This window comes from Phodopus roborovskii, unplaced genomic scaffold (assembly GCF_943737965.1).
Source record: "Phodopus roborovskii unplaced genomic scaffold, PHOROB, whole genome shotgun sequence".
NCBI lineage: Eukaryota > Metazoa > Chordata > Mammalia > Rodentia > Cricetidae > Phodopus > Phodopus roborovskii.
The window spans coordinates 40655-184833 of NW_026125781.1; the positions used below are offsets into that span (position 1 = coordinate 40655).

The following is a 144179-nucleotide window of genomic DNA, read 5'->3' on the forward strand; positions in this document are numbered from 1 at the left end:
TGTTTTGACTGCTAACAGTATGCTGTTCAATTTGGACAAACAGGTCACCAAAGAGAGTGACTGCAAACCTTGCCGCGACAATGTGGGACAGAAAATCTGTGCTTCACGGAAATGTCTGTCAGATATGCTAGGCTTATAGGCCAAAGATGGATGCCCCAATGTTGTAGAGGAATCTTGGGTGACTGTCTAGACAGCCAATTGTTTTTATCATTAATCACATTTTTTTTTTTTTTTGAAGTCGCTTGCTCAAGCTTCCTGCTTACTCAGGTAATGTTATTTTCTTCTTGGGTCTCTGAGGGGGTTGAAGAATAGATACCAAACTCAGTAGAGAAACTCACTAAAGATGTGTTAAGTATAAATGGTTTGAGACATTAAAAGGTAATTTGATAATGCAAATTAAAATAGAAAATAAATTAGGCACAAGGCTTTGGACTCAATAAGACTGAATGGAGTATTTTCTCTGAATTTATCAAATGCAAATGGTCTAGGTATTTTCTCTGAATTTGTGAAATGAAAATGAACTGGACATCGTTGGCAAACGTATTGCTGGCATATATCATATATACTTATTGTACTTATTAGATATAGATTTTCTTACTTTAGTTGTAGTTATCCTTTTTTGTATTAGAGAAAAAAAGGGGAATTGTGGTGATATATTGTTTATGATTTATTAAAGCCATTGGAGATCAAAATAGCAAAGCAGCCATACTAGTTAGCTATAGAAACTAGGTGGTGGTGGCGCACACCTCTAATCCCAGGACTCATGATTAAGTGGTAGACAGATCTCTGTTAGTTCAAGGCCACACTGAGTACATGAAATTGATCCAGTCTGAAAAGAAACAGCTCACCACACAAAGGTGATGTCAGGACCTGGGATCATCCGCCTTTACTCTCAGCTCTAGAGAGGTATATAAGACAGGAGCCCACTAAGGAGGTGGAGACAGGAGTGCTATGTCTGAGTGAGATAATACAGCAGTCAAGATGTCAAGCCTAATGACTTGAATTCAATCCCAAGGACCCACATGGTGGTTCGAGGGAACCGACTGCCACAAACTGTCCTTTCACCTCCACACATACACTGTGGTGTGCACACTAGTGCACAAGCACACACACTGAAAAATATATGTAAAATGAAGTTCATATATTAATATGTGCAATACAATTCTTTATTTTCTTAGGTATGTTTATAAACTTTCTGCCAAATGTATATTTCTTTATGCACAGGTTATCAGTCTATCTCCTTGGCTCCAAGTATATGTTTCTAACATGCTTTATATTTTAAAAAGTTTTACAAACAAAAGCACCCTTGGATGTCCTTTATTCTGACTAGGAGGGAAAATTTTCCCACTATCCTGTCAGTGTTCGTAATTGAACTAATAAAATAAATGGACATTAGATTAGAGAAAGTTACTCAAATTTGCTATGTACACAAGGTCATCACAGAAAAGCAAAGCAAATGCTTTGACTAGTATGATCTGGAATCTTCTATGTCTTCATTATAAGCTGTTATTACTATTTGGACTGGGTATATGCTCCCCCCAACCCTCTGCATCCATGTAACCCGCCAAATGAGCAATACACATTTGTAGCCCAACCACTGATGAAATGAAGACAGGGGTATTCAAGGGCTGCTGGCCAGGGAGTCTAGCCAGTTGATGAGCTTCAGGAATGGTGAGAGACTGTTTTGTTTTTTTAAAACCAAAAAAAAAAAAAAAAAAAAAAAAAAAAAAAAAAAAAAAAAAAAACAAAATGGATTCTGCATGGTGTTGGCACACACCTTCGATCCTAGCACTCAGGAGGCAGAGGCAGAAAGATCTCTGTGTGTTCAAGACCAGCCTGGTCTACTGAACAAGTTCCAGGACAGCCAGGGCTACACAGAGAAACCATCTTGAACACAACAGCAACAAACAAACAAACAAACAAACGAAGTGGAAAAGTAAAGAGGAAGAGATAATTAATGCTTACTTCCCTACCACACACACTAACACTTATCAGACAGGCAAATGGCTCAGTCTGATAGCTTGAAGGTGTGTGTGTGTGTGTGTGTGTGTGTGTGGAGGGTAGACTCCCGACATTTGTCCTCTCTGATCTCCACATGCATGTTCTCATACCCACATACCAAACACACTTACACACAATAATAAATTAATCTTTTTAGACATGGTCTCCCCACATAGCCCTGACTATCCTGGAGCATACTATGTAAACCAGACTGCCTCTGCCTCCCAAATGCTGAAATTACAGGCATATGCCATCACACCTGGCAAAATTAAAATTTTTTGATTAACTTTTTAGTTAGCATGCAAAATGATGTTTTCTTTTTTTTTTTTAACAGACTTAATTCACTTTATTTTTCTTGTATAAAACCCCTTATGTGGTGGCAACAGTTGGAGCCTGGGTCCTCTGAACAGAGGCTTTCACAAGATGGTTAGTGAATTTCTGATAAGGAGACTTGGTGAACACAGTCTCTTTCCAGAGGTCAGGGTTCAGGTAGCTGTAGTTCTTAGAGATGGCATCAAAGGTGGCCTTGGCACAGTTGCCCAGAGTGGCAGTGCAGCCTCTGGCTGATGTGTAGCAGTCAACAATACCGGCCATCATCAGTAGCTTCTTGGGCACAGGAGCAGAGACGATGCCAGTGCCTCTGGGGGCAGGGATGAGACACACCAACACAGAGCCACAGCGGCCTGTCACTTTGCATGGAACAGTGTGGGGCTTGCCAATCTTGTTCCCCAGTAGCCTCTCCTCACAGGGACAATGGAAAACTTGGCCAAGATGATGGCCCCTCGGATAGCTGTGGCTACCTCCTTGGAGCATTTAACACCGAGACCAACATGACCGTTGTAGTCACCAATAGCGACAAAAGCCTTAAACACCAAGACCAACATGACCGCTGTAGTTCCCAATAGCAACAAAAGCCTTGAACCTGGTCTGCTGGCCAGCCCTTGTCTGCTTCTGTACTGATATGATCTTTAGCATCTCATCCTTAAGAGATGCCCCCAAGAAAAAGTCAATAATCTCGGATTCCTTAATGGGCAGAGAGAAAAGGTAGATCTCCTCCAGGGACTTGATCTTCATGTCCTTAACCAGCAGGCCCAGCTTGGTGACGGGGACCCACTCCTTGTCTTCGGCTTTACCTCCATGAGTCCCACAGCCTTGGCCACAGCCACCGCCTTGACCATGACCGGGGCCCCTGAGACCACTGCCGAAGCCTCCGTGGCAGCAGCTGCAGCCTCCTAATCTGGGCCCCTGATCCTCCTGGCCCTCCTGCGGCACCAGGATCATCCGCCATTTGGTGTTTTCCCGAAGTAGAAGAAGAAGCGCAAAATGATGTTTTCTTGTGGCATTTCCATACGCGCGCGCGCACACACACACACACACACACACACACACACACACACACACACACACACACACACACACACACACACAACTATATTCTTCATGGGAGAAAACTTGCAAGATTTGTCTCTTTTTTGCATCTTACAAGTTTATTCATATATTTGTCAACCCACATCACAGCGCTATACTCCTAATGCATTCGCTGATAAAATCCAGATTCCTGTGATTTGCTACTGGTTATTGAGAGGATGAGCGCCACTGAAAATGTCTTACTGTTTTAACTCTGAAATGCACGTTTGGTAGGACAGAAGGAGATGTAAAAGATTTGAGGAAAGCTGCCGAGGCTAGGCTGGTTTCTCAGGTAGAACATATATTTTTAGACATGCTATTTTTGTTTTTTGGCTTGTTGATTATTCATATGCAGTTCTTCATTAGTCTGAGGCCCTTCGCTCATCTTCTGTTGTTTTAGTCTGTGTCCTTATTCCTCCATAGTATTTCCGTTGTGTGGTTCGCTTGAGCCTCTCATTCCTATCCCTTCAGCAATTCGGCTAGAGGTATTCTGGTCATCAGCTCCTTTTTCCACACTGGAATTTTCTAGAATCGTTTTCTTCACCTCGTTGATTTTAACACAATTTTTTTTTCACAGTGAGATCAGAAGATGAATACTTTTCTACTAGGCTCAAAGTGCTGAACCTATGGTGAATGGGCTAATGGGGGTAGCAGAGAGGTGTTAATATCTGTGTGTTGTCTCCAGCAATGTGAAGGAATTAGGCAATACATTTGTCATTGAGTTTTGGCTTCTGCCTTTCACCTGTGTCATGGCAATAGATGAGGCCAATGAGGTCCAGCACCATGCCTGGCACTGGTCATACTCATCATGGTTATGGGTAGCTGTGGTGATTTATTATTTATGATTTTCCTGAGATTTTCAGAAAGCAAAGCCAGCCATGCTAGTTAGCTATCGAAGCCAGGCCACGGCGGTACACACCTTTAATCCCATAATTTGGGAAGTAGAGGTAGAGGGATCTCTGTTAGTTCAAGGCCACCCTGAACTATGAAACTGATCCAGTCCTAAAAAGAAACAGCTTACACAAAGGTGATCTCAGCACTTTGGATCATACACCTTTAATCCCGGCACTAGGGAGGTAGAAAAAGCAGAGATGTTCTCCAGCTACACTGAGGAGAGGCTTGGTGGAGATCTCATGGAGACAGGATCAGCCTTTTCACCCTGAGTTAGAGGTGAAAGCTAGTGGCTCGGCTGTTTTGCTTCTCTGATCTTCAGCTTGAAGCTTGAACCCCAATATCAGTCTCTGGGTCTTTTCTATCCTTGCTACAGGTAGCAGTCTGTTCTGGCTCAAATGTGAGAGGTAAATATCTACTTGGCTGTAGTTATAATCAGTGACACTTGCCATTAAATTTATAGTACCCATTAAGTGGGTTGTTCAGTTACAGAGGGCACTACTCCTAACATATAGATATTATGGACTGCTATTGAGAACTCTCTTGGAGGGTTTTTTTCTTTAAATAGGCTTAATTAACTTTTGTTTTCTTATATTATTACCCTATGTGGTAGCCCCAAATAAAGCCTGGGTCCTCTGCACAGAGAATATAATGATTGAAGAGTTTCTGATAGGGAGATTTGATGAATATAGTCCAGGTCAATGGGTCAGACTGCTGCAGTCTTGGAAATGGCATCAAATGTGGCCATGGTGAAGTTATCTAGGGTGGCAGTGAAGCTCCTGGTTGACATCTCAAAGTTATCAATACCTGCCATCAGCAGCAGCTTCTTTGACACAGGAGCAGAGATGATGCCAGTTTGTTTAGTGGCAGGGATGAGATGCACCAGCGCAGAGCCACTATAACCTGTCACCTTGCATGGAACAGTGTGGGGATTCTTCTGTCTTAGGGTTTTATTACTGTGAAGAGACACCATGACCACAGCAACTCTTATAAAGGGAAACATTTAATTGGGGCTGGTTTACAGTTCAGAGATTTAGTCCATTATTATCACGGCGGAAAGCATGGTGACACATAGGCAGACATGATGCTGGAGAGGTAACTTGGTGTTCTACATCTGGATAGGCAGGCAGCAGGAAGAGAGAGTGAGGCACTGGTCTTGGCTGGTGCTTCTGAAACCTCAAAGCCTACACCTAGTTACATTCTTCCTTCAACAAGGACATACCTACAAGGTTATACCTTCCAATAGTTCCACTCCCTATGGAAGCCATTTTCATTCAAACTTCCATAATTTGACAATCTTGTTCCCTCTGTAGCCTCTCCATACAGGAACAATTGGAATCTTGGCCAAGATGATGGCCTATTGGATGGCAGTGGCTACCTCCTTGGGTCAGTTAACACCCAGACAAACATGACCATTGTAGTCCCCCATGTTAACAAAAACCTTGAATCTGATCTGCTGTCTTGTCTGAGTCTGTTTCTGCACTATCATGACTGAGTTGAGACCCTCATCCTTAAGCATTCTAAAGGGATGCATCAAGGAAAAATTCAATAATCTCTGACTCTTCAATGGGCAGGGAGAACAGGTAGATCTCATCCATGGACATGATTCCTTTTTTCTTTTTGGTTGAGAGCCTAGACTTTAACAGCTGAACCATTTCTCCATGAGCTTTGTGATCTTAGCCTGTTCCTAGAGGAAAATTCCTTGGCCTCCCAAGCCTGGGCTGCACATGTGCTCTAGACCCTCCTCCTGTAGCGGCATCACCCATAATCACCCACCATTTGGTGTTTTCCTTGAGAAGCAAGGGATTTCTCTCTCTCTCTCTCTCTCTCTCTCTCTCTCTCTCTCTCTCTCTCTCTCTCTCTCTCTCTCTCTCTCTCTCTTTGAGACAGGGTTTCTCTGTGTGTGCCTTTGGAGCCTCTCCTGGAACTAGTTCTTGTAGCTCTTGTAGCTCAGGCTAGTTTCAAACTCACAGAGATCCGCCTGCCTCTGCCCCCAGAGTGCTGGGATCAAAGGCTTGAGCCACCACCACTCAGCAAGAAGCAAGAGATTTTAAAGGAATAACTGACTCCTTCCACCCCTTCCCTGAACACAACCAGAGTTTTTCTGTAGCTCTAGCTAACTTCAAAAGTTCAACCATGTCTCAGCCTGAATTGTGCTGGTTATTACAGGTATGTGACACCATACTCAACGGCCCTGGTTCTACACAACCCACCCTCAATAGATTTTTTTTCTTTTAACTCCTGGGCTGATAGCCTATTATTCCTTCCCACTGAATACTTTCTGTATTTAATCCTTTTGGAGCTGTTTTCATCTTTGAGTTGTATTTGAGCATTTTCTAATACCAAAGCTGAAGTGATAGCAACTGAAAATATCTATTTGTCTGCCTGTCTATCGGTCTGTCTGTCTATCTATCTGAATGTCACCATCATGACCCTGAATTTCTGACCCATTGTTTTCAGGCATGAAAGGAGGTGAATCTTCTCTAGGTTAACATCAGAATCAATAAGAAGCATTTTACACATTTTTATATCATTATTGGTTACTATTGGCTATGACCCAGAATGGCAGATGGTTGGATTGTCCAATAAAGGCCATCTTTCCTGGCTGCAGATTTCCTTAAAAGGCTCTTTTCTCTTAAATCCAATTATTTCACCACATAACCTCCTTGAATTTGCTTCCATACTATGTGTCTGGTTGGCCAGGGGACATATGTTTTGAAAGGAGGTAGTGACTCTTGCTTGTGTTTAGGTCCCTGCCTCTAACTTTTATTCTGGGATTCTAAGTAACCAGTATTCCCATTGACCAGGTCCATTCTCATATGTCTGGCTGCTTCTGTTCTGTGCCCTATAAGCAAATACACCTGGTAAAGCCACCCAGATGTATTGGACATACATCCCTGCTGGTAAGGCACCATTTATGTGTCTGCTATATTACCCTCTCTTTTGTCTTCCCCTCTTCTATCACTTTAAACCTTTTCCTCTCTACGCACTTCCCTATTTATTGTTTTATATTTAGCTATCTTAATCAGGATTTACATATGCTCATAAATGTTTGGCTAAAGCTTTCTCTTCTCTGATAAGAGAGGTTTCTGTTTGTTTTTTGTTGTTGATTTTTCTTGGTTAATGAGTTTTCCACAGAGAATGATCCTTGACAATTGAACAACTGAGAGTTTTATTTTTCAGACAGGGTTATTCAAAGAAGGTCCCTCTCTGTTGAAATTTCTTAAGCAGGGTGGTCCCTGGCGCCTGTAAACTCAGTGCTCTGTAGACTGTGGCAGGCTACTTAGCGATATTCCAGCTTCTAGGATGTAACCAGCAAATTAAAGGTGCACATTTCATATTTTGGGGTAGCAGATTCTAAATGCCTTCAATTCACATTCCTAAACTGTTAACTTTACATTTGCTTACTCAATTTGAAATCCTCCCCATCAATACATATTTGAGAATAAGTTGCAAAATGTGTCATTATTTCAATGAGACCTTTTATTTTCTTTTTCCTTTTTTTTTTTTTTTTGAGACAGGGTCTCTCTACACATCCCTAAAGCCTTCAGCTTGGGGATCCTTCAGGCTCAGCCTCTCAGTCCTTAGATTTCAAGCTTGTGCCACCATGCTTGGCTGAGTCTTGTTTATCTCTTTTCTTTTTTTCTTTCAATACAGGGTTTATCTGTGTAACTGTCCTGGGGGTCCTGGAACTTGCTTTTTTGACCAGGTTGGCCTTGAACTCACAGAGATGATCTGCCTCTGCCTCCCAAGTGCTGGGATTAAAGCTGTGTGCCACCACCACCTAGCCTATTTATTTGTTTTTATTTTATGTGTATGGATGTTTTGTCCGAATGTAAGTCTGTGTACCACATATGTACACTGTCATCTTAAGTCAGAAGAGGGTGAGGGTGTCTTATCCTTTGGGACTGGAGTTGCATATCCTTGGGAATCATCACTTGGGTGCTGGGAATTTATCCTGTGGCCTCTGGAAGAGCAGCTAGTGCTCTTAATTGCTGAGTCATTGCTCCAGACAAGACTTGTTTCTTAAAACAGGGATTTTTCTGTAACAGTCACAGTATAGATTTTTCAGTCAAGAAAAAAATTATGATAAAATATTATTACTTAATCTACAGATATCCAAGTGAAGTCAATTGTGCCAGTAATACCCTTTTAAAAAATGTATTTATTTTACATCCCAACTGCAACTTCCCCTCTCCTCTCCCTCCCTCTCTCTCCCCTCTGTCACCCCCTTAACACACCTGTACTGCATATTCACTCAGAAAGGGGCAGGCCTGCCATGGGCATCAGCAAAGCATGGCATATCAAGCTGCCATAAGACCAAGCACCATCCCCTGTGTTCGGGCTGGGTGAGGCAATCCAGCATGAGAAATAGGTTCCCAAGAGCCATCCAAAGCGACAGCCACTGCTCCCATTGCCAGGAGTCCCACAAATAAACTAAGCCACATAACTCTTACATATGCAGAGGGCTTAAGTCTGACCCATGCAGGCCCTCTGGCTGTTGGTCCAGACTCAAGAGAGTTCCAATGAGCCAGGCTAGCTATTTTTGTGGGTTTTCCTTCAATGTCCCCGACACCCCTGTTTCCTACAATCCCTCCTCCCTTTCCTCAAAAGGAGTTCCTGGAGCTTGGTCCAATGTTTGGCCCCGGACCTCTGAACCTGCCTCTGTCAGTCACTGGATGAAAGCTGTCCACTGATAACCTGGGTAATCACTACTCTGATCACAGGGGATGGCCAGTTCAGTTATGCATCCACTGCTGTCAGGAGGCTTAGCTGGGCCATCCCTGTAGACGCTCTCTCCTTCCCACTCAATCATCACTCTCTTCCTCTGCACACCATAAACTGATTGATTCCCCAAGTTCTCATGCCCACCTGCCTCCAGTCCAACCAGTAGATCTCTATTCAGCAATACCCTTTATTGCAAAAGAAAAAAAAATGGTGTGTGTGTGTGGAGGGGGGAGGAAATCCCTTATATTTCTTGACTCTATTAATCTTTTTTTTTTTTTTTTGATAGTCTCAGTATATAACCTTGGCTGGTCTGGAGCTTGCTATGTAGATGAGGCTGGCCTTGAACTCACAGAGATCCTTCTGCTTCTGCTTCCAGTCTTCATAAATCTTCAAGAATTACTATCTTCTATGAGCTTGACAATTTTGAAGAGTGCAAGTCAGTGATTTTGTAGATTGTCCCTCAATACTCAATAATGGATATGGCTGCTGCTCCTATAATATCATATTACTATGTAAAATTTGGTCATTAACAATTTAAAAAGTTGATTAGTGTTTTTTTTTTTTCTGGCACATTATTGGTAGTCCCATGATGTCCATTTCTTTGCACTCACTTGCCCAGCTTGCCTATTTTCAGGCTGGTGAGAAGTAGCTATACACCCGCCTCAGGCTCCTGAGTGTTAGAATTATATCCGTTTAATCCTGTGCCTGGTTCACTTGTTACATTTCTGAGATAATTTAGTCTTTTTTTCCCCCAGTGGTGAGGTTCCAGACCAGAGCCTGCTGCAGTGTAGGCAAGTGCACTAGACGGGAGCTACACCTTCAACCCTGGAGAACTCTTTTTTTTTCTCCAACACAGGGTGATATTTTCCTTATTTTCCTACAGTAACATTTTTACTTTGTAATAACAAGTATTTTGAGGAGCGATTTTGTGACTTAAAAAGTCGTTTCTCGTTATACTAATGCTTGTTAGTTTGACAGCTAAAGTAAGCAGCTAGAATTTAGGGATCATGCGGTTTCCAGGGCCACCTTTTATCCATTATGAGAGCATGTTACTTGTCATACCACGTATTGATGCCCTCTCCGTGACAATTTTCTATCAGTAGTTAGCTGAGCCATTTCTTATTGCATGTTCCTCTTAATCAGAGGGTCATGGCTTGCAGTTCGAGTATCTTCAATGCCTGACATACCGAGAGCGTGAAAAATACGTGTTTAAATTAGTGGCTTGGGGTAGCTATTACAGATTATAAAGGATACAAGCGGTCTCGGCCAGGCATTTTTTTTTTTTAAAAGATTACTATTATTCCAAAGGGAAGTAAAAAGCGAAGAGTGTTGAGGGCGCGGTCGGGGCAGGTATCAGCAGGAGCGGCCACCGGCGCCTGCCGCCTCTTTGTCAGCAAGGCCCGAGGCTTCCGCTGGGTGGGGAGGTAGGTGGGGCGGGAAATCTAAAACCGAACTCTCAGCTTCCGTCACTCCCCGTGGGCGGGGCTCCCCTTTGACCCCTCGCTCGCTCGCTACACATCCGGGCCACTGTTACTAGCGAGGGGAAGATGGCGGCCGCAACTGTGGTGGTTCCCGCAGAGTGGATAAAGAACTGGGAGAAATCAGGGAGAGGCGAATTGTGAGTGTCCGGGCCCGGGGCGGGCGCTGGGCGAGCTGAGGCTGGGGCGTTGGCCACATTCGGGAGTGGGGCGCAGGGGCCGGGGAGAGCGGCGCCCCCTCCCCCACCCGGGCGGCGAGTGGGGATGGTTGGTTAGGAGTTTCGAACTGCCGGAACAGCGGAGCCGGTAGCCTCTACCGAGCGCCTGCGTCCCGGAACCTCCCCGAGAGCCCCGCGGTCCGCCGGAGCTTTCCTTCCTTTTGGTCGCTAAGCAGAACTTCCGTCTTGTCCCCCCTCCCAGGTCCCCCGTGCTCCTGCTGTCTCTTTTTTGTCTGTCTCTTTCGTTTGGCCTCGGCTCACTTAGCCGCTTTTCTCTCCGTGGGTTCGCGCCCGGGGCTGGGGGGGGGGGGGGTCCATCCTTGCCATTTTTTTGTCTCTGTGCCATTTCATCACTCTGCATCTAAAGCGACTCCCGCAGTTTGGCGCCCGGCCTCTCCTCCACCCGAAGTCTCGGGAGGGCGAACTGTCCCGAACTCTCTCCGATTCTAGGCGCCAGTGGCAGAGGAGCGCGGGGCGTCGGGGACAGCCAGGCTTAGCACCTCTGCTTTCTTGGGGAGCGCCAGCTTGCACTGCCCTGGCCCTGCGGTCCTTGGGGAAGTGTGGCAGGGATTGCCGCTTTTGCCAAACCCCTACCGGCATGTCACCTCCGAGTGGTTTCGGGCTGCTTTCAACTTTTCATCATCAAGTGTCCATGAAACCCCATTTTGGCGGGGAGCTTTAGCTAATTCTAGTCCCCCTCGAAGCTTTTTTTTTTTTTTCTTTTCTTTTTAGTACTTTAGGACATTTTGTTTCCTTTAAGTCGTAGACTTACTTGGGAACCCCCTCCCGGTAATTTGCCACCATAGAGGTTTTCTCGCCCCAAATAGCCACCCCGCCCCCACCCCCGTTAAAATAGCAAAATTGACCATACATTTGAAAAGGAAAAAAAAAAAAGTCCTATTTTTTTTTTCTTCTGAACCGCTTTGGAATTTTAGTAGTCCATCCTCAGTGAGATTAATTCTTGGTAGCTGTTTGGGTTGTCTGCCTCCACTCCCTCACTCCAGTCGAGTGTCAGGTTCCCAGTTGCTAGCGAGAAGATAGGACTCTTTGAAACTTTGTTGCTTCTAAAGAAGCACGAGACACGCACTGCAGGATCTTACTCTTCTTGTAGAATGACTTACTCCGGTCGCCGCCGACAACTCCCTTGCTGTTCCATGAGACTTAACAGTGTGGGTCCTGGAATTGGATTGTGTGAATAAGCAGCCAGTTTTGCCCACTTAACTAGCTGAGTGACCTTGGTAAATTCTTAACTACTTTGTTTCCCCTTGAGTAAATTGGGAGTAGTAAGCACTGTATAAAGCACTTGGCTTACAGTAAGTGCTCAAGTGATAGCTATTAAAAGTAATATTATTCCAGCTTTTAGATATTTAAACTTCTTGGGACAGCTCTTGCACTTATAGGCTCGACCTCTTTGGTTAGCAATTAATTGGCCTCTGGTTTCATATGTATTTATTCTTGTATGCCAGTAAATTTAGAGGTTCTTGGAGAAGAGCGATGGCATCTCTTCTCTTTTGGTTCAACATCTCCTCCAGCACATACTTACAGGGCCCTAGGATTTTGTGAACTCACAGGTATGTATGTCTCACATATAAGATAAGCACTCATTTTTAATTTTTATGTGCTACTTACTTAACAAATACCTATCAGGTGCCTTGAGTCCTGAGAAGGCAGGCTGGGAAGCAACTCAATTAAACCATCCTATATTTGGGGGTAATCCTCCCCCAACAAATAATCCAGTTATCGTTGTTGAATGTCTAAAACCTATGTGTTCATTATGATGGTCATGTTTGTGGGATGCTCAGCTTCCTTCTCTGGTTAGATTTCGTGTGTGTGTGTGTGTGTGTGTGTGTGTGTGTGTGTGTGTGTGTGTGTGTTTCTACTAAGTGCTCCATCACTGAGCTACAACCACAGGCCTAGCTGATTTTTTTTTTTAACAGTTTAATGTTTGCTTCCACCTTAAAATGAATATTAGGAATAGGATGAGTTCTGTCTGCTTTGCTTCTGACTGGTAATGTTTGGAGAAAAAACTTAAGTGATAATGTGAAGTCAAGATATCTAGTTAAAATGGAATTGTTGTTGAGTTTATGTATTTTTACATGATCCATGTGACCTAGTGTTAAAAGAACTACTTAAAAACTGTACTTAGGGTTTTCATGTGTGTATTTTAATTGCATAGCAAGTGGAATGTGGTTTGAATTATAGTAGATCCAAATCAGTGTGATCAGCTTAAAGATTACATAAGAATATATCATTCCTGTTATGTTAAGAGGATTTATTTCATTTTTGACACAATGACCTTGAAGCCCATGCTGACCTTGAATTTATAATTCTCTTGGGTGCTAAGGTTATCGGCATGTACCACTATACTAGCTGAGAATTTAAAGTTGGATGGCATAGCTGGGTGTGGTGGCTAACACCTGCAATCCTAGCACTTGGGAGGATGAGAGAGGAGCCTATTGAGTTTGAGGTCATCAGAGGCTACCTTTTCTCAAAGGAAAAAAAACAAACAAAAGAAAATTAAAGCTATACAAATTGGAGAGATATCTCAGGAGGTTAGAAGTGCTTACTGTGCTTCTAGAGGGCTTAAGTTCAGTTCTCAAAACCCACATCTGATGGTTCAGTTGCCTGTAACTCCAGCTCCAGGGGATCTAACGACTCTCTCTGACCTCTTCAAGTACCCATATTAATATCTTTAAAAATCCCAAAAGTAAAGCTATATAATATGAAATATTTTATTTAAGTTTGCCTTACTGGTGGGTGAACTTAGAGGTCTTGTACACTCTAGGCAAGTGTCTACTGAGTTATATTTTAACCCTTTACAAAATAGGTTTTATTATGGCCTTTTCATACATACATATGGCATACTTTAATTTGCTGACTTCCTCCCTACTATCCTCTACCCTACCTCTTGCTGGTCACCTTTCTCCTAACTAGTCCTGCCATTGCTTTTATGTCACATATATTCCATTATCTACTGTTCTTTTCTTTTTAATTTGAGATAAGGTCTCACTATGTAGCCATGCCTGGCCTGGAACTCACTTTGTAGACCAGGCTGATAAGTGCTGGGATTAAAGGCGTATACCACCATGGCTGGCCTCCATTACCTACTCTTATTCTACCTGTTTCTTTTAATGTCTCTCCTCTCTCTCATCTCTTTCCATTTTCGTGACCTATGCACATCTATATGTACACTTAGAAAAACTTGGTATTTGTCTTTCTTAGTCTAACTAATGATTTCCTGTTTTCCTGCAAATGCCATGATTTCATTTTCCTTTATGTCCAGCCCGTTTTTTTTTTTTTTTTTTTTTTTCCCAAGATAGGGTCTTTCCTGTGTAGCCCTGGCTGTCCTGGAACTCACTCTGTAGACCAGGCTGCCCTGGAACTCACTGAGATCCTCTTCCTGAGTTCTAGGATTAAAAGCATGCCACTGTCAGATTGGTGGCGGCTGTGGCTGTGGCTGTGATTGCTGCACTACTACTACTGTCCTGCTACTGTTGCTTCCTTTTTAAAAAAGTGTCTCATGTATCCCAAGCTGGCTTTGAACTGCTATACAGTGAGAATGACCTTAAATTTACGATTTTTCCTCTATTTCCCAAGTGCCTGGTTTATGCAGGCAGAACCCAGGCTGGCATACTCCTTTAATCCCAGCATTTGGGAGGCACAGGCAGACAGATCTCAGTGAGTTTGAGACCAGCCTATAGAGTGAGTTCCACGACTACCAGGGCTATTACACAGAGAAACCTTGTTTCAAAAACAAAAACAAAAAAAAAAAAAACCAAGTTATAGATATTAGCATTTTCATTTTGTTAAAGCAAATGGTATTGAAACTATACATACAGCAAAAAAATCTTTGTTTGGAAAGTGCCTCTTAAAGATAAAACAACAGTTGGAAATAGGTTTCTGGAGTATGACTGTATGTAAAATTATTTCTTAGGTGGAGTTTCCCTTTTCATTTAATAATTTTAGATGCTTTTTGTGTTTTTGAGATAAGGTCTTATGTAGCCCAGGGTGATCTTGAATTATCTTTGTGCTTCAGCCTCTTTGGTATTAGAGGCATGTACCACTATGCATAGCTGATTATTCCTTTAAAAAGAGCAACAAGTGCTTTCCAGCCCTGAACATTTTCTTAAAACTGTGTTTTGTTTGTTTGTTTGTTTTCTCTGAGTCAGGATCTGTCTGTAATCCTGTCTATCCTGGAACTTAGGCTGACTTTGAACTCAGAGATCTGACTGCCAACCCTCCTCCTACGCACTTGGTCTAAAAGTGTATACAGTCACTGCCCAACTTTTTAAAGTGTGTTTTTAAAAGTTGTGTTTCACGAGATTGCCAAGGTTTTCTTATCTGTAGCATGTTACCAGTATATGGCTTTTGTGAGAGTTATAGTGTTCATAGTGCTAAAAACAGCATAATGCTGAAAATAAGTTCAGAGGTAAAGCAATTTGCATAGCATGCTCAGAGTCCCTGGGTTTGTTCCTCAGCACTGAAAAAAGGAAAAATAAAACCATACTATAACAGTAGCAATATCAACAAAACCCGACACAAACTGTGCGGGCATTTAATCTTTTAGTGAAATATTCCTTGCTTTTTTTTAATTCCTGGTACCACTACCACAATCTGCAGAGCAGTGTACCTGATGTAATGAAAAGATGATGCTAAGGCAGAGTAGGAATGTATACCTAATTGACATTATACTGTGTGAATCAATAGTAGCATTTTTTTGCAAAATGTGCCTGTGGCAGTCCTAGACAAGAAGGGCTTCCTATGCAAGCTGCAGTAGTAACTTCTGATTATAGATCATCATTGCTTCTGTCTCAGACTGTTGGACTTTCTGTCTAAGTAACCTACAGATTTCCTGACAACTGTCCAGCTACCAGCTCTAATCCTTTTCTAGTGTCTTAAAAACCTTCTTTTACTGTGTCCACCACTATAGGGACTACCAGAGTTTTGAAAAGATTGTCTCTTTTATTTTTTGAGATTATATTGTGATTATATCATTTCCCCTTCCTTTTCTTCCTTTCAAACTCTTCCATATAATTATTCTTGCATTCTTCTACATTAATGACTGCCAGCGCTTTTGAGGAGGAGAAATATGTAACTGTGCTCTATTAGATAGAAGATCTTAGCTTTGAAGAATATGCTTTATTAGGTAATAAAGCAGAAAAGTCAAATGATAATTTTTGTCTATCAAAACAGTCCATCCCTCACATACTATGCACTATTAGTTTCTAGAGATTATATGTATGTATATATATTTAAAGTTGTCAGTTATTTTTTAACATTTTAAAAGTGTGTGTGTGTGCGCGCGCGTGCGCGCGCACGCTCATGTGCACACGTGCGAGTGCAATTGTGCATGCTAGGATGGAGGTCAGATGATAGTTTGTGGTAGTTGGTTATTTCTTTCCACCATGTCATGTCATCAGGCTTGGCAGCAAGTCCCTTTACCCACTAAGACACCTCTCTAGCCCACCAAATATATTTTTAGATGATAATTATAGAACTTCTAGGGCTAAAAAAAAATGGCTCATTGTGAGAACATGGACTGCTCTTCCACAGGACCAGAGTTTTATTCCCATTGTCTATGTTGGACAACCAGTTTCAAGTGATAACTCCAGTTGCAAAGGAATCCATTACCTCTAGCATCCTTGTACATGACACGCTCACACTCAAAGACACAGTACACATAATTAAAACTAATAGAAGTAATCTTTAGGGGCTGAAGAGATATCTCGGCAGGTAAGAACACTTACTGCCCTAAGGACCTGGGACTCCAGTGCTAGGATAGGGTCCCACAACTGCTCATAACAATAGTTCCAGGGGTATGTGACCCTCTTCTAATTTTTCAGGCTCCTGCATGCATGCACACATGCACATACATACACACACTTAATACACATGTATACACCAAAAGGAAATCTTAAATCTTTAAAAAATTATAAAACTTGTACTTTTTTTCCCAAGAGGTATCAGAACGGTAGAGGACTCCTAAAAGTAATTGTTTTATTCAATAATTCTTAAGGAGCTTGGGTATGCCTGGAACTTGCATAGTGTCCTAAGTGATTGGTCCCCAACTCCTGAAACTATTTTTTTTTTTTGGGAGACTGGATGTGTCATGTATCCCAGGCTGGCCTGGAACTGGCTGTACAGCTGAGGATGACCTTGAATTTCTGATCTCCTGCCTTCACTTCTCAAGTGCAAGGGTTACTTATAGACCCTTGTTAATCATGTCACACCCAATTTAGCCTCATACATTGGCAAGAACTCTAATAACTGAACTGCATCTCTGGCTCTGAAACCTTTTCTAACTTAATTTCCTATTTTAACTTGTATTTATTAACTAAATGTAAATCTTGGTCTGTTTTTCTGGTAATAGAAATATTCATTCTTCAGAAAATGTTGATGCAACATTAGGAAGTTATTAAGTTACTGCTTTTTGTTTGCTAAGTTATTTTATAATGCTGAAATTGAGTGCCATTAATGTAACTGATTTTTCCTACTTATGAGGGTAGAGCTTTTGTTAATTTGTCTTTTATAACATTTCTTGCTTTCTTTGTAAGTGCACTTTTGTACAAGGTAAAATGGTTTTGTTCTAGTATTCATTTTTGAGGATAATGTTTTTGTTACAGCATTGATAATAGAGGAAGCACTTTGCTTAAACAAATTTAACCTTTCTTAAGAAAAAAAAACCTAAGTGAAGCACAGATGAGCCTTTTATATGTGAAGCAAGCTTGCAAGCTGTGAGCATAAGTAATTCGGGCTTGTTTGTGTTTTCTTTTGGCTGAAAATGGGGAGTAAGTAAGGTGGAAAGCTAAATATTCATGTTAAGCATTCACAATATACTTCTGATATCATTAGGAGAACATAACTCATTTCATTCATATTTTCTCAGATCTTTGACAGAAAGTAAATTTCTGTCTTTGTTCTCAGGGATTTGAGGCAGCATTTCCATAACAGCATAAAACTGAAAAGTGGAAAAACTGGAACACTCAAATATTAAAGAGAGTAAAACAATACTGATTTTTGAATTTATATAGAACATTTGGATAATTTTAAGGCCATATTAGAATGGGCAACTATTTGAGGTCACTTTGTCATTATTCTGTAATGTAGGTTAGTTTACCAGAAATGTTTTGACAGATAAGACAGTAAGACACATGCAACATTCAGAACCAATTACTTGTAAGTATACTTGTTGGTCTATTATCAGTACATTGCTTAGGAAGAACATAGTTAAAATCTATACCTGAATTTTTTTTTTAAACAGTCTACTCTCATATCCTAAGTCTGTGTGCATTGAACTTTCCATCTTCTTGTCTCAGGTTCTAAGTTCCAGGATTCCAGGCATTCAGATCACCACTGGCTCCAGTTCTTATTGTGGGAAATCTTTTACTGGTTGTTTTTGATTTTCCAGTGTATAAAGACTTCCTATATTATAGTAAGGTAACACACATATCTGTTTTGTAAGTGGATTGCCTGAATGTGATAACCAATTAATGATTTTGTATACAATTTGAGCAAATCTTTGAGGTGCTAATTAATAGCTTACAATGACAATATTATCTGCAGACTAATAAATGTGCTTGTGGCTTAGTGACTGAATATTATAGAACGACATTTCAATTATTTCTTAGTTATGTAATGATGACTGTACCATAGGTAGGAGTGTGGAACATTGACACAGTCCTTCCTCAATCATTGGAAGGCTTACTGAAAAAGACACACATGTTAACATTGCTGAAAGTAGTAGAACCTGAAGCTGTTGGGAATGTGAGGGAACAAATGCATTTGTCTTAAGAAGGAGAAAAGAATTCTATACCCTCCCCTTTTGAGACTGGAATTTACTCTGTATTCCACTCTGGCCTTGAACCCTGCCTCAGTATTTCAAGGGCTTGGGAATTCAAGTGCATGAAGGGCTCCAATTTCTTTATTCTCCTCCTTCCTACCTTTCCTTCAGCATATCATACATTCCAGGCTAGTCTCAAGCTTACTGTCAGAGCTCAGATTGACCTTGAATTTCTCATCTTCCTGCTACCATCTCAAGCTCTGGAATTACAGGGGTGTGTTGCCATACTATGTTTGTGTGTTGCTGGGAATCAAATCCACGTTTTATGCATGATAGGTGATCACTTGGTCAGCCGAGGCACGTCCTCAGCCTAAAGTGAGTTTTCTGTACATGTATACAAAGCTGAGTACCCCCAACATTTGGAAGGTGGCGTCAGAAGGATCAGAAGTTTAGTGCCAGCTACAGCTACATAATGAATTTTAGGTTAGTTTGGGTTATGTGAACTTTGTTTCAAAAAATCAAAACCTAAAAGACCTCCAAGAATAATGCATGTATACAGTGTTTAATCTTCAGACCAAGGTAATTGGCATATTCATCATCTTATCTGAGATGGTTCTCACCCTTCCTAATGACGCAGCCCTTTAATACAGTTCCTCATGTTGTGGTGACCCCAACTATAAAATTATTTTGTTGCTACTTCATAACTGTAATCCTGCTACTGTTATGAATCATAATATACATATCAGATATGCAGGATATCTAATATACAACCCTTAAGAGGGTCAGTCAAGACCCATAGGTTGAGAACTACTGCCTCAGATATTTATTTTTTCTTTGATCTGAGAACACGAGAAAATTCTCTCTACTGGCAATTTTATTTTGAGACAGGGTCTTATTCCACTGAGCCATATTGCTAGTCCTGTTACTAGTTGAGTGAATTTTTAATAGGTGGTGGGTGATTAAAAATTTATAATGGGATTTCAGATTTTATGCAGATTTAATTAGTAATTGCATTTCATTGGCTTTTTATTTATTTTGAAAATAATTTTGTTGCTGGGATTGGTGTTACTTGAGGCAGGAGAATTATTGTTTGCAGTTTGCCTGTGTTACAGAATGACTTCAAGTCTGGCTTGACAAATTTGGCCAGACTGTCAAAAGAAAAAAAAACAGAGGAGGGATAAGGATAGAGTGCTTGCTTAGGTTACGCAAGGCCCTAGGTTCAAACCCCAGTAGCACAACAGCAAAGAAAAACAATTTGTAAGTGAACTGTGGACTGGCAGATGTTTATTTTGCTGGCTTTTTCTAATGAATAAATGGAGTATCAAAAAATATGAAAAACAGTGGCAAGTTGTAGGGGTGTGCTAATAAATAGTTTCTATAATTTCAGCATAGATAATTGCTGTAGGTGATGGCATTGTGACATCGTATTAGCATAAGATAGGATATATAAACACAATCTGTAAGCTTTGTTTTCCAGTGCAGTTAATTGAACTCTGGGCTTTTGCACATGCTAGGGATATGCTCAACCAATTCATAAATTTGAGAGGGGGTGCAATGGAGGGGGTGCAGGAGTTAGAGGTGAGAAAGAGTAGTGTGGGAATGATGTAAATGAAATTCTCAGAAGAGAAAGAAATAAACTCTTGTAATAGAAATTCATTGGTTCTCTTACTTTACTTTAAAAGGTTGGCTGGGCATGGTGGTACATGTCTTTAATCACAGCACTCAGAAGGCAGGGACAGGCAGACCTCTGTGAGTTCAAAGACAGACTGGTTTACAGAGTGAATTCCAGGCTAGCCAAGGCTGTATAATGAGATCATATCTCTAAGAATGATTATTTGTAAGATTTTTTTTCTAAATTCCAAATTGTGAAATAGAACAAAAATAGAGAGAACTACCTAAATACTAATGTGTAGAGCCTAGAGAATTATGCAATTCAAATGGAAGTCAGATAAAGGGGTAAATGCCTATAAACTAACATTCAGAGACTAAAACAGGAGAGTCATGCATGCATTTGAGGCCAGCCTCAGTTATATAGACACCTAGTGTCAAAAGCAATATAACAGCTAGACTGGATAGGCACACATTTAGTGAGTTCCAGGCCGGCTAAGGTTATGTAGGAAGACCCTGCCTCAAAATAAAACAAAAACAAAAAGCAAATAAAGAAAGCAATAACAATGGAAATGTGTAAACCACCTATTTTACATTGCCACCAGGATAAGATAACCTCATTTTCTGATCTCTCAATTCACCTCCTCTGTGGAATCATTTTGACATTTATGTTTTGGCCCTCCATACTTCACCTCATAAACTTTGGGATTATAGGCATGTATCACCATAAATGACTTTTAAAGTTATTGTCACATAGTCACGAGAATTTGAAGATTGGCCAGTCTGAGACAGGAGGATCAGAAATTCAAGGTTAGCTTGGACAACATGGAACCTTGTTTCAAAAACAAGAGCATCAGCCAGGTGGCGGCGGCGCATGGTTTAATTCCAGCACTCAGGAGGCAGAGGCCAGCAGATCTCTGTGAGTTTGAGACCAGCCTTGTCTATCTACATGAGCTAGTTCCAGGACAGGCTTCAAAACTACAGAGAAACCCTGTCTCAAAAAACAAATAATAATAATAATAATAATAATAATAATAATAAAATAAAAAATAAAAGACAAGAGCATAAAAATATTTAGGAAAAGTGTGGTTTGTATGCATCATTTTAATATGTCATTGGTCTTTGGAAGTTCCGGTTTATCCTTTCGAAGATCTTTGCTTTCTTGTGGTGCTTCATGTTGTTTGTGGGTTATGCATGTTCTTAGTACATACTCAATCTTAAAACAGTGACCATAATTTTTTTTTGAGGTTTGGTCTTGGTTGTATAGCCCTGGGTGTCCTTGAACTCTGTGTAGCCTAGCCTGGCTTCTAACTCATGACAAATTTTCCTTCCTTAGCCTCCCATGTGCTACTATGTGCTAGAAATATGCCATCGTGTCTGGGTAATAGTGATCTTTTTGTTGGTTTTGAGTAAAAGTCTGGCTATGTAGTTCAGGATGGTATTAATGATTAGCATTTGCCACACTTGGGATTAATGGTGACTTGTGATGAACAGAAATGATTCATTTTAATATCATCAAATATATCCATTATTTGCTATGTTAGTATGCTTTATGCTACTTAATGTCTTCCTTTCCCACTTTCTTGTTCTTTTCCAGACTTTCCTGGAACTCCAGGCAATCTTCCTGCCTCAGTCCTCTGAGTGTCCGAATGCTCCTTCTTGACTCCAGGGTTAATGAAGTTATCCTCTATTATTTTAGGAGCTTAATTTTAGTTTTGACCCGGGGTCTTGATCTGTAATCTACCCTGGAACTCACTGTGTAGGCCAGGGTTTCTCTGTAGTCCTGGCTGGACTGGAACTTACTTTGTAGACCAGGCTAGCCTCGAACTCACAGAGACCAGCTTACCTCTGCCTCCCCAGCATTGGAATTAAGGTGTTTGCCACCGAAGACTGTCTGATTGATACCCAGGTTCTTTTCATTTTGTTCTAAAATAAAAATATTATTTGGTATATGTGAATGTGGCATATTTGTATGTGTACATGTTGTACGTGTGTATGTGTGTGCGTGCACACACATGCATGTGGTGATCAGAGAACAGCCTTGTGGAGTCTTTCGTCTTCTTCCATGTTTGTGTAGGTTCCTTGGATTAAATTCAAATTCTCAGGCTTGGTGGTATGATCCTTTATCTGGTAAGCCATCTTGCCAGCCCTTGATTTTTATTGTGAGTTAGCGGTTGTAGTTCATTGTGATTGAGGTTATGAAGAAAATCTAGCCTCACACAGAATAATTGTATTGGGCTTTTAATTATGCTCTGTGTGTGTGTGTTTGGGGGGGGGTTGTTGTGTGTGTGAGTGAGTTTGAGTTTGTGTGTGAGGGGGTCGGTTTTCTCCTTCCGTCTTCATGTGATTCCCAGAAATTGAACTCAGTCCTTGTGCTTAGTCATCATCTCACTGGCCTTGCTTTTAATTTTAATATTATTTTTTAAAAGACAGATTCTATGTTGCCCAGCTGGTCTAGAATTCAAGGGTTCAGGGGATTCTTTCTCCCTATACCCCAAGTGGTAGTTAGAACTACACTGGTGTCAAGTATAATGACAGTGCTCAGGAGGCAGAGGCAGAGGCAGGGGATTGTTGCAAGTTCCAGGTCAGCCTGGTCTATATAGTTAGCTCTATGCCAGCTAGACCTGTATAGTGAGAATCTGCCTTCCCAATAACCCCCCAACAAAAAATTAAAGAAAAACCAGGCACCCCTAAAACAGGAACCCCAAACCAAATACAAAGTAGTGACATTTTGATATGTTGTTAATAAAATCCATTTATTTCTCTTTCATTTGTAGTGAGTCTTTGTTTTTATTCAAGACAGGGTTTCTCTGTAGCTTTGGAGCCTGTCCTGGTACTCACTCTGTAGACTGGATTGGCCTTGAACTCATAGAGATCCAACTGCCTCTGCCTCCTGAGTGCTGGGACTAAAGGCATGTGTCACCACTGCCTGGCCCATGTGTCATTTTATAACATCACACATTGGCTATCTGGAATTTTTTTCACTCAATTATGCAGCTCTTCCAAATATTGACAAATTTCACTGTATAATATAAAAAAAAATCCTTTCTTATCACCACAAAAGATAATCAGGGGAATCTTTATTAAAGTAGTCACCCCTATAGTGACAGAAATAATTTTTCCAAAATTCTTTGTTTGAAACCTTAGAATTTTTTTCATTGGCAATAAATACTCTGTTGTTTTCCTTGAAGGGACAGGCTCAGTTCAGTTTTGAGAAAATGACCTGCCAAATACCTTGGTCTGAATAAGCCATAGCTTGTTAGTTGCTGCTCAAGTGGGAAAAAGAATGGTGTCCTGTACAAACAAGATAGTTAAGCTTACAGTTAAAAACAACTGTTTGGGACATGTTGGGAACTGTCTATAATTCCAGCACTTTGGGTGGTTGAGGTGAGAGAATTACTTACATTGAATTAGAGGCTAGTCTAAGCTACACAGTGAGTACTATTCCAACCCTAAATAAGCAGACCCTGTCTGAGGAAAAAAGGTAGGTGTACACGTATTTTCTATGCAGGCAACTGTTAATAATTTAATGTTGTGTAGGAATTGTTTATGCAAACTTTCATTTTATTTGAGTACCTAAAAGACATTTAAAAATGGCAGCATGGGATGTCATATTGCACCCTCGGAATCTCAGTGGTAATGATACTGAGGCAGGAGGATCAAGTATGTGAGGCCAGCCTAGACTGAAAAGATTCCCTGTGCCCCAAACAAAAAGCCAGGCCAGCACTCCAGAGGAATGCATATCTCAAAGAAAGTGAATAGTTCAGCGCTCAGGAATATTTTTGTAGGTGCTGGAGATTGAACCCAGGGCCTGATGCATGTATAAGTAGCTTCCCACTGGACTGTATCCCATCCCTGTGTTCTGGAATGCCATAAATTAATAATGAATGAAATAGGGATTTTATTCTTAAATAATATTTATTTAGATAGTCTCTGGGTTTCAGCTAAGCTGAAAGATGATGTCTGAGATTTAGGGTTCAGTGCTTTTTTTTGTCTAGCATGTGTACCAAGCTCTTACTCAGAAATTCCAGTAGCAGTTGTAAATATGATTTGGTGTGGAGATAAAACTGGAGATAGATACACTTAAGGATTAATGCCTTAGAAGTGGATGAGATCACCCAGAGTGTGTGCATGGGGGAGAAAGTGGTGCTGGTAAGAGCAAAAGCAATCACATAGAAGGACAAATGTGCTTGCAAGCATAAGAGTGCTGATTCCTCTGAAAAGGAAAGGGGCGGGGGCGGAGGAGGAGTGGCCATCCCTAAACTGAGGTTGGAAATGCTTGAGCACTGAGATACCTACCACAAGTAGGAACTTCCATAACTGACAAGTTGAAAGAATACAGCTTAAGAGCACGCTTTATTTAGTATCTCCAAGAAAAACAAGATCCCCTTACTCCCTTTCAGCTGCATTAGCCTCCTTTCTGTGCATGTTAGGTTCTCCCATGCAAGTCTGCCTACAGAATAATGAAATGGCATATGTCTTGTCCACTGTGCAGTAAACTTGGTTGAATGTACAAAATTTAAAAAAAAATATATGAGATTATTGTTAGGGGTTTGTAGGAATGACTTAGCAGTTAATAGCACTTAACTGCTGTTGCAGAGGATCTATCTGAGTTCAGGTCCTGGCACCTATATTGGGCTGATCACAACTGCCTGTAACTCCAGCTCCAGGATATCTGACACCTTCTGTCTTCCACAGGCAACTGAACATGGTATGCACTACATACACACACAAATAAAAAATGAGTCTTTAAAAAAATTATTGTCAGGGGGGCTGGAGAGAGGGCTCAGCAGTTAAGAGCACTGCTGGTTTTCCAGAGTACCTGGATTCAATTCCCAGCACCCACATGGCAGTCACAACTGTCTGCAACTCCTGTTCCGGGGGATCTGATACCCTCATATAGACATACATGTGGGAAAAATACCAATGTCCATAAAATACAAATAAATTTTTAATATTTACTGTCATGATATGTGTGTAAGGTATATATGAAACGAAATGAATTTTGTGTTATACTTCAATCTGTCCTCAGAAAAAGCTAAGTTCTGGAATAGTTTTTGTCTTAAGCATTGTAGATAAGGGATAATCCTTTATACAATATATTCTCAGCCTGTGGGCTGCCCCTTTTGCTGTTTTGATTGTTTTGTTTTTATTGCAGGTTTCACCTACAAGTTACCTTAATTTTTTTATTGGTTTGTCTTACTTTGTAGCAGCTAGTATGTTATCTGTAGTGTTAAAGCGAAAATGAGAACACATTTTCTTTGACATTATATTTCCTCTGGGGTGGTGTATTATTTTCATCAGTAGCTAGGGCATAATGCTTGTAGTCTGTTTTTAAGATGTGAACAGATATTGACAGATGGTGAAATTTTTTTATTAGGGATCTTGAAAAGAAGATGTTCTAATTCTATCATTTGATTGGCATTATATTAATTGTACAAAATAATGGGATTCATTATGTTTCCATTTATGTATACAACTTACTGTGGTCATATTCAACCCCAATTATTCCCTCATCTGTCTTCCCGCTGCTCTCCCCCATAACGACCCTTTTATGTTCTAGCCTTTGAAAGAAAAAAAAAGGAGAAATCTAGATTCCTTATCTTTCTTGCCTTCTTTATTGGCTGAAATAGTTCAAAGTGGGGACATGTATTTGAGACAGGGTCTCATGTTTGCTATGTTAGCAGAGACTGGTTCTCCTTCACTTCTTGAATCCTAGGGCTGTACTCATGCACTACTATGCCCAGTAGAGGCAATTCTTATGTAATATTGGGTTACTCCATATTTACATATAGAGGCAGAAAAAATTTCATTTAAATAATTGTTTGCCAATTTTCAGAATAATGGCTGATTGTTCTCTAGTTGTGATGGGTTAAAAGATTGCGACTGACAGTTTTGTTTTGTCATGATCATAGGCATTTAAGTGTATCTGGGAAATTTCTATAAACTTTTTAGGAGATAAAAACTTGCTCCTTTGGAATCAGATGGTTTTAGGATTGGAACTTATGTGTGTGTGTGTGTTTTTTTTTTATTCTAGTTTACATTTATGCCGGATTCTCAGTGAAAATAAAAGCCATGACAGTTCGACCTACAGAGGTATGATTTTCAAAAGTATCGTAACTATCATTTTGGCTTGTTTAAGATTATAAATCTCCATTTGATCTTGTGTATGAAACCAAAGTTGTAAGAGGGCATGTAATAGACGATCTTATAATAATATAACTGTAGTTACTGTAAGACCGCACATCTTGCATACACACATTGTTTCATCTTTCTGACTTTTATAATTGGGGATTTGTATATTTGTTTGGATTTTTGTAGTTAGCTGTACCAGTCCTAAATGTGAGAGGAAGCTATCTTGGGAAGAAAATCTGTTTTGATTATATTTGCACTAGAAAATTTCCACATACTCTGTTCAGTGCTTTACTGAAGCTGCTTGTGTTCAGGTAGTATCTGGGGAGCTTGTTAAAAGGCAGTTGTCATGGAAAATATAAGCAAAGGAGTTGTTTGCTGCATATCACAAATAGGATTTATTAGTAAAATGTAGAATAATTAATAGGATGTAGGTTTTACTTTTATGGGATTTTGCTGTTTAACATTCATTAATTTAAACTTAGACACACAGATTTGGTAGAAGACAAGCCAAAATAAAAGCAATTGTGTCTGATTTGTACTGTTTTCATTTGTAGTTTTTATTGAAGGTAATCCCGTAGTTATTTTCAGTATGAAATCAATGTTTTTATAACTAATAGTCTATTTTAACAAAATAAATTTATAAATTTTATTATAGTTACATTGTGACATTGATGAATAGATGATTAAGATCAGTCCTTTTCCTGTTTTAAAATTATTTTGGTTTTATCAAAAATCGAATATTTCCTTAACTTGAGAAAATATACTTTATTAGAGGGAACATTTGGAGATTTGAGGAAGACGTATTTTCAACAAATGAAACAGCAAGTTTTTGGTTTCTGTTATTTTAGTGAGCTCTGTTCTAAGATTTATATGGTTTTGTTTGCCTAAGTTAAGTTGACTGCTGGAATTATATGAAAGTTCAGAAGTATTCCTTTATAAAAAAAAAAAAAATTCTGGCACTGAGAGTTTGATGCCACCTTGGGATACATTATGAGATTCCCTAAAAAAGAAAATATTCCCAAACCACTAGGTTTCTCATTTTTTTTCTCTTCTCCATGCTTATTATTTTATACTTTTTACTTAATTTTGATTTTTTTATCGGAATAAGAAAACCGTTAAACCTATAAAGTTACTGTTTTTTTTTTCAGTTTGGCAAGAGTATGGATCCTTACTAAGTATATGATTATAGCTCACTTACGTTGTTTTGATTTACACACGAATCCAAGAATAGTTATTGGCTGAATAACCAATATTCTCCTTTGATTCTTCTGTTTCTTCTTCAACAGACAGGTTGATTCTGCCAGTAGCTAAGCTTTGGTTTAACCCTGTTTGGTTGTGCATGGAAGAAACTGACTTAATACTCTTTCTTAGGATCTCCTTTGCTTTGTATTGGATTTAGTATGGGTAGTGTCTCATAATATTCCTTATTATGCCTTGGAATTAATTTCATTTCAGGCAGATAGTTTCCACTGTACATACTGTTCCCTTTAAAAGGTATCCTGCTTTTTAGCAATAAAACACCATTGTTGGATAGATAGATGGTTTGGCAGTTAAGAGCTCATTCTGCTCTTTTGAAAGAATCTGACATCAAACACTTATATGAAAATATCCCTCTGTTTTGTTGCTATCCTTAAAACTGCTCTTTCTAAAATGTTAGCAGTAATGTGTTTAATGAATTCTTTTCGCATTTAAAGGCTGTGTGTTTCCCTGCAAATTGTGAATGGATGTGTAAAGATTTCCAACTCTGACCAGCTTGGTAGTTTTAAAGCACCATTCATTGTCTTAGGATTTCCATTGCTGCAACAAAACTCCATGACTAAAAGTAACTTGGGGAGGAAAGGGTTTATTTCATCCTCTGTCTTGCAGTCAATCATTGAGGGAAGTTAGGGAGGGAACTCAAGCCAGGAACCTGGAGACAGAAGCTGATGTAGAGGTCATGGAGGAGTGCTGCTTACTGGCTTTCTCCTCATGGAATACTTATCTTGTTTGATCACCAGCCCACAATGAGCTGGGCCCTTCCATAGTAGTCATCAGTAATCAATTAAGAAAATGTACCATAGCTTGCCCAAGAGCCAATCTGTTGGGGGCCATTTTCTTAGTTGAGGTTCTTAGCTCTTCCCAAGTGACCCTAGTTTGTGACAAGTTAGCATAAAATTAGCAAGCACAGTTGATCCCTTGTCGACTTTATACACAAACACAACACTGTCACTGTAATATTTTTTGTTAATCCCCTAGACCTCATATTAGTGTTAAATATCACAGTATAAAATATTCCAACTTTAAAATCTCAGTCTTTAAAAAATTCAACACTTTAAAAGTTCAGTCCTAACCGGGCGGTGGTGGCGAATGCCTTTAATCCTAGTACCTGGGAGGCAGAGGCAGGTGGATCTCTGAGTTCCAGGCCAGCCTGATCTGCAAAGAGAGTTCTAGGACAGGCTCCAAAGCAATACAGAGAAACCCTGTCTTGGAAAAAAAGAAAAGAAATGAAAAGAGAAAAAAAAGTTGAGTCTTGCAGGGATCCCTAACAGTGGGACCAGGACCTATCCTGCCTGGGTGTATGAACTGGCTTTTTGGAGCTCATTCCCTATGGTGGAATATCTTGTTCAGCCTTGATACAGGGGTGTGGTCCTGCCTCTACTTGGTGTGCCAGACTTTTTTGACTCCCCAAGCCTTACATCTTCTGAGGAGTGGATGGGTGGTGAGATGAGAAAGGGTAGTGGGGGGTTTGAGAAGGGGAGGGAGGGGAATTGGGTTTGGTATGTGAAATGAAAAATGCATTTTTAGAAAAAAAAAAGAGTCTCTTTAAAACAGCCAAAGTCACTTTCAGAGTTTAATCCTCACTAAAATATCCAAAGTCTCTAAAAAATCCATAGTTTCCCAAATATCCAGTCTTTTTACAAACTTCGAAGTTACTTTAACAAATGAGTCTTTTCCCATAACCAAACAATAGGCTGAGCTTGGGGAATTCTGTAGTAGAGGGGGACAATGGCAGGAGCCAGAGGGGTTAAGGACACCACAAGAAAACCCACACAATCAACTAACCTGAGCTCATCGGTGCTCACAGACACTGAACCAACAACCAGAGAACCTACGTGGGTCTGACCTAGGACATCTGCATATATGTTTTGGTTGTGTAGCTTTGTCTTCTTGTGGGACTCCTCTAAGAGTGGAAGCAAGGTCTGTCCCTGACTCTTTTGTCTGCTTTTGGGATCCATTTTCTCCTACTGGGTTGCCATATCCACCCTTAATGTGAAGCGAGGGGCCTAGTTTTATTGCAATTTAATATGCCATATTTGGTTGATTTCCCTGGGAGGCCGGCCCCCCTTTTTTTTCTGAAGGGAAAAGAGCCCAGGAGGGGATAGGGGATGGGGGAGGGAGAAGGGAGTGGGAGAAAAGGGGTGAGGGGAAACTATGGTCAGGATGTAATATATGAAAGAAAAAAAAAAAAAGTTCAGTCTCTGTAAAATAAAAAATAAAAAAGTTACATATTTTATTTTTACTCCAAGAGGGAATAACCAGGGCATAATCAAAGCAAAGCAAAGCAAAACCAAAGTTCAGCAGTACATAAAGTTCAGTGCTTGATGTCTGTGATCTGCTCATGATCATCTGTAGGCATCAAAGGGCCTTGGCAGCAGCACTTCTGCCTCTACCATCCATGTAGCACATACAGCTGGTCTCCTAGGTTCAGGCCAGTTCCACTGCACTGTCCTTGGTAGTCATCCTATATTGCTGGTATCTCTAAAATGCTGGAGTCTCTTGCTGGGCTTCACTTTCACCACTAACGAATTTTTATTGGGTTTTCTTTTTGACCCCTTTGTGAGTTGAACAATCCTTGTGAGTTGAACAATGGTTGCATATCAGCCTGCATATCTGATACAATTCATAACAGTAGCAAAAATTACAGTTATGAAATAGCAATGAAATAATTTCATGATGGGGGTCATCACAACATAAGGAACTGTGTTAAAGGGTCAGGTCACAGCATTAAGAAAGTTGAGAACTACTGTTCTAATGCCTACAAAATCAGTACCATCTGGGAAACTTAGCCATTACCAAGTTCCTGCCAGCATGAGGTGCAATCTTGGCCCCCTGTGGACCACACCTTTTGTCTGACTCTTGAGGAAACACTTTCCAGAGAATTTTTGCCTCACTGATGCTGGTCTCTTCTTAATCACCACTTAATTCTCTGTTCCAGCTAGCATCAATTTCTCTAGTAATCAAAGGATTGACTTCAGTAGTTCTGGTCTATTGGTAATCACAGCCATCTCTTCCACTGTAGCTGACCACAGGTTCTTAATACAAAATATCACACAAATGGTCCTGGTTGAGAGTCTTTGTTTCCCTTTAAAACGTCAAAAGCCAAGCCTCTTAACATCTGCATTGCTCTTAACAGTCTTATCATCCAAGTGCCCTGATCTCTGAGCACATAATGGCTTTTCCAGCTCGGATTGTAAACGCTACCACAATCCTCCCTCCCCAACACACATGGTCAAGTCTGTCACTGCAATACTCTATGATCTGGTACCAATTTCTGTCTTAGTTAGGGTTTGTATTGCTGTGATTAAACACCACAAAACAAAAGCAACTTGTATTTAGCATTTCTTTAAAAATAATAGGAGTTCATGATCATTTAAAAATAGTTACTTAGAGTAATTGTGAATTAGGGGCTTTCTTGGCTACTTTTTGGATTATAATTTGGATCTTTTTATATTTCATTTGTCCCACCAAATGACCTGGGTCACTTGTTCTCTATTTTAGTCTTCTGTGGTTAAGAATTCACAGAGCTCCAGTGAACAGTGTACAACATACCCTTAAGGAACCACAGTTAATAATAATCAGTTGTTTTGTTCTTCTAAGTGATTCCTTTAAAATGTCATCTGGATAATTTTAAATAAGTAATATTGTGTATTTTGTAAGGAATTTTATTAAGATAAACAAAATATAAAATTGATCTCATTCCTACCATAACAACAAAATTTTTTTGTTTATAACACAATGAAGGCAAAGTGTTTATAGGACAAAAATGTTTAAAATAATAATTCTTGATAAAGAACTGATAATGTTTATAAAATGAATTAATGAATACATTTCATTGCTAAATGTATTTGTTGGCTAAAAGGAGATGTACAGCATATTTTGATTTTCTTCCTGTTTTGTGATTAGTAGTTATATCATGGCAGTTTTTTGTTTTGGGTTTTTTTTTTTTTTTTTTGTCAAGACAGGGTTTCTCTGTGTAGACATGGTTGTCCTGGAGCAGGCTGGCCAGAGCTCAGAGAAATCCACTTGCCTCTGCCTCCCTAGTGCTGAGATTAAAGGCTTGTGCCTTTTTGTTTGTTTGTTTTTGTTTTTTTTTTAAAGCATTTTTTTTTTTACTGTTTTTCTTTTTTTTCTTTTTTTGGTCTGGAAAAAAAATTTTTGATTTTTCCCTAAAAGGGGTTTATAACCTATCTTTCTTTAGTCTTTTCTGAGGGTGAAAAGGGGTGGTACAGGATTTCATGTAGCCAGGTTGGCCTGCAACTCTGTAGATGAGGATAGCTTTACATCCTGATATCCTGCCTCTGCTTTCTGAATTAGTGATGGAACTGTGGACTGGTTGTATACTTCCACACTTGGTGTTTGTGAGTGTTTGAGTACTTTGCTATTTTGTTAGCTCGGGGATTGAATTTAGGGTCTCAGAAATGGTAGGAATCACTCTACCACTTCAGCTATATCTCCAGTTCCCAGGCTTTATTTTACATTTGTGTTTTATTTTATTTTTGAGAAGGTGTGTCATGTAGCCTATGTTGGCCTGGAACTTGATATGGGTGCCGAGGTTGATCTTTCTTTCTGCTTCTGTCTCCCAAGTGCTTGCATTACGGGCTACAAGCACCTGCCGTTATGATCAGTTTTCTGTCATGCAACACAGGGCTTCTGGCATGGTAGGCAAGAATTTTACCAACCAAATTATGGCAGTAGCCTTTTTGAAGATACTTGTTTTTAAGTGTTTAATGGTTGGGAGAACAAAAATAATTACTATAAGGAAATCTAGAAAAAAATGACCCAAAGGTCATTTCATAAAGGACTTTTTTGAGGAAATGGGGCCATGGTAATAGTGTGGGTTACTTATAGTTGACCATTCTCATAAAATTGCGTGTGTGTGTGTGTGTGTGTGTGTGTGTGTGTGTAGTTTTAATTCTGATAGAAATTGAAGAGTAAGAAATTTAGATTTTTGAAGGAATTCCCTGTTATATTTATACACATTAGGTTTCATTGTAGTCCTGAGATTGGATTGAATATACTCTGAATATATTTAGAATATATCTGTGAAGGTGTCTGGTGGGGAAATGGTTAATTTTGTTCAATTTTGTTGGGGTACAGTGCATGCATTTAAATATTAGTGAAAACTTTAGAAACATGGAGAAAATGCTTTAAAATGGATTAATTGGGTCAGGCGTGCTTGGACATGTCTGTAAATCCAATGCCTGGGAAGTTGAGGCAGGATTATCCCTCACAATTTAATGAGACTTTGTCTAAAATTAATAATGGCTGATGATGTAGGACACATTAAGCCCCAGAACTACCACAAAAGAAAAAGTATTGACGAGGAATCAAAATACTAAATGATGTGCATAGTAGATGTGTAAATATGTGAAATTTGCAGCCATGGAAAGAATAGAAGGGATGTTTAACCACTAGTCATATTACAGTAGGGAAGGAATGGTTAACTTTTCCCTATATCCATTAGTGTTCTTTTTGGAGAAATAAAAAGATAAGTTGCTAGAGAGAACTATTATTATAAATATGTTTTATTACTGATGATTATAATAATTGTGAGAAATAAGTGGATTTTCCAGGAGTTTGCCTTTCTTAAGAGACTATCTTTACACTTATGTCTTTTATGTTCAACAGATTTTCAACAAGCTCTCTATGAGTTGTCATACCATGTCATTAAAGGAAATTTAAAGCATGAACAGGCATCTAGTGTTCTTAATGACATTAGTGTAAGTATGTATATTTAAAACAGTAATTGTACATCTCTCCACTTTTGATACAAAGATCTTTGAAATGTATAACATGTATTCTGTCAAAATAATACTTGTTTTAAGGTAATATTGGTAAGCCATTTTTGCTATATAGAAAATGATATTTTAATCTTTCTGTCTGGTTGTAAGGAAGAAAAGATTATACAAACTGGGTGAGCCAAAGCATTCTTAATTAATATTTTGACTCTAAAAATAGTTTAAGTACTTTCTTCAAATGTTATTTTTTTGTAATTATGACTAGATTTTTCTTAAAATTAAGGATTAAATTATTTTAAATTGTGGTTGCATAGTTCTGACATTCATTTGTTTGTATCTGCTTCCTACTTATTAGAAAGTAACAGCTAGAATTCTTAGTAGCTAATTCAGTTTCACTTATATTCATTGGAGAATTTAGGCTTGATTCTGAACAGAAACTTTCAATGTAGATTGCTCATGAATAATGTCATTGGTGGTTTGATAATTTGAACCGGAAGATGGACCGCTAATTGTTAGTTTGTTTATTGTAAACTCATAATTTCAAGTGGTGTGGTATTTTCTTGTTAGGCTGGTTTTTAGATTTGTGAAAATTATTTGTTCAGCTTTTCTATTAAGTATTGAGGTGATACTGGGAATTTGTGGTCACATTGTGAATTTTCTGTATGTTTTCTGTTTCTATAGTCAAATATTTTCTGTTGGAGAGTAGAGTATGTTTCATATGATTTTTGGGCTGTTCTTGGGTACTTTTAGTGGAAGTTTTAAGTTTAGCTGTTGTGACACTCCCCACCCCAAGTACATTTGAGTAGTATGGATTTTCATCCTGAAACTGTCTCCAGTTAAGAGTAGCATTAGCTTATAATGAGGTGATAAATTTCTTTGACAACTAATATTCTGTGTTGGAAAAACTATTGCCTCTTTCTACTTCTGGTTTTCAATTCACCTATTTGTGTTCATAGCCCTTGAGAAACTGATAGACCATTAAGATAATTTCATTTAGTAAATTGGGAGTCGATACAGTTTTAGTTTGTACAATTTGATAGTAATTATTTTTCCATTTATGAAAATAGTCTAAATAAACATTTTGTATACTTGGTCCTTAGTAGTTAGTGTCTCCTTTGTTTTGATTACTTCATTATATCTATGTGCTTCTACACTACATTGTCTTTGTGTGGGCTTTTCTATAGTAATACACATTTATCCAGTATCTTAGCCACAGAAATGGGTTTATGTGAGTAGCAGCTGCCAGCTTTTTCTTTGAATTTTTCTTTCTTATGGTCTTTGAAAATAAATGAATTTTAGGGTTGCTGTAGTGCCATAAAACTACTAATGATAGTAACTGACCCGTGATCCTTACTAATGGGAAATAGTTCTAAAATTGATCATGGGAGCAAAAAGTCAAGAGGCAAATGTGGAATAATGCTGGTGCTTTTATTCAGGAACAGGGTTAAGGGTGAGTTTTTTCCCCCAAAAGCTATAAACAAGAGTGAATAAAGAAAATAAAATTTGATACTTACTGCATCTTTTGAGTTGTGGAATAATTGCTTTTAATTGTTGTAATTTTGGATTTTTGACCTTCTGATACTGTAATTTTTGCATGCATCAGGCATGGGTATAGTATTTAAAGTTTTGGATGAAAATGTACCATTATTGATGGTCTTTATTTAGTTGCTAGTTAAGTGTTGTACATCTTAGTGTTTTTATGAGGTGCTTTAGGTTACTTCCTTTTTTATTAGGATTCTTTGGTTGAAATTTAAATAGGCTTTTTTTTGGTGGTTTTTTGAGACCTGGTCTTACTATGTAGCCCTGGTTAGCCTGGGGCATGCAGACTGTGCTGATGCTGAAATCACAGAATGCTGGAATTTAGTTGACTTCTAGTTGATTGATGACCATTATTTTGAAATAATACACTTTCTGTGTACTATTCTGGAATTTACTGTAAATCTATTTTTTAATTTAGGAATTTCGTGAGGACATGCCTTCTATTCTTGCTGATGTATTCTGCATATTAGGTAGGTTTTGAGCTTTTATTTCACATGTAACATGTTCTTGTGGTAAATTTATATTAAATGTTTTCTTTGCAGGTTTTGTAAATGTGCAAATGTTTCTGCAAATCTTCAGTAATTTTTACTTTATACAAAGTATAGTTTTATAAATCAAATGTCATTGCAATTTATAAAGTAGCTTTGCAGTAAAATTTTTTGTATATTTATACAATGTATATTTATACAGATTTGAGCTAAATGAGCTAATATCAAATGAGAAAGTCAAAATTTCTGACTGTCTGAGTTTCTGCAATTTTAGTAATGACATAATGTCAGTCAATGAGATTTCTCTGAATTTCAAACTTATGACACTGAAGTAACTTACCTTACTGTTGTACCCTTTTGATTCCTTTTTTATTCATCATTTTAACATTTTAGATAACAACTAAAATTTCCCCATAATCCTTTCCTCTGTTTCCCTCTCCTACCTCACTTCTATTCCTATCCACTCCTTCTCAGTCTCCATTCAGATGGGGTAAGGCCTCCCATGGGAGTCAACAAAGCATGGCATGTCAAGTTGAGGCAGGACCAAGCTCTTCCCCCTGCATCAAAGCTGAACAAGTCATGCCACTATAGGGAATAGGTTACAAACCCTTTTGATTCTTAATTTTAAAATGAGTAAGATTAGTCAAAGTAATTGAAAGCACTTTCGTTTTGTGAGAATCTGTTTTGTATTTGTCCAGAATAATAATTCATTAAAAAAAGGTATGTTTGTTTGATTTATGGTTAAAAGTGGTGTCCCTCCAAGGATAACATTGGCTAACAAATAACTTGTTTTACAAGTTTATATGTCTAATTTTAGCTAGTGATTAAAATAACAGCATGACTTCCGCATCAGTTTTGTGCTCTCTGTAGCTTTGAATACCAACAGATAACATTGCTAGACATACATTACCTTTAAAAAGAGTTATTTTAGCTCATTTCTCTCTCTCTCTCTCTCTCTCTAATTAATTAATCGATTGATTGTTGATTCAACAGGGTTTCTCTGTGTAACAGCCCTGGCTGTCCTGGAATTCACTCTATGTATTAGGTTGTCCTTGAACCCACAGAGATCCACCTGCCTTTGCTTCCCAAGTGCTGGGATAAAAGATGTGTGCCACCACCTCCAACCTAGATCATTATTCTTAATTCCTAGGATTAGATGAGTTAGTTAAATGGTTCACTGATATCTAGAGTTTGGTCTTAGCTACTATGAATGCCTATGTATGTGTTTTGAGAATGTTTCAGATTTCCTCACAGTGACAGTATTGGGAACAGGTCAAAATACATGTGAGTGATAAATGAGAAAAACAGACCACCAATGAGCTGACCATGTGTTGTACCCTTTTCCACTGCTGACATAATTATTAATAGTGTTATCTTTCATTCTGAACTGTCTTGGTTTTAATGATAAAGTATATCTTCATGCTATGTATTTGATTGATTTATACAAAATGAAAAAAAAGGAACTTAATATTTCAAACTGATACTAACAAATAAATTTATCACTGACCAAGTGACAATTTAAAAAATTTGCTTATTTACATAAATTTTATACACAGGAAAGCCATTTATAGAAGATGTTTATTGGAAGACATTGTTCCTTAATAGTGTTGGGAATATATTTTGTCTTTAGTAATCATCAGTTATTAGCCTCTTCATTCTATTAGTTCTTCTTAAATCAACTTAGTTAATATATAGCTTTTTATAGTTATTTAGACAGGAATTATTTCTACAGGTCATTGCCTTTTACTATATGATATTTGATATTATATGATATGATATTCATACTATATTATTTACAATAATAATATCTGGTTACTTTGGAGGAAATTTACTCCATGCTATCCAACCCATTTTTACAGACACTTGTCTGCCTAATCATACTTAATCTTGGCAGGAAAGAAATGATACAAGGATGGCTCCAGAACAAGGAGGGGAATCAGGACTTTAAGAAAGTGATCTAGCTGGCTGGAAAGATTGCTCAGTGGTCAAGAGCACATGCTGCTCTTGCAGAGAACACAGGCTCAGTTCCTAACACCAACATGGCAGTTCACCATCCTTAGCTCCAGTTGTAGAGGATCTTAAGTCCATAGGTACCAAACTTGAATGTGGTACATATACATAACATGGGCAAAACTCATAAACATAAAATTAATGTTAATGAGGGTTATGCCTAATAATGATAATGATACTAATAATGTTAATTATAATATAGGTGCTACTTTTGGAATACCTTCATGTTTTAGGCACTGTGTTAAAGCTTTTCATTTTAATTTTAGGCTTTATAACAGCTTCTGTATGGAAGGTATGCAGATTGGGAAAATGAGGTTTACTGAGGTAGTCATTGTTTCAAGGCAGTGCAGCTAGTAAGGCAGCACTTAAACCTGGGTCCCTTTGGCTCTAGACCCCATGATCCTTTCACTCTGCCATGTTGTCTTTTTAATGTGTTGGGTATAATAGAACAAGATATTCCTATACTTTCTAGGTTAAGAGAACTTTTAAAAAAAGACTAATTGCACAAGGGTGAGGGATCCTGAGAGCTGTAGTAAGTTGAGAGGTGGGCCAGTTGGTTCTGATACGCAAGGCAGTAGTTGGAAGCTACTGAGGGCTTTATAGAAAGTCAGAATGGAAATTAAAAAGAACTTACCAAGTATTAATTTAGGATACAGAAGTGAGGTATGGAAAATGAGTTTATTTGAATGGTGTTTTGAGTTAGAACAAAAATAATAAGATAAAAAAACGTATGATTGGGATAACAGTACTGAACTGCGTGTTGAGACAGGATAACTTAACAGATTTACTGGGTCCTTTTCATTATTACTACCACAGTCAAAAACCTTAATCAGGTCAGGTAACTAAGAGGATTGGAACTCTGCATGCCTGATCTTAAGGACCTTAGCGGAGCTCTGTGACAACTGGGAACCCCTGGATACACATCAATTATGTCTTGGAGAAAACACCATTCAAAGTTGAGATTAGCTGGGCTTGAGGGCACACACTTCTAGTCCTAGCACTCTGAAAGCAGAGGAAGGTGGATCTTTGTGAGCTTTAGGTCAGCCTGAACTACAGAGTGAGTTCCAAAATTGCCAGACCTGCATTGTGAGACTCTGTCACAGAAAAAACTTGAGATTATACTATAAGTTCAGTTGCATTAATTACATCCTAAATTTATTTTGTGTTATTTTTTTCTTTGTGCATTGGGGAATAAAACCTAAGAACCTCATGGATGACTAGGCAACTGCTCCTCCTACCACTAAGCCACACCCACAGCCCCTAAAATTTCTTGAACGTACTTGGGCTAACTTTATGCTACAGTGGCTAGGATATGGGCAAATGGCAATTGTCCAAAAAGGAAGAATGAAAATCCAGGAAAATGTTTGTCAATAAGTGTTGTTTTTGATGATAAATCTCCTTCTCTTGATTCTTGATGTTGACAGTAGAAAGTCAACTGAAGCAAAACGGTGGTAAAGTGTTATTTTGGAAGACCCACTTAGAGGCTAACAGTTATTATTTCACCAAGACTGATGCCCTTTCTTATTGTGCTTTCTCAATTACCAACTGACTTTACAAATATTCTAGCCTGTAATTCTAAGCACTTGGGCGATAGAAACAAGAGGTCCAGAAATTTAATGTCATCTATGCTATCTAGTGAATTTGGGGTCAGCCACAGCTGCAAGAGTCCCTGTCTCAGAAAGTAAACTAATTTAATCAGTTAAAGCAACAACTCCAAAATCAGCCTTTGTGTAATCTTGCTAATCCTATTTGAAATTTTTGATGTTTGGTGTTTTGCGTTCATTGTTTTATTTCTTCCGCACCTTAGATCTAAACTTGGATAAATTTTCTGAATGATTTACTAAAATTGAAGGAAGTCTCTTTTTAAAAATATTTTGTAGGAATAAAATGCAAATATTGAGTACAATTTTATTTAGTGACTAGAATTGTCCAAAATTGGATTTTAAATATACCTTTTAATACGGACTTTTCTTAGACTTGATGTTAGACTTCATTAGTGACTTTTTAGGCTTAGGAGATATTTTTGTCCCAGTACTAGGGAAACTGAGAAAAGAGAATTTTACTGTGACTTGAAGGGCAGCCTGAACTTCATAACACATTGAAGGCAAATCTATGCTACATAATAAGACCTCTTTGTAAAAACGAAAAAAAAAAAAAAAAAAAAAACAAAGCAAGGCTGAGAAGATGACTTAGTGGGTAAAGCACTTGGCTACAAGCATGAGGATCAGAGCTTGGATCTGCAGCACCCACAAAAAAGCAGAGTAAGGCCAGGCGTGGTGGTACATGCCTCTGTCCCAGCACTAGGGAGGTAGAGGCAGGTAGGTCTTTGAGTTTGGAGCCACCTGGTGTTATTTGGCGAAGCCTTGTCTTTAAAAACAGGGAAGGGGGCAGTGTGGTGACTTGCCTGTAATCCCAGTTCATGGGAGGCCGAGACAGGGGATCTTTTGAGTAACCTGGCTAGTTAGATTAGCTAAATTGGCAAACTCTGGCTTCATTGAGAAACCCTGCTTCAATAAGGTGGAGAGCAATTGAGGAAGACGCCGTCCTTTGATCTCCATAAGTATGTACACTTGTGTATATGTTTTCACTCAAAACGGGGGTTGGGACCAACCCCCAACAACAAAACTGGCTCTTTTCCTTTTATCTTTTTGCTGTTGTTATGACACAACATCTTACCATTTAGTCCAGACTAGTCTTGAACTCATGATCCTTCTGCTTCAGCCTTCTGAAGGCTGAGATTACTGTTGTGTACCACCAAGCCCAGTTAAATTAGAAGAATTTTTTTGTTGTTGTTGTCCCCTACTTCACCCAGGCCGTTCAGGAATGAGTCTCTGTCTTAGCACCTCTAACAAGTGGTTATTTAAACTTTGTTAGAATTTTTTCCTTTTTGGAAATAGTATTTTTATTTCTGAAATTTTGTTTTCAGTGTTTGTGATACAAACTTACTATTTTATGGATATATGTTGTTATAGGTGATAGGGTCAGTCATCAGTATTAAGAGAAATTAAAGTGTTTCTATATGTATGAAGGACATATTGCTGCAGTTTATAATTTTTCCAGATTCAGAAAGAGGTATTTTTAATGAAGTATATTTATTTTTGAGTCAAGGTATTTCTGTATAGCCTGGGCTGACCAGGACCTCATAGTGCAGAGTAGACTGGCCTTGAACTTGTGATGTTCATGTTTTTGTCACATGGGTACTGAAATTACAGGTGTATACTACCATGCTTAGCTTGGAAATAGGCATTTTTAACTGTGAATTGATGGGAGATGTCATTCTGTAAATATGTTTCTCTTATTGGTTAATGAATAAAGCACTGTTGGCCAATCTCTTATTGGTTAATGAATAAAGCACTGTTGGTGAATCTTTGAGTAATAGAGAGTATAGAAAAATGAAACTTGTATCTCTTTTCTTCTGTCATTATAGATATTGAGACAAATTGTTTAGAAGAAAAAAGCAAGAGAGACTATTTTACACAACTGGTATTAGCATGTTTGGTAAGTTTTTAAATATACTTTCCCTTTCTGAATTTTGCATTCAATAAATGTAATCCCAGTTAATCATGTTAAATGGAGGAAGATAGTGATGTTCCATTGACTTCATGATAAGATGAAATTTAGATCTTGGAAATGGTTGTTTTGTGAAATTACGTACGCAATTTCTGTGAAATCATATTTCTGAATTCTTAGTCTATACATATAAAAGCCCTCAGTGATATTTCTGACCTAGTGAGTTCCCAATATAGAAAAAGGTAAGCAACTGTATAGTAAGTAGTTCTTAAACTGAATCTTTGTAAACTCTTTATTAGGCAGGGACAAAAAGATGGAGGTAATTTAAAAAAATAATACAAGTTGGGCTGTGGATGTGGTTTAGTTGATAAAATACTTGCCTAGCATACATGAAACCCTTGGTTGTATCTTATTAAGCGGGCATGGTGTACACTCTCAGCACTTGGGAGGTGGAGGCTTGAGAAGCAGAAATTCAAGATCATCCTTAACTACATAGTGAGTTCAAAGACAGCCTGGGACACATGGAACACTGTCTTTAAACAGACAACAACACTGCCCTCCCCCCCAAATAAGAGTCGTAATTGTCTAGTGAGCCACTTTATGCTTATAAAATTAGAATCAAGGAAAAATACCATTACTGGACTTGGAAGAATGTTCTTGTCTTTGTTTATTATTTTTTGTCTTGCAGTAGAAAATAATAGAATGATGAAAATTAGGTGAAAATTGAGTTTGGCAGGCTCAATGTAATGAAATTTTATCTGTAGTTCTTACTCTGTACTCTGTAAGCGGTGTATAGCAAACATATAGTTTGCTATATATTTTATATTTCAGTATTTGGAGAGTCATTTTTGTTGAATTGAAATTCTTGTCTTTATAAAAGATACTACTACTTTGTATTCTTACATTGGAAAGAGTATTTTGAATATATTTAAGATTGTGGGTACATAGTTGGAATGCTAAATAATAAATGGTCTTTAATATCTTTTAATACAGTATTTAGTTTCTGACACAGTTTTGAAGGAACGTTTGGATCCAGAAACTTTGGAGTCATTAGGGCTAATCAAACAGTCACAGCAGTTCAATCAAAAGTCAGTTAAAATCAAGACAAAACTCTTGTAAGTATATTACAAGTACCTGAATGTTTATTTCTCATTTTGAATAGTAGAGGTTTTTTTTAAGGCCCTTTCAAGGCTATTTTTTTTTTGTTTCTGGATATTTTTCTTTTTTTCTAAAACACTTAAATTACTGCGTTTCAGTGAGCTATTCCTGTGTTAACTTTGTCCATATGTGAATCTGAGATAACATTAAATTCTTTTTAAGAAGACTTATTTTCAATGGTGTGTGTGTATGAGAGAGAGAGAGAGAGAGAGAGAGAGAGAGAGAGAGAGAGAGAGAGAGAGAGAGAGAGAGACACAGAGACAGGCAGAGAGTGAGTGATGGGGACATATGTGGGTGTGTTAAGATGTTTCAGAGACCAGAGGTATTGGATTGCCCCCTGGAACTGGAGTTATAGGGAAGTTGTGAGCTGCCTGATACAGGTGCTGTGAGTTGAACTCAAGTCCTCTGGAAGAGTAGCAAGTACTTTTAAATGGCTGAGCTACTTCTCCAGATCCATATTTTTTTGTTATTACCATTAAATATTTACAACCATGGCTAGATTCAGAACATACTCATAATCAGTAGTGGAAATATTGGTATGTTGGTGAGTTCCCTTATTAGCTAAAATTGCTTTTTATAATAAAAGATACACAAAAGTTAAACTGTAATAGCCATTCTCATGATTGTTTTAAATTAGTGATATTCAGTGAGAGTACAAGCTTGGTAACTGAAATTAATTTTATCCCTTTCTGATTTCAGTTATAAGCAGCAAAAATTCAATTTATTAAGAGAAGAGAATGAAGGTTATGCCAAGCTGATTGCTGAATTGGGACAAGATTTATCTGGAAATATTACTAGCGATTTAATATTAGAAAATATCAAATCTTTAATAGGTAAGCCTTACATATATCTATATACTATGTATTATTAAGATAAGCTTTATTTTTAACTTTTGGAAGATATCTATAAAAACAAAATGAATCATCCTCAGCTATTTTCTCAAGAAACAAAAGAAGAAGAACCTGGAATTATATAGCTTTTATTTTTAGTATTTATAAAATTTATTATGATCTTTATGAAAAAAGTTTTGGTCATGGTTACCTGTGTGTGTATTAGTTCCCATATTCTTTCTAACACTTTTGTCTATTAGTTTTAACTATTTCTTAGGCATTTTTTTTATAGAAGATAGAAAATAAGTAAAAAAAAAACTTTAGTAAATGTTTGGAGAACTCTTGAAACCTGGTGATATATAGTTCTTTTGAATTTGGTTTTATAAATTATCATGTATGAGGGGCTTTAAAACACATTTTTATTTCTGAAAATAGGATGTTGGGAGAATATAGCAGAAAAATGCTTTTCCTAGTTTTTAAATAGCATTTCTGTCATATTGCTTTTGTACTGGGCATTTGAAGAAACTAGCTGACATTTATAGATAGGAATCCCTTTTTTCTATGTTTGGCAAGAATTCTTAATATTATTTGTTAGGTGGTCTTCTATCTAGTGAATATTTTGAAGTTGTGCAAAAATCATGTTTTGTGATCCCCAGAAGGAACATTATTTCCTGCCTCATTGGTTATAACTTTGCTGCCACTTACCCATAGGTTTTTTTTTTAATCTGTTTTAGAAGATTATATCTGACTAAGAACACAAGTTGGTTGAGTTCTTATTCCCTTCTTCTACTGCTTTCTGTAGCCATTCAAATAAAGCTGTATTTATTTCAGTCTTCTTTTATCTTTGGCTTGGTTTTTAGTGATTCCAAGTGTACAAGCTAAAGCTGCATTCAATTTAAATTGACCTTTTTCTTTGAGGTCAGCTTCTGGTAGATGATCTAGTTTCTTTTCTACTTCTATCCTATGGTGATTGAAGATCAGATGAGTGAGCCTCTAGCTTTGAAGGACGCTTGTTGTATTCTGCGGTCTTAAATGTATCAGTGACCTGTTTTTAAAACTCCTCTAGTACAGGCTGCATTTTTTCTGCAGATGCCCCTTCATCTAGCTTGGGAAGCTTGTTATACTGCCATACTGTACTTTTTCTCTTCCTTGTGCTGTGTCATGACCTTACTTGAGATAGTGTTGTGGAAACCCCTCCAGTGTTTGCTCTCACTTTATCTCTTCTTAAGTGCATGTCTTTTTCCCCCCTGTTTATGTTTTTTTTTCTTTCTGGGTTTTTACCTTTTCTCTGTCTTTGTTAGACAGATTTTCTTGAAGGTGTACTTTTATGTAACTAGAAAATGTTCACTTCTTTTTTTTTTTAAACTTTGCTCTACTAGAAGTTATTATCTTTGCAGATCAATGTGCCATCATCTCCTCTTTAGGCTCATGATCCACATGGATACTCCAGAAGTATAAATAATTTTATTTCTTGGTCTGCATTTATTCTAATTCATCTGGCATCCTGTAAAGCATGGTGGACCAGATGTACTCAGATACCACCTTCTCAAGGCTTCCCTGGCCACTGCCACTTAGCATTCCTTATTTTGGGGGGGTTATTTTTCTTCTCAGCATTTACCACTGTAGTTGATCCTGTGTTTTCACAGGTTGAAAATATTCATGGAAGAACCCGCTACAAGTATTTATATTTATTAGTTATTACAATGATCTTTATGTGATTTAAATTAAGAGCGTATATATTGATTATATGCTTATCTTGTTCCATTTTATGTAAGAGACTGTAGCATCTGTTGATTTTGGCATCCTTAAGGCAGTCTTGGAACAAACTTTAGTCATTGGGTTTATGATTCTACCATCAGTTGAGTGTATACTTTGTGAGGATAATTTTATTTTACTTTACTTTATATTTTAATTTTACATATCAATTCCAGTTTTATCTCCTTCTCCTCATCTGGCTCCTGCCACCTTTACCTCACCCCCCCCCCCTTTTTGCCTCTTAGAGAGGCTAAGTCCTCCTGTGGACTTAGGGAAGTCAGTGAAGTCTGTCCCATCACCACGTTGAGGCAGGACCAGGGCCCTTCCTGCTGTGACTAGGCTGAGCAAGGTATCTCTCCATAGAGAATGGGCTCCAAAAAAGCCAGTTCGTGTACTAGGGATAGATCCTGGACATACTGCCAGTGGCCTCATAAACTGCAATGCACCCATTGTCACCTGCGTAGCACTACTGCTGTCAATCCCTAGTAGGTGAGCTCTCACTAGCTTGGATGAGGGCAGTGTCTTTTGTTTGGTTTATTTAGTGTAACCAATTCTTAGGGCTTGGTAGGTGCTAAATAAACGAGTGGAAATTCATTAAATCTTCCCCATTTCTTGTGGTGTTTATAGTGATTATTAGCTTCTTTTGTTTGATATGGAGACATTTAGAAAGCTTAGCTCCTTGACTCTGTTGCTTTATGGCTTGATGACCTTTTGTTCCTATAGTTGTTTGAGAAATATACTTTTCATTGATGTAGAAATTGATGTTAAGGATTTAACGTCATTGTTCAAATTAATTGTATTCACTTTCAATGCTACTCCATTTAGGTCTTATCTCATCTAACCAAAACACTTCACCTGCACAGCATCCTGTTGTTAGGATATCTTTGGATAGGTTTCTCCATGTTCATTTCCACTGATATATCTTAATGCATAGTCTAGTTAGGTCATACTTCATGCAAAACTATCTTAGGTGGGATCTCCATTAGCCATTGAGAAAAACAAATACCTAGTTTGGAAGGTATATATGTTGGGTACACTTATATTCAGGAACTTTGTCTGATCCAGAGACTCTTATTTATCATCCTTTAAAATTCTGGCAAATGAAAGTATGTAACTGTTTAGCCTGTGCTGTTCACTATGTAAGCAATCATAGAAGCAGAACTGCTGGTGTTGCATGGTGTTGATTACTATCTAAAGGCTGACAGTAAATGTGAAAAACTTATTAAGTAGGGATGAAAAATTGTTATTAGCTCACTAATACATAGATCCTCTCAAGTGAATTTTCTCCAAGGGGACAGATAACAGTGTATATTTTATTAATGAGAGGAAAAAGGGGGTGGGCTAAACTATTATTATATAACTGGATACCCTACAAACCCAAAACATTATTTTCAATATATTTGGGTGTGTGAGTGTGTGTGTGTGTGTATCAAAATCACTGTAAGGTATTCTTTCTTTTCATCTAAGTCAGTGTTCAGTAAACATTTTTTTCCTTCTTCCATTTTCTTTTCTGTTTTGTTTTTGACATAGAGTTTTGCATGTAAACTCAGACTGGCCTGGGGCTCTTGATTCTCTTGCCTCAACTTCCTAAGTGGCAAGGTGTTCCAGCCAACAGCTTCAGGCTTGCCCAAGATGCCTCGGGGGTACATGCAGGTCCCCACAGTTGTGCAGGATCTGTTTGGCTTAGGATCTAAAGCTTATTACCCACCATAATTAGAACTGAGGACTTTCATTTAAACGTGTTTTTAAATTTTTGTTAGGTTAGTATATGAAGTGATGAGTTTCATTAGGATATTCTCTCTCTTGTTCTCTTTCTCTCTTGTCTCTCCCTCCCATCTCATTATGTTCTGTTCTTATTCAGCACCTATTATCCCTTAAGAGACCTCTTGCTGATCCTCAGTAGTCCTTCTATTTGGCTTCATGACATATGAATTCCATTATCCTTCTCTCAAGAGCTCTTCCTCTCTTATGTCCCCTTTCTACTTTCATCCTACAGAGAAGTGGGGACAAGAGGCAGTTAAGCATTTAACTCTAGACTTCTCATTTAAAAGAAACCATATTTAATTTGTCTTTCTGAATCTGCTTCACTTAATATAATGATAATTTTTGTCATTCATTTTCTTGCAAATGTCATCTTTTATTATTTTCTTTATGGTTGGTAAAATCTCGTGTATGTCTACTGCACTAAAAAAATTGTAAATGGTTTCATTTCTTGCTTACTATGAATAGTATAGCTATAAACATGGATGTGCATGTATGTTTGTAGTATATTGAATGTAGTGTCTCTTATCTACCTAGGTGTAATATTGCTGGACCTTGTAGCAGTTCTTTTAAGCAACTTCCACACTGTCTTCCATGGTGACTGAACCAGTTTTCCTTCCTGTCAGCAATGAATAAGCATTTCCCATATCTTCAACAATGTTGTTAATCAGTTATTTTTTGGGTGAGAGGCATTCTGACAGTGCAGTGATCTTTCAAAGCAGTTTTTGTTGTATTTTCTGGATGATTAAGGAGATTGAATACTTTCTCAAGCATTTACCATTTGCACTTCTTTTTAGAACTGTTCATTAGCCTGTTTGCTGATGGTGTGATTTTGGGAGGGGGGTTGGTAGATTATTTTTAATTGTTATAGTTTTAATTTAGTATTCTATTTATTAATGATTCATCTGATAAGTAGTTGGTAAAGTTTTTCCTCACTTCTATAGAATACCTATTCACTATGGTGTTCATTTAATTTGCTGTGTAGGATAGTTTAAATTTCATATACTTCTATTTGTCAATTCTAAGGATTATTTCCTGTGCCATTAGAGTCATTTTCAGAAAGTATTTTTTCCCTCTTTGAATTTAATAAATTTATTTATTTTACATCCTGACATCCTCCCCTCTATCCTCTCTTCCTACCACCCACTCCCCCCATCTACCCCTCCACTGTGTCAGCTCAGAAAAGTGTAGGCCTCCTATGGTAATCAACAAAGCATGGCATATTAAGCTTCCATAAGACCAAGAACATCCTTCTATATTTAGGCTGGGCAAGGCAATCCAGCATGAGGAATATAGTCTCAAGAGCCAGACAGCACCAGGGATAGCCCCTGCTCCCATTAGCAAGAGTCCCACAAATAGACTAAGCTGCACATAACTGTCACATGCGCAGAGGGCCTAGGTCTGTCCCATGCAGGCTCTGTGGTTTTTGGTTCAGACTCTGAGTTCCCATGAACCAGGCTAGCCATTTCTGTGGATTTTCCTTTGATGTACCCAAGCCACCTGGCTCCTACAAACAATCCCTCCTCCCTCTCCTCAACAGGACTCCTTGAGCTTGGTCCAGTGTTGGACCATGAGTCTCTGAATCTGGATGAAGACTTTCTGATGACAGTGGGGGAAGTTACCAAGTCGATCACAAGGGATGGCCAGTTCAGGCTATGTATCCACTGCTGCCAGGACTCTTAGCTGGGACCATCCTTGTATACTCAATGGGAGTTTCCCTTTCATCAAACTTCTACCTGACCTGGAAATCACCCTGTACTTTTCTAGTCATCTCTCTCAGCATTCCAATCTCCCCCATCTCTTCCTTACAACCCAACCCTCAAGTTCCTTTGTACCCGCTCCCAGTCTACCCAGGAGATCTCTTCTATTCCCACTTCCTTGGGAGATTCAGTTGTCTTTCTTTGAGCCCTCATTGTTACCTAGCGTCTCTGTTGCTATTGATTGTATTGTGATTATCCTTTACATTGTAGTTAATAACGTGTGAGTGAGTTTGTTTTTCTGGGTCTGGATTACCATACTCAGGATGATTTTTTTTCTAGTTCCACCCATTAGTTTTCAAATTTCTTGCCATTGTTTTTAATAGCTGAGTAATACTCCATTGTGTAAATGTACTATATTTTCTTTATTCATTGTTTGGTTGAGGGGCATCTAGGTTGTGTCCAGGTTCTGCCTATTACAAATAGAGGTGCTATGAACATAGTTGAGCAAGTGTCCTTGTGGTATGATTGAGCATCCTTTGGGTATATGCCCTAGAGTGATATTGCTGGGTCTGGAGATATATGGATTCCCAATCTTCTGAGAAACCACCATATTGATATTTTTTTCTATAGTGGCTGTACAAGTTTTCATTTCCACCAGAAATGGACGAGTGTTCTTCTTACTCCTCATCTTCTCCAGCATAATCTGTCATTTGTTTTTGATCTTAGCCATTCTGATAGGTGTTGGATGTACTCTCAGAGTTGTTTAGATTTGCTTTTCCCTGATGGCTGAGGATGATGAACATTTATTTTTTAAAATTTACATTTTTTAAACATAGTAATCCCAGTTCCCCCTCACTCCTCCCTTCCTGCTACCTTCTCCTCATCGCACCCCCTTTGGTTTCTTAGAGAGGGTAAGACCTCCCATGGAGAGTGAACAAGCATGTCCACACTCTTATCTTATATCCTAGTTCCCTCTCCCGCCCATCCTCTCAGGCCCCCACCAATCCCCCATCCCATCCCCCATCCACTCTCCAGGGAGGGTGAGGCCTCCCATGGGGGATCATCAAAGTCTGTCACATTATTTGGGGCAGGACCTAGGTACTCCCCTATGTATGTAAGCTGATAGAATAACCCTCCATAGGGAATGGGCTCTCAAAGCCCATTTGTACACTAGGGATAAATACTGGTTCCACTGCCAGAATCCCCATAGACTGCCTAAGCCTCCCAATGACACCCACGATCAGGGGGCCTGGTTTGGTCCTAAGCTGGTTCCTTGGCTGTCAGACTGGGGTCCATGAGCTCCTACATGCTCAGGTCAGCTGTTTCTTTGGTTTTCTTCAACATGATCTTGATCCCTTTGCTTTTCACTCCTCCATCTACAACTGTATTCCAGGAGTTCAGCTCAGTGTGGATCTCTGCTTCTGCTTCTGCTTCCATCGGCTACTGGGTAAAGGCTCTATTATGGCATTTAAGGTAGTCATTAGTCTCATTATAGTGAAAGGGCATTTAAGGTAGCCTCTCCACTACTGCTTAGATTTCTAGTTGGGGTCATTCTTGTATATCTCTGGACATTTCCCTAGTGCCAGATGTCTCTTCAAACCCATAATGGCTCCCTCTTCTTGCTTGCATCTAGTTGCATTTGCTATAATCTACTTAGTATCTGTCTTTGGATAAAAACTCCGGTTACTTTCAGTGCGTTTCTTTAGTGGTCATTCTTTCTAAGGTGTGAAAATTTAAGGATAGAAGAGGCAGTCTCTTAATTGTGTACTATAAGCTTGTGACACCTAGCAGACAGCTATGTAATTTAAATGGAGGAATGAGTTCATGGTTGTTTCAGGTCTGTTATTTCTTTAATTTTTTAACCCACATGGTTCTCTTCCAGGATGGTTTTCTATCCCTCCAAAGACCTAAAGACATCACTGCCCCTAAATGTATTTGTGTGTTGTTTAATGTAACTGGTGTTTGAGAGCTGGGCTTATGATTTCTCTGAAGATCACATGTCTGTTGATACTTAGGAAAGACAAAAGCCTTTCTAAGATGCTTAAACACAAGAGTGCCTATGTTCTACCACAGCTGTCATTTGAAAAAAAAAATCTTTGAATATTGAAGCTTGCTGGTTGTTTAGAGTTTCACTATATAAGAAATAGGCCCTTATGTAAAACCCTACAGATTAATAAAACTTATTTTAACCCTTCAGTGTGGATACTTTAAACTAGTACAGTAACTGGACATAACCCATTCCTCTGGTTATTTCTCTTTTCATCTACAACATATGTAGACTTGAATAATGTTCCTGAAAAGATTCTTCTCTTAAGGAGGGGACACAAACTTTGAAAATAAGCTGTTAAATGTGGTTTTAACTTACTATACATTCTCATGGTTGATGAATTTACTAGAAGTGTCATGTAACCTCTTTTGAACTTATATGTATCTCATCTGTTTCAGGATGCTTTAATCTGGATCCCAATAGAGTTTTGGATGTAATTTTAGAAGTGTTTGAATGCAGGCCAGAACACGATGACTTCTTTATATCTTTATTAGAATCTTACATGAGCATGTGTGAACCGCAAACACTGTGTCATATTCTTGGGTTCAAATTCAAGTTTTACCAGGTAAAAATGTGTATATATGTATAGGTTAACTTCATAGTTTTCTGTGTTTTATTTTTCATTTTCACTGTATTTGCTAGTTTCAGCTCAAACAAATAGCTGAAGTGATAGAGAAATGGAAAGCTAATTATATGTTATGACATATATGATTATATTAATGATTATATTATATGACTTATTAACAGTTTAAATGATCTGATGAGAAAGTCTGGAGAAAAGCAGTATTAAAGTTTGCCTTAGGAGAAACAGGGTCTGATAACCCTTGAAGGATGAGTAATAGCATATTGAGACTCTTCTATGCAGAAATTGTTATGCTAAAGCATGAGGGCGACTTTGGTGGATTCCATGGCAGATGAAGGTGACTGAGTCATGTAAACTGGGATTTAAAGGACAGTGAATGATTCAAGTCAGGTATTTCAGGACAGATTATCACTAGGTTCAGTAAACTTTTATGAGTTTGTTTTGAGGTCAAACTTGGATCATTATTTATTTTTATTGAAAATATTTTAACTAAATAGTCATTTATGTGCACATATTTAGAATCAAGAAACTTGCTAAGTTGAAGACTTATCTATTGTAAAAATTATAGCAAAACAGGATATTTTTAAACCAATACAAATTAGTTTGGTTATGGTCATAATATTCATCTCACGTATGGAAAAAGTATTTAAATCCTTACAGAAGTTTGATTTCGGTGTTGTAAAAAAAATCATAAAAAATACTGTCACGTACATGCAGAGGGCCTGGGTCTGTCTGTCCCGTGCAGGCTGTTTTCTTGTACTCATCTGAGGATGTTTTAGGATGCTGGCAAATCTTTGTTCCACTACTATTCAGATGTTTGATTGTAAACCAGAGAATATTGATTATTGGGAGATAAAGGGTTTTTGTTGTACTTTATACACTAAGAAAGTTTTCTTCTTTCAGGAACCAAGTGGTGAGACTCCTTCATCTTTATACAGGGTTGCAGCAGTGCTTCTGCAATTTAATCTCATTGATTTAGATGATCTTTATGTACACGTAAGTCCAGTGGTTTGTTATTTGCTTCTGCTTCCCAGGGGTGGGAATAGACAACTATGTAGCACTCAGTGTTGGCTGCCAGGTTTTTTTTTTTTTTTTTTGAAGCTATGTAATACATTATTGCTTGTCTACCCTAAACACTTAGTGGATTCTCTTCCTTGACCAACTATGGAAATTAAATTCCTCTTAGTCACCCTTAGAGCTTTCAAGATTCAATCATCCCCAGTGCTTAGCTCATGGGGAGAAAGGTCAAGCACTAAGCAATGTAGTGTTAAGCTTTATTTTACATGTGACTTGTAGGAAATAGGGGATTGCCTAGATGTAGATAGTTCTAGGTAAAACTCCTGTGTTTTGGTTTTTCTTTTTTTTTTTTCTTTTTTTTTTTTTTAACTTTTAGTATATTAAAATTTCATTGTGTTTACTGTGTAATAATTGACCACTATTGGGAATTATTGTTGAGTCTAGTATCTAGAAGTGTTTATTATGGCTGTGACAGATGACTTCTAGTTCATCAAGAGTTGAGCTGCCAGTTTGGGAAGCTGAAGTTTTCAGTGTAATCTTTCATTAGTTTCTGCTTTGGAATATCTGTTGACTTAAAGTAGTCCACATTTGTAGTATTGGCTGCCTTTGAAATCACATGATAATTTCCTTCCTATTTGTATACTATGGCTAGAGAGTTGAATAAAAAGATTGTCTGTACTTGGAAAAGTCACATTGTGGCAAGGGAGGAAAAAACTGCCTTGTATGTAAATGTAGTCTGTGGTGTGAGCTCATGGTAGATAGTGATCCCACTCATCTGTGGGTGGGATGGTTATTGGAAAACTTTCTAAATTAGTGAGGTTGTACTAGGATCATAGAAGAGTAGATATTTTACAGGATGAAGTGTTAGACATAAATAGGTAAATTAAGTGAGTTTAAAAGCTAGAGATTCGAGAGCATTGGAGTTACCTGTGTAAGGAGACACCTGGAACTTGAGAGTGTTTGGAGGTGATATGTGAGAGTAATGAGGATGCAGAAGTGTTTGGAGGTGATATGTGAGAGTAATGAGGATGCAGAAGTGTTTGGAGGTGATATGTGAGAGTAATGAGGATGCAGAAGCAGGTGGGAACCAAACCATTGGAAGGCTCCTGTCTGCATGTAGTGGGTAGTTTGGATTTTTCTCTTGGGATGAGAGAACTGTTCAGGATTTAAAGAAAAGTGATACACAAACTGAAACTATGGAATATTAGTTAGAAGAGGAAGTATTGGAAGGTCTACAAAATAGATCTGAAATGATAATGGAATTAAATACTCATTTACCAAGTTAGTAATAAATACAAATACTATGTTGCCACCTTAAGACAATATGGGTTGACAGATTGGATTCATATGCCAGTGTAGAGTTCTATGTGAGGCACAGCTAAAGCCCTGTCATTAGGAAATATAAGTGAGCCATGCATGTGTTGTGGCTTATGTCTATAATCTCAGTATTTGGGACAGTGGCAGGAGTTTGAGGCCAGCCTGGTTTACATAGCAAGTTCCAGGGAAATGAGAGCTATGCAGAGACACCTCCCCTCAAACAAACAAGCAGGCAAGCAACAAAAAGATAATACTGGCGGTAAATTAGTGAGGGTTTTGTAGTTAGAAGAGACTTTCTGCTAATAGATCATTTAAGCTAGTGGTTCTCAACCTTCCTAATGCTGCAACTCTTTAATACAGCTCCTCATGTTGTGGTGACCCCCCAATTGTAAAATTATTTTGTTTCTACTTCATAACTGTAATCTTTCTACTGTTATAAATCATAATGTAAATATTTTCTGATGGTCTTGGTTACCCCTGTGAGAGGGTCATTTCACCCCCCGCCAAGTGATTGAGACCCATATGTCCCCTATGTTGAGATCTGTTCATTTAAGGGTTTATGGGTACCTCCACGTAAGACTGCTTTATGGAGCTTATTCAGAGTCTTGGGTTTAAACCTCAACACTACGAAACAAATAAAAAAGTAAAAGACCAGAGAGTGTTAGTGATACTCTATAAGAAGATAAAATCATTCTAACTTTATATGCACGAAATCAACATAGTCTTCAAGTGCACAGAACTGGAAAGTTGAGATAAATAAAAGCATTGCATACCATCAATCTGTTAGTTACAGTCGTGCAGATAAAAGACGAGAACCTATATTAAGCATAGAAATCAAGAAACATATGTTTGCCCTTCAGAATGAAGAAAAGTTACTTGTCTCTTTGGATATGTCTATATATAGCAAATTGATTGGTTTTCCCTTTTCTTTGATTAATGGGATGAAGCATACAGTGTTTACTATCCTTTTAATAATGTTCACTGACATTAGCCATAAATATTGAAATGGATTGTGCATTTTTACAGGGATAGAAACATTTATGTTGTAGCTCACTATATATATTTTATAGAAATTAAGTAATATTTTTGGCTGTGTTTTCATTTGCATGAGGTTTCTTATGAAATCCTCCACATGTACTATGTGTCTGGATTGAGACAATCAAGCCTTCACAATAGAGGGTTGACAAGATATTACTTTCTTTTTTGTATTGGATCTAGAAACTAGTTAATAGTTTTTGTAATTGAAAATAAGAACATTCAAGTCTCCCCTTTTGATATATATAATACATCATTATTTTGGAGTTTGGCTTTTAATGGGACAATACATAATTTTTCTTTGTTTGGTTTTACTGAAGTCCAAACACAGGTTCTAGTCATGCTGTATGAGCTTTGTTCTCTACCATTGAGCACCTTCCTCCTGATATTTTTCAATAGAATAGGTACATATTTTAGGTATATTTATAAATTCAGCGGTAAACATCTCTGTAGTGTGAATTTAGGACCTTAAGTGTACCAAAGATGCAAAACATTTATTGCTATGTGACTTTAAGATGTGTATAATATTTAGGTACTAACCTTTTAAAATTATCAGATAATAAGTAAGACGTACTTGGAAGGAAGGCATAGATATGAATAAGCTAAAGTTCTTATGCATAGATTTTCTAATTGGACAATAGTATTTGCTTTTTATATGTGTAAGCTATTTTATTAATCCTTATGAAATTTTCATGATCTATTTTTAGCTTCTACCAGCTGATAATTGCATTATGGATGAATACAAACGAGAAATTGTGGAAGCTAAGCAAATTGTAAGAAAACTCACAATGGTTGTATTGTCTACTGAGAAACTCGATGAACGAGACAAAGAAAAGGACAAAGATGACGAAAAAGTAGAGAAGGTACATTAGTTAGTCTAGTAAAATTTACATTGCATAGAATCACAAAATTTAATTTCTCATGATTAATCACCTTATGGAAGTATAATTTCTTTTTGATTATGTTGAAATTTGATTTGGGTAATACTCTTGGATATTAATATGAATGGTACCTTTACAAAGAAAGCTGCTCTTTTTGTTGTGTAAATTTCAAATTTAAAAAAATAAATCTCAAAAAAAATTTTTTTTTTTTTGCTTTGTATATATTACTCTTCAGATCCCAACGGGGTTCTCAAAGATGAATGAATTCTGGTGTCTCCTGCTATGTAGCATTAAGTCAAAGTTAATTCCAAAATTTATAAATCATAATGCCTATGTTTGTGCTAAGTGGAAAAATAAAACAAACAAACAAAAAAAAACCCAAGGAAAAAAGGTCCTATTTTTTTTTTCAAGTCACTGAAAATTCAAGCAAGTGTTAAATTTCCCAGATAGTGCAACTTTTTTGGTATACATTATTTTGATATTTAGCTGAAGTTTTAAAGAGAAATATCTGTATTCCAAGAGTCATTGTTATGCTTATTCACTTTTAGCCACCTGACAACCAAAAACTTGGTTTGTTGGAAGCCTTGTTAAAGATCGGTGATTGGCAACATGCACAGAGCATTATGGATCAGATGCCTCCGTACTATGCAGCTTCACATAAACTAATAGCTCTAGCTATTTGCAAGCTCATTCACATAACTGTTGAGCCTCTCTACCGAAGGTATGTTACTCTACACTAAGTGCTAATCTATAAATAATTTTGGATTACTGAAAAAGATCTATGTATGTCTGTCTTCTTTCTCTTTAAATCTTGCATGTCTATTACTATATTTCCTCAAAATGTAAGAACTAATTCACATGGCATGTCTGTCATGTTTACATGAGTTTTCTTCTAATGTCCTGGTGTTCTAGAATATGTGTTACAATGTAATATGGAAATTATAAGTTAAGCTTCTTGGGCCTTTTTGCATTTATTGAGAGTGAAAATACCTTTTTTCTGTTTTTAAACTTTCCTTCTTGGGAGGCAGAAAGTCCCCCTTTTTATTAACCTTAGGGAAGTATTTCTCTATTCTGGGGTTAATGGCTCTGAGTGAAGCCATTAGCAGTCAGTCAGGTTGGTGTTTGGGAAATTTAACTAGCACAGATGTGTCGACTAGTCCTATAGATGTCAGCCTGTATTTGTAGGGAACTTAGGAGCAGTATTGGTAGCAGCTCTGGATTCAGTCTCATGGATCAGGCCTCTCAAATGCCCCAGCCTGCTGACTTATGTGTAGCTACTAGCTTCTGCTTTCCTTGTGCCCTGGGTTGTAGACAGTGCAGGTTTCTTCTCAGAGATTGACCCCATGTGACCTCAAGGTGAGATACCTGCTCAGTGTGTGAGAACTCTGAGCATGCTGTCCTTTCTAGTACTCTACTTTGATTGTACGTTCATTATCTTACCTACTACCACTTCCTCATACTCAGTGTAGTAGAGCCCAGATTGAGAAATGTTTGGTTTCATCTTGTCATACATCTGAGGTCCATCCCTTACTCTTCATTCTTATCACCATTTGAACGCATGTTAAATGTTACTTGAGAGCTACATTCAGACTTCCTTTATTTAAGTTGCTATTTTGAAATAGTCTTTCTGAGCTTTACTTCATACTTGTTGAATTTGTTTTTATTTTTTATTTTTTGCCACTTGAGAATTACTTACTATAATAAAATTAGTGGTGATTAGAATAGATATAAGAACAAGAAAATGATTGTGTTAAGATATTGGGGATTAATAGTGCATAGATTTCTAAATCTTGCTTCTTTTTTGTAGAGTTGGTGTTCCAAAAGGTGCTAAAGGCTCACCCATTAGTGCTTTGCAAAACAAGAGAGCACCAAAGCAAGTAGAGACCTTTGAAGATTTGAGGAGGGATGTTTTCAACATGTTCTGTTACCTTGGCCCTCACCTTTCTCACGATCCCATTTTATTTGCAAAAGTCGTGCGCATAGGCAAGTCATTTATGAAGGAGGTCAGTAAGATTTTTCTACTTAGTAGAAAATTAAGATTTGAAATGAAAATGTTCTGAATATATTTGTTTTGACGAGTATTCCTAAAAGCAAAAACAAAGTGAACATGATTTAAGGAAAAGTGTGTTGTACTCAGTTTATGCAGAGTCCATTGTGTCCCCGTTGTGACTGTGTGGATATGTTTTAAAAGCCCATATCTAGGTAGATGATTCCTCAATACCTGCCTTAGGGGAATCCATATTGTGAATTGTGTTATAACTAGCACTTCCTTACTATTCTTTCCCCTTACCTGTTTCCTTATGTTTTCCTTCATGTACTTTTGAATCATTACTATTAGTTGCTTGGAGTCTTTCCAACCTCAAACTACTCAGGGCTCTTATTTCTGTTTTTACTTAGTTTTGGTGACAGGATTGGACTTGGTGTTTTGTGTTTTACGAATGTACTCTACTGTGGTGTTGTGTTCCCAGCTCACCATTTTTTTCTGTTTTTTGAGTTTAAATTTTTTTAATTCTTTTTTTTATTTATTTAATTTAATATTTTACTTGTCGATCCCAGTTCCCCCCTCCTTCCGTCCCTCCCTCCCTTCCTCTCTCCCTCCTACCTTCTCTGCCCTCTCACATGCACTCTGAACACCCTTCCCTCTCCTCCCATCCCCCCACCCCAATTCCACATGTAGGGGAATGCCATCCAGGTGGGGTCATGTAGATCTGACAGGTCATTTGAAATAGGGACTAGGCCTTCTCTCCTGTCTCTAGGTTAAGGCAGTATCCCTCCATGGAGGATGTGTTCGCAAGGTCCTTTTGTGCACCAGGGATACATCCTGGTTCCACTGTCTGAGGTCCCTTAGACTGCTCAGACCTTCTGGCTGAGACCCATATTCAGGGGGTCTGAGTCAATCCATGCTGGCTTCCCAGCTATCAGTCTGGGGCCTGTTAGTTCCTCCTTGTTTAGGTCAGCTGTCTCTATGTGTTTCTGCAACCTGGTCTTGTCCTCTCCATCTGCATCTGGGTTCTAGTTTGACTCAGTGTTTAGGTATGGGTGTTTGCTCCTATTTCCAACAGGTATTAGGTGAGGGCTCCATAGATAAGTTATTTGTTGATCTCACTATCCGGGAAGGGGATTTATGGTAGCCTTTCCACGGAAGCTCAAATTGTTAGTTGGCGGCAGTCTTGTAGGTCTCTAGACCTTTCTTTAGGTTCAGTTTTCACTTCAAACCAATATTGGCTCTCTCTTTTATGTTCTCTCTCTCTGTCTCTCTCTTCTATTCCTACCTTGACTCAATCTTCCTAGTTGCACGTGCTTTCCTCTCCTCCCCTTCACTTTCTCCTACTTCTCTTTCCAATCACTGCCCCCCCCCCCCCCCCGGTGCTCTGGGTGACTTGTCCCTTCCCGGTTCTGTGAGGGACTTTATATGAATCTCTTAGAATACACCTTGTATCCTAGTTCCTCTGGTGGTATGAATTATAGGCTGGTGATCCATAAATGCCCTTTCCTGAACACAATAACATGCCTCCCACAAAGTACAGGTATTTAAAGCAGCTTTATAATAGCCCCAACCAAAAATAACCTAAATATCCATCACCTGGTAAATGTATCAGTAACTATGTTTCCATATAATGAAATATCACTCATTAAAAGGACTGACACATGTAAATAACTTGAATGATGAGAGAGAGAGGGAGGGTGGGAGGGTAAACAGATGGGTGTTTAGTTTTATGTATTTTCCTGTATATATAATTTACTTCAATAAAACCTTTACTTAAACCATGAAATTGAATAGTACTAGTAATGCCTCTACCTTATTCATAAACAGGCTATTTAAAAAACATGTGACATAAAACATGTGCTTATGACATGCATCTTCAGTCTTAAATGTTTAATTTTTACTTAATTAATCTCCCTCCCTCTCTCCCTCCCTCCCAGTGCCATAATCACCACAGATAATCAATAGACTATTTTCATCACACATACTGTTAGCTTCTGCTACCTTAAGTCAGTTTCCCCTCTGTGTTGCTGGTTTCTGTCATTATGGTTTTGCTTTTTCTATGAGCTCATGGAAATAATTATATGTTCTGTTTTTTAATATTTTGAGATTCATCATTCAATTATGAAAGCTAACAGTGTCTATGTATTTTATATTTCTGAAAGCAATTATTTGAGGCTCTCAGATGCTTCATAGCCTTACTGACATATGGTATTATAATACTTAAATTTTATTCATCCTAGTAAGGTATGGTATCTTACTGTGGTTCCTGTTTTTGTCATGCTAGTGACATGTTGAGTACTTTTTCATGTATTTATTTGCTACTTATAATTGTTTTTAGTGAAGTGTCTGTTCATATCGTGTCCATTTTTGATGCAGCAATCTTTACTGTATCCTATTATTTGTATATTGTTGGCCTTTAACAGATAGGTGAATTTTGAAAATTTTTCAGCCTTTAATTGTTTTAAAAACAAATGTATATATGTATGGGAGTGACAGGGGTTTGTGTAAGTGCTAGGGGAAGCCTGAAGAGAATGTAGGAACCCTTGAGCTGTAGTTACACTTAGTGGTGAACAAACTCCAGTCCTCTGGTAGAGCAGAGACTACTCTTAACCTTTGAACTCTCTCCAGTTCATTGAAATTCTTTCCAAAAGAAAAATGTAGAACTATGCTTCTGCAGGTATGAGTCTAATCTGAGTTTGATTCCCAGCATCTACTTTGGGTGGCTCACAACCACCTATAACTCCGGCTCCAGGGGATCCGATGACAGATACCAGCCCTCACATGTGCATGCAGGACTCATGGACACATACACAACTAAAGATAACACAACAAACACCATTTTAAAAAGAAAAAAATAAATCTTATTAATTTTAGTTTAGTATATTCGTCTCTTAAAATTTCCATTCTGTACGCCCATGAAAATTTTGATCAACCCAGTGCTTTGAATCTGAAAAGAATGTGTAGTTTCTTTTTAGTCATAAGAGAACAACATTAGAAACTATTACGAGTGAATACACATTTTTCCATAATTTGGTGATTGTACTTTTAATCTTATACAATTAGTTATGTAGAAAAACTAACAGTTCTTGTTATGAATCCCATATGACATCTGAAATATTTGACCTGTTTTTTTGAAATGTTTTTATTTAAATTTGAAATAAGCTTGTTTTACATGTCAGTCCCAGTTCCCGCACCCTCCTTTCCTACCCTGTTCCCCTCACCAACCCCTATTCTGTCCCCTTTCTGCTCCCCAGGCAGGGTGAGGCCTTCCATGGGGAGTCTTCAAGTCTGTCGTATGATTTGGAGCAGGGCCCAGGCCCTCCCCTGTGTGTCTAAGCTGAGGGAGTATTCCTCTCTGTGGAAAGGGCTCTCAAAGTCCATTCATGCACTAGGGATAAACACTGATCCATTTCCAGAGGCCCCATAGACTGCCTAGTCCTCCCAACTAACACCCACATTCAGGGGGGTCAATCACTTTTCTCTGTGCCCTGCAGAATGTCTGGCAGACTCTTCCATGAAGCAGGAACCCTGTAGCAATGTCCATTTTGTTTCAGTAGTCACTTTTCTCTGGGTGCTGCATGTCCAGTTTATACAGCATAAAGTCAAACAGTCCAGACAAGAGCAGTATCTTGTCCAAATGGCTAGTTTTGCCATACTGGAATTAAACTCCACAATGACCTGGTTTTTAATATTGGTATTTTTTTCTTAGTACCTTTTTCATACAATTAATAAGGAAAAAGTCTTATTAGATTGATTTTATTATTCATAGTATGCTGCATTATGAAAAGGTTCTCTATAGTAATTAGATGAATATTATTTTACGTATCAGTTAATATGATCTATTAATGTAAAAGGGAAACATGTCAGTGTTCCATCGTTATGGCTGTTAAAGAGTCTGGAAAGGACAAGTAATGTTAACTATTTAACTAGTTTTCCTTGGCACATCATAATCAGAGAGCATGTGAAGTTCATTAATTCAATTACAGGTGATATAAGCTTTGATCACTTAGTAAGTTCCTCATCACAAGATTGCTCTATTATGCAGTTACTATTTCTCCCTTTGTAGTTAATATGGGAGATACTTTGAGACTATGTAAATAGCTGGTTACTCATTATACTTTCGCTTACCTATTACTGTTGCATTTGAAAAATCTTAATGTTCTGATCTCTTATTCCAACAATTTTTAAACTCCAAGTATCATAAACTTGTAAACAGATAAAAAGTCTAATGTATAGAACTCTTACATACAAAGATACATATTTACTTGACTCGTCATGCTCTCTCTTCCCCCTTCTCCAAAGGAGTGAGCCTTTCTGTTGCTGGCTCTGTTGTGCTAACTCTTTCATTATTTTTAAAGTTAGTGTGCAAAATAATCAGTTTTATTATGATATTTTAATATGGATGTATCACATTACCTTGTTCATTCACACCACACCCTCTTCTCTACTTCTACCTTCACACCTTGGTGGTCCCATGGCTCTTTCCTAGAGTCTATTCTATCCTTAATAGAAGGATAAGGGAAAAGAAAAATAACCATTTTGACTGTTCAGGACCTTATGGGCAAGAAGTATGTGTTTTGCCATTATTAGAGTTGTGGTAGGAAAATTAGGAGAAAATTAATTTCCCCCCAGGAGTGTGAAGTTGAATTTTGGTATATTTTTGCTCATTAAAATATTTTATCAGCTTGGTGTGGTGCATACCTGTAGTTGTAGCATTTGGGATGCAGAGGCAGGAGACTATTTAAATCCATGCATTTGATAATCACCTGGGTAACATAGTGATGCTTTATTCTCCAGAAAACATAAGAAAACATGACTTAGCCCAAAAGAAACAGAGCTTTTTGATCACCAGTCAATATGCTCTGTAAATCCTATTTTGGAAGCAGCTTATATACTTAGAAAAGAAATGATCTAATAATCATGTAATCTATATTCGTCTTTAATCCTTTATATCTGATTTCGGATGTGAAAATATTTAATAAATTTGATGTAACACTTTGTTGGAGAGTGTTTACCAGACTGTAACATGCATCATAATCATCATTTGGACTTACTAAAATGCAGATTGTTGGTTCTAAACTTCAGTTTTTGATCAGTAGGCCTGGGTGGAAGATGAAAATGTACATTTCTAACATGTTTCCTGGTGATATTGATGCTGTTGGTTTAAAGACCAAATTGTTATTCTAGTATATTAAGCAGATTTGATCCTCCTTTGTGGGCTTAAAGGGAGGTGGCAGTGACTAATAATCTAAAATCTGACTAGAAATCATCTTTGCTCCAGCATCTTGGATATTTCTGTCCTTAACATACTGGGTGATGGCAAAAGCCTTATGAAGAGAGCAATCCACTATTCTGCCCTACTTCAAGACTTCCTTCATATCAGACTTTTTTTTTTAACTATAAGAATGCTGAGCTTCCTAAAGACACAGCAGTCTATGTAGTGGAGATTTGTCCTGCCTGCCTTCTTAGTGATGTGCCTTGCCATTGCCTTTGATGATAAGGTTCTTCACGAAGCCAAAAAATGTTGCTGAAGATAAAAATGTCTCAGAAGAGTAGGAAGAGAGAAGAGGTTCCGTTGTGACTCTCCTGCTTCCAGGTGCTAGAAGGAGGAGCTGACTGTTTCAGGAGACCTGCAACATATATAACCACTCAGGCTTGTCTCTTTCCAAACTGCAAGCACAGGAAGAAAATAGTTGTAGGTGGATTTTGTGTGTGAATCAGTCAGGGGAGTTCTGGGTGTGTCTATATTATATAGAAGCAAATATTTATTTTTATTGGCACACAAAGTAGTTAGTTTAATTATAGCATTTTTTTCAATCAGCTTTTTTGTTTTTTCCCCTTTATTTCTCATTTCTCCCCACCTTGCAGAACTCCCATCCAGGTCCGCTCCCTTCCTTTCATTACAAAACAAATAGGCTTCTAAGGGAAATAATAAAATAAAATATAGTAAGGTAAAACGAAGACTAGCACAAAGCAGTTGGACAAAATAAACAGAAGGAAAGAGGCCATTTGCACACTCAGGAATCCCATAAAATCACTAAGCTGGAATCCATAATATACATACAAAGGACTTGGTATACCTGCACATGCTGCCATAGTCTCTGAGTTTATATGTGTTTGGACAGGTTTCTTTAGAGGTCTTGTTCTCCTGCTGTCCTGCACCCCCACTCTGCCTCTTAAACCTTGCTGCCTCATCTAGAAGAGCAATCAGTCATCTTAACTACTTGCTGTACCATCTCTCCAGGACAGTTCTAAATTATTTTAATGGGACCTGTTTTGGATCCTTTCTAGTATAAAGATTTTTCATAGAGTAGTTTTGAGGTATATATGTGCAGTTTTTAATCTAATATACCATACCTAGCAGGTACTCAATAACCGGCATTTAAAATAACATGAAGAATATGTAAGTTAAAAGAGAGCCATAATTTTTACAGACATTTTAGTCATAAATCTTAAGTATTTTTATCAGAGGTAATGTATAGTCTTAAGTAGCATTTGAAAAAAATATGACTGGGTTAAAGGCACTAAATTAGGTTGTTAGTCATAAGAACCTATTTGTTTACTTTTATCTATAATTCCCTGTATTTCTCAGGTCTCTCAAAGTCTGTCTTGATGAATCACCTATCTTATTTTTTTAATTTTTAATTTTTTTGGGGTGCTGAATATTGTTGTATAGTGCCATCATCTGCTGTGCCTTTATAGAATGATCTTGGAACCTCAGTTCATGTTGATGATGGCCTTTCTAAACCTAGTTGAGTGCTCTGTTTTACACAAATTTAAAATTCAAATGCTGAAAGCACTTCAGTTACCTTGTAGCTTAAGAGTTGTCACCTCAAAGATAGGAACTATGTCCTCTTTTCAAAATCTAAGTGCATGATACTTAGTGAATAGCTGCACCTTGTACCCACTTCCTTATAAGTCTCCTGTCAGCCTGGTGTTCACTGCAGCATAGATAATTGGAGTAAAATGTTGTCTTAATTAGGGTTTCTTTTTTTTATTGCTGTGAAGAAACACCATGACCACAGCAACTCATAAGTAAGAGCAATTAATTGAGGTGGCTCACTAAGAATTTCAGAGCTTCAGTCCATTGGGGAGCATGGTGGCAGGCAGGCAGACGTGATGCTGGAGCTGGAGAGTCCTTGCCTCTTGATAGGCAGGCAACAGGAAGTCAATTGACTGTCACATTGAGGGATGCTTGAAAAAAAGAGATCTCAAAGCCCATCCTGACGGTGACACACTTCCTCCAACAAGGTCACACTTCCTAATTAATAGCGCCATTCCCTTTGGGGACCATTTTCTTTCAAACAACTGCAAATATGTTTATCTTTTAAAAAATAAATTTTCATGTATGTCATGATTTATTTCTGTTTAATCCTTTCTGAATGAGCCTTTACGAGGAAGGTTTACTGCTCTTCTAGATAGCTTTGTTTTGTTTTCCATTTTTAAAATATTTTCCTGCTTATGAAATATTAAGAATTGACATGTGGACATTAGACACATGAGTTACTCAGGGAAGGAAGCCAGCTAAATTACTATTTTTATGGACTAATGTATTTTATTTCTATGAAATATAATTATGTAGTTTTGTTAGGTTTAAATCATAGTATGGTAAGAAAAGGGGTAGCCTAATATCCTTAAACTGTAATAAACTATAAGCCTAGTTTTTCCAGTTATGTCCTATCTTTATTTCGGCCTCATACTAGATACACAATATGTTATCTAAATTACCAGTCCTCTACCTCAAAAAGAAAAACCAAAACCCAAAAATTAAAAAACAAAACAAAAACAAAAACAAACAAGCAAGCAAACATACAAAATACCCACACAGCTATTTAGTTTTGTTTCTGACAGGCCACTCCTCTATAATTGAATTGTGGTGGAATTTTCTGTTGTCCTGTCTGCCAGCTCCCAAATAACTTAGAGACTTACTATTAATTATAAAAGCTTTGTCAAATGATAGCTTGTCCCTAACTAGCACTTATAACTTAAATGAACCTATGTTTTTATTAATGTATGTCCTGCCATGTGGCTATTGCCTCTTCCCATTTTGTGTGTCTGACTGGTTCCGCATCTGTCTAGCTTCTCTTTGAGACTGCCATTCTTCCCACTGTCCCCTTCGCCCCCAAAATCCTGCCTAGCAATTGGCCGTTTAGCTTTTTCGTAAACCAATCTGAGTGACATTTCACATTGTACAGAAAGATTATTCCACAACACTGAATTCCTTATTTGCTGACAAAACATTTGTTGACTCAGTTGTGTCTGTGAAAGAGAACCACATGTTCTTGAACCTGCCAGGTAGGAGAAGAAAATGTGTTGGTATGCATCCCAAATTATCGTTAGAAAAAACACTTAAGACTTCTGTGGTAATGTCTGTAACCTGCTCAAAACCATACAAACAGATTCCCTTCTTTAACAAGAAAATCAAATATGTGTTGTTGCTTCATAGCTTTCTCCTTCCTTTGCTTCATTTTTGAACTTTGCCTTTTCCTGAAGTCTAGGTTGTCCTTAGTGTTAATTCTTCATTTGTATTTTTGGATTTTTCTACCTTTATGAAGATACATACCTATAGCCATCACTAACCGTTTATTTTGTTGTTTATTCGTTTGTTTAAGATTGGGACCCTTTATGTAGCTCTGGCTATCTTGGAGACCAGGTTGACTTGGACTGTTCAAAGATCTGCTTCAAAGATCTGCTTCCCAAGTGCTGGGATTAAAGGCATGCACAACTGTGCTTAGCTTTCATTGTATCATTTTAAGTGATTAGACAGCATTATCAAGCAAGTCACTCCAAGGTTTGGTCTGTATTGGGATAATAAAGACACAGAATATGATTTTTTTAGGTCAGCAGTATCACATATAATTTAGACTTAAATTTCATTGAGCACTTTGCTAGTGGTGCATTGTAATGCAACTTAAATTTATTTGTTTGGGATTTTGGTTATATTAGTATTTGATTATGTTGATTCCGTAAAGCAATGATTCTCAACCTGTGGGTCCGGACAATCAGAAAACTTATGTTTGATGATCTTAGGACCTGAGATACCACTCAGTAACAAAATTATAGTTATGCAGTAGCAACAAACTAATTTTATGGTTGGAGGTCACCACAACATAAGGAACTGTATTAATGGGTCACAGTGTTTGGAAGGTTGACAACTACTATTGTAAAGGGAATGTGGATTGAAAATGTAAATGCATTAGAACTAAATGATTTTGATAGTTTAGTAATTAATACTTAATAATGAGTTCTAGGAAGCTTTGGTTTATAATGATGTTAAGAAAAGAATGGGTACATAAAACTGATATTTACAGTTGGGGATAATAACTCAGCTAGCAGAATGCTTGTCCAGTGGGCCTAAAGCCCTGGGATTAATTCCTAGAGCTACATAAACTGGGTGTGGTGGCACACACCTACAGGCCAGGCACTTCGATGGTGGAGGCAGGAGGGTCAGAAGTTCAAGTTTAGCCTGGACTAAAGAGAATTAGAAACTAGCCAGGGCTAAATGAAACCGTGTCTCATAGACACACAGATGAAAATAAAGGAACAAATCCTCTCCAGATTTACATTTAAAATTTATAGATTTTAAAATTATTCTGAGGTTAAAAGTATACATGAAAATTTAAAATGTTTATTAGTAATATGCTATATTTCAAATATACATGTATGCAAAAGGCAAACAAATAAGTAATATGTAATTTAACTGTTATAAGTGTAAACTAGGGAAACAATCAACTTTTAAACATTTTATTATTTTAAATTTTAGTTTCAGTCTGATGGGAGCAAACAAGAAGATAAAGAAAAAACGGTAAGAGACTGAAAATATTGAATGATGTGGCATGCTGAACATTTTACTGTGAACAAGGATTATGTGTCATCAGAAATGATTATTTTATACTTTATGTGCTCAGTATTGCATTTGGCAGCTCACAGTTTCTTTTAAAACTGACATCCTCCCTTTTAAGATTGCCATGCTGTGTAAGGAAAAAGGTTAAACCCACCATTGCCTTGCTACTTCCTTTGCATTTTTCACCATATTTGCTATCTTGGAGAGAGAAAAGATATTGATAGGGTGGGGAATATGTATTAATGTTATGAGATTTAAAAATGATATTTCCTTTAAGACTGCTATTCCCATCTGGGTGGTATATTGAAATAGACCTCTTAATGACATATTTTGTTCTTGCTTTCTTCTTAGGAAGTTATCCTTAGCTGTTTGCTTAGCATTACTGACCAGGTATTACTTCCATCTCTTTCTTTGATGGACTGCAATGCTTGCATGTCTGAGGAACTATGGGGAATGTTTAAGACATTTCCCTATCAGCATAGGTAAATATTTATTCATATTGTAAACCCCTGTTCATTAATTCTAGCACATTAACTTTTAAGTACTTAATGTTTTCTAATTTTTCATCTCATTTTTTTTTAAAGATACCGTCTATATGGCCAGTGGAAGAACGAAACTTACAATGGTCACCCACTTTTAGTAAAAGTTAAAGCTCAAACAATAGACAGAGCTAAGTATATCATGAAGTAAGTTTTATGTTTTTATATAATCCCAATTATGTCTGGATATAATTTACTTTGTTTCAGCTACCTTGTTTAGAGTCTTAATTTTGAGAAACTTTATTTGTTAAAGGTATAGCTAGTTATATATGGCAGTTAGAATGACTTAATTTTTCTGTTAGTTAATTTAATTACAAGTTACTATTTTATTTTTAGTTTTTTAGATTCATGTGTCTATGTATGTGGGTGTGCACATGCCATGATATGCATGTGGAGGTAAGGGAATAATTAGTGGAGTGGCTTTTCTGCTTACTCCATGTGTGTGCCCTGGGAATCAAACTCTGTTCATAAGAGTGATATTAATTCTACTTGCTTATAAATTATTTGAAGTATATGAAAATTGTGTACTTTATGCTAGCATTTTCTAGTTACTAAATATGCTTTTCTATTTTTTCTACAAGGATTTTGTCAGTTGTCCAACCTTTTATAAATCCAGTTATGGTTATTCTAATTAAGTCATGTATTCTTTGGTTTCATTTGGTACAATAGTTTGGAATAGTACTGTGTTTGCCCAGAGCTATTGTCTCTGGACACTGTCTACTAGGCAAACAGGCATTTGCATGCTCACAGTTTGGTTTATTAGTTGTTGTTATGTAGACCATATATAGTGGGGTGGGGAAATAGACAAGAGAAGAAAATATCTGTTTATTGGGGGAAGAAGAAGCTGTTGTAGGAAGCAATTGCTGGAGAGGTTATTAGGTTTGGTAAACTTGAAAGAAATTTGGTTTAAGCCTACAGATACAGTTTCTAGCTCATCAAAATCAGGTCAGGGTATATATGTATGTATGTATGCATGTACGCATGTACGTACGTACATATAGTATGCACATACCACATCTATCCATATATATGAGAATGATCAGTGTGTGTGTGTGTGTGTGTGTGTGTGTATGTATGTATGTATGTATGTATGTATTGTTACTGTTTGTGCTAGGCACCGAGTGAGTGCTTTATAATTTCCTTGACTGTCTATATTCTATAGCCACAACCTTAATTCTTTTATCTGGAATAGTGTAATACCTCATATTATTACATTATTCCCTTACTTCAAAATCCTTGGGTAACTTGACAGTACTTGGAAGGTTGTATGTCGAGCTTTATGGCGTGGTGATGTGAGGGATGCTCCTACCTCATTTCCCAATGATTATACTTACAGCTGTACTGAGCCTACTTGTTTACCTGGATGTACCACACTCTCCGTAGCCTTACTTCCTTTGTCTGTATTTTTTTGTTTCCTTTGTTTGTACAAGTTTTCCCTTAGCTTACCTTTTCTTCTCCATCTTTGATTCATTATTAGAAAATGAGCTCAAGTGTCAGCTCTCTGAAGCCTTTCCCAGAACATACTGCCAAGCAAAATTGATTGGTATCACCAGTATACTTTAGGCAAATTATGCTAGCTTTCTACTTGGGTACATTACTATAATGGTTTTCCTTTTTGTAATTATATATAATTTTTAAAAATTATATGGTCATATGGTTTTAATTTCAGTAAATGAATGAGTATACAGATTCTATATGCAAGTATTATGCAGCATTTATCTTTGTGTGTCTAGCTTAGTTCAGTTACCACAGTGTTCCCCAGTTTTGTCCATGTTGTGATAGACAGAATTCACTCCATTTTTAAAGTGAGAAAGTGGTTACCAGGCACTACCAGGAGGAGAAGTATTGGGGAAAAGAGAGATTTGAAGGAAAGGAGAAATGTTGCTCAAAGGAACCAAGATTTCACTTAGATATTAGCAGTAAATATTAGTTATATATTGTACTGTGAGGTACCCAGTTAATAATAGTAGTGCTTATTTCAAAATGTCTAAAAGAATAGAATTTTAAGGCTCACACCACAATGAAAGAGGTAAGTATTTAGGCAATAAAATGACAATTAGCTCGACAGAGTCATTCTATAATGCCAATATAGATTAAAAGCATCACATTCTACCCATATAAAATACATACAATTTTAAAGGTGTATGGTAAAATGTCTCTCATTGTTTTCTCCACACATTCAATTCTCTCCAAAAGGAGAATAGTAAAGTAACCAGTATTTAGATTCTTACTTATCCTTTAGATATTTTTATGTATATTCAAGGCAATATAGATAATATTATTTGCACTTTTCATATTATTGATTGCATGTAAGTACTGCTCTCAGATTTGTTAGCTTTTTGGTTGTGAGCATGGCCTTTAATGGCTGCGCCATCTCTCTAGCCCTTGTTAGCTTCTTAAGAAGAAAAATTGTCAGGAGTAGTGGTACACTCCTGTATCTTCTGTACTTGGAATTCTGAGTCAGGAGGATAATGAGATTGAGCACTGCCTTTATTACCTACTGAGGTGAGACAGTGTCAGAAAAACCAACAAACAAACAAACAAAAAAAAATAACATGGAAATGTAAAAAACATGATTTTCAATCTGAGTCTGTAGTTTATCCAGGTTTGGGGGCAAGAATTGCCCTCATTTTTGTATTCCTAATGCTAGTGCTGTGTCATAGTGAGCATTAATATGAATTAATACATACATATGTGTAGAATTTTTAATGTACTTGGATTTTTTGTTACATTTTAGCTGTAACTGTCTCACCAAACTTCTTGAGTTTGCTGCTTAAACTTTTTACATTGAGAATGGAGTATTTATGTAATTTTATGTTTTCAAATCATTCTTCAAATGCTCATTGGTTGTGTTTTATATGCAAGAAACTCTGATTGCTTGAAGTAGGACATCATCAAGAAACTATTTTCTTTAGTTTTTTTTTTTATTTTTCCCTTCAGGATAGTGAAGACAGAGGGAATAGAATACAAAGTAGGGTATGTGAATAGGTAGAGTGCAAAACTTGGTAAGTAAAACCACCCAAAAGCAGTGTTAGAAATAGGGAAAGGTGGTTTTGTATGAGGGCAGAAGATAATATGGCATCAACTTTAAAACCAATGGTCTCTCTTCTCCATTGGCAGAAAACGAGATAGAGAATAGGCTGATGATGACATAGTTTTAATTATTGGGTGTTTTTTTAAATCACACTTGTAGCAGTTTCTGCTTTTATTATGTAATCATCTCAGAAAGGCTTCAAATTTTGTTTAATAATTGTTTTGAACTATAAGAGTTTCATTGATACAGATTTTTTTGAATCTTGAAAAAAGTGTGCTGAGTGCAAAAGAAATAGAGAAGAATGAAAGGAATATAATTTGATTTTTAAAAATTGTGTAACTTGAATAAGAAAATGAGAGTAATCCCTGAACTTATGAATGAATCCTGGTAAATCTAAAATAATTATGATTCTTTAAAAAAAAGTTTTCATGTATTTGTACAATAAAGTATGTTTTATCCTTAATAGTTAACCAGCTCTTTAACTGTGAAATTCCCTTAGAAAGTTCAGCTTCTGCTAGAGAGTAGATGAAAATGCTGTAGTTTTGTATATTTCGGTTTCCCTCTTATGATCTAATAGAGCTTGTCAGCATGAAGAGTAATGCTACTTAGTATGGTCCTTGACATTTCTCTCCCTTGTAGGCGGCTAACCAAGGAAAATGTGAAGCCTTCAGGAAGACAAATTGGCAAGTTGAGCCACAGCAACCCAACCATTTTGTTTGATTATGTACGTTTTGAAGTTAATATTATTTTCTTTAAATCAGCACAAGTAGGAATGAAATGCTATAAATTTAAGGTGTTTTGGGAAAAAGCTGATGAAATGCCAGTTTATGCTAAAAACAAAAGTTCACATAATATATTTAACACATGGATCCAGTTTCTAGTAGTATACAACAGAACATCTGCATAGTGTTTCACTTTGATTTAGTTATAACAATGTTTCCTCCTCCTCCTTTTCTTCTTTGTTTTCTTTTTTTAAAATGGTTTTATAAGATAGGGTTTCTTGTGTAGCCCTGGCCGTCCTGGAACTAGTTCTGTAGACAGGTTGGCCCCAAACTCACAGAGATCCCCCTGCCTCTGCCTCCCAAAAGCTAGGATTAAAGGCATGTATCACCACATGCAGCATTACCTTCTTTTTAAAATGATCATTATTGAAATTTTCATAAAAGTATATCTTGATCATATTTTTTTCTCTTCCACAAGTCTTCTCAGATCCTCACTACCTTCCTAGCCACCCAACTTCATGCTTTCTCTCTCACTTGGAAAAACAAAACAAAAAGCCAAAGTCCCCCCACCCCCAAATATGTTCCTGAAACAAAAAGCAAAGAGTACATTTTAGAAAGACTAAATAAGATTTAAAACAGGACTAACCTCTACCATTCTAAAATACAAGTTTAGACCCCTTAGAATTGTTTTCTAGATGGAAAATGTAGCCTTAAAAAATATTCTGTAGGGGAATGACAATATGTTTTATTTATCTATAAAGGCAAAACAGTAGAACCACTTTAATTGTATTATTTCTAATTTTGGATAAGTATGAATATTACTTAGCATAGGTTTCTTAACATTTAGTTAACAGCTGACTCTTTCTTGATCTTCCAGATCTTGTCACAAATACAGAAATATGATAACTTAATAACACCTGTAGTAGATTCATTGAAATACCTCACTTCATTGAATTATGATGTCTTAGCCTGTATCCTTTCATGTGAAGCAATATATAGCTTTCAACGTGTCCCTGTGTTTACATGTTGAATGATTTAATTACTCTTTTTGATTCTCTATAGTAATGTTCTAAGGTCAAACAAGGAGATATTGTGTGTGTGCATGTTTATGCATGCACATGTGTGAGTGCTAAATATAGAAAGGGAGAGATTTTGGTTTCCCAAACATGTTGGTAGAGGTGGAATATTACTCATTAGGAGATGAGATAGAGGGTAATGATGGAGAATTGATGTACAATGAGTATAGTTAGTTTTATTTCTCCCTGAAGATGTGGGGGTTTAAGGGTCTTTGTTATTGATGTTGTAATATTTTTTCTTAATGTGTGAAAGATTGTATCATTGAAGCTTTAGCTAATCCAGAAAAGGAAAAAATGAAACATGATGACACAACCATCTCAAACTGGCTTCAGAGTAAGTATTCTTCCTTTTCTAGGGGTGATAATACTATTGGTGATAGATACTAAGGAAGCAGCAACTGCCATGTTTTATTTGGTTACTCTGTTTTCAGACTTTTAGGGGCTTATTTCTTAAGAGCTCTTGAGGATATCTAGCCACTCGGCTTGTCCTGCAAAGTGTTTGAGAACTTGGTTCTGTATGGAGATTTATTTAGTACGAGTTAATTTTCTTTACTCGAGACTACTTTTTTACTATGATAGAATTTAAGGAAGCAATCTCTGGGCAGCCCAGCCTGAATGTGTGGAGTGTCACCCGATCTGGGAAGCTAAACAAGGTTAGGCTGTGTTAGTATGTAGATGGGAGACTTTAGAGAAACATTTGGAAGCTGACAATCCCTTTCTTTCTAACTTTGTTACTTAGAGGGTACACTCTTCCCTACGGTAGCATATTGACTCCCTATTATCCTGTAAAGTTTGATTTTTTTCCTGCTACAGTACAGTATTGAGGATTGAATTTTGTCACTCACATACATTAAGCAAGTATTCTATCATTAAGCTCATGAAATACTTAGTACGTGCTACAAGCTGAGTCCTTTAGAAACGGGCCCCTACCAGTCTAGCTGCACTTCTCCCCTACTTGTCAGTTTTCATTGCCATTAATACTGACATTTTGTGCTTTCCATTGACCTTTAGCACCTTATTTCCTCTACTTAGATACCTTTCCATGGTCCCTCAAGTCATCTAGTTTGTCTTCTGTTTGCTCAGTAGATTTCAAAAAAGATGTCATTAAAAACAAAACAAAACAGCTTGTTAATGTTCCCATAGAGAAGTCGGAATTTCCTGCTCCTGGTACTCTTATAGAACCTTTTATTTGCCATAGCCATTCAGTTTCTGAATTTCCTACTGAACGCTAACCTCTTTAAGGGCAGGACTTGGTCTAATTACTTAGGTGGTTAGCAAATATCTGATAGTTACAGATTGTTAGACACTCTTCCTTTTGTCTTCACTGAAGTTTTCTCTCCCTTCAGGAAATGAGAGGGACTATTGGTTAAAATTGCTCTTCCTAGGCTGGAGAGATGGCTCAGCATTTAAGAGCAGTGAGCATTGACTGCTCTTACAGAGGACCTGGGTTCTAGTCCTAGAATTGATGTGCTGGCTCACAACCTTCTGTAACTTCAGTTTTGGGAGTCTGACACCCTTTTCTGACCTTTGTATGTACTGAGTACATTCATGGTATGCAAACATCATGCAGACAAGACACAAATATGCATAAAATAAAAAGAATTTAAAAAGGTCTATCTGCTTCTAGCAATTTTGCCTATTTGTTGTCTCTAACTGTAGTGTATTCTTAGATATAAACAATCTTTTTTTACTTAAAACTTTTTAGGGGTGGGCATTTGGTTGAGTTGACTTGGTATTCTGCATTACCAAGTCTTAATTAATCAGATAAGTGGATTAGATTATTGCTCTAGATTGTACTATGACCATGAACAAGTTATGTGATCCATCTCTTTTCAGTTTGCCTCATCCGTAGGATTATACTAACCTAAGATGATTATTGGAAAAAATTAATATAATGTGCTTACATATGTATACTTAATAAACATTAGTTATTGCTGTTGTACAGTCCTATTCAGATGCATCATTCAAAACTTAATTCATATGGTACTGGAGAGGTGGCTCAGTGGTTAAGCTCATTGGCTACTTTTCAAGAGGACAAGAGTTCCCAGCACCCACATGGCAGTCACAGTCATCCATGCCACCTGTTCCAGGGATCTAACACCCTCTTCTAGCTTCTTTAGGCAGCTGGTATGAACATGGCATATATAAAAACATGCACAGGGAAACACGAACACACATGAAATAAAAATAAATCTTTAAAATATTTTCATACTTCATTTTAGAAATTGAATTTGTTGAAATTATAATTCAGATACTTTTTGTTTTGTAACTTTTTGTTTTTTATTTCATGTAGGTCTGGCTAGTTTCTGTGGTGCAGTGTTCCGTAAATACCCGATTGACCTTGCTGGTCTTCTTCAGTATGTAGCCAATCAATTAAAGGCAGGCAAAAGGTAAATTGTATGGATATGAAATTCAATTCAAGCACTTCTGCTGGTTTTGGAATGTCGAGATTACTTTGAAAGACTCATAGATTTCAACTGGAATAGCTACTTAGTTTATACAATATATTTTTTAAGGAAGAGTCTCATTTGCAGTCCAGGCTGTCCTCAAAATTGAAATCTTTCTTCCCTCAACCTCTTAAACATTAGAATTGCATGTACATAGAATTAATTTTTTGACATGGGGTCTCACCATGTAGTTGTGGCCATCCTGGAACTCACTATGAAGTCCAGGCTGGCCTTGAACCCCCATCTTTGAACTCACTATGAAGTCTAGGTTGGCCTTGAACTCCCAGAGTACTGCCTCTGCCTCCTGAGTCATATGTCACTATGTCTGGCTGTATATCGAATCTTGAATGTAAATTAGAAGTTAATCCAGAGAGGTAGTTTCTTTAGCAGTATAATATTTGGCTACATATATAAATCATCAAACGGACAGTTAACTTATTTTAACCATTAAGCTTTTAAGTACACGGTTAGTAGGGAATATTGAATATCCTTTTGTGACAAAATATATTGTGCTATTGATTACTATATTGCACATTTGATAAAGTGCTTCTTTAAGGGAGTATATAGTAAAAAAAAACAATTACTTTTTGAATGTGGATTCAGGGAGATATGTAAGACTCAAGTGGTTTTAATTGTTTTTTTTTTTTTTTTGTAAATACTAAGTACTGTGGGGCTAGTGGCTCTGCTTAGGCTTTGAATAAATGACACCAGTAGATTGATTAAAATCAGATAGCTTTATATTATTTATAGACTTTTCTGATATAAAGTCAGCAAAAAAGAAAAGCTCTTTGGTATTTCAAAATGGGTGCTAAATTAATTCCTGACTGTGCTATTTTTGGAAAAAAAAAGTATATATAAACTCTTGGTTTTGTTGGGGCACTATTTCTACCTTCGTCATCTCTGTTACTTCTGTATTTGTTTCTTTCTATAAGCCATGAGAACACTAGTTTTAATGTATAGTTTGCTTTACTGTCAATACATATTTGTGACCATTTAACTCAGACAGTTTTGTGGTAATATTATTTATGATTTAATAAAGCTTGCTTGAGGGTTCAGGATGCAAGTCAGCCACTAGCCCTTACCTCTACCTCAGACCAAAAGGGCTGATCCTGTCTCCATGAGCTCTCCACCATGCCTCAGGCTGCTGCCTTTCCTCAACGTGGCTGGAGACTCAATCTCAGAATGCAGCCTGAGACACTGGACTACTACTGTCTTTTATATACCTCTAGGGCTGGGATTAAAGGCATGAGCTCTAATTTTCTTTTAGACTGATTCAGTCTTGTGTGTATCTGGGTAGCCTTGGACTCAAAGAGATCCATGTACCTTTTGCTACTGAGTCCTGGGATTAAAGATGTGTGCTATCACTGCCCAGCTTCTATGGCTAACTAGTATGACTGCTTTGCTATTTTTGTTCTCTAGTGGCTTTAATAAATCATAAACTATGTCACCACACAGTTTTAAAACATCTGACTGACCCATTGGTATTTGTGTATTAGTTTATATGAGACTTCCTAGGAAAGCATGGCAAATTGAAAAGAAGCCCCTGATAAGAATATTAGAAAAATATACCTTTGTTCAATAGCTTGTATATTGATGGATACACTTTTACCTTTGGAAAAATTATGTGATTAAAGGAAGTTACAGAATTCAAAAAGAGTTATTTCCAGTGACAGTTCTGAATGCTGCAAATAAAAATGTATACCTCGCCAGGTGTTGTGGCAGATGCCTGTAATTCCAGAACACTTAGGGTAGAAGCATGAATTTGAGGCTGGTATGGGCCATGTAGTGACACTATGTTTCAAAAAATGTCTACCTGTTAACACATACTAAAACATGCTTAGTGTTTTTGCAAAGCCTTTTTACTTTAGGGCCAAGTACCACACCTCGGCACTTTTCCCTTTTTCTTTGTTTCCCTCCCCCTCTCTTTTCTAATTATGTGAGCATTGTGGGGCTTTATTCATTTTATTATTTGGAGTTTTAGGGAGACGTTTTCTTCTACTATAAGAAAGTTAGTGAGCATCCTGAATTGGTGGAAAGGGAAAATGTTATTGGAGCAGCTGATGAAAATAATAGATTATGTATAATAGATTAAATATTAGAGTTTCTGAAGTTGGTAACAGCTGTGGTTGTATGAACACATGGCTCTGTTCTAATGTTCATTCTTAGACGTTTGAGGGAGCAAATGAGCATGGTTTAAATCATTTACTCTCCTGTTCATTCTGTAAAGGAATCTGTGCTACTTTCTTTTTATTGTGACAAATTCGGAAGTTTCTTTTCTACTCAGTTTCAGAGGTTTCAGTCTGGAAGTAGCAACTTGTTGCTTTTGGCATAATGTGGGTCAAAATATCACCACTTAAGGGGGTGTGGTCACACAGAGCTATTCCCTCATAGAGTGAGAGCAAGAAGGGAAGAGACTGCATGTTTGTGTGGGGGATGGTGAGGGGGAGGAGAGGGACAGAAACATATTCAAACACAAAGAGACACAGATTCAGACAGACATAAAGTGGGAGGGCAAAGGATCCAAGAACAAGATGTTGCCCCAGTAACCTGCTTTCTCCAGCTAGACCTCACCTAAAGTTTCAAGAACCTTCCAAATTAGTGCTACCAGATTGGGATCAAGTCCTTGACATATGAACCCTTGGGGGGCATTGCATATTTATTGACATTCAGAGACAGATAGAGGAGGAATGGAGGAAGGGAAAGGAGTAGGCAAATGACAGCTATGAGTGAAAATACGAAGCTTGGGTAAAGAATATGAGTATGTTTCATATTACTTCTATTTTTGTGTATTAGCCCAAGCTTCAAATTAATCTGGTTTAAAAAACCATACATAAACATGAAATATTTTCACTCTAGTACTAGAAGTGATATAACTATTTAAAAAACAAGTCTTGGTGTTGCCACTTATTCTTTTTTATTTATGTTTAAATAAAGATTCTCGGGATTTTATTATTGTGTATTTTTTCCTATTTGAATTTTAACTATGGTTTGTTTAAATTTTTTGTATAGTTTTGATCTACTAATATTGAAAGAAGTGGTACAAAAAATGGCAGGAATTGAAATTACAGAGGAAATGACAACTGAGCAATTGGAGGCCATGACTGGTGGGGAGCAGCTAAAGGCTGAGGTAAGAATTGCTCTTCTTGTTTATTGAAATTTTTACAAGCAAATGTACTGTGGTCCTACTATATCTGTGGCTTTGTTTTTCAAGGTTTCAATTACCCATGGTTAACCACAATTCAAAATTTAAAAAAATCCAGAAATAAATTACAGTTAAAACTTTTTTTAAAAAAAATTTTTTTTGAGGTTGTTTCTGTGTAGAATGATGAAAATCTTTAGCCTTTTTTTTCTTGCTCACTTTTGGCACTTAAATTTTCCTTTGGCCAGCACATCCATATTGAACAAGCTACTTAGTAGTGACATTTTATCCCTGTTGGTTTATTTTATTGGCTATGTGAATAGTATTAATTATTAGTTGTCTGTATTGCAATATGCTTGTTGTATTCAATTAACTTCGTCAGTATGCCTAAGCATTGTTTCATCTTATGTCATCATAAGACTGATGAATGCAATACAATAACAAATTGGAGAGCGACTGTTCACATAACTTTTATTGTATCATTCTGATTGTTTTATTAATTGTTGTTGCTAATGTCTTTCTGTGCCTAATTAAGCTTTGTCAATGGTGTATATGCATGGAAAAAACATAATTTGTGTAGAATTTGCTACCATCTGTTTATCCACTGTGGGTTGTGCAAGATACCACAGATAAGTAGACGATACTGTATGTACAGTTATAGTATAGAATTCAAACTGTATATAAGTACCTAAAGCATAATGTCAAAACCATACGTGTTCTCTCAAAACCACTGCTACCTTCTTTTTTTTTTTAAGAGCTGTGGTATAGTAGTAATTGGATCTTAAAAAATACCAATAAAAACTGAAAGTATAAAAGGTAGTAATATCTGTACTGATATTTTTATGAGAATAAATCTTTATCACAGTCTGTTAAATCTGTTCACTGAATAAAATATAATCCTTTATAAGAGACTACAGAGTGGAGAATGGAAACAGAATAAGTTTAAACAAACACAGTTGAGTTACCATTAGCCAGACTATAATCAGTAATAGTAATTACAGCAAATTTGTTAAGGAGAACAAATATAGGATATAGAAATGCTTTATTTTATTCTGGTGGTGTTTTATGTTAGTCCAGGCATTTCTTTTTATTATCCTGGTTTTTTAAGGCAGGTTCCCTTGTAGCCAAGCTGGCCTCAAACTTGTGTGGTTGTGATGGCCTTGAACTCCTGATCTTCTTGGCTCTGCATTCCAGGTGCTAAGATTGTAACTCCTAGCTTAGAAATGTTTTAAAGATTGTGTCTAAACCTCCAAACCTCCTTTTGTGTCTCTTTCCAGTGAGGCAGCATGGAGTATATTGCATATAGCAATAAATTTATATCTTCTGTTTATTACAGGGTGGTTATTTTGGTCAGATCAGAAACACTAAAAAATCTTCTCAGCGATTAAAGGATGCACTACTGGACCATGATCTTGCTCTTCCTCTCTGTTTGCTTATGGCTCAGCAGAGGAATGGGGTAATTTTTCAAGAGGGTGGAGAGAAACACTTGAAACTTGTGGGAAAACTCTATGACCAGGTAAGTGAATGAAGCTTTGGTGCAGAGGGAGTTTTTGTTTAATACTGATAAAGTAAGAGATTATGATGTCCTTTGAAACATATATTTGCACATATCATATGAATATGAAACATCTCTAATGTAAAATAGGCTTTCTCTAAATAGGGCTTCTCTGTCTTTGCAAATTATGACATTTAAGAGATGGATGTAGGAGATGTTATATGTAAGGTTTTCAGTTAATTAGCCATTCTATGTCATGAAAGGCCGGCATCAAATTGTTTGCCTTCTATTTTCATCTCTGGAAATCTGTAATTTCAGTTGCAGGGAAGTAGATATTATTTCTTACTTCTTAGTAATAAGATCGCTAATAATTAAACATATTTTGTTGGCTAATAAAATATTTTTGTGTGTAATATATTTCTGTAAACAATGACAGAGGAGCTGACTTCTCATTGCTTCTGTTTATTGTTTTAAAGGATTTTAGTAAGTGTTTAGAGAGTCTCTTAGACAGTCCTTGGTCAGCAACTCAAAAGGGGTCTTCTCATACCTAGTGTTGGAGTACTGCCAGCTAAGATGGGATATTTTCATTAAAACTGCATACTTAAACATCGATTTACATGGATTATGGATATCTATGTGTAGATAATTATTAGTATGATTCCTTATGACTTTATAAGATATCCTTACATTTGGCCCTCATCCCCCCTCCCTGTGTATTTATTTTCCCTCCCCTCCTGAGTCAAAGATCTCTTTGCTCTCTCCATTTCCCCCCTTCAGTCACTTATACCCTGTTATTCCTCTCTCTGTTGTCCCCCCACCATAGCTGCAGTTACTCTAGGTTTTATACTCAGATTTGAAGATGTAGCTCAGGCTAGCCTTGAGCCTATGATTGCTCCCTGTTTGTTCAGTACTGGGTTATAGGTTATATGTCATTGTGCCTAGAGAGTGCATGTTCTCTCTCCCTTTTTTATGGCCACATAGAAAATATATTTGACTAATATAAGTATATGAGTATATAAACTTTGTTTTAATTTAAAATTTTTATTTGAAGTCTAGTGATTGTAAATGTTTATAGGATACATTGCCATAACTCATTGAACATATATAATATGTAAATGATAAAATCGATAAATCCTGTTTTCATCTTTTTAAACATTTGCCATTTGTGTTAGGAAATATTGAACTTCTTTTTTCTAAATCTTTATAAGATATGTCACAAATTGCTATAAGCCATAGCAAGTCTATGTGGCTGTACATCATTGGAACTTACTTCTCCTTTGTAAATAAATGTGTTTTGGTATTAAAGACCCCACATCTCCCTATCCATTTTCCAATGACATTCTTAGTCTCTAGTATCTACTCTTCTTCTGTTTTGTGAAGTCTACATTATTATAGGCTTTATGTATAAGTGGGACTATGTAAAAATTGTCTTTCTGTCCCTCATTATTTCACTGAACACAGTGCCCTTTGTTTCTGTGTTCCTTTGTTGTTAAAATCCGATTTCTTAATTTCTAGTCAAAATTCTGTTAAAATAACATATATTGTAAAAGATATATGTTGGTTTTGTAAAATGTTAACATTTTTTTTTTGGGTCTTATTTTTAATTTAGTGTCATGATACCCTAGTACAGTTTGGTGGATTTTTAGCATCCAATCTAAGTACAGAAGATTATATAAAGCGAGTGCCTTCAATTGACGTGCTCTGTAATGAATTCCATACACCTCATGATGCAGCATTTTTTCTGTCTAGGCCAATGTATGCACACCATATTTCGGTAAGTATAGACATCTTCATTGGCTTTCAAGAGTAATTCTAAATCGTTACACACATATTTTATTTTTGAATACACTCCAATTTGGTAAATACAGATTATTTCTCTTAGAGAATTACTCTGATTTTCTGTTACTGCTCTTATCTTAGCAGTGAGCAGTGAAATGCTTTAAAAAATAGGTCTTCTAAAGTCCTTTCCCCACAAGGCCATAGTCAATTCATGGAGACCCAAAATACTCTCCATTTTCTTTTTACTTGGATTATGGCCTTTTTGCTCTTTGTTTTTAGTTTTACACTGTTTGTGGTTTTCACTCCAACTTACGGGGTGAAATGGTTTAATTCTGTACTGTATATGGTATTGGTCTCCTTCTCTTAAATTAAGATTTCCTCTTTATTCCCTGTAGGGGTACAGATGTGTAGCAGAGGTATATCAGAAGATACTAGGGAGATATGAGGCATTCATGTGATCATGTAATTGGGCATACTATTAATGTTAACTTATGAATTGCTACAGTCTTACCTGATTTAATGACCACCTCAGTGGCATCATGCAGCAATTCCTGTCCTGTATATTCTAGAGGGCTAATGGGAAGAAGGGTTGTTCTTCTTTAGAATCTATCATTCAGAGAATTATATGCTGTCTCTGTGTAGTTAATATCTTGCACTCTTACCCTAACCACATCAGAGAAGTCTCATTCGTAAAAATATAGGACCTGATTTCTTGAAGAACTTAGGTGGAATTTTATATTGCATCTTACTATTCTGAGAACTGAGCATCCTAGACCATGGCAATGAACCCCATCAAACAGAAATGTCTAGTTGGTTGAGGTTGGCTGTGCTATTCCTGGTCTGAAAATGGAGCAGTCATACCTATGGCTTATATACTTTTGTGGTGAAAAATGTTATTTTTCTTTTAAGAGTTGAAAATCATATGAAAGACATACCATTTCGTTCTCAAGCAGGATTTAGGAAGAAAGAAATACACAGTGGCATTTATAAGTACCACTATGTAGGCCACATACCTCTTTGGAAAGAGAGTGCTTCTGCAGCCTAGGGTGCAATTGGATGAGCATCCACATTCCCCTAACTTCGCTTCTTAGGTGGAAGCATCTCAATGAGCCTTTGATGAATGAAGGAAAATGTGTAAGAAATTGAGAGGGCCGGAGATATGATATGCAGAGGACCCAAACTTGGTTGCCAGCACCTATTTTGTGAGAGTCTCAATTGCTCATAATTTCAGTTCCCAGGGTTCTGGTATCTTCTGGCTCCATAGGTACTCATATACATGTGGCATGCACACACATATGCACAGAGACACAGAATTAAAAATAAAATCTTTCTTTTAAAATGGTGAGACAGGAAAAGGGATAACTGCAGGTTTCCCTCAGTAAATTGGCTGCCACAGGCTCTCTTGGGAATCACTCAACCAAAATCCTTAGATTCTTGGCCTAACAAAAAGCTTTCTGGACATAAATCAGAATTCTCTGTTAGACTGAATATGTGGACCTAAGTGTTAGTTTTATTTAGATAAGGAAAGTTGACATTGTAGATGTACAATTATCTTTCTGATTTTTTTTTTCTGACTAAATTCTAGTGGAATGCCTACTAAGAGAAGGCACAGATTCAGAAACACAGAAATAGGAATATTGGTGCTATTATTCAGTCTTCTTGTACATATAACTTAACTTTTGCTTTTAATTATTGAGACTCATCTCGAAACAGATTTGAAAAAGAGGTTTTTCTTGCTCCAGTTGTAGATTTCCCGTTTAGGTAGTCAGATTGTCATTTACAGGTCGTTTTAGTACTCACGTCTTATTAGAACCTTAGCAGATGTCATTCTGCTCATCTAAATTCTTATTAGTTCCCTTCAGCAAAATCTATTTTCTAAATTTAAAATCCCTTTTACTCTAGTACAGTTCTTGGTCTCTGATATAATTGGTATACTTTCCTACAGCTAGCTAACGTTTTTGTAGCTTTATCAGTTCTGTAGTTATCGTCATGTTCTCTAGCATGGGGATACAAAGAAATAAATAATTCTACTTCTACAAAAATTACACGATTCCTGGGTTCTGTCTGGCACACCATTGAATGTAATGGACTCCATATGCTTTTAGTTCAGCTGAGACTATTTCCTGTCAGTGCAGAACTGAAGCCAAACCTTTGACAGACGATCATCTAGTTTGGGATTATATGTTTACCATGAACTGTATGATTTCAATATTTTTCTAATATAAAGAAGCAAATGGTTGTGGGAATTTTAGATTCACCTTAAGCATGATGCCTAAACCATGTAAAATTTTCTTGGAAAGAGGTCTTTCATCATAAAATGACTGAAAGACAGTATATTAACTTCCTTTGCTGCATTTGACATATATTCTATGAACTAAATATTATGTCAGTATCACTTTACTAATGGATTTATCTTTACCTCTTGTAATTAAAAATATGGACTTCTCTGATTCTTTCCTTAATTAGGACATGCCGACCAGGACAAAACAAACTGTAGCTTCAGTTCTTACATGATTTCAATTTAATTTACCACAGGCACTTATGGAAAATTTTATTTGGCTTGGCAGTAGACTAAAGTAGCTGGTCGCTCTGTCTGGAATTGTCAGTTTCAGCATTGAAGTCTTGCATTCTGGGAAATCCTTAAGTCTCTGGCAAAACTGGACATTTGGTCACTGAGTTAGTAGTCTCAGTAACTTTTTATAACCTTTCTTAGTGGCAATCTAGGGTTTTGATACATACCCTATTAGATTTATTAGGTCAGATTTTATTGGAGAAAACAACAAAACAAAACAAAAAACAACTAAACTTCTAGTTAAGAACATGAAACTAAGGATTGGAACAGATTGCAGAGATAATTTGTCTTGGAATAAGTGCTCTTGGTAAGAAACTAGAATTATCATTACAGTTTTGTTTAAGTATATATGATATGTTTTAACTTTTTATCTCCAGTCAAAATATGATGAACTTAAAAAATCAGAAAAGGGAAGTAAACAGCAACATAAAGTCCATAAATACATTACATCATGTGAGATGGTGATGGCTCCTGTCCACGAAGCAGTGGTCTCCTTACACGTTTCCAAAGTCTGGGATGATATCAGCCCTCAGTTCTATGCTACGTTTTGGTCATTGACAATGTATGACCTTGCAGTTCCTCATACCAGCTATGAAAGAGAAGTCAATAAACTTAAAGTCCAGATGAAAGCAATAGATGACAATCAGGAAATGGTAAGTTTTATTGTAGCAACACAAGTATAATAATTGTGGCTTTTATACAGTATTGTCTCTGCTTTGTAATTATTTTAGTTCAAAATTCTCAATTCTACAGTTTTGTTGCTCTATAATATATTAAGTGGATTTAATGGCAACCTCTCAATGGGTTGGGCAGGATCTTAGCAAATGGATGGAAATTATGATTAAAAACATTCATGTCTTTTCTACGGAACACTGCCATAGCAACCTAAGGTGATTAGTTTGACTCCTATTTCAAGAGCAGCAGGAGTTCCCAAAGGATTACAAACAATTCAGCAAACAACAGCAAATAGTATGGGGTTTAAGGAGACCTCCCTTATTCTATTGAGTGGGCTTGATAATGTATTTGAAAAATTAGGTTAGTAACAAATTATGCAGGTACTGAAAGTCAGGCAGAATAGAAAATATGATACAATTGAGAGCTTGTTTATATAACTCACCTGGGAAATAACAGATGTAAAAATGGTACCTTAGAAAGATTATAAGCGCAATCATTTTTCTTTTTCTTTCCTTTTTTTTTTTATTAAATTTAAATTTGAAACCAGGTTGTTTTACATGACAATCCCAGATCCCTCACCCTCCCATCCTCCCCTTTCTGCTCCCTAAACCCCAGCCTTTCTGTTTTCCAGGGAGGGTGAGGCCTTCCACGAGTAATCTTCAAAGTCTGTCATATCATTTGGAGCAGGGCCTAGACCATCCCCCATGTGTCTAGGCTGTAAAAGTATCCCTTTATGTGAGATGGGCTCCCAGAGTCCATTCCTATACTAGGGATAAATACTGATCCATTACCACAGGTCCCACAGACTGCCCATTCCTTGTAACTAACGGGGGGGGGGGTCTGGGTTGGTCCTATGCTGATTTCCCAGCTATCAGACTGTGGTCCACGAGATCCCCCTTGTTCAGGTCAGCTGATTCTGTGGGTATCTCCAGCCTGGTCTTGACCCCTTTGCTCATCATTCCTTCCTGTCTATAACTGGATTCCAGGAGTTCAGTTAGTGTTTAGCTGTGAGTGTCTGCTTCTGCTTCCATCAGCTACTAGATGAAGGCTCTAGGATGATATAGAAGGTAGTCATCAATCTCATTATTGTGGAAGGGCATTAAAGGTAGCCTCTCCACTATTGCTTACAATGTTAGTTGGATTCATCCTTTTAGATCTCTGGACATTTCCCTAGTGCCAGATTTCTCCTTAAATCTATAATGTCTCCCTCTATTATGGTATCTCTTTTCTTGTTCTCCTCTGTTCGTTCCCTGTCTCAATCTTCATGGTCCCTCATGCCCACCTCTCCCCTCCTCTTCTCTCCTCTTTCTCCTAACTCTCTCTCCCAATTTGCTTGGGAATTCTTGACCCTCTCCTCTTCTTCAGGGGACCATATATTTCTCTCTTAGCATCCTCCTTGTTTCCTAGCGTTTCTGGTGGTGTGGATTATAGGCTGGTGTGATCCTTTGCTGTATGTCTAAATCCATATATGAGTGAGTACATATTGTGTTTATCTTTTTTTGTGACTGGGTTATCTCACTCAAGATGTTTTTTTCTAGTTCCATCCATTTCCCTGTGAATTTCAGGATTCCATTGGGTTTTTTTTTTTCCTGCTAAGTAGTACTCCATTGTGTAAATGTACCACATTTTCACCATCCATTCTTCAGTTGAGGGGCATTTAGGTTGCTTCCAGGTCCTGGCTGTTACAAATAATGCTACTGTGAACATTGTTGAACAGATGTCCTTATTGTATGAATATGCATCTTTTGGGTATATGCCTAAGAGTGGAATTGCTGTATCTTGAGGTAGACTGATTCCCATTTTCCCGAGGAGCTGCTATACTGATTTCTAAAGTGGCTATAGGAGTATTAAAAGTGATTTTGATAAGGGGAGGATCTAGTCTAAGGCTAGAGACTGGCTTCATGTCTTTTGTGGTACTTGGATATGCTAGAGACAGTGGCTATACATATGACTTATAAATAAGTGGGATATTTGAGTAAAGGAAAATCAAAGATGACTTCATTTTTGCTGTTAGCTGGTGACCTATTCAGAAGGTGTTTGAAGACTGACACTGATTTGGATGTGTTGAATAGAAAGAAAAGTATGTAGAAATACCTACTGTATAATCACGCTTAGATAATTATAAAGTAATCATTTTTCTTTTTAAAAATCTTAATTACATGAAGGGAGGCAATGTAGATACAGTTGGAAAAGTATGTGATTTTACTTTGTAGCCCCCAAATAAAAAGAAAAAAGAGAAGGAACGTTGTACAGCCCTTCAGGACAAGCTTCTAGAAGAAGAAAAGAAACAGATGGAACATGTTCAGAGAGTTCTTCAGAGACTGAAATTGGAAAAAGACAACTGGCTTTTAGCAAGTAAGTTGTTGGGATTGTACATTCCTGCTGCTGCTAGATTGCAAAAGCAAACATTTCTAAATTTGGAGGTGTTCAAGTGATTATTTTGATTGATATTCAGCTCTGTTCACTGTTCCAGCACCAAAGTGACTGAAATTGGCAACCTAGTATTCAAATTTTCTGTATAGAGTCATATTTCTTGGAAACTGTTGATAGAAAAAATATCCATAGAGTGAAAGTTTTATGAATCTTTATCCCATGGTTTGTTGTTTTATAGCATTCTGTATACTACAGTTAAAATGTTGTCATGTTTGGTAGCTTTGAGGCACTTGGGGAAGAAGATTATTGTTTAATATGTTCCTCTTTTATTTTTAGAGTCAACCAAAAATGAGACCATCACAAAATTTCTACAGCTGTGTATATTTCCTCGATGCATTTTTTCAGCAATAGATGCTGTTTACTGTGCTCGTTTTGTTGAATTGGTACATCAACAAAAAACTCCAAATTTTTCCACACTTCTTTGCTATGACCGAGTAAGTTCCTATTGTAACCATAAAAAACAAATCTCACACACAGACAGCTAAATAAATATTCATTATAAACTCTGAAGGTGGATGCCATGATCTTTTTCTTTTAATTGAGACAGGGTTTATCTGTGTAACAACAGTCCTGGCTATTCTGGAACTCAGTTTATCAGTTTACCAGACTGGCCTTAAACTCACAAAGATCCATCTACCTCTGCTTCCCCCTCCTGACTGTTGGGATTTAAGGCATGTGTAACCATGCCCAGCTTGAATAGCATGATCTTAAGAGCCAGGTTCTTGAATCCTAGCTCTACTTATTCCTAACTGTATAATCTTTCATAAGACAGTTAATCTCTCTGTGCCTCAGTCTTCTTATCTATAAAAAGGGACCCACTTCATAAGATTGACCTGAGGGTTAAATGTATTACTATATATAAAAACCCATGTAGCCAAATGGTGGTGGTGCACACTTTTAATACCAGCACTCGGGAGTCAGAGGCAGGAGGATCTCTGCGAGTTGGAAGCCAGCCTGGTCCAGGATGTGAGTTCCATGGTGCCTAGGCTACACAGCAAAACCCTGTCTCGACCCCCTCCCTGCAAAAAAAAAAAAAGACTCCCCATGAAATGATATCCCATTTACTCAGTTAACCCATTTACTCAGGACTCAGTTTTTATAATCTTGTATCTTTATAAGTAGGTTTGTCTACACTTAACTTTTATTCCTCAAAACAGAACTAAAGAAAACAACCTTCAGCTCAAATAAAAGACTTTACACATCCACACCACATAAAATCAGGGAAGCATTTGAGTGTTGTCATATTCATGAATTTTTCATCTGGATTAGAAATATGTGTGTTATACCGGGTGTGCTACATGTTTCTAAATTTTATCACCTTTGCTACAAGTTCTGTTCCAAAGAACATCTCTCACCTTTCTCACATAGACCTATATTTTAGTTCTGCTTTAGTAACTAGTAACTTGATCAAATGTCAATATAGGGAGGAACTTAATGGATGGTGATGAGATTAAAACTGGCAGTGGTGGTGTTCGAATGGGAAGTGTACCCATGGGTTCACATATTTAAATACTTTGTCCTTACCTGGGGACACCATTTAGGAAGGTTTTTGGACCTTTATGAAGTAGATACTTGCTGGAAAAAATGGGACACTTGGGGTAGGCCTTGCTAATAATAATAATAATAATAATAATAATAATAATAATAATAATAATAGGCCTTGATAATAACAACAACAACAACCTTTTATCATTATCAGCCAAATTTTTTCATAAAACTTGGCTGTTTTATGATTGCTGTTTCTCCACAGAATCTAGAGTCACCAAAAATCTCTGCAGGTGTGAATAGGAAAGGAGAGAGTACATTTTTTAAAAGCAAATTTACTGTTTACTGTGAGTCCTATAACCATAGTCTTGATATTTGTAGTCGGTCTGATTTTCTTTTGCAAACATTTGTCCTCTAGGTTTTCTCTGACATAATCTACACGGTTGCAAGCTGTACAGAAAATGAAGCTAGTCGGTATGGGAGATTTCTCTGCTGCATGCTAGAGACGGTGACCCGGTGGCATAGTGACAGAGCCACATATGAAAAGGTATATAACTAGTAAATACGTGTGTGTTTTACCTTTGTGTATAATGATTGCTTCAGATTGGTCAGTTTTACAACAGCTTAAGATTCAGCTATAAGATGATCATAAAACCATAATTAATATATTATGAAGAAGTGGAATTTTTTTCATTCTATTTCAACTAGACATTTGAAACTATTATCACTGGATAATCTGAACCTTTCTTTTACATCTGGTCACACACATATCTGGTCTTATTTTCATATTATGTGGAATAAATTCTTCTAAAAATGAGAAACTTATTTTTTCCTTAGGAATGTGGAAACTATCCAGGATTCCTTACTATATTACGGGCAACTGGGTTTGATGGTGGAAATAAAGCTGATCAATTAGATTATGAAAATTTTCGACATGTTGTACATAAGTGGCATTACAAACTAACCAAGGTAAAAAAAAATGGATATTTTTGGAAGGTAAGTTTTTTCTCTTCATTGCTGTATTTTATGGTAACATATCTCTAAATGTCTGTTATAGGCATCTGTACATTGCCTCGAAACAGGCGAATATACTCACATCAGGAATATATTGATTGTGCTAACAAAAATACTGCCTTGGTACCCAAAAGTTTTGAATCTGGGTCAGGCTTTGGAAAGAAGAGTGAATAAAATATGCCAAGAAGAAAAAGAGAAGAGGCCAGATCTATATGCATTGGCTATGGGGTAACACAATTATACTTTAATGTGATTTAGGAGACTAGATTACAGAAGGATTCTTAAGATGTGAAAATGTTTTACAATGTTCAAGTCTTATCTTCTGCTTTACTTCAGGAGATTATGGGAGATTATGCGATCATGTTCCCACAGGCTGGTGAGAGTTGTCACTTCTGATTATCAACTTCCGGTCTATACTGGATGATAGTTTCAAAGGCCACATATAGTATTTCTTGAAATGGCAAAATTGCAGTTTTGTCATAGTTACCATATCTTGAGTAGCAAAAGGAAAGAAAAAGCTCTCTAGTTAAAGAACTAGTTTATTTTGAAAGATTGACTAAGTTTTTAGAACTCTCTGAAGACCTTGAAGAATATACTAAAAGTAGTACTTTATTTTGTAGAACCAAGTAGCAGTGTGAATAATTTGCTAATTTTATTTTACTAAACCCCATATTTGTGTTTTTTTTGATTTGTGTATGTGTATTTAAATACTTTGTGCGACTTTCAGCTACTGGGGGATGTTGAAATGTAGAAAGTCACACATGATACCTGAAAATGAATTTCATCACAAAGATCCTCCTCCAAGGAATGCTGTTGCCAGTGTACAAAATGGGCCTGGTGGTGGGACTTCTTCGTCATCCCTAGGAAGTGCATCTAAGTCGGATGAAAGTGGTACTGAGGAGACTGGTATGCTTATTTGTAGACACTTATAAATAATATATTGAAATATTTTATCACATGATAATTACAATGTAAGCCTCATTGGTTTTTGTAATCCCTAGTTATAAGTATGTAACTATTAAATAATCAGCCTCCTACTTCTTCTAATTATCCAGTAATCATTTTGCTGTTTACAATTTGCTAACAAAACCCTTGTTTTTATTTCAGATAAACCAAGGGAGAGATCTCAGTGTGGTACAAAAGCTGTTAATAAGGCTTCTAGTACCACACCAAAAGGGAATTCAAGCAATGGAAATAGTGGTTCTAACAGGTAAGAACACATGCCAAATGTCACAGTTCTAAATTCATATTCTCTCATTCTTTCTCTCTTGTGTGTGTATGATGGTTGTGTACGCACATTTGTATGTATGCAGGTGTTGGGTGCCACTTAACACAATGTATGTGGAGGTCTAACATCAGCTGTTAGACCACACCTATTCCACACCTATTCCTTGTTTGAAATTGGATCCGTTTTGCTGCCTATACCAGGCCTGGTGGCCTGTTAGCCTTTCAAAATACTGTTTGCTCTGCCTCCCATTTTACCATAGGAGCCAATGGGATTGCACACATGAGTGATTTTATGCTAGTCTTTGTGTGAGTTCTGTGAAGCTGAGCATGGCATGTGCTTCACAAACAAGCCATCTTCTCCCTAACTCAAATTCTGTCATTAAAAAAAAATTACCCTTTACCTTTTAATTTAGGATACACAGTAAAGGGATATATTTTGGCATGTCTATATATATGTATCATACTTTATATTCTAATATGCCTCCAAATGTCTTCCTTTGCTCTCACTGTCTCTCTCTTTTGTTTTGTTTTATTTTTGTGACAGGGTTTCTCTGTAGCTTTCGAGCCTGTCCTGGAACTTGCTCTGTAGACCAGGCTGGCCTCAAACTCACAGAGATCTGCCTGCTCTGCCTCCTGAGTGCTGGGATTAAAGATATGCGCCACCACAGCTCAGCCTCATCATCTTTTACTAGTCACTTTATTTCCAAGAAATTTCCCTTCTGCTCTTAATGTCACATGTATTCCATAATCTTTCTGCCTCTTGTCCCTTCCTTAAGATGTGTTCCTTCTTGGTCCCTTTTCTAGTTTCATGATGTATATATACATATGTGAATCTAGATTCCACATACAAAACAACACATGTTATTTGTCTTTTTGAACCCAATTTCAATTAATGTAAATACTTCCAGTTAAATATATTTTTCAGCAATTGCAATCATTTTAGTTTTTATTTTGACTGAGTTAAATCCCATTTTGTATGTATACCACATTTTCTTTATTCGTGAATTTGTTGATAGGCACATAGGCTGGCTTTATTTATTGTGACTAGTGCAGCAATAAACAAAAATGTATGAGTATCTCCATGTTATATTGCGTTGAGTACTTTTGGGTCTATACTCAGGAGTGGACTAGCTGAGATAGTTTTATTCTTAAACATGTACACTGACTTCTATAGTGGCTGCAGTAGTTAACATTCCCACTAGCAATTTATAAGTGTAACTTTATATATATTCTCACTGACTTTTGTTCTTGTTAATTTTCTTGATGAGAGCCATTCTGACTCATTTTAAAGCAATTTAAATTTTCATTTCTCTGATGACTAAGATGTTGAACACTTTTTCAAGTATTTATTGCCATTTATATTCCTTTTATGAGCAGTGTATCAGCCCATTTATTTATCGACCTGTTTATTTACTAGATACATTTTGGAGAGTTATTTGCAATTCTTTATTCTAAATATCTAGCTCCTGTCTGCTACTTAGTTGACAGTGCTTTCTCCCCTGTTTTGTGTGCTGTCTATTCACTGTGATGATTGTTTCCTTAGCTGTGCACAGGTTTAATTTTATGGAACCCTATTTGTCAGTTCTTGGTTACTGTTCTAGCTCTTGGAAATGTTTTCCCTATATTTCCTTTCAGCAGTTTAAAAGTTTCAACTCTTACATTAAGGTGTATGATCATTTTGAATTCATTGTGAGCAGAATGAGTTGTAGATGTCCAGTTTCATTCTTTTACGTGTTGTGACTATTGAGTACTATGTGTTGTAGATACTTTTCTCTAATCTATGCTTTTGATACTTTTGCTGAAAACTGGGCGATTATAGCTGTGTATGTTTGTTTCTTGCTCTTATATTCTATTCCAATGACCTACATTGATCTACATGTTTGTTTTTGTGCCAGTAGCATGCTGTCTTTGTCACTATGGATGTGTAGTGTAATTTGGGGTCAGGTATTGTGATACTTCTAGTATTACCTTTTCTGCTAAAGATTGATTAGGCTATAGACACAGTGGGGAGAACCTTGGGCCTGCCTCAAGGTGGTGATGGGATAGACTTCTTTGACTTCCCATGGGGGCCTTTCCCCTCTCTGAGGAGCAAATAGGGGTTAGGGTGGAGGGAAGTTGGGGAGGGAGCAGGAGAAGGAGAGGAGGAGATTTGGGATTAGTATGTTTAAAAAAAAAAAAGGAAAAGGAAAGGAAAGGGGAAAAAAAAAAAAGAATTGATTAGGCTATTTCAAGTCTTCTGTATTTCCCTACCAGTTTTAGGTGTGTGTGTTTCTGTAATTCTATGAAGAATTTGTTTGAATTTTTATTGTATTGAATAAATATGTAGATCACTTTGGGTAATAGCCATTTTCATGATATTCATTCTCCCAATCCATTAACATGGAGTTTAATTTTCTTTTGTTTTTAAATATATTTCCTGGTCAAGGCAGTTTTGTGTTTTAAATTTTATTTATTTTTTATTGAAAATAAAAATTTTTATACAATTATATTCTGATTATGTTTTCCCCTACCCCAGCTCTTCCCAGATCCTACTTACCACCTCCCCACACACCCAAATTCATATCTTATTTCTTCCCTTTGGAAAACAGACATCTAAAAAAATAATAATGCTAAAATAAGATAAAATGAAGACAACGAATCCTGACTAGGACAGTGCCTTCAATTTGTTTCTTTTTACTTCTTGTTTCACTGTATTTTATTCCCTCAGGAGTATTCCTATGTATTATTCTTTCAAGTTACTGTGGATGATTTCTTCCTCAGCAATATCATCCTTACTAAGTAGAACTTTTAATTTTTATTTTACTTTGTATGCTGTTAATTTGCTGAATGTGTTTACTAGGTATAAGGATTTTCTGGCATTGCCTTCTGTGTCTTAAGAATAGGATAATGTTTATTGATTTAAGCTCTCAATTTGATTATTTCCTAGCATCTACTCCTCCAGGGTGAGTTTGCTTCTTTTTGTTGTAGAACTTCCAGGTGTGCTGTTAATTCTCCAGTGTGACTATTCTCCAGTTTCTTCATGTGGGTATTTAGTTCTATAAACTTTGCTCTTAGCACTGCTTTCAAAGTATCCCATAAGTTTGGGTATGTTGTGCCTTCATTTTTAATGAATTCTAGGATGTCTTAATTTCTTTATTTCTCCCTTGACCCAGGAGTGACATAATGAGCATTGTTAATTTCCATGAGTTTTTGGGCTTTCTGAAACTTGTATTGTTGTTGAATTCTAAATTTAACCATGGTGATCTGATAAAGCACAGGGGTTTATTCTAATTTGTTTGTATCTGTTGAGGTTTGTGTTACTGCCGAATATGTGGTCGATTTTAGAGAAGGTTCCATGTGCTGAGAAGGTATATTCTTTTGTGTTTGGATGGAATGTTCTGTAGATGTCTGTTAAGCTCAATTGGGTCATAACTTCTGTTACTTCCTTTGTTTCTTTTTTAAGTCTGTCTGGTAGTCCTGTCCAGTGGTGAGAGTAAGGTGTTGAAGTCTCCCACTATAAGTGTGTGGGGTTTTATGTGTAAGTTTTAGTAATGTTTCTTTTACGAATGTGGGTGTGTATATATTTGGGGAATAGATATTCAGAATTGAGGCTTCACCTTAATGGATTTTTCCTGTGAAGAATATGAAACGGCTTTCTTCATCTCTTTTGATTAGTTTTCGGTTGAAGTCATAATTTTTTGTTATCAGGATAGCTAAGCTACACCAGCTTGTTTCTTAGGTCAATTTGATTGGAAAAATCTATTCCCACCCCTTTACTCTGAGGTAATATGTCTCTGTCTTTGATATACTCTGGTGGTTGGTATATTACTCTTTATACTATTGAATGTATTTTTATACTGTTGTCTTCTACCCCTTCTTCCAGTGGGTGCAGGTGGGGCTGTCATTCAGGGGATCATTTTTCCTCCAATTGGTATAGGTGGAGCCTGTGGCTTGGGTAGTTGATCTTCTTCTCCCAATGGGGGCAGGGCCAAGGCTCCCTTGGTAGGAGATGCAGTGCTGGATGGTTTGGGGTATGAGGAGGGTGCGTGCCCCCTGGTCTCTGGGCTTTCTCTCCTGGTGGGGACAAGGTCAAAGCTCCAATGAGGGTAGATGCAATGCTGGATGGTTTGAGCTGCCCCCAGGTCTCTGGGAATTTGGTGGGTGGGCCAGGCCAGTCTGGATCTGTAATTTCTTAAGACATACTAGTGCTCGGAGTAAGATCTCTTTTATAGATCATATTTCCGTTGGATGAAATGTTCTCCAGATAATCTCCTGAGCCCATTTGCTCTTTGGTATAGTTTAACTCTGCAATTTCTTTGTCGATTTTGTCTGAATGACCTATATACATTTCTAAATGATCTACTGTTACTGTATCAGGACCAAATGTGAATGTGTATGAACATTAATGTTTATTTTATGAAATTCACAGCCCTAACATATAGTTCATATGGTTTATGATAATTGCATATTCTGGATTCATTCATATATAGTTACATATATTTAACTGTTCCAATTTTTTATGTGAATTCTACATTGTTAGCTACCAAAAGAACTATGCCAGCTTAAGTTTGGCTTTTATTCACTGGGTAGATTGACTTCTATCTTTTGAGTCTCATTCCAGGTATTTCTGGCAGTAATATATATGTTATTCTTGGAGAAAACAAAGAATTGTGTCTTTTACTCTGTACTTTTTAGATAACCTTTATTTTTCCAAGGATTCCTCTTTTACAGCATTTTAAGTGTGTGTCTGGTACCTTTGTGAGTTTATAATGTCTTTGTCTCTTTTACAAAATTTTTTTTGAATAGTGTTTACTTTTTATTCAGGCTTCTTCAGCCTATCATTTTACCTGGGAATCCCCTATATGTAGACCTCATTAATCATGAGTGGAGGGGTAGGCGATTGTAATTGGGCAGTACAAAAGTCACGTATACTGGACTTTGAAACTTTTTAGTACAATTTAATAATTTACTTATTACAATAATTTATATAGTTACATTTCTTCAACAGCCTTATTTCTCCTGAGATAACAGGATAAAATGATAAAAGTTTTGAGACATTTTAGGATACAGTCCTTGTTATAGCCAATTTGAATTAAGTTTATTAATGTAAGAAAAAGTAATTTTGAAAGTAGTCATACATTTTATCAGTCTGTTGGCTGATAGCCCCTTTAGTTGGTTTGTTGGATGTTTTATTGGTCATTATTTTGTTATCCTCAAAAGTTGTGAATATATACAAGATAATCTAATATTATATATTACAATTATTAATCATTATTTTAGTCACATATTCATGAATTTGTGTTGTTTCCTTCATGTAAAGAAGTACTTATCCTTAAGCTATTCTTTAGTTTTGTGAGGGTTCATCTTAGTGTCACAGTGTTCTTTAAGTTAATAGACACTCTTTATGATTTTATTTTATTTGTTTGTTTGGTTTTGGGACAGGGTTTCTCTGTGTAGCCTTGGCTGTCCGGGAAGTTACTCTGTAGACCAGGCTGGCCTGGAACTCACAGAGATCCACCTGTCTCTGCCTCCTGAGTGCTAGGATTATAAAGGCATTCATTACACCCAGCTTATTTATGATTTTAAATATGGGATATATTTGATAATTATTTGCCTTTTTTTTATTCTTAAGCAACAAAGCTGTTAAAGAAAATGACAAAGAAAAAGTAAAAGAGAAAGAAAAAGAGAAAAAAGAAAAGACTCCAGCTACAACTCCAGAGGCCAGGGTACTTGGTAAAGATAGTAAAGAGAAACCAAAGGAAGAGCGGCCAAATAAAGATGAGAAAGCAAGAGAAACAAAGGAAAGAACGCCTAAGTCTGACAAAGAGAAAGAAAAATTCAAGAAGGAAGAAAAAGCTAAAGATGAGAAATTCAAGACCACAGTCCCCAGCGTTGAATCAAAGTCGACTCAAGAAAGAGAAAGAGAAAAGGAGCCATCCAGAGAAAGAGATATAGCAAAGGAAATGAAGTCAAAGGAAAATGTTAAAGGAGGAGAAAAAACACCAGTTTCAGGGTCCTTGAAGTCACCTGTTCCCAGATCTGATATCTCGGAGACTGAAAGGGGCAAGTGTATCTTTTGTATATTTCTGTCCTTTTTGTTCTAATTATGCTCGTCGGTTAGCTCTTTGTCTTGATAAATCATTGATTTTGCTAGTGCAGCAAACACTTTATCTTAAAGTTGTTCACTTTTGAAGTGTTTGGAATGATTAGGAATATCCCTCATTCTAACTATTTCTTTTTGTCCAAACAGAACAAAAACGCCGCAAAATTGATACTCATCCTTCTCCATCACATTCCTCCACAGTAAAGGTTAGTATAGCCTGAGGAAGGCAGCATCCGTATTAGGCTCACCTGTTTGGAATACCAATGTCCTGACTTCCTTCAAGTCTTGTGCCAAGTATTCACTGGAGCCACTGGAGGTTTTATATTGCATTATAAAATGAAATTTTTCTGTATTGGTGGACTAATTTTTCCTATTGAGTATTTTTATAATAAAAAATTCTTAGAACTTCAAGGACCTAGCACTAATTTTATTGTGTTTCGAAGTACAAGAGAAATTTTACCCAGAAGTGCCTCACTGCTTTAAGCAGTCCTTTTTGGAGTGCAATGGTAGCTACAAGCAAACGAATGTTTTCAGCAGAATGAAGCTATTTTTCGGCATAAATATTGAAGATTATATAGCCCTGAAGACTTCCTGAATGATACACGATAAACAAGATACCTCTGAATTCATCAAGCTTCTTGATGAGCATCATTCCGATGTGCCTTCTAAGAAGGAGTCTTGAAAGGAGTTCCATTTTAAAGTCTCCTTGGTGATCAGTTCTCCTGTAGTTGTGTTTATTCAGTGAGCATGCAGCTTCTGTTGTATCTTCCCTTGGAGGTTTGTTTATACCCATTGGGTTCCCAACAAGTTGAACCTTGCGTTACGATAAGAGCAGATGTGGCATCCAGTCCTACCACCCAGCAGAGAAACCCCAGGCATTCAACTGCAGCACAAAATCGTGGGTGTAGCCTTCTTGAAGACTCAGGGTAGCCATTCCTTGCTCCATATTTAATTTTAATTATAAAGTCATCTAATTTCATGGAATCTTTGAATTTGCAGTACGTTGAACTTTTAAAACTGTAAGTTAATTAATTCTTCATCCAGAGCACTGTGGTGGAATACTATAATTGGTTTCTTTTTCTTCTTTTTAAACTCTTTTTTTCCTTGTGAGAGGCATGAGTTTCAAATCATGGTACTTTGCAACAAAACATTGATTACTGTTTTACAGAATATTTTTGTTTGTAATGCCACTGATTTTTGTAGCTAGAATAAAATATTTGCATTTATTGGAGTTGTAAATGGATAAAGTTTGAAGATCTTTTCATTAGAGAATAACAATGAAAATATTAGTCAAATTTCTTCCATGGTGACCTCCACTGTTTTCAGCTTTGGGTGGAGAAAAGTATTTTGCCTTTTTAAAGTCTCTTAGTTACTTAAACCTTAATATGAAATGTGTGGCATTGACATTTATTTATTTTTAACCTTTAATTGAAATAATTTTAATTTTCTATATTTAATATTTGTAAATTTTTAATGTTACAATTTCATTTATGGTTTTGCTTTTTGCTTTTATTGCTGATATGCATATTGATAATGATTTCCTGGAATTTATCCTCACAAGAAATAGCTGGTTTATTTCCAGGTTACAGACATACTTCCCAAAGTTCCTCTGGGTTCTGAGAACTATGCCAGCTCACCTGTCATCTCCATTCATTTTCTACAGGACAGTCTCATCGATCTCAAGGAATCTTCAGCAAAGGTTTGAGTCTTTTAAAATCATGCCTAAGTAAACCAGAACTTAACTCTTGTTTAGTAGGTCCAACCACCCTAGTAAATGTTGTATGCTAGGATTGGTGGAATAAAACTCTCTCTTTGTAGAATCACCTTATAAATTCTTACCACAAATAGTAACACCAATAAAAACCAGATGACAATGGTCCATTTAGAGACATTGTTATATGTGTTATGTGGCAGTATTTTTATATATTCTTACTTTGCTATGATATGTATTTTTGTTTTATGCCTTAAAATCCGGGAACTCGATAACGTCTCTGAGGAAAGGAGAGTTACTGATTTGTTTGGGATGGGTGGTAGGTAGACTGATACAGGTTCACAGAGCAAGCTTGCCAGTTTTCTTTGTTGATAGATACTCAGAGGAACAAAAAAATAATTTGCTGCATTCATGTAACTTTTAAAAACTGAATCCATCTCAGTGTATAAATTTCTTTATGTCTCCCTCTCCTGAAGTATCCTTTTAGCAGCTGTGGCATATTACCAGGGGATATGGTAAATATAAAGTAATCTTTCTCCTGGAAGGCAGTACTCAACTTGATGGCTATGTTTATATGTCAGTATTATTTCTTTCCTTTCACACTACTCTCCTGGGTATCCTGATTTTTAAAAAGTGTGCAGTTTGTATATTTTTATGGAATTCATCTCACTAGTATACTTGAATTGTCTACTTTTCATGTTATTGTGTATTATTATTAAATCTGTACCCTCTTTGTTTTTTTCTGCTTTATGTCTTCTATTTATATGCTAAGTATGATTCTTCACTTATGGACCAAAAGGAAGTTTGAAATGGCCATATGGTTTTACTTTTAAATGTGTGTAGACTCTGAGCAAATAATTACTAATGGTTTAATGGTTTAGATAGCCAAATTGCCTGTGTCCTAAATACATGACATTGTTTTTTAAGATAAATTATTATTGGAACGATTATTGCCTATACCATGAGTAGTTTGTTTTAAACTAAAACCTTTTTATTGGCTATCATAAAAACATAACTGCAGTATAGTAGGTCTTTGCAGCCACTTTGAGATTGTATTGTCAGATTTAGGAATCAGTGGCTTGTATGGGCTGTTTTATGCCCATGGCCTCATAATAGTCTTAATTTGTTAGTATTTATTTATTCATTTATTTATTAAAGTATACATTGAAGTGGTTTGAAAAGCTGATGCTAAGATTAAGTAGATTTTCTTGTCAGTGATACAGATTATGGTTTCTTGCATTTGTTAAGATTATTTTGTCATTTTTGCATGTCTAGATAATATATATTGTCTCATCTCATGCTTATATTAGTACTGTGAGTTAAATAGGACAAATGGTAGTGTCTTTGGACAAGTGAGAAACTGAACTATTCCCACTGGCATACAACTTGTCATTACTGAAAATGTGAGTTAAAATCAAGGTTTCCTGTTCTTAACATCCACTTCAATAATAATTGTAAACGTTTTCTGGCTTCTTTAGTGAGTTTATATTATTTTTTTAATATGGAAATTGAAGTCAGTATTTCAACGTTTTTGTACAAGAAGATTTTTATGGGCATTTGCAATTCAATAGATTATTCCTCATGGAACCAGGAAAAATTGAAAATGACATATGATATGCAATTAAAAATTAGAAGACTCGTTTCATTTTTCAGATCTTTAGCTTAGCATGGGATCTTACACCAGGGTTTAGTCACTCAATGAATGCTTTAAGTGAGCTCTTAAAGCCTTAGGTAAGCAATCCAAAGTAGTATTTTTATATAGTAATTGATTTTATAATTTTAAATGTATAGAAAATATAAAAGCATTTGAATGGCTTGGGATAAAATTTTTCCTGGACTTTGAGCAGTCTATATAGCTTCACTGTTTCTGGGGCAGCTTTTACTTCTTAGAGGTTTTGCTGTAAGATATGTGTCTATCTTTCATGTTACCTTGCTACTTGTACATATAAAATTGATTGCTTGGTTTTATCCTGATATTTTCAAATTATGCTTTGCCCCCAGAATTTTCTTTAGTAATTATTGGGTATCTTTTCTTTCCAATCCATAGTAAAGTAATGCAAGAATTCAATATTGTAGTGAGATTAAAAGGTGACTATCTGAAGTAGACTCCCTGTATTTTGTCAGCTCATTTCCCCCTCACATGGCGCTGCTTTTGATCAGCTGTGTTTTGGTATAGCAATACTAGTGGCTACATATGATGACACGATTGCTGAAATCATGCTTCTATTTGAACCAGGCCTTGATGGCGAATATGTATTAAACACTCATTGTATGTGCTAGCCTCTGAGAAGTATATAAAAGTGGAAAAAGCACCTAGTTCTTCTGTGCCACAAGTGATTATGTGCAGAAATAAGTAACTTGAGATTCAGAAGGAAAACCCATCACACAAATTGCAAGTAACTAAAAAGAATCCTCTAAAAAGTGAATTGAGGAGCTGAGAGATAATGTAGGTGTTGATAGCTTTTAATCTATCTTTGAAAAACCAAGAATTTTAAGATAAAAGTTATTACTCTTAGGGATAAAAGTTAGGGACTATTAGATAGCCATCATTAGGTTGCTGTATGGTAGTATATAATTGTGAAGATGCCTAAACAAAGAAGTATGAATTCCACTCAGTAGGTGATGAGAAACTGTGTTTTGTTGAAAAAGGTGTTGTGGTCACACTTATTAGAAAGGCAGAGGAGGAAATGAATCAGTATATTTCTAAACCTAGGATTTTTGATTGTATAAATACATAAAGTTTAACTATTTGAATTTTATGTCAAGAATGAAATATTTGACTATTAATGCCAGAAGTCCTAGAGAATTTTCTCAATTCCTTACACTGCATAATTCAAGTGGGCATAGATAAAATGTCATTTGGGGGATGAGGGTACTCTTGTAGTGTGAGAAATGAAGTAGTACTTTCTTAAAGGCAATTGTTGAGTATTATAGTAATATGTTACTGACTTTGATTTATCTAGTTCATAAATAATATTAAGGTGCGGGAAAAGAAGATGAGAATAAGTTTCACAACTAGAAGAATCTTAAGTGTCATTTAAGCACATTTATCAATAGTATCTTTTAGATAGGTACATTTATGACTATAGATTAAGAGAGGCATGTTTATCAATAGTATCTTTTAGATAGGTACATTTATGACTATAGATTATTCTCTTAATCTTGTTATTGATAAACACTTTCACTGTTTTAGTCATTCCTTAACTTTTTTAAAAATAAAATTAATGTTATAGAAAGAAATCAGTGTATGTATGTGTATATATATATATACACACATCTCCAATTCCCCTCTCATCTCACCCCTCCCCCCACTCCACAGGGAGGGTAATGCCTTCCAGAAGGGATCATCAAAATCTGTCAAGCGTTCTCAACTTTTAAAAGTAATATTTTTAAAGAATCCACTTCATGTTGCTTTGATAATATTTCTCAGGCAACAGAATTGAAAATGTTTGGTAGTATTGAAAGAATAAGTATATAAAATTTAAATTGATAGTCCTTTTTCTTGCATTTCTATGATTATTAAAGGATTCCTTGCTATAACATATTTTACTTCTCAGTCACTATTCTGTTTATTTTAGGGTATATGTAGAATTATGTAGTTACATTATGAGATCTATTTATCATTATTTGAGGATGTCAAATGCAACATAGATTTGTCCCAGTTATAAATGCTATAAAGTTAAGGCATCGATTATTTTCTGACTACTTCCTAAATGCTTTCTTTTATAGTTGATTTCTATATTTCTAACTTCCATCAGTAGAAATTTTCTCTCATTTACAATTAGAATAACCTTGATGTTTGGCTATTTTAACACTAATAGACCTTTTCATAGAGAATATCTTTTCTATCACTTTTCAGTCTTTCAAGTAGTTTAGTCACCCTCAACTTACCTGATGGTTTCTGGTAGAACCAGTAGGATAGAATTCACAGTTGTGATTATTTGATAGAGCTACAGTGCTTTCAGAAGGAGAGAATATGCCATCAGTCTTTATAAGTATAAAAATATTTGATATAATCACTGCCTGGTTTAGACTTAGTCAGAATGTACACTTACTAGTAAAATCATGGCTAGGTTTTTATTTGTACCTTTTTACCCCCTGTCATTGACTCATTACTATTTGGTGGTTAGACCTTCAAATATCCATGACTGCATAGGGATTTGTGTTTTTTCTTTTTACAGCAAAAAAAAAAAAAATCCAGTTGTTTTTCTCATATGAACTCTTGTATATTAGAGGGACAAGGAGAATGCTGGCTTGTGAATTTACTGTGAAATGTCACTTGAGGCAAAAACGGGACTCTTTATAGGGCCCAGGATTAAAGCTTTTGTACCTTTGTCACATTCTTTTATTTTCACTCTCATAAAACAACTAGATAGCAAGTTTTGACTATATATAGTTACCTATTATTTTCATTTAATAAACAAAATTGCCGAAGGCTACCAATACTGAAAAACTAATAATCTTTAGTAATATTGCCTTAATTTTAACAGCTCTACATTAATCATACTCCTCCACCACTGTCCAAGAGTAAGGAGAGAGAAATGGACAAGAAAGATTTGGACAAGTCAAGGGAAAGATCCAGAGAAAGAGAGAAAAAAGATGAAAAGGACAGGAAAGAGCGGAAAAGGGTTTGTAATTTTTAAAAATTAGCTCGGAAAGCCTTTTTTTCATGTATAGTAATGTGTTTTCTGCTTTTAGAAAATACTGCCTTATTGCATAGCAGTCTGTTTCAAGTTTTAACTGGTATATTCACCCTTAAATGTGTTTGCATTTTCTGTCTACACTAATAAGGAACTTCAGCTTAGCAATCTCTTTCATGCCATTTACCAAGTATTTGGTACTACAAATATCCTCCAATGCTAGTTAGTGGTGTCTTTCTTGTATAAAAGTAATACTCAAAACAAAACAAAACTAAAACCATAACCCTTGATCAATGTAGTTCACAATTCTTGGTTCTAGGATCACTCAAATAATGACCGCGAAGTGCCACCGGACATAACAAAGAGGCGGAAAGAGGAAAATGGAACAAGTAGGTAGACTTATTAATACCTTGGAAGTAATCGTCAGAGTGAATTGGAAAAGCCTTTCATTATTCTCTTTTGTAATTTTAGTGGGGGTTTCAAAACACAAAAGTGAGAGTCCATGTGAGTCTCAGTATCCAAATGAGAAAGACAAAGAGAAAAATAAATCAAAATCTTCAGGCAAAGAAAAAGGCAGTAGTGATTCGTTTAAATCTGAGAAGATGGATAAAATCTCTTCTGGTGGCAAAAAGGTAAATTAGGAACACGAAGGAACCGTTTTGCTTTTGGAAAACATGTATTTTATTATTTTTTGAGACTGTTATATATGAATACTTCTATATTTACATTATTTCCACCCCACACTATTGTTTCCCATTGTCTTTTCTTCCAAACTGCATCTAAACGTCCACTTCTCCTTTAATTATTATCGTTACACCTATAGATCTGTCAAAAATTACAACCCACTGAGTCCTTTTAGTGCTGCTCATATATACATGTTTAGGGCTGAGCGCTTGAGATTGGATAACCTCTCAGAGGCCTTTTCCTTAGAGAAGTCTGATTCTCTTCCTGTCATAGCAGCCATTAGTTGAATGTTGTTCTTAGCCTACAGTTAGGGCCTTGTAAATGTAATGCCTCAGTGTATGTATGTATCTTTATTCCTGTCTGATAAGAATTTCTTAATGATTTTGGAATGGGAACAGGAGGCTTGGGAGCGGGCAGGTACTCTGGTTGGGAAATTTGAGCTAGTTCGTCCTAAATTACTGTGAAGTTAGAATAAGTATGCTTCTGAAGTTCTTTTTCTCTCCATTTTACTCATATCACTTTAGTTCTTCCACACACAGTTCTGTTACTGTTAGTTTCTCTTCATTTTTGAGATATATGTACACATGTATAAAGTGCATTCTTTTATATAACCACTGATACTCAAATCTCAAACATGCTCTGTAAAATAATGGACAAGCCACTACTAAGTTGTAAACTGTTTACAAAGTGTTACTGTAAGTATTAAAAAATGTCCAGTGTATTTATTGTTTTTAAAAAGCAGTTTTAGAAAAGTAATTGGTAGATAATTTAATTCTGTAGGCTTCTGATGATAAGGCTGTTCATTTTCAGTGTTTTTCTATTGAGATAAGGTTCACATAGAATAATAAAAGTCTTAAGTTCTCAACCTGTGGGTCACAGCCCCTTTTGCAAACCTCTATCTCCCTCCCCAAAATGTTTACATCATGATTTATAACAGTAAAATTACAGTTATGAAATAGCAGGAAAAACCGTGTTATGGTTGGGGAGTAACCACAACATTAGGTTCTGGAATTAAAGGGTCTCAGCATTAGGGAGATTGAACACCACTGAATTAAGTGGTGTTTGTCTGGTTCCAAAACATTTTAATTATCCCAAAGGGGAGCTCTAGGCTTATGATACATTCACTCCCCACTTTGCCTTCTCTAGTCCTTGGTAACCACTAATCTGCTTTCTGTCTCTGTGGATTTACCTATTTTTAATGTTTCATGTAAGTAGAATTTAAAATAATATAGCCTTTTGTGTCTGACTTTTAAGAATGATTTTGAAGTTTTTCCATATTATAATATGTGCCATTACTTAATTTCTTCTTATGTCTAAATAATATTCTATTATGTGAATATACTACACTTGTTAGTTGGTGGGCTTTTGTTTGGCTCTGTGATAGGTCCTTCCTTTGTATCTCAAGCTGGCTTAGAGCTTTCTTAATACCTCAGCCTAGCTTTAAACTTACGGTTCTCTTGCCCCAGCCAGCTTCTCTAGTGCTAAGATTACAGGTGTAAGCCACCACATCCAGCCAGTTGTTGGATTTTTAGCGTTTCCACTTTCTGGCTATTGTGAATTATGTTGCTGTGACCATTTGTGTGCTGGTATGAAATAATTCATTCGTCTATCTTCAAATTTTTTGGAGATACACACACACACACACACACACACACACACACACACACACACACCCCTAGGAATAGAATTTCTAGGTTATTAGATAATTTTGTTTAGCTTTTTTGAATTGTTGCCAAACTTTTCCATAACTGTCTGTGTAGTTTGCATTTCCACTAGCAATATATCAGGGTGCAATTTCTGTACATCCTTGTCAACACTTGCTACTTTATATTTTTAGTTTAGTCATAGCCATCCTAGTGGATGTGAATGGTAATTCACTGTGGTTTTGATTTGTATTTCCTTGGTGCCTAATGATAACAAATATCTGTCTTTCCATGTATCTGTATATCTTCTTTGGAGAAATCTCTTCATGTTCTTTCACTGTTTTTAAAAGTGACTGTCTTTTATGGCAGTCATTTTTAAGAGTTCTTTCAATATTCTGGATACTTGACTGCAATACATCTTTTACAAATATCATTTCCTGTTCTATAAGCTGTATGAATGTTTTTACTTTTGGAGGAGTTCAGTATTCCTACTTTTTTTCTTTTGTTGCATGTGATTTTGGTGTCATTAAGCAAGCTTTTGAAGAAAAATATGGCTGGTGGATGATAAAAGGGAATTTCAAGCCGTTTTTAAGAAACATATTTGTTTTTTTTTTTTCCTTCCCCAACTAATTTCATCATTCCTTATAGGAATCCAGGCATGATAAAGAAAAGATAGAAAAGAAAGAGAAACGGGATAGTTCAGGAGGAAAGGAAGAGAAGAAACAATATCCTTTTCATCTTTATATTTCACTCACTGTAATAGAAGATTGATACTGTTCATATTTAGAATTAAGCCTTTCATGTATGTAACCTAAATATACAGTAACTTATTAGTTTTAAGGTGATATTTGTAGTTAACCTTCAGTATATGATCCCAAAACAAGAGATTTGATCTCGATTTTTAAAAATAATTCTGTAGTGAACGGAGATGTTTTATAACATAAGTTTTATAGGGCCTGTGTATTTTTGTTGTTGTTATCCCTTTGTATTGTTACCATGAGAAAAAAAGGAGGATAGTGAATCCATTGGGCTGGGAAGCATGGTGACCAAAACAGAGGAATAATAAGACACATAAGCAGAGCTTCTCGAATTTCAGGTTACTAGGCTGATCAGAGCTAATTAGGCTTGAACGCCTAAGGGGTTATACCACAAGGTAGGACACTATTCTTCCCTGCCCCAAAAGTTGTTTTCCCTTAATTTGTCATCTACTCATAAGTCCTCTGACAAGCACAGATAATGAACACTTTCAACCAAGGTGAGTATACTTTCCCCTCCTTTTGGTTTAGAGATACATCTAAATGAGGTTGGAGAATGTAAAAACTGGATCCTTTTTGAAGGGTATAGCTACTTGAAATTTTACCTGAATATAATGGCAGAGTCTTTTGTGCGTAGATATAAAATTTGTGGTTATTTTTAAACTGTTCACTTTAAGCTTGTTTTCATATTAAGTGTGCTGGTTGGTCACACTTAAAAAAATCAAGATGTATTTGAGAACAGTTGACTTTCTCTTTTCCACCTAGTCTCATCTTTTCTGGATATAATTAATTATTTTTTTTAAAGCACCAGTAGCCCAATAAGTGATGGCAGTATTTGTACTTTACAGGTGAAGAAATTAAAACTCTGAAAGAAAGATTGAAGCAGGTCACAGAGACATTAAAAGATGGAGTTGACACTTAAAGACAGACTCTAGTGTTTTCTGTTCTTTGGGCCTTTAAGTTTCTGTGCCCTTTCTTTCTGTTACTGCTCGTGTTTTACAAAGCCATAAATTAAGTTCTGTACTTTTAGCTATATTTTAAATAGGCAAATTCGTTTTCAAGGTGATACATTTGCTTGGTATGATATATAAAAATGACATGACCACCATAATGGACAGATAGTTCATATTCTAATATAGTCTCTTTTTGTTAAAGACTTAAAAGTCAGTATCTGTATAGTTACTCTTGGATGTTTTAGGATTATTGATGTAGGATGATTTGTCTCCTCCATTAATGATTCCAGGTAGATAATAGTTGAAGTTGAATTGGCTTTTTATAGCTCCTTTTCTTTTGCTTCCATTTTAATGTTCACTTCTAAATAATATTACACGTATGCCCACTATATATACCTTATCTATAATCTGAGCTGCCTCTAATCATTTATGAAGCCAGATATATAGCAAACCCTACTTAGGGGTTGGTTAAGAGTGAAAAATGTTTGGAGGGCCTGTTCACTATATGGGTTTGGTTTAGGATGTGGGTTTTGTCATCTTTATTTTAGGTGCAATGCAGGAATATGAGGTTTAGATAAGTGACCTAAGGAAGGGTGTGCCTTTTCTGTTCTGTTTATCCCTGCTTATTATCTGAATAGTAAAACAGGATAAGCAGTGGTATGAAGAACAGTTAGCATTTAGTAGCTTTTCCTCTTATTCCTTGAGGCCCTGGCATGAACTTGCTATGTAGACCAGGGTGACCATGAAATCACAGAAATTCACCTGCCTCTGCCTGCTAAGTGCTAGGATTAAAGGTGCACGCAACGCAACTCCACTTGGCTAATAATCTTTTTTTTTTTTTTTTTTTTTTTTTTTTTTTATCTTTTTGATTAGGAAGATTGTAAAAGAAATAGTATTACTCAGTCTTCTAGGCATCCTTCCTACTGTCTTGCCTGGTGAACTATAATATATATTATGACATAAAATATTACATACATATCATATATACTATATATTGTTTTTATTATAATCCTAACCTTTCTTTTAATTAGATATTTTTATTAAATGTTCTACTTCTCTGTTAAAGAAACAAAAGGCCTTCCTGTCAAATTTTCATTAGGAATGGTTCAACCATAGTCACTGACAACTTTCACTGTGATTTTTATATATCTGTTTTCTCTCAGAACGTGTTTGTCTTTTTTAGACGTGAAGGTTTTGATACAGATTTCCTTGAGTTATTCTTACACTGGCCATGAAATATCTCTTGGGAACAAAAGGTAGGGGCTGTAGGATTGGATAGGACTAAATGCTTGCCTGGCAGTCTTGTAGTAAATCTTCTTGAACCCGATAACTGTGGGCAGATATATTTAGTTTGTTGAAAATTATGTCACACATACTTTCTTCTGGGGCATACTCTTACTCTTGGGAGGCTGTGATTGATTTTCTTCTGTTTTTTCTGGCTGCCTCTGCGTTTGGTTTCGTTCTGCGACGGAGCAAGCTATTCTGTTTCTCTTCTGGATCAGAAGCCTCACCGTTTCCTAAGTACTGTTGTCTATCTGCAGGGTGCATCTAAATCTGCTTTTCTTGCTCCTCCGTTAACTTGTTTCCAAATCTACAGAAAGGAGAGCTGCTGAAACATCACATTGCCATCATTTTATCCTTTCAGTGGTTTCAAGATTTTCTTGCTGGTGTTTAGAACAGTTATTTCGGGGGAGTCACAGGAGAAATTACCTTGATTTGTTGTGCCTGTCATCCTTAGTTCAGATATATTACAATGGTTACCTTAGGGTCAAGAGAATACTATATATAAATGTGATTTGGATTACGTTCTTTTCAAAGATTCTTGTCCTGTCCCCTGCCTACTTTTAGCTTCAAAACTCTTCTGTGTTGTTTATCTGCAAAATGTTCCTTCAAATTCTACCTCTTCTTAATTTAGTCTCTTGAATATCACTAGTTGCTTTTGCCTCAACATTTTGTTTTACTTTAATCTTTAAAATACTTTGTCTGAAGCTCAGAATGTAGCCCAATGGTAGACTGTCTCTCTAGCATGTGCAAGTTCCTGCGTTCTGCTCATTGAATCATTATCTATCAACGATCCTTTGACTTCTCAATTGTTACCTGGTATATGTGGCCCACAACTGGTATCCTATTATATCCACACTTATTTTTAACCTTCCATTCCAGTAAAGCCAAATTTATTTCTTACTTCTAGTCACACACACACACACACACACACACACACACACACACACACACACACACACTTTGGCTTCTTAGGTGAAGTCTTAATCTCCCACAAGATCTATATCTAGAAAATGCTTTTACTCTGTATTCCAAGCTGGTCTGGAACTCATTGTCTTGGCCAGGCTGCTGTCAGATTCAATGGCAATCCCTCAGTTCAGCCTCATTAGTGCTGGGCTTATGTGCATATGCCATTCTGCTAAAACACTAGATATTAACATCCTTTAACAGTTAAGAACAATTCTCCTCCAGTCAGAATTTTAGTTTCTTTTGATGACTTGAAACATTGGACATTGTGTCCTGATTTCTGCATGGCAGCAATCAAACCTGGACCTACCGATTTCCCCCTAGAACAAGGCTTTTGTGGGGAGGGTGGTTTTGGGGAGGGAAAGGCAGGTTGTTTACTCCAGCAATCCCTACATTGTTCACATTGTTTCCATTTTATCCTTAGCCCTTGTAGACAATTGATTTTATAATTCCCATTCTAGCCCCCCCTCCCCCCTCTAGTCTATACCTGGAAAACTGGTCTCCTACGCTGTCACAGATTTCTAACTTTAGGAGTGCATTGTCATTCTAAATGTTATTATAATCCATATTAGAAAATAAAGTATTTAATGCAATTTATTCCTCAGGAGCTAGTCATTGCTCATATGTGTAAGCTTGTTCTAGTTACTGCTTCCCACATATGTGTAAGTATGCAACATATCCAGATGCCTAGATTGTGATTTTACCCATTTTTCTAATCAAATAGCCAATTATTTTTCCTTCTTGTCTGTGATGTTTATGTAGTCTGTTAGCTGTACATAGACATCTGTGTACAGAAGTATCAACCACATGTGGGATGATTTAATCAATGAAAACATTGGTGAAGAACAATACTGGAGGAAAAATTTTTTTTTCTGTTATCAAGCAAGCTCACTTTTCTTCTACTGTTTGATAGAAGCAAAAGCAAACTGACTAGTGGTTGTTTTATATCCTTGAGGATATTTCTTGAGAACAAATTTAACTTTTGTTTTTATTTGGGTTTATATATAACAATCATTTAATATGTACAAAGCTCTTATTAAGGAGATTGAAGTCATAGACACAATTTTCCCCTTCACTAACATTTACACAGTTTTAAAGTACTAGTTGTGTATCCTGTGAACTAGTACTCTTAAGCACTAAGTAGGTGAAGTCCCAAAGAATTTTGTACTTCCATTGTCCTCTTCAAGTAGATACACGCTCATTAAGGTGCTGTTTTGTTTTGTGTTTTAAAGGGGTTAACATTTGGATAAGGGCTTATAAAGTGTTCTTCTGCCACATTTGCCCATGTGTGTGACTATTTTTCCTGCACTTTTTTTTTTTTAATTCTGACTCACAACCTTATATGCAGTTAGGTTTCAACTTGAAAGATCCTCAAGTTTAACTTGGTGTTACATTCTACCTACACAGAACATTGCAGGATCTGTGTTTGCTGTGAAAGTTCCTAAGGGCACCTGCAAATGTAATGCTAGATTAGGATCCCTGTCCCTATGTCTTTTTCCTCATAACCTTGTCTTTGTGACTTCTTTGATATTCTCAATGTCAACTCCATCCTTATATGTGATTCAGCTTTGGACAGGGAAAGAGATAAGCAGTAAAGGGGCAAATCATGATACCTTCAAATGATAGTAAATGCAGGGAACACATTGCTGTGGCAGTACCTCCTTTTAGGTAGACACTTCACCATGGGTTAGCTATTATTTGGGCAGGGTTATATTTTGTAGTTTGTCTTATTAAAGTTTTCATTATCACCAAAAAGCCTATTTTCTGAAACATGTACTACTGGATGAGCTAAAATGAATTGAGGACATTGAGATAATTACCGGTATAAAATGGTGTTTTTACATGCATTCCGCTGTCAGCAGAATGAAGGCCACTTTTTGTTTGTGTTTTATGTGGTGTTAAGTACAGTTCATAGCTCCAAAAGAGTATATGTTATGTGAGTGATGGATTGAGCTGAGCTTGCGGTAGAAAATGATTTTGAGAAATATCAACAAAATAACTGAAAAGGTAGATTTTAGTGATCCTTTAGATTTATATGCCAATCTTGCATCTTTATAATTATTAAAATGGTACATATTTACTTTTAGTATAGCATTGCTTAAAAATAAATGGAGAAGAATGCTGCATAAGATTAGCATAAGCTAAGTGTTAATGAGCGTAAAATTGTAAGTACATCGAGGCCAGAACCCTGAAGTCTGAGTGTGATGCTGTTTCATCACTATGTCTTCTTCTTGATTGGCGATTTTTGAGACTGGGACTCATCAAAAATCATCTCAGGCTGGCCTTGAATTCTCTGTGCCACTGGCTAGCATTTAATCCGTGGTGATCCTTCTCTCATGCTTTCAAGTGTGGTCTTCCTGAAGTTCATGTGAGCTTGGCCTAAATTTCAAGTTGTCACCTCCAACCTTCAGCACTATTGAAAAAGACTCTGTGGACACTGTTGAGATGTTGTGACTAACATCCACTAACTTCTTCCTACTTGCTCTTGTACTTGCTGATTTGTCATTTCAGGGTGTGGACAGACCCCTAAGCTGAACGTCTCCCTGAGGAGGATGCCAAAGCTCCATGAGTCACTCTCAGAATAATATCTCCCATAATTAAGAGCTTCTGGTGCTGTCCATTTTATGGGAATCTGCTTTAAGTCAGAAGATGCAAACACACCACCATCCTTTTGACGAGACATTCCAAAGTCACTGATTTTCAGAACATTATTTTCACCTGTAGGCAATTTCTTGGAGCAAGGTCCCTGTGCATACAATTTTAACTTGAGACACGCCATCCAGAAGCAGTGTCTAATGAAAAATTCATTAACTGACTTTTCACCCTTCTTTCTCAGAAAGGAGAGGAAATTGCCTCCTGGAATCAATTCCTTATGTAGATAGGTTGCCTTTGTGTGTGAACTCTAAGTGTGAAATCATTGGGATGATTATGTTGTTTGGAGGGTTTTGGCTTCTTGTAAAAATTTTAATTTTAATTCCAGTTGCTGGGAAAGACCTTTATATGCTTAATAACAACATTTTTATCATTTAATGTACCCTTAAGTATGTCATCAAAATTTTCCTTGCCCTTAAGGAATTCTTATAATGTGACATCATCATATTGAGACCCCATTTCTTACTCTGATTGTGATCATATGGATACCATGGTGTTTTTTTTAAATTGGAACATTACATAGGCATCATCATCATCAAGAAGCCATCCTTTTTCTCACAAGTATGGTTATGTGACTATCATCATGTGCTTAGTTGGGACATTATTCATTTTCGGTCTAAAAAATTGAGATGCAGTCACCATTTGAAAGTGGACAATTCAGTGGTCTGTAGTGTATTTACTGTGTGGTGCAGTCTTCACCAAAGTCTAATCTCCGAACATTTTTCTGACCTGCCAAAAAAGCCCCATGCAGGTTAGCAGTTACTTTTAACTCTCCTTTTTTCTTTAGCCACTGGAAGCGACTGACACATTTTCTTTGCTATTTGTTTCTGTCTATGAATTTGCCTGGTTTGGGACATTTCATATAAATGGATTCGTGCAATATCATGTCCTTTGGGGCCAGGGTTCTTTCAACTATATTATCAAGATTTATCCATGGCATAGCATGTGTCAATAATCCATTCCTTTTTATGATGAAATATTCCATAGAATATATGTCACGTTTTTGTTTACCCATGTATGAATTGATGGACAGGAACAATTTTTTAAAGTATTAAAATTGTAAGATAAACATCAGTGTATCCAAAATTATAATTGATGATGTCAAGATTACACATGGTATGCACACAATGCTGTGTAGAAATGATGTATAAATTATTTGTCAGCATTTCATACAAGTGTGATTATTTTCTAAGGCCCCTTCTAGCTATGAATTTAGGAACTGTATGAATGTAGTATTTTCATTAATAAAATTTAATGCATTAAGCATTAATTTAAAATTTGAGAACAATGTTAGGCAGATATGAAATTATTTGCCACGTGCTGTAATGATCATGGTTTGAATTTATTTCATTATGCAGTATTTGAAAAATGTCTACATAAAGGAAAGGAAATGAGTATAATTGAGTCAATATATTTTTAAAGCAATTTTTATAATTTAGCAGACATTGCATCTTAATATAATTCACTATTAAAATTGTGTCCTTGTGAAAAAAGTCCATGTCATTTTTCTGTTACTTTTAGCTAATCATGTAAAATAGGTTCCTTTCCTTTGCTATTTGTTCTGTTCAGTTTTGATACTTTTATTATTCCTTGTACCTATAGAGTGTTGTACCTGTTACTCCTTAATCTTTTTCTCTCCATCCCACAAACCTTCCACCCTCTCACACACAGAAAATGTTCACTATTTCTTAAAATGCATATTGTCTTAATGATTTCTAAGAATGGACAAAGACACAGAAATATTTCACCATTTTCTTGGAACTTCGTCCAGGCCTTTGTTATTACCAGAATTCACTGATGTTTCTTCCTGAATGTTTTTTTTTTTTTTTTTCCTTTTCTTTTTTCCCCTTTATCACTGCCTGGCCCTCCCTTTCTGGTCTCTCCCTTCCTTAGCCTTCCTCCTTACATTTTTCTCAGCCTCTCCTTGTCTATCAATATAACCAATTTGTTTTTTTCAGGTGGAAAGAATGACATGAACTCATGCAGCTGTGACCAGAATTTTATTTCCCTGAGTAGATTTCTGAGATTTGTGAATGAAGTGGGCCCATTTTCAGTTATCTGCTTTATTGCTCCATGCAGAAAACCTAAAATTGTTGTATTGTATGTTATTGTACTTTAACTTGTTGCTTAATTTCTACATGTTTATTTTCAGTAATGGCTGAAAGTGTTAATTATTCCATATTTTAGCACAATGTGCTGCATATACTTCCCAATAAGCAAATAAGGTTACATGTGTACAGAATTTCACTTTTGATTAAATATTGCCTGGGTTTCAGTCCTTCCCCTCATTTGAAATGCTTCCTTTTTAATGTTTGAAACTGAAAATAAACAGTTATTGAATGATTTTGAATTTACCTCATTTTAGAACTCAGTTTTAATTTATTTGGCCTGTGTTTTTTTTTTAAATATTAGTCACTAAAAATAAAGCGGAGCACTGTCTTATGCAATGCCTAAGAATCGTTTTATATAGTATGTGTACAACATTAAAACCTGTTCTACAAAGAAAAATACACCAGCGCTCATTTGTCCTTTGCCATTTTTTTCTTGTAATTAGGAAATGCGGGGTGGGGGAGAGGGGAATAAAAAATTAATTGTGTTTTAATTTTACAGCTACCGGAGCTTTGTATTGCTAAACTTACATCTGGAAAAGTTTCACAGTGACATTTTTAGAGACTTTTTTATCTACTGAATTCTACCAGTGTAACCATTTTTTCTAAATAAACAATAGTTTTCTCAAATGACTATATCATTGTGTATATTGTTACTTGTTTACCAGAACTTAGAAAAGTAAGTCAATAATCTTTCACCTCTTAATTTTTGTCATGGACTACACTGTGAAATGTCATCAGATAATATGGAAACATTGTTTATTATTTTTGCACTTGGAGTAAGATGTGGAATGAAAACATGCCTGATACTATTCATTTCTCACTGTTTTGATGATTATATCTACACAAATCAGCATTTCCAGAGTAGAAAAAAAGAATATACTTTTTTAAAATGATTAATAAATGATGAACTTATCTTAGAATTGGCAAAAAGAATATACATTTTGAACTTTGTGTAATTGTAATTTGCAAAAGATGAGCAGTGCAATCAGTTGTGGGAATGTGCTTTGTGCATTGACTGTTGAGTACCTATAACATATCTGACACAAAATATTTCAAAAGAAAAATATTAAAGTGGTTTGTAACTTTGAGAAAATAACTGATTTTTCCTTGAAATCATTGGTGTGAAATGTGTTTAAGAGCTTTCTGTTTCTTAATAATTGCACTCATGGTTTAAGGACTATATGGTTATAAGAATAGGATATACTTTGACATAGGAATGACTTGACAGAATTATAGCGAACAATATACTCAATTGGAAAAAAAAACTTTCATTTAAAATCTGGAATGAGAGAAGGGTTCCCACTTGATTATTTTTTTTTTTAAACTCAATATAGACTAAGATGAGAAGGAAAGGGGATACAAGTAGGAAAGGAAAAAGGCAAATTATCTTTGCTGATAACATGATTCGACGATTCAAAAGGTTCTAAAGACTTCACTGGAGAAATCTTAGATCTGATGGACACTCTTCTCAGAGTGGTAGATACAAAGACAGTAAGTATTCAAGTCTTATCTTTTTTTTTTTAATGTACTACAAACACACCATGAAAGAAATCAGAAAAAAATAAGCACGATTTACAGTAACTTACCTAAGAATCCACCTAAACCAGGACATGAAAGTCTTCTATAGTGAAAACATCAAAACAAAGAAATTGACCTTACAGGATGAAAAGACATGCTCATGAATTGACAGGATTAAAATGGAAATGGCTGCATCCCCAAAAATGATTAATAGAGTTAGCAAAATTCCAATGACATTCTTTACAGACATGTTTTTCAGAATCTTAAATTTTAATATGTAAGAACAAAATACCCTGAACAGACAAACCTAAACAGCATTCCTGGATATATCACAATATCTGATCCATTACTCCATACAGCCATAGTAAAAGCATGGTACTGGCACAAACACAAAAAGACTAACAGAAAATTCCAAAATAAACACTATCAGCTACAGCCTCTTTTTGACAAATGTGCAATAACAGACTGGTGAAAACACCTTTGAATGAATTGTGCTAGGAAAACTGTCCACCTGTGGAGGGAAGAAACTAGATCCATATTTACCATGCAAAAGGAAAAAAAAATCTAATGCAAATGGTTTAAAGGTTTTAACTGACATCCTAAAACAGAAATGGATATAAGGGAATGTGGAACAATTCAAGATACAGACATATAATGACTTTAGAAAAGGTCCGTAAATAGCTCAGGAAACAATGCCTACAGTGGACAGATAGGAGTTCATGACATTAATGAGCTGGGCAAAAAAAGGAAACAACTAGCAGAGTGGAGACACTCTACACAATAGAATATCACTGCCAACTAACAGATGGGATTACCTTCAAATATACTTTTCAAATGGTGAATGGGTAATTTTCAGTTGAAATACAAATGCCTAGCATACATTAGTTCAACACCCTAAGCTATCGAGCAATGCAACTGGAAACTACATTGAGGCTACATCTCACCTCAGAATGGCCATCACCAAGAAAACATGACAAATGTTGCCAAGGGTATGAGGAAATAACACTTATTGTTGATGGGAGTGGAAAATGGAGTAGCTGACATGGAAATCAGTGTGGTTTCCTTAAAAGACTGAAAATAGAACTACCATGAAATCCAGTGACGCGACTCCTGGATTAATATACTAGAAGGGTTCTCTGTCAATGATCCAGTCTTGCTTGCACATCTATTTTACCGCTTCAATGGTCAAAATAGCCAAGATAAGAAACCAAACTCCACCCCACAATGAATAGATGGATGAGTGAAGAAGATACAGTATTTATACACAATGGGAGGGTTTTTTTTTTTTCTGCAAATAAATAACTTATGCCATTTGCAGGAAAATAGCTAGAAGTTGAGGTCATGTTGAATAAAATAAGTCAGATCCAGACTGATTTTGAACTATATAGTTGGTAGTTATTAGCATTTTTGGAGGGTGAGATAGACCATTGCTATGTACTCCAGGTAGGCCTTGAACTCCAAGTTCTTTAGCATATTGACTGAGGGCTGGGATGGCAGATAGGCATCATCATGGCCAGCCAACATTTCTCTCTCAGCTAGTAAATAAAAGTAATCTTTAGTTGGGACATCAAGAAGGAATACAGTGATGCTAGGACATGGTAGCTTTTTAAAAATTGTGTGTCTGTGTGTGGGCACATACATGGATGTGTATTATGTGCATGCAAGAGCCTTAGGAGGTCAGCAGACGGCACCAGAATCTCTAATTGAAGTTACAAATGGTTTATGTGCTGTCTGATAAAAGATTCTGGAAATTTAATCTACGTTCTCTGCAAGAGTCCAAGTGCTTTTATTAGCTGAGCCATCTCTTTGAGTCATAGCTTTGCTTTTAACTGCAAAACTAAGTTACATGATAAGTATTCCTATTCTGTAGGTGCTTCCGACCATTTTTAGAAAATAAAGTGTCAAACCTTTTCTATAAAGTACAGGTAGTAAATATTTGAGTCGTGTGGTCATAAGTTCCTCTTGCACCTCTTCAGAGCTGTGGATGTAGTAAGAGAGCAGTCATATCAGAGTGGCTACAGTCAGAGAAAATTATATTTACAAAAACAAATGGGGACCTGGAGTTGGTGTGCAGACTCTAGTTATCTGAGTCCTGAGATAGAGTTTTTCTCATTTTGGAGAATATATTTTAAGTGCCTCAATATCCTAGAGGCAGAACAAAACAAGTGTCTACCCTCATGGACCATCTGCTCTTGTTAGTGGATTCAGACAACATTATGTTAAATGGAGATGTTCTGAGGAGGCTGGGTCAGGCAAGGCTTACTACTTTTCAGAGTCCACAGTGCTAACCATTACACGATGGAACCAAGGCTTACTACTTCTCAATACAGCATAAGTATGGAGTGAGGGGGAATAAAACAGGGCATTTTGTGGTAGCTACCGTGATAGGAATATTTTATTTTTTACAAGAGATAGAGTCTCTTGTAGATCCAGCTGCTCTCAAACTAGCTCCAGAAGGCTTTATATCCCAGACTTACCTGCCCAGTACTGAGATTATATATGTGTGCCACCACATCTAGTGGTGAAATAAGATTATGCTCTATTGCTCTGTGTTTTTTAAGTTAATTAATTTTTTATTTTACATGTCAATCCCAGTTCCCCCCTCCCTCCCTCTTAACCTCTCTGCCACCTCACATGCACCCTGCCCACCCTCCCTGCCCATCCCCCTAACCCAATTCAACATGTAGGGCAATGCCATTCAGGTGAGGTCATGTAGATCTGTCAAGTCATTTGAGGTAGGGACTAGGACTTCTCTCCTGTCTCTATGTTAAGGCAGTATCCCTCCATGGGGGATGTGTCTGCAAGGTCCTTTGTGCACCAGAATACATCCAGGTTCCACTGTCTGAGGTCCCTTAGACTGCTCAGTCCTGGCTGAGACCCATATTCAGGGGGTCTGAGTCAGTCCCATGCTGGCTTCCCAGCTATCAGTCTGGGGGCCTGTTAGCTCCTCCTTGTTCAGGTCAGCTGAATCTATGTATTTCTGCCGCATGGTCTTGTCCTCTCCCTCTGCATCTGGATTCTAGTTCGACTCAGTGTTTAGGTATGGGTGTTTGCTTCTGTTTCCAACAGGTACTAGATGAGGGCTCCATGATGGTAGATAAGTTAGTTGTTGATCTCACTATCAGGGACGGGCATTTATGATAGCCTTTCCATGGTTGCTCAAATTGTTAGTTGGCAGCAGTCTTGTAGGTCTCTAGACCTTTCTTTAGGTTCAGTTTTCTCTTCAAAGCAATAATGGCTCCCTCTTTTATGTTCTCTCTCTTCTGTCTTTTTTATTTATTTATTTTTAATTTAATTTATTTTACATGTCGATCCCAGTTCCCTCCCCCTCTCTCCCTCCCTCTCTCCCTCCTTCTCTCCCTTTTACCCTCTCTGCCCTCTCACATGCACCTTAACCACCCTCCCCTCCCTTTCCCCCACCCCAATTCCATATGTAAGTGAATGCCATCCAGTTGGGGTCATGTAGATCTGACAGGTCATGTGAAGTAGGGACTAGGGCTTCTCTCCTGTCTTTAGGTTAAGGCAGTTATCCCTTCATGGGGGATGTGTTCGCAAGGTCCTTTTGTGCACCAGGGATACATCCTGGCTCCACTGTCTGAGGTCCCTTAGACTGCTCAGTCCTTCTGGCTGAGGCCCATATTCTGGGGGCTGAGTCAGTCCCATGCTGGATTCCCAGCTATCAGTCTGGGGTCCCGTTAGCTCCTCCTTGTTCAGGTCAGCTGTCTCTATGTGTTTCTGCAACCTGGTCTTGTCCTCTCTATCTGCATCTGGGTTCTAGTTCGACTCAGTGTTTATGTATGCGTGTTTGCTCCTGTTTCCAACAGGTATTAGATGAGGGCTCCATGGATCAGTTAGTTGTTGGTTGTTTATCTCACTATCTGGGAAGGGCATTTATGGTTGCCTTTACATGGAAGCTCAAATTGTTAGTTGGCATCAGTCTTGTAGTTCTCTAGACCTTTCTTTGGGGTTCAATTTTCTCTTCAAACCAATATTGGCTCCCTATTTTATGTTCTCTCTCTCTCTCTCTATCTCTCTCTCTCTCTCTCTCTCTCTCTCTCTCTCTCTCTCTCTCTCCTGTCTTCTATTCCTAACCAGACTCAATCTTCCTAGTCGCACGTGTTTTCCTCTCCTCCCCCTGGCTTTCTTCTACTTCTCTCTCCATTCACTACCCCCCGCCCACTTCCCCTGTGCTCTGGGTGACTTGTCCCTTCCCGGTTCTGTGAGGGACTTTATATGAATTTCTTAGAATACACCTTGTATCCTAGTTCCTCTGGTGGTGTGTGTTATAGGCTGGTGATCATTTGCTCTAGGTCTAAAATCCATATGTGAGTGAGTACATACTATGTTCCTCTTTTTGTGACTGGATTACCTCATTCAGGATGGTTTCTTCAAGTGCCATCCACTTGCCTGCGAATTTCAAGATACCATTATTTTTTTCTGCAGAGTGGTATCCATTGTGTAGATGTGCCACATCTTCATTATCCATTCTTCAATTGAGGGGCATCTATCTAGGTTGCTTCCAGGTTCTTGCTATTACAAATAGTGCTGCTATGAACATAATTGAATAGATGTAAATGTCTTTGTTGCATGGATGTGGATCATTTGGGTATATGCCTAAGAGGGGGATTGCCGGGTCCTGTGGTAAAATAATTCCCATTTTCCTGAGGAACCGCCATACTGATCTCCAAAATGGCTGTACAAGTTTGCACTCCCACCAGCAGTGGAGGAGTGTTCCCCTTTCTCCACATCCTCTCCAGCATGATCCGTCATTGGTGTTTCTAATTTTAGTCATTCTGGCAGGAGTAAGATGGTATCTCAAAGTTTTTTTGATTTGCATTTCCCTGATAGCTAAGTATATTGAGCACTTTCTTAAGTGTCAGCCTTGTTCATTTCCTCTATTGAGAATTCTTTCTTCAGTTTTGTACCCCATTTTTTAATAGGGTTATTTGGTGTTTCGTTGACTAGTTTCTTGAGTTCTTTGTATATTTTGGAGATCAGCCCATTGTCGGATATAGGATTGGTGAAAATCTTTTCCAAGTCTGTGGGCTGCTGTTTGGTCTTGTCCACTGTGTCCTTTGCCTTACAGAAGCTTCTAAGTTTGAAGAGGTTCCATTTAGTAATTGTTGCTCTCAGTGTCTGTGCCCCTGGAGTTATGTTCAGGAAGCGGTCTCCTATACCAATTTGTTCAAGGGTACCTCCTACTTTCTCTTCGAAGAGGTTCAATGTGGCTGGATTGATCTTGAGATCTTTGATCCATTTGGATTGAATTTTGTGCATGGCGATAGACATGCGTCTATGTGCAGTCTTCTACACACCATCATCCAATTGTGCCAGCACCATTTGTTGAAGATGCTGTCCTCGCCCCATTGTATAATTTTCGCTGTTTTGTCGAAAATCAGGTGTTCATGAGTGTGTTAATTTGCATGTTCTCTCTCTGCTTTTTCGTTAGTTTGGATAAAGGTTTGTCTATCTTGTTGATTTTCTCAATAGCAGAGGTGTAGGCAAGCCACCCCTGAAATCCTAAACACGTGATAGCTGTCCCCATTTCCCATCTGGCAGACCAACTCTATAGCTGCCCATGCCTAGACCCAGGGTTAGGACTTGGTCTGCCCCAATATGGTCTTCTGGAACATGTGAAAGGACAAGACCTGTAGACCCAAACACAGGGCAGGAGCCAGATGTCCAGGAAGTGTTCTAGTAGAGGCCCAGTATTGAATGTGTAGTGGAGAGCAGGGCTCTCAAACCAGACCAATGGCTCTGCAATGAACACTTGCAAGTAGAGATGTATGGATAAGAAACTACTAATTCCTCTGAATCCATAAATTGTCTTTACCAGAACTTCAAAGATATTGTGGTATGTTGATGGATATTTATGATCCTATTTTTAAGCTGTATGAAATATTATCTCCTGTTATATATCTTATCATTAACAAATAACACTTATAAATTACCATTGCATGTGCCTCTGCTGGGTACTACTATGTATGTACATTTTATGCTCTGGGGTGACTGATCCAACACATCAATAATAAAGACAAAAATCAAAATAAAAACTATAATTTTAAATTCATGAGTATTTATTTATGCCAAGCAGGAAATGAGATGTAAAATACCATGTGTCTGGAAAGCATTTGAAGAGGACTGTATGTACTTAAGAATTACCTAAGCCTAAGTGTGATGGGATAAATACTGTTTTCAAGAGCTTGATCTAGAAAAGCTCTGTGAAGGATTTAGGCCTAGACGGCATAGGTGTGTGTGGATATCATGTTTTACTGTAATTTGGTACTCATGAATTCCAGACCAATTATGAAGCAATTAATCGTACTAGTCCAGGAGTAAATGAGATTTGAGGGGCAAATTCTGTTAGGATATGATTCCATACTGTCTTCCAACATTTTGTAGAGGGAGTCTTTTTTATTCACCTTGGAAAAAATAAGCATGACATCACTAATCTTTTTATTACATTGATAAATATTAATCTTATTTTCAGTATCTCTGTATATGTAAAGCTATTGCCGGCATATCCAGATCATTTTTCTTGTCCATTTTTACCTCTATGATTTAACTCTACTAAATTACACTTCCTCCAGCCTGGTGTGCACAATGTTCTTTTCTAACAAATTAAATCTTAATAGTACATGTAAAGCACATAAAATGGGGCCTACTGTATCATAGGTACTCAATAACTGGCATCCATTTTCATTATTACTGGTAATATGCTTACAAATTTACAAAACTAGGACTCATTAAAAGTCCTACTTATGTATATTGAATCAGAATCTCTTTGTGTGAATCATGGGGTAATTTTAGAAGTCCCCCGGGTGATTTTTAATGTAGGAATAGCATTTGGAAAATACAAAATTTAACCAATGCAAAATCCCAGCATTTCTGTTCTAATTTTGATAAATCTCATTTATAGGATTCTTACCTCTGTGGGTACTAAGTATATGAGATCCTATGCAACCTGTGCAAAATATTCTAAGAAATATTTTGAAAGAAAGGGCTCTTTCAGGGTCAGAGTTCATGGATGACTTACAATAACCTATAACTGCAATTCCATGAGGTTCTGACACTTTTCTTTTTCTGAATTCCAGGGGAACTACAAATCCACCCTCAGACAAGTTCACATAATGGAAAATAAAATCCCTTTTAAAAAAATAAATTATGCTTTTAAGTAATGACGCAAAATACTAAGCCAGTGTGTTACAGCTACATTAGAAGCAGCATCAGAAATTTATAACCAAAGAAAGAAAGGAAGGAAGGAAGGAAGGAAGGAAGGAAGGAAGGAAGGAAGGAAGGAAGGAAGGTGAAAGTCATGGCCAATGCAGTTTTTAAAACAGTAATATTGTCATAATATTTGCACCATGGTAACAAAGACTGCATGAGTCTCTGGTTTTTATAAATATGCTTATACAAAAAAAGAATATTAAGAAACCAGCAGGATATCAGGAAACTAAGGAGATACTCTCCTATGGCCTTCCTTCCCCACTCCATCCCTTTGTCTCATCTGCCAACACCCAAAACAGTCTCTCCCTGTAAAACCACTGGCAGAGCTGGCCAGGGAATCAGATGGGCTACTTCCACTCTCCTTCCCACCCTCCAATACAACTCCCCAATATTATCCCCAGCTTGGAAGCAGATAACCTGTTATGGCCTCTCATTCTTCACTGCACCCACACCCAGGGAACTAAGCAGACCCTCTCCTTCAACAGTCTTCCCTCACCCCATACCTTTGTCTCACCCACCAACATCCAAGAAATTCTCTCCCTGAAACCCATGGAACATGCTGGCCAGGGAATCAGATACTCCTGGAAGACTCAGCTCTCCTCCTTCCTTTTGAGATTCCTAACAGTTGAAAGCAGGGGCTGTCCCTGATTCATCTGCCTGCATTTGGGACCCTTTCCTTGTCTAGAATTGCCTTGTCTAGCCTATGTTTCTTTTCCTTCCCTTATTCATATCATCCATAGATTAGTTCTTTTCATAATGTCCCAGATTTCCTGAATATTTTGTATCTGAACTTATGGGACACCTTAAAAGCAGTGCTATGAGGGAAGTTCATTGCACTAAGTGCCCATATGAAGAAAACAGAGGATAGTCACATAAGAGAATTAACAGCACAACTGAAAGCCTTAGAACAGAGAGAAGCAAACTCACCCTATAGGAGTAGATGCCAAGAAATAATCAACTTGAGGTCTGAAATCAACAAAATAGAAACCAGGAAAACAATACAAAAAAATCAATACAACAAAGAGTTGTTGGGAGGAGGAAGGCAGAGAGCTGATTGAGAGAGATGCCATGTAACTGCTGAGAAAGGAAGAAGCCTGGTAAGCTAAGACAATGTGGAGATACATAGATAATAGAAATGGGCTAATAATTAAGAGAGAGTAGCAAGTAAGAAGCCTGAGCTATCAGCCAAACAGAGTATACTTAATACAAGTCTGTGTGTGTTTATTTGAGGCTTACTGGGTGGGACCAGGTGGGACAAATGGCATCCCCAAGGTGGGGCAAGAATTTCCAAGTAAAACCTGACTAAATCTTAAAAAGGGATTATGGAAATAAAAGAACAGACACAAGCATGGCTTCTTAGTATAAGCATTTTCTTGGGTGAGCTCTGTTTGCTAAAGGCAGGCAGAGGCTTGTGGATTCTTTAAGAGAGGCTTCCTGAATCAGCATTACCAGCAAAAACTTCATGGCTCTTTTAAGAAGCCCTGTTAACAAACAATTAAATGATGTTTACGAGCAGCTGGTGGCATGCTTTTTGGTGGTGACATGTACCTATAAACTCCACAAATTTGTGGCAATAAGCATGGTTCCCACCAGTACCTCTGCCATAAAAAGCCAAGGGATATGGTGGGGCCAGTTGCTGCATTAATTTTAGCCATGCTGTTTAGCAGGTAAGACTCATGTGGTCAGAAAAAAAAAATAGAGATATACAGTAAAGACTGATTTAGTTGAAGAAAAACCTCTAAACAGTTTACAGCATGTTTAAGAATATATACATAGTCTTGGGAGAGAGAAGAAAAGGGATACAGTCCTTTAAAAGTACAGTAACTGCATGTGGCAGCATACACCTCCAATCCCAGCACTTAGGAGGCAGAGGCAAGCAGATCTGCGTGATTTCAAGGCCATCCTGGTTCCAGAGTGAATTTCAGGACATCCAAAGTTACACAGAGAAACCCTGTCTCAAAAAAACTAAAAACTCAAAATAAAAGAAATAGAGTAATAAAAATGCCCCATAAAGATGGAAAATACACAGAGTCTGGATACTGTATGCTATTGTGCTGTCTTTAAATTGTTGAGAAAGCAGCAACAGCTGCTAACAGACATTTGATTATGAATGCTGCTGGATTAATGCAACTTACATATTTTGAAAATGCCTTGACTTTAAAATTTAAGTCTAAGGACGTGTTATTTTGGAAAAGAGATTCTGCTTTTGTTTCTGCAGAAGATGAAAAGCTGTGGATTCCTGAGAGAATAGGATTTTATGAAGCAAGACCCTCTGAAACAATGGCCCAGGTGATCCAACATCCAAAACAGCTGAGACAGTACAGCCACAGATGACTACATCCAGGATTTGGTCAGGTTTCTGGGTTTTCTCAGGATCCCCTTGAGAATGACAGTGCTCCAGAACAGCAAGAAGCAGTTTCAAGAGAATGACACCCACATTTCCAAATACTATTTATAAATTTTTGTTTTTATTTAGATGGGGTTGGTTATGAATGGTTAATGATTACAGTCGATCTCTTTCTAAAGGAAAATGAGAATGTGATATAGAAATGAATACTTGGATTTTGGTTTATTGATACAAATTTAAGGTCATTTTTGTTATAGGTATATTTCTACTCTTGCTTACGTATTGTTTTTTTGTACAGCTCTTTTAAAAATGCAATGTATAATGAAATAAAATTATAGATAGTAACCTATAAAGGTCAAAACATCGTTATGTTTTCTAGATATACAGAGATATATTTCAAATGATAAGTATTCTTCAAAACCTTTCAAAGACCTATAGAATATGGCATTTAAAATGGTTTATTAGCATTTTTTTATGTCAGTGATATACAACTGCTCCTGGCAATGCCATTCATATAGAAGACGATGGGCATCAAAGAAATTTGTTATGGAGTTTGCTTTTAATGGTAATAATAGCCATTTGGGCAAGAAAATGCTCTTGCCTGGACTTGTGGGACATGCAGAGCCCATAGGAAAGTGATTTCTGAACGTGCCAAAACAAGATGGGACAGTCTTTCAGGGTTTTTGCTTTATGAAGAGTCTGCCAGATATTCTGCAGGACAGAGAGAAAAAATGACTGACAAACTGCCAATACAGGTGGGACAGTTTCAAATATCCTGATTCGCTGAGAAGTCTGCCAGACATTCTGGGCCTGTAGGCAAAGATGGATGCCTCAACGTTATAGAGGAACTTAGGGTGACAGTCCAGGCAACAAGTGTGTCATTTCTAGAGTGTATATATTATCCTTCTGAGGTCTTTGGAGTTGAAGACAGACAGTCATGGTTTTTCTTAGTTATGATAAAAGATAAGTTACACATAAAACTTTAGACTCAAAAGATAGGACGGATAATAGAATATTTTCTTGAAAGTTTGGCAAATGTTAATGGATAAATATTGTAACTATAATTCTTACTTGATAACTGTTTTGTTATATATAACTTTACTATATTAAAGTTAAGACTTTCCCATTTATTTAGACAGAAAAGAGGATATGATGGGGGATGTCCTGTCTGTATGCTGTTAATATACGTTTCTCTTATTGGTTGATGAATGAAACCCTGATTGGTCAGTAGCCAGGCAGGAAGTATAGGTGGGGCTACCAGACGAGCAGAATTCTGGGAAGAGGATGCTGAGAGAGGGCATGAGAAAGATGACATTTAGCCACTGAAGAAGTAACAGGTTCAGGCATTCTATGGTAAGCCAAGACCATGTGGAAATACTTAGATTAATACAAACGGGTTAATAATTAAGAGAGAGCAAGCCAATAAGAAGCCTGGGTCATCAGCCAAACAGTTTATAATTAATGTAAGCCTCTGTGTATTTATTTGGGGCTAAGGTGGGGCAAAAACTCTGTCCATATATAGGAGAAGGTAGGCAGGAGATACGTAGGCAGAAGTGCATTTCAATGTATGCTTGCCCCTGAGTGGATGAAGGTGCGAAGTATGTAGCCTTGTGTGTTTTGTCTTTATAAACCACTGACTAATGTAATTTGGCACCATAATCTGGGAATGCTGGATATGGACTTGGCAAGTGTCTATCATCCTAGCCAGTATTTAATAAAGTTTGCTTCAAATTTGGCTCAAAAACTGTGGTAGTGGTCTTAGTTATACCTGGTTCTGCTTCAAGCTTGAGGACAGATTTTAATAGACCTTTTTCTCTTGACCCTATGGCAAACCACATGTGTGCACATATACTTCATAAGCAGAGTCATTGGTCTGTGACTCACTTTGTCTACAGTTGGTGTCCATGTTTTATATAGAATATATCATTGCTGCCCAGCCACCTGTAACTAAAGGTCGTGATATCCTCAAGGGTCTTGGGCAGTGTTAAATACTTCTGGAGAGGATTATTAAAAGAGCAGAGGATGTCACATCTACGCTTGGTCTTTTGGCCATAAAGTACTGTGCAACTTTAGAAGGAAAATGAGTTCACTTTTGTATTCTATCTTGTATTACAGCCTATTGCAAGGCCCAGAATACAGATTACTAGTAGTAGGCATATAATTTAGGCCAATTTTCAACAGGATTTGAGGAGCTAATCTAAGGTATCAATCACCCTTTGTTCTTATAGGAAATTATATCCTGTGTTTCAAACAGTTGACTTACTTATTAACTTTGGAGTACTACTCATCAAAAACTCGGAGATGGCTGATAGTCTAATCAGACATGCTCTGTCTTGTAGGAAGCCTTAGTAAATGGATTTCCACATGGATTATTGTACCATAATGGCTATTACTCCTTTTCTACAATTCCAGAACAACTATTGTAGAAGGATTTTATTTTTTCTCAAGATTGGTATAATGACTTTTAAGCAAATGTGGATGTTGTGTGGGCTTTTCATGAGGAGACATGAACAAATGCCTACTCATCCCAGAGAGGATACTGACAAGTAGCAACTCTATCCCAATTCTAGTTTGTTAGAGTAATGAATTTATTGGACTGTCTTACAAAAGATGGGTGAGAGATTACTTATAGGAGCATGAGTGGCCTGTGAACAGCTGCTTCATCAAATACCTCTATTCGTGCATGAATGATGACTTCCATGTAGCTGCATAGATGAAGTTCCTCCTTCAACTAATCATCCATCTCATATATGAAATACTTCCTGAAAACACATGCACCTGAGTCACTATTACATTCAGCTGGGAGTGAGATTCATGAGGGAGAGGCTGCAATCTTCCACCCTGTCCTATGAGAGAGCATCAGAAGGCTGGATCTTGGGAAGGAAGGTCTCTTGGAGGTAAGGAAGGTGCTCTGATTAAGAAGGTAATAGCGAATATAAGACAGACTTGAGATGCTGGTGACACAAAGGCACAATTTGCTAGACTCTGGCAAACACACCAGGAAATGTTGGAAAACAGCTATCAGAGAGATGGGTAATGGCTGAAGACCTAGTTTCAGTAACAAAGCAGCATAGGAACATTTACAAAGCAGAACAGGGAAACAAATCCTGAATCTGCTTGGGATATCTTTTCCAGAGGAAGGAAGTGAAAAACAGTGGCTGGGAGCCATGGCTTAAGTCAGAGAGTCTCAGGAAATTTCCACATTGCTTTTAGTGACAAACACTTTTTAAGAGAAGCAAAATTCTGTGTGTGTGTGTGGGGGGGGGGGCACTAAAATACTGCATGACACGGAAAGAGAGAAAGAGAGAAGGGAGATTTCAAGCAAATCTTCTGTTTGCAGCACACAACCAGTAAAGGTACCATTTTATTTTATTGTTTATGTGTGGGAGAGCAGGCAGTGTGCTCACATGCACATGTGTAGAGATCAGAGGAAAACTTTCTGGAGGTTATTCTTGCCTTCCACTAGAAGGGTTCTGGGTTTGAACTCAGGTCATCAGGTTTGTCTGCAAGTGTATTTACCCAACAGGCCATCTTTCAGGCCTCCCAGAAATGCCATTTCAAAATGACCTTGATACAACTGTAGTGGTGCGTTTAGAATGCACAGGCAGGAACATCTTTGTGTGCTCCAGGTCAGTCTGGTCTACATAATGAATTCCAGGCTAGTCAAGGCTAGAAAGTAAAATGCTGTCCCTCAAATGAAAGAGGAGGAGGAGAGTTCTTTGAGTTGGCATGCCAGCTCAGAATCCCCCATGAACCACAGTTTTAGGAAGAAAAAAACACAAAACCTGGTTTCTAGACTGTATGAAGTAATACTACATCAGAACCATGCGATATTCAGTAAAGTAGAAGCCTGGTCAGAGTCTGAGTCTGCAGAGGAACGTAGTCACAGGTTCTAAGTGACATGCAAGGACTCTGGCCCATAGTCAAAACCTGGCATAGTGAAAACTGGCACAGCTACTCTATCATCACAAAAGGCCACTCAGGTCTGAGACTAGCATTCACAACTTGACCGTTGAAGACAGAAGTAGCATGTGTGATCCAACTCTGTGAAGCACTGCCAAGGACCATGCCTGGCAGCTGGAAACCGCAAAGGAGTGCCTAGAGTTGAGGCTTGGACCAGCAAATGGGCAAAGAACACTAATCATATTTTAATCCTCTTTAATACCCAATGCCATCTTAGAAGCCTGCTCTGTCCTGGTGTGTTCTCTTCTTCTCTTTTCTTCTCTCCCCCTCTCCCTCCATTGCCTTCCTTTTCATTTACCTTTCGGACATAGGTTGGCCTGGTTTGGGGATAGTAATCATTTCTCAGCATCCTAAGAGTTGGAGTTGTTTTAGGCTACCTGCTTGCATTTTCTAACCCCCACTTTTTTTTTCTATCTTTAGCCAGAGCTGTCTCATCTCTCCCACATGGGGTATTGTTCCCTATACCTTATATCTACCTTTCTCTCCACTAGTTTTTATCTATCACAATACTAACTGCTAGAATTTCCTTGTTTTTTTCTTTCCACTCAAATTCTCAGTGACTAATAGCTTAGTACACTAAGTATTATTAATGATCCTTTATATAAAATATATTTTAATTTATTTACACATATATAATTATTTAAGATGGGATTGTTTCTGAGTTGATTATTACTATTTAGGGGATATCCTTTCATAGTAGTATTTTTCCATATATAGGAAAATACATAAGCCAAATGTTATAATTGTTCAAAAGAACTTATTTGTCATTCTACAGACTATTCCATCCAAACACTGGTTAATATACATTATTTTGAGCAGCTCATAGAACTTTCTTTAACATAGATTATATAATAGGACATAAAGCAAACATGAACAAATATAGGAAAATTGAAATAACTACTTATATTCTTTCTGACTCCAGTGGAGTAAAATTAGAAATCCATAGCAAGAGAAAAACACCGTGTACAATTTCATGGAGACTGAACAACATACTATTGAGCAATGACTGCATCATTAAAATTTTAGAATGAAATGAAAACACAAAATACAAAAATCTATGGGCTACAACAAAAGTAACCCTAAGAAACAAATTTACAGTAACATGTGCCTGTATTAAAAATGAATTCGTAAATAACTTAATACTTAAAGTATATACTTTAGGGCTTTGGAAAAACAAGAATAACTAGTAGATCAAAAGAAGTAAGATCAGGCCAGAAATGAATGAAATAGAAATGAAAAAGCAGTATCAAAAACAAAGAATCAGTGAAACCAGGGTGAGAGCTCAGTTAGCAGCTGAGTGCTTGCCTGGGACAACCTGGCTTTGATCCTCAGCACAGCCTAAGAAAGGTGTGGCAGTATAGACTTCAATCCCAGCATTTGGAAGATGGAGGCAGAATGACCATAAATTAAAAGACATCCTCAGTTACTTAGGAAGTTTGAGGCCCACCTGGGCTGGAGACTGTGCCAGGCTTTTTCTTTTAAGCCACCAACCAGCTCCCAAGTCATGGCAGAGACGTATTATTAGTTTTGAATGCTTGGCTTTAGTTTAGCTATTTTTTTAAGCTTTCTCTAATTTAAATTAACCCATTTCTCTTTATCTACCTTTTGCCTCAGGGTTTCCTTCCTTCCTTCCTTCCTTCCTTCTTTCCTTCCTTCCTTCCTTCCTTCTTTCCTTCCTTCCTTTCTTTTTCTTGATGGCTGGCTGGCTGGTGTCTGCTTGGCTTCTTGCCTGTGTGTCCCTCATTGTCTCCTCCGCCTCTTGTTTTACCTTTCTCTCTGGAGCTTAATTTCTCTTTCTATTTATTCTCTTTTCCTGCCAGCCCTGCCAATCCTTTCTCTGCCCAGCTATTGACTCCTTAGCACTGTATTAAACCAATCTTGTGCCTTAGGCAGGCAAGGTAAAACAACTTGTCATAAATAAACAACTGCAATATAAACAAATATAAGAGACCCTAAAGACTCAACCAGAAAAGTCTCAGATCTGATAAATGCTTTGAGCAAAGTAACAGGGTACATCAGTAACTGAAAGGATGGGAAAATACAGCCAATGACTCCAGGAAGCTAGACGTTTAAAAATACTTTCTAAAAAGCCCTAAAACCCTCAAATTCCAGACCCTGTCCTCTGCCAGTAAATAGGCAAGGTCACACTCCTTGCTGCTTGTGACAGACAGGCCCTTGAGCACATACTCCTCACCTAGTAAGATAACGGAAAATGAGCTGACTAACCGCTTATCTGACTTTGTAAACTGCTTGTGAACCCCCACCCCCACCCCAGTGACCTGTGTGTGGGCTTTGTTGTAAACCCTATAAAAATTGTCTCAATTCTGCCCTCGAGGTCCTCAGTCTTCTTCCCCTGCATGGTGTATGACTGTGACCCCCATGTACTTGGAATTAAAAGTCCTCATGCTTTTACATCAACACCGCTTCTCGTGAGTGATTTGGTGTATTGCCTTTCCTGAGTGGGAACATGAAGGTCCATGCTCTGTGGGTCTTTTATAACATCCAAAAAGCAAGAAGGCTGAAGAAGAAACCGGGAAAGAACTCCATTCAAGAGTTGCTGGGAGATAAGGAGGTACATTGTCAAAACACCTATTCTGGACAGGGCATGACCTTTGCATTTATAAACTCACTACAGCACAAAACCTATATAAGGCTGGCCTCATCCATCCATTGTGGTGCTACACTGCCTTTTCCCATTGTCCTTTCCCTAGATCTTCTGATTCCTCTGCTGATGGCTCCTTTGTAATTACCACAGTGATCTCGGCTTACCTCCGTCAGCTTGGATGCACTCTTCTGACATCTGAGACTCTAGAATGCTCTCATCTTCACTCATGGTGTTGAATCTGGTTGTTTTCTTTAATCACCTGATAGCAACACTTACAAGGCTGTTATACTCAAATAAAAACAGGGATTTCTGCCACTCCTCCTGTCTCCCACCCCCTGGTGAAGATATTTATTTTCAGTTATCAGGTTCAATACAATCACAACCAAATTTCCAGAACCATTCTCCACAGAAATACAGAAAAAAAAAAGATAAAATTCAGATGTAATCACAATAGACTCTTTGGGAATAAAGCATACTGCTGAAGGTAGCAGCATACCTGATTTCAAGGTATCCTGCAGAGATAGAGTAACAAAATCATCATATTACCGACACATAAATAGACATAGATCATAGAATGGAATATAAAACCCAGCTATAGACCCATGCAAACACAGCCACCTGTTTTTGTTAAAGAGGCCAAAAATTATACATTGAGGAAAACACAGCCTATTCAACAAATGATGTTGGGAAAACCAGGTAAATACATACAGCATAATGAAGCGATCCTTAGTTCTCCACTCTGTACAAAAATCAACTGAAATGTATCAAAGGTGTTTATGTAGAACCCTAAACTCTGAAACTAATGGATAAAAAAGTAGGGAAAATGCATTATGATATAGGCATAGGCTAATCCTTCCTGAAAAGGAATGATTGTTCAGAAATTAACACCAATTGACATGAAATTGAGACATTTCTGCTCAGCAAAAGAGACATATGAAAGGAATGCGTACAGAATTAGAAGGTCTTTGCTAACTATACGCCTGTAGTGGTTTCAATTGATAGTCAACCATATAGGGTCTAATCACCTCAGAGAACATCTTTGGGCAAGACTGTGAAGGATTGTCTAGATTGGTTAATTGATGTGGGAAGAAGCACTTTACATTGGGTAGTAGCATTTCCTGGGCTGGCATCATGGACCGTCTAAAAAAGAGAAAAGGAGCCAAGTACCAGCATTTACCCCTCTGCCTCCTAACTGCTGTTGCAATGTGATCAGCTGCCTTAAGGTCCTGCCATGCTGGACTATACTCTCCAACTGTGAGCCAAAATGAATCCTTTCTCATGTGACTTGATTTTGTCAGGGTATTTTTTTTTTTTTTTTAAATCACGGCAACAGGAAGAGTAACTGTTATAACATTTGGCAGAAATTTAATAGAGAGTATACAAGGAACTAAAGCACCCAAACAGGAAGAAATAAAAAAAAGTTTATCAGTTATGCGACTAAGTAATTGACAACTGTCAAATGACAGAGTTGAAATGGCAATAAACATTGCTATGCGATGTATCCAGGGGAATTCTGACTACTTACTGGCCCAAATAAAGTCTAAATTCTTTGACTCTATGGCAAGTAGATGTGCAACATATATTCGTATGTATTTTTAAAAGTATTGGTTAGAGAGGAATTCAGGTCAATCTCTTTGGAGTATATGACAATAAAAGCACAAAGGCAATGGCAATGTTGCATTTGAATAAAATATTGTCTTCCTTTTTTTTTTGCGAGGGGCGTTCTGGAGACTTTGTTTTAGTCACAGTGAGACATCTAATTGGCAGAGGAACTATTTTTGACTTTGATCATAAATCTCCAAGAGGATGCATAAGATCTGGGGGCACTCATGGAGTGTCACAAAACCTGTACTGTCCTTGGCCCTTCGTCCTCAAATGTGAAGCCTTAGAGCACAAGACATTGCTCCTAGGTATTATACAAATGTGAGGGAGGGTGTCTTTTTGCCCTTTGTTTGAGAGGCTCACTCAGGGCTCTGCATTCTCAGTCTGCGGGTCTCCCTGTGGTTGTCTTTACTTTTTTCTTGAGGAAGTGTCTCCCTTTGTAGCCCAGGCTACCCTTAAACGTGAAATCTTTTACTCTACCCAACTTCACAATTTTATTCAGTTAATGAGAAAAGCCCATAGATAAATAAGAATGCTGCAAAGAACATTTGAGGAACACGAACTCATGTCATCAGTTGGGGGAAAGAGGCACCAAAAGAAGATTGCCAGTTTACATTCAATTCTGGCTAATGTTTTATTGTGCAATGCATTGAAGCTTTTGGAGTTGACTAAAAGCCAAAGCAAATCAGTAGTAACTGGAAGCTAACTTTTAATTTTATGAGACTAACATCTTCTGGCTCAAATTAGTTGTGGATAGTTAGTGAAAATTAAAAACATTGAGTCAGTCTGCTGGCTGGCAGTCAAGCTTAGAAGAAAATGTGCTTTCATTATACTTAACAAGTGATGTAGTCATCATTTTCCCTTATTTTCAAATTCTGGGGTGTTTTCCTCCAGGACAATTTTCTCTGTAACAGATTTCTAAAGAGTGATCTTGATCACAAAAAGAAATCTGATATCACTGTATTTTTATAATAATGTATCTAATTGAACTTATTATTTAGTTAAGAAGGACCATAATTCTTAGAAGTCATAGAAATTAGAAGTAGTAGGATTGATCATGTTTGTTCCTCGACTTTTCCATATCATAGCACTGCGAGGTGAGTCCCAGAGATCTTGAGTTTGTGATCATACAGGACTACCTAATGAGACTTGTTTCAGAAATAAACATGAAAATGATTATCACTGCTCATTCCCAGAGGCCTTGCTGTGTCTCTTGAGGGATGAATTGAGACAGGTATCTTATTATTTCTGATTTTCCAAAGAGGAACATCCAGGCAGTTGGTTCTCAAAACCATAAACTCAGCTCCCACTACAGGTGCCATTGCACTGCAAAAATGTTAAAAGGATCCTTCCCATGTTGTATACATTCCAGTTCCTAGGTCTGGATAGACTGAGGAAGCCATGTGACATGTGGCACATCTGAGTAGAAATTTTATGTGATTGTGTGGTTTGGTTGGATCTTTTTGTTGTTGTTTTTACTTATTTTCTTTTTTAAGATATTTTATTTTATATGTATGAGCATTTTGCCTGCATGTATGTCTGTGTACCACATGGATGCAGTGTTCACAGAGGTCAGAAGAGGGCATTGGATCTCTTAGAACTGGAGTTACAGATGGTTTTGAGCCACCATATGGCTATTCTGCAAGAGCAGAAAGTACTCTTAACTGCTGAGCTATTTCTCCAACACATTTTAAAAATGTTTTATAGTTTATGAATTTGTTGTCATATATTCATTGTACAAAACAACGAGTTTCATTGTGATATTTTACACATGCATACAATATATAATGATCATATTTGTCCCCCTATTTCCCTACTTCATCACAACTTCTCTCTCCTGTCCCTTTGCTTTGATTAATAGTCTTTTTTTTTTTTAAAAGGAATCCAGATCTATAAGAAAACATATTTTATTTGTTTTCCTGTGTGTTTGATTTACTTCTCTTACCATGATGCCTTCATGTTCCATTTTCCTAGAAATAACATAGTTTTGTTCTTTGGGGCAGAGTAATATTCCATCTATATAGTGAAGGTAAGGATGTAATTATATCACTAGACCCAAGATCAATGATAAGTGGCTGTTTATTGGGGAACAATTACACACACACACACACACACACACACACACACACACACACACACACACAAATACAAAGAACCACCGGAGTGTTTCCCTGCTCTTCCTACCAGATCTGCTGACCCACTAGAAAGAGCGTACAAAGGAAGACCATGCCTCAAGCTCCTCTCTTTCTGCTTCCATCTGCCTGAGGCCATGTCCAAGGAGGTGTGGCCACCATTATAAGTTCACTCACGGACAAGACACCTACAATATAGGACAGATTTTTCTTTCTTTTTTTTTAATGGGGTAACCAAATTCTTTTTTTTTTAATTTTATTTAACCAAGTCCATTTAAATGAAAACAAACATTTAAAGACATATTTGGGAATTTGGGCGTTGTTCTTTCCAAACTACTTCCTACTGGTAAGGGGCGCTGTCATGGGGGATTCGAAGAGGATTCAGAAATCCTGGCTGTAGTAGGACAGATTTTTCCTTGTCCATTCAAGTTACTGCTTCTTGTTTTTGATACCTACCGAGAGTAGGACATTCCAGCTAAGGTAAAGCTTCCTATTTGGTTCTAAAGTGAGAAAACATCTATGTCTATAGAATAAAGTTAAGAAGGAATAAGCACAGCTATAACTGACCTGTAGTCATAATATAATTTACATGTGATATGAGCAACTAACAAGATCACCTTCTATACCCAACCCTAAGTAACTAAAACCAACCCAAAGAAGATGAATATTATCCCCAAATTCCAAGAGTAGGGAAAGGGGGCCTTGTTATCTTAAAATTACTTCCTGCTGAAATGGGACGATGATTGCTCCATGGGATCCTTTAGGAAGAAAATTTTTAGCAACCAAATTTCTCAACAGAACTGGCTGTGACATATGTAGCTAGTCACTGTGTGGCAGAAAGTGAAACTCTGGCCAGGGTGTAATAAGAAGGTGCACCATTACAGCTAGCTAGTCATGAGCTGTCTTGAGAAAAACAGTTTCAAACCGGTTTTAGGGTGATATTTGTAGTCCACATGCATCGTTGAGTCAAGTGGAAATGACAACGTGGGGCCCCATCTTCTTTCCGGAGAGTTCAAAGATTGCTGTTAGGAATTGTTATTACTCCTCATGGAAAACTTAAACATCAATACCAAAGTAAAATTTTCAAGTTTTAAAGTGTGCGTATAGGGAAAGGCAACAATAAGCATCAAAATGTGTATGAGAAAATTAGGATTCCAGAGAGAAATTTGCGTATAAGCGAATGAGTCCCCAGATTTTGTTTTCTTCTGCCTTACACCAATTGGCTTCTTGATATAAGGCCGAAATTGTGAATTTAATCTTAACAACATGCTTGAATTTAGAGAAGGAAAGCCAAATCCAACTCCTATGCCAGCATTGGTTTACATGATTTGAGACTAGAGGAATACTAGATAGTAAACTTCCAATGTCAAGAGAGAAATAGATTTCTGTATAGAAATAGTTTACTAGAATTAAATATTTTTACCGTAAGTCAGATTCCTCTTCATTAAGTGATTCTTTCTGGAGAGCTATCTTCTCTTCTGTAGGTACCTACATGTTTAGTGTCTCTTGGCTGTTTGAAGATGGGTGTTTTCTGTTTTCTGTAAGAACAAGAACAGAACACTTCCCCTACTTTTGAGAGGTTTCTGCACATCTCATGGGACCCAATTTGTTGGATGACTTGTCATTTCTCTTCATTAAGATGTTTCTCTTGTTTAACTCGGATCTTGATCAACTTAGATGGTATCCATAGCTTTTCTTCCCCTGTAGATATAAATGTGAAACCCCTACCCCAACGTAACACATACCCTGGTCTCCATACTGAGGTCAATACATCCTTGAAGTACACTGGCTGATTTAGTTCAGAAGTTTTTTCTATTGTCCAGAGTCTTTCTGCAGCTGTTTGTCTTTTTTTATTAGCATTAAGAAAGTTTAATGTTAATAAAACATTATGTAATCTGTGTTTGGGTGTCTTGGTTCCTCCTGCCTGTTTGTGGATCATTTCCTTTAAAGTACAATTGGATCTCTCAACTACTGCTTGTCCTGTAGGATTGTGTGGTATACCAGTTATGTGCTTTATGTTATAATACTCAAAAAACTGTTTCAATTTGCTGGAAACATATGCTGGAGCATTGTCAGATTTATTTGTGCAGGTATGCCCATAATGGCTATTACCTCTAATAGGTGTGTGATAACAGAATCAGCCTTTTCAGAGCTCAGAGCAGTATCCCATTGAAACCCTGAAAATGAATCTATAGTATGATGCATGTGTTTTAATTTTCCAAATTCTGCAAAGCGAAACACATCCATTTGCCATATTTCATTTATATTTATACCTTTAGGGTTACTGACTTTTGTTAAAGGAGTTTGGTTATAGAATGAGCAAGTAGAACATTTCCTTCTTATTTCCTTAGCTTGTTGCCAAGTGATAGAAAAATCCTTTTTTAAACTTTTGCTGTTCACATGGTGTTTCTTATGAAACTCCGAGGCTTCTAGCACACTTCCTATTAATAACTGATCAATTTCATCATTGCCTTGTGCTAGGGGACCTGGCAGACCCGTATGGGATCTGTTTGTGGATCTAGCCCAAATCTTCTCTTTAGACTAAAAAGGGAATTGTAGTGAGATATTCACCTTGTCCTCACCTGTGTCATAGACCACGCCCATGGGGGGTGGAGACAGGGCTGGTCCTGACCTGGGGGAACTAAGGCTGAGGAGGGGGCTCAGGGAGCTCTCTTGCATGAGGCACAGGTACAGGAGCACTTCCGGAGGCATCCTTGGGAACAGGAACCTGCTGGTGTTCATCTGTCTATGCTGTGAGTTATTTCTCCCTGAATAAACATCTATTCAGCCTACTTGTTTCTCCCGATTCTTATTAAACATCATTAGATAAATGTATAAATAAAACCTGCTGAGTCTATTTAATATTGCTGTTATTTATATGATTTCAGAGATGACCTTTTTTAAAAATCATTTGTTCCTCGTTTTTTCTTCTTTTATATTTTTCTAATTTTTTTAAAATTTGAGATTATATTTTAAATGCATTCCTCCCTTTCCTTTCCTCACTTCATCTCTCATATACTTTCCCCAATTCTCTTTCAAATTAATGCCCTGTTTTCACTAATTTTATTGCATGTATATATTCATTTGCATATGCATATATTCCTAAATATAACTGTTAAATCCATATAATGTTACTTGTGTATATGTTTTCAGGGCTGAATGTTTGGCACTGGGTAACTAATTGTTGTGAAGTGTTCCCTGTGGGTACAGAATGCAAGGCTAGCCACAAGCCATAGAAGTCAGGCAATGGTGATACACACCTTTAATCCCAGCAACCACACTAGCTACCCATAGAACTAGGCGGTGGTGGCACACACATTTAATCCCAGGACTCAGAAGACAGGCAGATGGATCTTTGTTAGTTCAAGGCCACGCTGAGCTACATGAAATTGATCCAGTCGTAAAGAGAAACAGCTCACACAAAAGGTGATCTCAGCACTTGGGATCACACACCTTTAATCCCAGCACTAGGGAGGTATAAAAGGAAGAAGCAAAGGCTCTCATGTGGAGATTTAGTTTCCAGAGAGGGAGATCTATTTTCTCTGAGGATTTCTGCAGAGAACATTGCATTCTAAGGATTCGTGGAGCCAGGATCACCCTTTCAATCTGGGGTAGAGGTAAGAACTAGTGGCTAGCTGCTTTGCTTATCTTACTATCAGCTTGAACCCTAATGCCCATCTCTGTCTATAATTATAAAATTATAACACATTGTATAATGAGGATGAGCCTTAACAACAGTATACTAAGATTTTGTTTATTTTATGATATCTTTGACGATAACACATTGTGATGATTATTCCTGGTTGTCAACTTGACTACATCTGGAATTAATTAAGACCCAAGTGGCTGGGCACATCTGTGAGGGATTTTTTTTTTTAATTAGATAATTTGAAGTGGGAAGAGCCCATTCTAAATCTGCAATTTTTGAGGTGGGAATATCCACATTTAATCTGGGCCACACCTTCTGGTGGCAATCTATAAAAAGACATGGGAGAAGGAAACTTTTGCTCTTTGCCTGCCTGTTTTCACTCCCACTAGCATTAATAAACAGAAATATAATGGGAAAGAAACACTGCCAACTATATATCAGATAGGTTATTAATATCTAGAATATATAAAGCACTATAAAATTAAACACAAAAATCAAGTTATTCAAATGATAGATGAATGTTCCAGGTAGATTTTTCTCAAAAGGAGAAATACAAGTGAAAAGGGATTCAGCACCATTAGCCATCAGATATCACTTCTGAGTATAAACTGCAAGGACTCTAAGTTAACATACCAGAGATATATTGGCACATCCTTCTTTCATTCTACAATACTTAAAGTGTCTAAGAAATGGAAAGGCAGATGGGCCCTAGAAAATTCCTGGCTAGCTTCAGGCTCGGTGAGAGGCAATGTTTTGAGGTAGTGACAGAAGAAGGTGTCAAATGTCCTGATGTGATGTCTGCATGTGTTCACATATGTATATCCCCAATACCAGGGGAGGAGGGAGGGAGGGAAGGAGGAAAGGAGAGGAGAGGAGAGTGAGAGAGAGAACACTTGAGAATACAATGAACATTTTTACAGGTGAAAAGAAAAATGAAACCATCTATCTATTTTCAGGAAAATGAAAGGAACTACAGATCATAAACCAAGTAAAATAAGCCAGATTCAGAAAGTCATATGTTTTAACTTGTGTGTGATATATATATATATATATATATATATATATATAAAAATACATAATGTGGTTTGTTTGTTTGTGTGTGTGTGTGTGTGTGTGTGTGTGTGTGTGTGTGTGTAGCAGTGGAACCATGAGATAGAGATGAGCAGGGAGAGAGTGAGTGATGGAATTCATGTGTCTTGGAACCAGAGAAGAGTACTGTGAAGGTTAATTTTAAATGTTAACTTGACAACTTAGAGTCACCTGGGAAGAGAGATTTAGTGAGGGACTGTCTACATCAAGTCAGCCTGTGGCATGTCTGTGGGAGGTTATCTTGATCGTCTTAACTGATGAGGGAAGACCCATCCTAAATGTGAGTGGCACCTTTGGAAAGTGGCCCAGATAAAAGGCTATTCAAGAAGGAAAGCTTGTTGCTTCTTTCCTGGATCAGTGTTTGCTGTCCTTGCTGAGTTATCTATTCTGTTGCTGCTGCTGCTGCTGTCCTTCAATGATGTTAGAAATAGCTTCCTCATGCTTCTGACATAGGTTAACGAGTAGAGACTCTACAGAAATCCTCCAGGCCAGATTGGGACTGCTGAGACACACAGCCTTGTGGATTCAGCAACTACTATGTTTTCAGATTCTCTGATGTGACACAGCCATTGTTGGACTATCCACACCACACCATATAAGCCAATCTAATAACTTCTTTAAATAGATATGCATTCTCTGAACTCTGTTCTTCCAGATAAGCCTGATTATTATTTGGTGAGAAGGAGACAAGCAGAAGAAGGGCAGGAGAGATGGGTCAGAACAGTGGGCAAGGGAAACCAATTAGACAAAAGTATATTTGCATTTTCTTGCAACTCTAGCCTCACCTTCCTCTCTGTTGTGAAGCCTCTAGGACAAATTGCACAACCATGCAGGAGCCTTCTGATTTCTGAATGGAAAGCCTTTGTTTGAAGTGGAATATGTTGAAGGACACTAGTGTGTAAAGGATACACAAGCAGCAATATCTAGAATTAGAAAAAGTGCAAATCTGGTGTCTACCCCGGATCCTCTTGGGTTCCAGAAATACGAGTTTTAGCTACTGGTCTCATCTCACCCACTGTCACTTTCCTTGGGCTGGTGGTACAATGTTGTACAGGATTAATGATTTAAAACTACGTACATCATTCACACAATTGTTCTTCAGGTCAGAAGTCTGAAAGAAGTTTCACTTCACTTAAATGAAAATGTCGGCAGGGAAAGTGGGTGGTGGGCACATGAACTGAGAACATTTTCCATAAACAGTGGAGAATCATCTTCCATGTTGTTCAGATTTCACATTTTGTGTTCAAAGCTGAGTGAGGATCACAAGAAATAGACTCTAGAGTCTACCAAAGCAGAGAAGTCCAGTCTGCTAAGCTTGGATCTGGTGTAACTCCAGCACTTCTGAGAATGAATGGCTTTTATCATTCCAGGGACAGAGACTAGAATAACTTCCCAGCCTGGCCATAAGGTCAGGGGAAGAGAAACGGGCGCAACCCAAATGAAAGAGAACTTTTAACTTCTTTGCATCTTACAGATACTATAAAAAGGTTTGCATTGGGGAATGCAGGATGAATTCAGGTCAAAATGATGCTAATAACCTGCACACTTACCTGCTTCTGGCTATTTCCCATGTTGGAAAGAGCTGATCCAAATAGGTCTTCATCTGTCATCATGTTTCTGGAGCCAAGTGGTGGCTTCCACAGGCATCCAGAGAAGAGGTGAGAGAGTAAAGTGGGGATGGAGGTAGATGGAGGAAGGGAAGAGAGAGGGAGAGGGAGGGAGGAAGGGAAGAAGAGAGAGAGGGAGAGGGAGAGGGAGAGGGAGAGGGAGAGGGAGAGGGAGAGGGAGAGGGAGAGGGAGAGGGAGGGAGGGAGAGAGAGAGAGAGAGAGAGAGAGAGAGAGAGAGAGAGAGAGAGAGAGAGAGAGAGAGAGAGAGCACCAGAAGATCCAACAGAAAGCCAGAAAGAGATTGACTAAGGTTTTGGAGGCAAACAAATTTGCCTGGAAGGCTCATAGCATGAGGAGGTCAAGTGAGCAGTCAGAAAAGTAGATAAAAACCTGGAAAGAGTGAGGGATGTGGCTTCTGACAAGTGGTTCTCCACGAAGGAACTTGGTTATACTCTAGTGTCTTTTAATAGTAATTCTGCCCCAATAAGGATGTTGTTATATGCAAATTGCTTTTTACTATACTTTTTTTTTTGTAAAAAGCAGAAGCCTGAACAGTGCTTTAAATAATAAAGATTCTTAAGCTCAATAAAAACAGAAAAAACTATATGTTGTGTGGATATATATGAAAAATATATATAAAAATTAAACTATCTTTGTATGCAACTTTAAAATTAAGTTTAAATGATAAAATGAAAATTATTTCCACAAAAAAAGAACATTTAGTGGAAGAAATAACATTGATTCATATTATTCCAAATCTCTTTGATGTTTAGCTTAATAGAAAAGAGCTAGATCATTTATCTATTTTTGTGTCACTCTGCTATAATGTTATGCTTAAAAAGACAAAAGCATTTTAGTAGCCTGTTTAGGAAGTTATGGGTATTGTTTTTTATGATAATATTTTTTATTTAAATTTGAAACAAGCTTGTTTTACGTGTCAATTACAGTTCCCTCACCATCCTCTCCTCCATTGTCCCCCTCCCAACTCCCCATCCCATCCCATTTCTGCTCCCCAGGAAGATCCATGGGGGATCTTCAAAGTCTGTCATATCATCTGGGTCAGGGCCCAGGCTCTATGCTGAGAGAGTATCCCTCTATGTGGAATAGGCTCCTGAAGTCCATTCGTATACTAGGGATAAACAGTGATCACATAGAGGCCCCATAGACTGCCCTGGCTTCCTAACAGCCACATTCAGGGAGTTTGGGTGAGTCCTATGCTGGCTTCCCAGCTATCAGACTGGGGTCCATGTATGAATGCCTGACAGTGGAATTACATGCTCTTGAGGTAGACTGATACCCATTTTCCTGGAGAAACACTGATTTCCAAAGTGGCTGTACAAGTTTGCACTCCCACCATCAGTGGAGGAGTGTACCCTTTTCTCCACATCTTCTCCAGCATAAACTGTCTTTGGTGTATTTGATTTTATCCATTTTGACAGGAGTAAGATGGAATCTCAGAGTGGTTTTGATTTGCATTTCCCTGATAGCTAAGGATGTTGATCACTTTCTTAAGTGTTTCAGCCTTTTTGATTTCCTCTATTGAGAAATCTCTCTTCAGTTCTGTACCCCAATTTTTAGTAGGGTTATTTGGTGTTTTGGTAACCTGTTTCTTGAGTTCTTTGTATATTTTGGAGATCAGCCCTCTTGTCAGATGTCAGGTTGGTGATGATTTTTTTCCTACTCTGTTGGCTGCATTTGGTCTTGTCAACTGTGTCCTTTGCCTTACAGAATCTTTTCAGTTTCAGGAGGTCCCATTTATTAATTGTTGATCTCACTGTGCCACTGTTGTTATGTTCAGGAAATGGACTCATGTACCAATTTGTTCAAGGTACCTTCCACTTTCTCTTCTAAGAGGTTCAGTGTGGCTGGATTTATGTTGAGGTCTTTGGCCCATTTGGACTTGAGTTTTGTGCATGGTGATAGATATGGATCTATCTGCTGTCTTCTACAAGTCAGATCCAGTTATGCCAAACCATTTGTTGAAGATGTTTTCTTTTTTCCATTTCATAGTTTTTGCTTCTTTGTCAAAAATCAGGCATGTGTGGGTGTGTGGGTTAATATCAGGGTTTTCAGTTTGATTCCTTTTGTCTACGTGTCTATTTTTGTGCCAATACCAAGCTGTTTTCAGGAATGTAGCTTTATAATAGAGCTTGAAGTCAGGGATGGTGATGCCTCCGAAAGTTCCTTTATTGTACAGGGTTGTTTTCAGTATCCTGGGTCTTTTGTTTATCCATATAAAGTTGAGTATTGTTCTTTCAATATCTGTGAAGAATTGTGCTGGGATTTTGATGGGGATTGTATTTGAATTATAGATTGCTTTTGGTAAGATTGCCATTTTTACTGTATTGATCCTATCTATCCAAGAGCATAGGATCTTTTCATTTTCTGGTATTTTCTTTCATTTCTTTATTTTTTTCTTTTATTTTTTATTTAAATTTGCAACAAGCTTGTTTTACATGTCAATCCTAGTTCCCTTATTCTCCTTTACTTCCCTATCTCCCTCCCAACACCCCTTCCATGCCCTTTCTGCTCCCTAGGGAGGGCGAGGCCTTCCATGGGGCACCTTCAAAGTCTGTCATATAATTTAGAGCTAGGCCTAGGCCTTTCCCCATGTTTCT

At 37.2% G+C, this 144179-nt stretch overlaps 1 protein-coding gene across 3 annotated transcripts; it reads left to right on the top strand.

The window, feature by feature from the left end:
* Positions 1-10520: 10520 nt before the first annotated feature.
* Thoc2 (THO complex subunit 2) lies at positions 10521-114450 on the top strand. Of its 3 annotated transcripts, none has more exons than XM_051178642.1 (39): positions 10521-10645; positions 26149-26207; positions 33135-33226; positions 35202-35253; positions 40709-40779; positions 41785-41906; positions 42649-42782; positions 50441-50607; positions 51529-51621; positions 54702-54857; positions 55424-55596; positions 56683-56878; positions 66626-66667; positions 67058-67188; positions 67291-67392; positions 70919-71003; positions 71879-71972; positions 72331-72411; positions 74371-74467; positions 77534-77651; positions 79000-79179; positions 80768-80932; positions 83887-84162; positions 86398-86539; positions 86894-87051; positions 88521-88649; positions 88940-89071; positions 89160-89344; positions 89844-90022; positions 90224-90326; positions 95955-96385; positions 96573-96631; positions 98008-98124; positions 102627-102764; positions 103096-103165; positions 103248-103408; positions 105752-105828; positions 106313-106358; positions 111570-114450. In XM_051178642.1, exons 1-38 carry the CDS (start codon positions 10575-10577, stop codon positions 106338-106340), a joined length of 4866 nt encoding a protein of 1621 aa, XP_051034599.1. In that variant the 5' UTR covers positions 10521-10574; the 3' UTR covers positions 106341-106358; positions 111570-114450. The 3 variants fall into 3 exon arrangements, with proteins under 3 accessions (XP_051034599.1, XP_051034600.1, XP_051034601.1); XM_051178643.1 differs by having other exon boundaries at positions 105752-105827; positions 106318-106358; XM_051178644.1 differs by having other exon boundaries at positions 98089-98124.
* The last annotated feature ends 29729 nt before the right edge of the window (positions 114451-144179 follow it).

Bases quoted from the DNA above. Each gene is read 5' to 3' on its own strand.
- Thoc2 (XM_051178642.1), top strand. From the start codon at position 10,575: ATGGCGGCCGCAACTGTGGTGGTTCCCGCAGAGTGGATAAAGAACTGG. The intron at 33,227-35,201 runs GTAAGTATGTAT...TTTTTAATTTAG, and splicing joins GTGTTCTTAATGACATTAGT to GAATTTCGTGAGGACATGCC. The intron at 55,597-56,682 runs GTATGTTACTCT...TCTTTTTTGTAG, and splicing joins GTTGAGCCTCTCTACCGAAG to AGTTGGTGTTCCAAAAGGTG.